Genomic DNA, 127,610 nt, shown 5'->3' with positions numbered 1-127,610 from the left:
GCCACTGGTCTGTATACTACCCTGGTGGAATATGAGGTGTTGTTTACGTTCAGCCTCACCCTGGCAGTGGAGGAGGTTGTGGATGGACATGTCAGTGTAGGAATAGGAGAAGAATTAAAATGGCTGGCAACTGGGAGCTCCAGATAGCCACGCGGATGGAGGGAAGATGCTCAGCAAAGTGGTCACCCAATCTGTGCTTGGCCTCAGCAGTGTAGAGGATGCGGGCGGCACAATAATGTAGCGGTTACAGCGCCAGCGACCCGGGTTCAATTCCGGCCACTTCCAGGTGCTCCAGTTTCCTCCCACATTCCAAGGACCTACGGGTTAGGAAGTTGTGGGCATGCTATGTTGGCGCCAGAAGCATGGTGACACTTGCAGGCTGCCCCAGAACACTCAACACATAAGATGCATTTCACTGTGTGTTTCGATGTACATGTGACTAATAAAGATCTTACCTTATCTTATCTTATCTTATCTATCTACATCATATCAGGAGCACTGAATGCAGTAGTTGAGGTTGGAGGAGATGCAGGTGAATCTCTGCCTCACCTGGAAGGGCTGTTTAGGTCCCTGGATGGTGGTGAGGGAGGAGGCATAGGGACACATGTTACACCTCCTACAGTTGCAGGGAAAGTGGTGGGTGGGGGGTGATGGGGGAGGGATGAGTGGACCAGGGAGTCATGGAGAGAGTGGCCTCTGTGGAAGACAGGAAGGTGTGGGGGTAGGGGGCGAAGATGTGGCTGGTAGTGGGATCACATCGTACCTTGTGGAAGTTTCGAAGAATGATGTGCTGGATGCGGAGGCTGGTGGAGTGAAAGGTGAGGACCTCTGTTCTGTCTGGGGGGAGGTGGGGAGAGACTGGAGGTCACAGGACAGGAAACCAGGCTACCTCTTCCCAGAACATTGAGGCTAACTGGAGATGACTGAAGGTGCTTCCCAAATCCAGTCAGCAGGGATCAATCCTAGGGGTCCCTGCTCCCTGCTGGACTCGGGATAAATGGTCACCTGGTTTGGCAGAGAGCATTGACTCCTCCCCTTCATATCCTCAGATATGCATGAATATGGTGCAACTTCTCAACAACAGGGCTGTCTTCTGGGCCCACTCCAGGGTTTAATCCCATTCTAAACCCCCAAAGTTCGGAATCAGAATCAGAATCAGACTTAGTATCACTGATTTATATGACATGGAATTTGTTATTTTGCGGTAACAGTACAGTGCAAAGGTATCAAATTACACAAATAAATAAATAATGAGGAAAAAAAGGAATAACAAGGTAGTGTTCATGAGTTCATGGACCATTCAGGAATCTGATGGTGGAGGGAAAAAGTTGTTCCTGAATCATTGAGTGTGGGTCTTCAGGCTCCTGTACCTCCTCCCCGATGGTAGTAATGAGAAGAGGGCATGTCCCAGATGGTGAGGGTTCCTAGTGATGGATGCCGCCTTCTTGAGGCACTGCCTCTTGAAGGTGTCCTTGGCAGTGGGGAGGGTTGTGCCCGTGATGGATCTGGCTGAGTCTACAACCCTCTGCAGCCTCTTGTGATCCTGTGCATTGGAGCCTCCATACCAGCCAGTGATGCAGCCAGTCAGAATGCTCTCCACCCAACATCTATAAAAATTTGTAATCGCCCATTCTGATTCACTGTTTCACTGCCGGTTTCCACCCTGCCCTCACCTCCACATTGTTCACCAGTGACACCCTCAACATCTGCAGAAAATCTAGCCACCAGAATCTGCTGTAAGCCTACCATTTCCCAAAGCTCCCCAGACAAGCCTTCCGCACTTCTGGCTGCTGGTAGCCTTCTGTTCCATTCTCCCTGCTTCTTTGCCTCTGCTGCATCTGCACCAATAACGTCGCCATCTATAACACAGCTTCCGAGATATTTTCCTTTTCCCTAAACCATGCTTTCCCCCCCACCCTGACTGACAGACCCTCGCCCACACCTGGCCTAGTTCCTGCACCTGCTCTCATTTTCCCCTTTAGAACCACAAAAGAGATCTCCTTGACCACACCTTTGATCCCACCAATCCCCACATTCCACCAGTCATCCTCTGCTGTTTCCCACATCTCACACATGAAGTCTCCACCAAAAACATATCCTTCTGCCCTCTCCTTTCAGCGATCCATGGGGACCACTCCTTTTGCTAATCTCTGCTTCCTCCCTCAGTTGCCAGCAAGTGACTTTCTCCCCCTCACAGAATGTGTCAGTGTTCACAGAACATCACTGTGAGTGTGTCAGTGTTCATAGGACATCACTGTGAGTGTGTCAGTGTTCACAGAACATCACTGTGAGTGTGTCAGTGTTCATAGGACATCACTGGAAGTGTGTCAGTGTTCACATGGTGTCTCCTAAGAATGTGTCTGGGTGTGTCATGGAGTCACACAACATGCAAACAGGCTCTTTGACCCATCAAGTCCATGCTGACTATCCACCATCCATTTATACTAATTCTACATTAATCCCATTTTATTCTCCCCTATATTCCCATCAACTACCCCTCGACTCCACCAATCACCCACACACTACAGGCAATTTACAGTGGCTAATTAACCTACCAAACCCCTTGTCTTTCGAAGGTGGAAGGAAACGAGAGCGCCTGAAGAGTAGTGGTGTGTTATGGGGAGAAGGTGCAAACTCCACACAGTACACAAGGTCAGGAAAGAACCCGGGTCACTGGAGCTGTGAGGCAGCAGCTCTACTGGGACACTCCTGTGTGTCAGTGTTTGCAGGACATCCCCCGGAGTGTGTCAGTACTATCGAGTGCTGGAATGTATCATTTGAGTGGCATGAGCGGTGGGAAAGTTGTGGTTGGCTGGTTTCGGGAGCTGGTGGTTGAATTGTGTGCTGCTGAGCATTTCTTGCTGTCCCAGTTCAGACAGAGCATGTTTGTTTATTGTCCAACTATTGCCCAACAACCTTGAGGAGGGTGATGTTACATAAATATTTGTTGCTGGCTTTCAGAGCATCAGAATGAGGAACTATCTTTAAAGCCCAGGATCAGTTAAGATTGGGCAGGCGTTTCTCATTAATCAAGAGTTCCCAGCACATCTCTGCCTTTGCCACTGGCATGGTGTTCAGTGTTCAGTGGATAACTGATCCGTATTTACAGTCAGCAGGGTCTGATTTTATTTTCAATTTTGGCATTTGCTGATTTTTGTCTTATGGTGGGCACATCCCTCCCCACCATTGGTAGTATCTACAGGTAGTATCCCCACCATCCGGGCCATGCCATCTTTTCGCAGCTACCATCAGGCAGGAGGTACAGAAGCCTGAAGTCCCACACCACCAGGTTCAAGAACAGCGACTTCCCTTCAACCATTCAGTTTTGAACCAACCAGCACAACCCTAATCACAACACTTGGTATTGGTATTGGTATTAGTATGGGTTTATTATTGTTACTTGTACCGAGGTACAGTGAAAATCTTGTCTTGCATACCGATCATACAGATCAATTCGTTACACAGTGCATTGAGGTAGTGCAGAGTAAAAACAGTAACAGAATACAGTGTAATGTGTCACAGCTACAGGAAGGTGCATTGCAGGTGGACAATAAGGCGCAAGGTCATAACAAGGTAGATTGTGAGGTCGAGAGTCCATCTCATCGTATAAGGGATAGAAGCTGTCCTTGAGCCTGGTGGTATGTGCCCTCAGAATCCTGTATCTTCTGCCTGATGGGAGAAGAGAGAAGCGTGAATGACCTGGGTGGGTGGGGTCTTTGATTATGCTGACTGCTTCACCAAGGCAGCGAGTGGTATAGACAGAGTCCATTGGAGGGGAGGCTGGTTTCTGTGATGTGCTGGGCTGTGTCCACAACTCTGCAGTTTCTTGCGGTCCCAGGCAGAGCGGTCGCCATCTGTGATGCATCCAGATAGGATGCTTTCTGTGTGCATCAATAAAAGTTGGTGAGTGTCAAAGGGGACATGCCAAATTTCTTTAGCCTCCTGAGGAAGTAGAAGCGCTGGTGAGCTTTCTTGGCCGCAGCATCTACGTGGTTGGACCAGGACAGGCTATTGGTGATGTTCACTCCAAGGAACTTAAAGCTCTCAACCCTCTTGACCTCAGCACCATTGATGTAGACACCATTGATGTACATCAATGTACAGTTGATCTACACTATGACCACTTTGCACAATGGACTTTTTCTGTTCTAATTGTGTTCTTTCCGGTAAACATTGTGTTTAATTCATGTTTAATTTATGTTTTTCTCGTGAATGCTGCTTATATGATGCTATGTACCTATGATGCTGCTGCAAGTAAGTTTTTCATTGCACCTGTGCGTACATGTATCCATGCATATGATAGTAAACTCATCTCTGACTTTGACTCTTTCTGAGTGCTTCCAGGTCTATGATGTTTTTGTTTGTCCCTGTATTTTCTGGAACAGATCACTCTGGAAATCTTCCTTTCCGTACCCGGATTTACATTCAAATCTTGTCCCAATGCTTTCCAGCAAGCTTCTATTGTACCACTCATACACAGAATCAAAATTGAACAGGTATTCTAAATTCAATCTACAAAGGTCTTATTCAGTGTCAAAATGGTCCACCTCACTCCATACTAAGTGGTCAAATCGACACACTTTGCATCCTATCAGCTGCGGCTGAAGCTTCTCCACATGAATCTTTTGAGCATTAGCTACCATAAAAACAATATCATTCACCTTGAAGCTAAAACTTGGATAATGCAGGGGCTCAGCAGAAAGAGCTTCAACCGAGGCTCACTCCTCACTTCTGGTGCTGTCTGTGTGGTGTTTGCACGTTCTCCCTGTGGCCATGTGAGTTTCCCCCAAATGCTCCAAAGACATGAGGGCTTGTAGGTACAGTATATTGGCCTCTGTAAATTGCACCAAGTGTATAGATGAGTGGCAACATCTGGGGGAAGTTGATGGGAATGTGAAGGGAATAAAATGAAATTGGTGGAAAGTGAGTGTCAGTGGGTGTTTGATACTTGTCCCAGTCTCAGTGGACTGAGGGCCTGTGTCCATGCTGTGTGATTCTGATTCTGAATTCAGTTTAGTTCTACGTCAAGCATTTGGCGTTGGTCCCGTCCTCATGAACGACATTGCACTTTAACATCTTTTGCCAATATTTTTGGCCAGCTTTCCCAGCACATGCAAAATTCGTTGTGGAAACTTACTCTCCTCCACACTCCTTATTGCCACTCATTTGTACCATCTGCAAATATGGATAGGGACAGGAAACAGAGCACTGAAATAAAGAGAGCAAATATAATCTACCAGAAGATCTCGGTGGGTTGAGCAGCATCTGTGGAGGGAAATGGCTTGTCGACGATTTGGGTCGAAACCCTGCATCAGGACCGAAAGTGGAGAGGAGAAAAGGGGCAGGCAGTGAAAAGAGAAGGGGAGGGAGGGGTGAGACAGCGGCCCGAGGTGATTGGTGGACCGAGGAGGAGTGAAAGGTAGATGGAGTCAAATGGGAGAGGGGGAGGGCTGGAGCTGGGAGACAGAGGCAGGTGGGTGATGGGTGGAAGCAGACAAGGAAAAGAAGAGAGGCAGATGGAGTAGAACACAAGGGCTGCCAGTGCTGGATTCTGATAAGTGAAGGGGGTGAGAATGGGAACCACTGGGGGAGAGGTGAAGGACAGTTGGAACCAGATGGGGGAGGGGATCCAGTGGGTGAAGTGTGTGAGTAGTAGGTGGATGAAACCAGGAAGGGGACCAGGGATCATAATGGGTGATGGTGCGGCTGGACGAGTGGGGGAGGGGGGACAGGGAATAAAAAAGGGGAAGATTTGATGTGGATCAGAAGGAGAGAGGAGGTGGGAGCACAGGAGATAAGGATTACCTAAATTTGGGTAAATTACCTAAAATTCAATGTAGATGCTGTCAGGTTGTAGACTACTCAGATGGAATATGAGGTGCTTTTCTTCCATTTTGCGTTTGGCCTCACCCTGGCAGTGGAGAAGGCTGAGGACGGACAGGTCAGGGTGGGGATGGGAAGGGGAGCTGAAATGACGTGCAACTGGGAGCTGCAGATGGCTATTGCGGACCAAGCGTGGGAGCTCTGGGAAACAGTCGCCCAGTCTGTGCTTGGTCTCCCTGACCCAGAGGAGCCACATCGGGAGCACCAAATGCAGTGGACAAGGTTAGAGGAGGTGCCTGTAAATCTTTGCCTCACCTGGAAGAGCTGAGGGAGGTGGTGTAGGGACAGGTGTGGTACCTCCTGTGGTTGCCACATTTCTTCCTGCACCTCCTCCATTATCATCATTCAGGGACCTAAACAGACCTCCCAGATGAGGCAAAGACGATGCTACTGATTTGCAGAGCACCTGTGTTCTGTCCACAATGGCCATCCTGAGCTCCCAACTGCATACCATTTCAACTCCCTTTCCCATTCCCACACTGACCTGTCCGTCTCCACTACCAGGGTGAGGCCAAACACAGACTGGAAGAACAACACCTGATATTCTACCTGGGTAGTTGCAACCCAATGGTATGAACATTGAATTTACCAATTTCAGGTCACCCCTACCTCTTGTATATCCACCCCCACCCCACCCCCAACACACACACTCTTCTGATCATCTCCAATACTCCCATTTTTGTCCCCATTCCACCCCTATAGCACCCCCATTATCCATTTTTGTCCCCCACTCCCTCCTGGCTCCATCCACCTACAATCCACACACTTCACCCACTGGATCCCATCCCCCACCCAACTCTCCCCTAATGGTTCCCATTCTCACCCCCTTCACTTATCAGAGTCCAGCACTGGTAGCACTTTGTGTTCCTGCTTATCTCCCTCCAGCAGCTGTCTCCAACCTTCACCCTCCCTTTCCCCCATCTGGCTTCATCTGCCCGTCATCCTTCACCCCTCCCAGTCCACCAATCACCAGCCTGCTCCTGTCTCACTTCTCCCTCTCTCCTCTTTATAATGGCCGTCTTCCCTCACAGCTCACAGTCCTGATGCTGGGTCTTGACCCAAAGCATTGACAATTCTTTTCCCCCCACCCCCACCCCACAGATGCTGCTTAACAGCATGGTAGCGTAGCGGTTAGCGCGACGTTATTACAGCGCCAGCGATTGGGGGTTTGATTCCCGTCACTGTCTGTAAGAAGTTTGTACATTCTCACCGTGTGTCTGCGTGGGTTTCGTCCGGGTGCTCCGGTTTCCTCCCACATTCCAAAGACGTACGGGTAGGTTAATTTGGGTTTAAAATGGGTGGCACTGACTCGTTGGGCCGGAAGGGCCTGTTACCACACTGTAAATAAATTTTTTTTTTAAATTTTAAAAACCTGCTGTGTTCCTCCAGCAGATTGTGTGTTGATCCAGATTCCAGCATCTGCAGTCTCCTGCGTCTCCATTGAAATAAACAGACTTTTTTCAGGGTGGCAGGCAGTGACTTGTGGGGACCACGAGGATCAGTGCTGGGACGATAGTTATTCACAACTTATACCAAGGATTTTATTGAGAGAACTGAAAGTAACATTTCCAAGTGTGCAAGTGACATAGAGCTGAAGGTGGGAGGTACGAGGTGCTGGAGGGTGGGGAGTGTGGGTGGGAATCTGAGCTGTGAGGAGGATGCAAAGAAGCTCAAATGTGATTTTACAAACGGAGTGAGTGGGCAAATGCACGGCAGATGCAGTTTAATGTGGATAAAACTGTAGTACTAACAACAGAAGGACAGATTATTATCAGAGTAGTGATTGGGAAAGGGGGAGGTGCAGTGAGACCTGGATGTCCTTGAGTAGCAGTCACTGAAAGCAAGTGTTCGGGTGCAGCAAGCAAATAGTCAGGCAAATGGTGTACTGCCCTTTACTGCAAAAGCATTCAAGTACAGAGCCTTGGTGAGACCCCATCTGGAATTTAGTTTACAGCTGTGGAGTCCTCATCTGGGGAAGGGTGTTCTTTCCATGGAGGGAGTGCCACAAAGGTTCACTGGATTGGTCCCTGGGATGGCAGGATTGACGTATGAGGAGAGATTGGGTCAAGAGACCCATATTGACTGGAGTTTAGAAGAACAGCAGACTTTATAGAAACCTACAAAATTCAAACAGGACCGGATGGACAAGATGCAGGAGAATGTCCCCGATGCTGAGGGTTCCAGGACCGGGGTCACAGCCTTAGGACACAGGGATTGCCATTTAGAACCTAAATCAGGAGACATTTCTTCACTCAGAGCATAGTGAATTTGTGGAGTTCTCTACCGCAGAAATCAACAGGGATCAAGTCATTAAATATATCCAAGGAAAGCACTAAAGGATTAGATGGGGTGGAATTTTTCAAGTGCATTCAGGAGAACTTCTTGTGCTGGGACATTAATAGTCCTGTAGGGATGGTTCAGTTCTATATCCAGTCCTAGGGAATGAAGCCAGGCAATGGTTGAGGTGTTTGTGGGTGAGCAGTTTGGAGATAGTGGCCATAGCTCTGAGCTTCAAGTTGGTTAGGGAAAGGGATAAGGGTGGTCCAGAAATCAAGATCCTGAATTAGGGAAAGGCTGATTTCACTATCATAAGATGGGACCCGACAAACATTGACTGGGTAAATCTACGTGGAAAGTGGTGATCCTTTCGAAGTGAAATCATGAGAATTCAGGGACGATGTGTTCTCATAAAGGCAAAAGGCAAGAACAGCAAGTCCAGGGAATACTAGATGTCAAGGGACATTGAGGGTTTGATTTAGAAACAAAAGGAAGCACATGATACATAAAGAGTACTGAAAATGGGGGAAGTCCTTCAGGACTACAGCGCATGTAAGGAGCTGTAAGAAAGAAATTAAGAGGGCAAAGAGAGCCCATGAAATATTACTGATGGATAAGATTAAGGAAAATCCCAAGGCATTATATAATTTATTAAGAGCAAGCGAGTGGCCAAGGAAAGAGTGGGACCCATTAGGGACCAAAGTGGTATGGAGTCACAAGAAGTGGGCAAGGTCTTCTGTATTCACTCAGGAGACATTGTAGCCTGAGATTCCAGGGAGAGAGACAGTGATACTCTAGAGCATATTATTAATTAAAACAGAGGTATTAGGTGTCAGTGGACATCAAGATGGAAAAACCACAGGGCCTAATGAGACATATCCCAGGCTGCTATGGGAATCAAGGCTAGAGATAGCTGGGGCCCTGACAAGAGATTTTTAAATCTTCATCAGCCACTGGTGAGGTGCCAGAAGACTGGAGAACAGCAAATGTGTTGCCTTTATTCACAAAGGGAAGTAGGGATAAGCCAGGTAATTACAGGCCTGGAGACACAAGAGACTGCAAGTGCTGGAATCTGGAGCACTGGAGGAACTCAGCGGGTCAGGCAGCATGTAGGGAGGGAAATGGACAGTTGACATTTTGGGTCAAGATCCTTCATCTTGACTGGCCTCTGGATGGGACATTACAGGCCTAAGTGTCTTAAGTCAGTGGTAGGTAGTTGTTGGAAAGAATGCTGAGGGGCAGGGGCAATTTACACTTAGTAAAACAGGAATTGATCAGGAATAGTCAGCATGGCATTTTTGGTGGGGGATCCTGTCTAACTTATTTCATTGTTTTTCAAAGAAATAACCAAGATGAAGGCAGTGCAGTTAATGTTGTCTACATGGACTTTAGTGAGGCATTTGATATGGTCCCATTCTGATACTTTTTCTGATTGGCCCAGTGAGTGGAGGTGGTGGGGGGAGGAAACAACAAGCTCTGAGGGGCTCTTATTTCTAGTCAGGGGTGGCAGGGCACAACCCACTCTGGAGACAGTGGCAGGTGGGGTGGTGCACCTGTCACACCATAACAGAGGTGTCCTAAGGCGGAGTAAAGACATTTCAGGTGTGACAGAAGGGCATACAAAAGGGGAGATGGTGTTGCGCTGCTGATCAGGGAGAGCACTACAGTCGTATTCAGGGAGGATATCCTGGAGGGATTGGTCAATGAGGCAATATGGGTAGAACTGAGGAATAAGAAGGGGGTGATCACTTTGATGGGGTTAGACTATAGGTCTCCCAATATTCAGTGGGAATTAGAGGAACAAATATGTCGGCAGATCACAGAAGGGTGTTAAATATAAAGAGTTGTGGTAGCAGGGGATTTTAATTTTCCCAATATTGACTGGGATTTCCTTAGTGTAAGGGGCTTAGATGGGGTGGAATTTGTATTCAAGAGGGGTTTTAAAAGCAGTATGTATGGAACCTTGCAAGGGAGAGGGCTGTACTCAACCTTATCTTGGGGAATGAAGATGAGCAAGTGGCGAAGAGCCTGTGGAACCTTTGGAAACAGAAACCGTAGTTTGGTAAGTTTCAAGGTCATCATGGAAAAAGATAAGATTTGTCCTAGAGTCAAGGTCTTGAATTGGGGTAGGGCTGAACAGTATAAGGCAGGGCCTGGAGAAAGTAGATTGAGAGCAGCTGCTAGAGGGAAAGTCAACATCCAATAAGTGGGGAGTGTTTAAAGGTAAGAGCTCAGAGTCAGCATGTCCCTTCAGGGTAAGAAGCAAAGGTGGTAAGATTAGGGTAAATGAAATTGAAGGTTTAATTTGAAATAAGAAGGAAGCATTTGTCAGGTATGGGCAGTTGGTTTCAAGTGAGTCCTTTGACATTTAAAGCAGACACAGGAGAGAACTCATTAAAGAAATTAGGAGAGCAAAAAGATAACATGAAATGGCCTTGGCAAGCAGGAGAATCCCAAAACCTTTTACATTTGAAGTAAGAGAGCAGTGAGGGAAAGAGTAGATCCCTTCAGGGAATAAAATGGAAGTCTATGTGTAGAGCCAAGGGATATGAGCAGGATCCTAAATGAATACTTCTCACTGGTATTCACCAGGGAAAAAGATGTGGAGGATGGAGGATGAGTTGAGGGAGGGGTACACTGATATTCTGGAGCATGTCTGCATCATGAAGGAGGAAGTGTTGGTACACATTAAGGTGGAGTGTCAGATAGGATCTGTCCCAGGAATCTATGGGAAGCAAGGGAGGAAATTACAGGGGCTCTAATGGAGATTTCTGCATCTTCGTTAGCCACAGATGAGGTACTAGAAGACTGGAGGATAGGTAATGTTGTCCTTTTGTTCAAAAAGGCAGTAGGGATAAGCCAGGAAACTACAGGCCGCTGAGCCTTACATCAATAGTAGGGAAATTATTGGAAAAAATTCTAAGGGACAGGACTTATGTTCAGTTAGAAAGGCAGGGACTGATTAGGAGGAGTGAATGTGGTTTTGTGTAGGGGAAGTCATGTCTCACAATTCTGATTGACTTTTTTGAGGAAGGAACCAAGAAAATTAATGAAGGCAGAGTGGTAGACATGATTTACATGGAGTTTAGTCAGACTTTTGACAAGGTCCCACATGGTCGGCTGGTCCAGAAGGTTAGGGCACATGGGATCCAGGGTGTGCTGGCAAACTGGATCCAGAATTGGCTTGGTGATAGGAGATAGTGGTCAAGGGGTGTTTTTCTGACTGCAAGTCTGTAACCAGTGGTGTACTGCAAGGATTGGTGCTGGCACCTTTGCTGTTTGTCATACATATAAATGACTTGGATAAGAATGTAGGTGGACTGATTAACATGTTTGCTGATGGAGCAAAAATTGATGGAGTAATATAATGGCAAAGAAAGTTGTGAAAGGATATAGAGGGACATGGATCAATTGGAAAGTTTGACAGAGTAATGGCAGATGGAATTTAATCCAAACAAGTGTGAGCTAATGCTCTTTGGGACATCAAATACTAACAGGGCAAATTCAGAAAATGGCAGGGACCTCAATAGTGTTGATGTCCAGAGAGACCTTGGGGCGCAAGTTCATCGCTCTCTGAAAATGGTGACACAGGTGGAGAGTGTACCAAAGAAGACATTCAACATGCTTGCCTTCATAGTCTGCATCCCAACATAAGAGTTGGGATGTCATGTTACAATTGTACAAAATACTGGTTAGGCCGCACTTGGAGTACTGTGTATAGTTCTGATTCCCATGCTACAGGAAGGAGGTGGTAGCAATGCAAAAAATGCAAAAGAGATTCACCAGGATGTTGCCTAGAATGGAGGGCTGTAGTTATAAGGAGAGACTAGATAGGCTGGGTTTATTCTCACTGGAACATAGGGGGCTGAGAGGTGACCTTACAGAGGTTTATAAAATTATGAAGAGCATAGATAGGATAGATGGTTAGAATATTTTTTCCTAGGGTATGGGAGTCTAATACTAAAGAGCATAGGTTTAAAGTGAGAGGGAAGAAATTTAAAGGAGGTCTGAATTTTTCACAGTGGGTATACAGTATGGAAGGAGCTGCCAGAGGAAGTGGTTATGGCAGGTACAATTACAACATTTTAAAGGCATTTTACAGGTACTTGGATAGGAAAGGAGTAAAGGGATATGACCCTAAAGTGAGCAAATGGGATGAGCATAGGCAGGCACCAGGGTCATCATTTACAGCCCTCTTCTGTAAAACTCTTTGACTCTATAAACGCTAGTCCAACGGGATCCAAAGCTGACTCAGTGAAAGGAGACAAGTAGTGATAGTGGAGGGTTGGTTTTGTGATTGGAACCTTGTGAGCAGTGGTGTACCACAGGAATCGATACTGGGACCCTTACGTTTTGTTATATACATTAACAACTTAGATGTTAATGTAGGAGGTAGGATCAGTAGGTTTGCAGGTGACACGCAGAATTGGTGATGCTGTGAATGGTGAGGAGGATAATCTTGGGCTACAGGAAAATATTGATTAGATGGTAAAATGGGCAGATCAATGGCAGGATTTAGTCCTGATAAGCGTGAAGAGATGCATTTTCAGAACAGAGGGATTTTGGAATACAAGTCCAAAGATCCCTGAAAGTTGAGCATGGCTAGATATGGTGGCAAAGAAGGCATACAGGATGCTAGCCTCATAGAATATGAGGGCAGGGAAGTTATGGTATGACTTTATAAAATATTAGTGAACCTGTGTACAGTTTTGGTCACCTCAGTGTAGAAACAATGTGACTGCCCTGAAGAGGATGCAGAAGAGATTCAACCAGATGTTGCCAGGATGAAGTGTCTCAGTTATGAGGAGAGGGTGAATAGGCTAGGTTTGTTTTCCTTGGAGCAGAGAGGGGGGGACCTAATAGAAGTGCACAAAATTTTGTTCACCCTGAGTATGGTTGGAGTTTGGAATGAATTGCCTGGTGGGGTGGTGTAGGGAGAGACTCTCACAACATTTAAGAAGTATCCAGACAAGAACCAAAACATAGAAAGCTATGTACCAAGTACTGGTAAACAGGATTAGTATAGATAGGTATGGACATACATACTTGTGCACTTGCTGCTGCGAGTAAGTTTTTCATTGTGCCTGTCCATACATGTACTTGTGCATGTGACAAGAAACTAAAATAAGTAAGAGGCTCTTTGATATGCACATGAATGCGCAGAGAATGGAGGGATATGGACTCTGTGTAGGCAGAAGGGATGTTTAGTTAGCCATTTAATTACTAGTTTAATTAGTACGGCATAACTCTATGGGCTGACTGGTCTGTTCCTGTGCTATACTGTTCTATGTTCTCTTTTACTATGTTACTGGATCATTCTCCCACCACCTGTACTCAGGCAGCTGGTAACTGGTCTACATACAGTACATCTTGAAATGTTACAGTGCAATTTGTGGATTGCATATTATTCCAGGACGGCAGTGAAGCAGGGATGGGGTGGATGATTTAAATGAAGAGATGTAAGGATGTGAAAACAACAGATGTCATTGTAACCTTGCACATTCAGCAGGGCTGCAGGGCTTGCCACCTGATTGGATGGAGCGGTGGGAAGGCTGGGCATGGATTTGACTAGTGACATCTCAATTAGGGAAGCTGGAGAGAACATTGGACACTACAGCACGGGAACAGGCACTTCGGCCCACCATGTCTGTGCTGACCATGACGCCAAATTAAACTAATTGCATCTGCCTGCACATGGTCCATATCCCTCCAATCCTTGGCTGTCTATGTGCCTGTCTAAAGGCCTCTTAAACATTGCTACCATATCTGTTTCCACCCCTCCCACATTCCAAGCACCCACCACTCTCTGTAAAAAAAAACTTGCCTCACAAACCTCCTTTAAACTTTCCTCCTCTCACCATAAAGCTATGCCTTCTAGTATTTGAGAGGAAAGGGAGTACAGAGATAATGTGTGAGAAGTTAAGCATGGGTTTATGGGCAGAGCGGTAATTTGAATGAGAAATGGTCAGATCTTCTTTTCCCCTCCATTGCCGGAGAAATGGGTACCTGGTGAAGAAAACAGAGAAAATGGTTTCTATCATTCCAGCTCAGTAAGGCAATCTGAAATTTTAAGTTCTATTTCTCACCATGGACTCTGATTTCCAGTTTTTATTTCCATTGGCCCTTTCCATAGGCTGAACGTTTCAGGTCGAGACCCTGATGGGTCCTGATGAAGGGTCTTGACCCGAAACATTGACTGTTTATTTCCCTCCATAGATGCTGTCTGACCTTGGGGTGGAGACCAGGAGGATCCAGATGACACAGATATTGACAGTGCGGGCTGAGAGAGAGTAGTGAAGTTCAGGAGAAGTTGTATACAGAGGGAGATGAACAGGACAGAGGGAGAGAGGGAAAAAATGATGCTGGAACTGCAGTTACTCGAAATCTGAAATAAAAGAGGATGCTGGAAATACCCAACAGGTCAGGCAGCATCTGTGGAGAGAGAAAGAGAATTAACATTACAGGTTGATGGCCCATCAGCAGAAATGGCAGTTCTGATCCAAGCTGGCCACCTGAAATTGTTGAATTCAATATTAACTCTTGAGGGCAGTACCATGTCTAGATGGAAGATGAGGTGATCTTCCTCAGGCTAACATTGGGCATTGTTGTAATGGTTCAGGGAGCCACAGACCATGGTGAGTGAGCAGGGGGACGGCAAATTAACATGACAGGCAGCACCAAGGTGTTTGGTTTCACCAGTGTGGAAGAGATCATGTTGTGAACACTGAATGCAGTACACTAAACTGAAAGAAGTGCAAGTGGAAGGGTTGTTTGGCTCCCTGGAAGGGGTGAAAGGGCAGGTGTGCAACTGCTGCAGTGGCATGGGGAAAGTGCCATGAGAAGGGGAGTGGTTGGTGGGGACAGAAGGGTGGACCAGGGAATCGTAGGGAACACTGAAAGGGCAGGGAAGGAGTAGATGCGTCTGGCAATGGCATCATGTTGAAGCTGGCGGAAAGTGGGTTGGATGATTCACTGACTACAGAGGCTGGTGGGGCGAAAAGTTGAGGGCAAGGGGAACCCTATCCTTCCTCTGGGTGGGAGAAGGAGGGCATGAGAGCAGAACTGCAGGAAGTAGAATAGACATGGTTGAGAGTCCTGTGGTGGAAGGGAAAGCACTGTTACATAACAAGGAAAGATTCTTAGAACCACCGTGTGGCAAGTGTCATTGTCAGCGGAGATATGACAGAGCCATAGGAGCAGGGGGAATGGGTGGCAAGGTGGGTGGAGGTGTGGCTAAGATGGCTGTGGGAGTCGATGGGCTTGTGATGGATAATGGTCACTAACTCTCTCCTGTTAACTCAGGATCTCTATCCACAGGAGTATTTCCAGCATTTCCATTTTCATTCCCTTTTCTCCCTCAAAACTTTTAAACCACTTTTCTGTTATTCTGATATGCTATTACATCACGTCCCCAGACATTATTTGTGCTTGCCAACCTTATTGACAGCACTTTTCACATTTCCTGATCGAAACTTATAAAATTATGAGAGGCAATAGATAGGGTAGACAGTCAGAATCTTTCTCCAGGGTAGAAATGTCAAGTACTCGAGGACATGCATTGAAGATGAAAGGGGGAAAGTTTAAAGGAGATGTGTGGGGCAAGTCCTTTCTACACACAGAGTGGTGGGTGCTTGGAATGGGCTGCCAAGGGTGGTGGTGGAAACAGATTCAATAGTGGTGTTTAAAAGGCTGTTAGACAGACACCTGAAAATGCAGGGAATGGACAGATATGGATCATGTGCAGGCCAAAGGGATTTAGATTAATTTGGCATTGTGTTCAGTGCAGACATTGTGGGCCAAAGGATCTGTTCCTGTGCTGTACTGTTCCACATAGAAGCATTCCAAACCTGCCTTTGTATTCCTCCAAGTTGTTCCTAGTCTGCTCCTATCTAACCTCCCTCTAGTGCTGCTTCTTCTTCTCAAACTCTGCTTCGGCACTGAGGATGATTTGCTTTCATTCCGGTGTTGTGGGTTCTGAGGTGGTTAATGAGATTGATATCAGAACCAGAGACTCTTCCACAGATGGTCAGGAGAAGGCACATATGCTTCCAGTGCATGGACTCAAGGATATCAATACTGTCCCGAATGCTCCTTCTCCACTTCCAGGGGTCATGGGCCAAAGGTTCCCAGCGATCAGTGGGAATGTTGCATTTCCTCAAAGAAACCTTGAACTTTTTCCTCTGTTCACCTGGTAACCTCTTCCCAGGACAGAGTTCAGAATAGAGAACCTGTTTCAGGAGTCTAGTGTTGAACATGTGAGTGATGTGGTTTGCTCAACAGAGCTCTCTGTGTGTAACTAGGGTCTTAATTCTGGGGATGTTGGCCTGGGACAGCACACTGACATTGGTTCACCTATACTTCCAGTGAATTTTGAGGATTTTGTAGAGATGGTTTAGTGGTACTTTTCCTGTGACTTCAGATGCCAACTGTAGGTAGTCCACATCTCAGAAGCATTCAGGACGGCAGGGATCACCGAACAGAGGGTAAAAGTTCAAGGCTTCCTGGAGGAAATGCAACATTCCCACTGATTCCTGGAAGTAGAATACAGGTCTTGTATCAAGATTGAGGTCTTGATCTTCAAACATCCTTTTCCTCAATTGAATGAAGGCTGTGCTGGTGTATTGAAGGTGGTAATAAATTCCACCATCAATGTCTGCCTCCATTGAGAGGTGGTTTCCAAGATTTGGGAAGGGTCTTGTGTTAACCTTATTGTTATAGGATGGAGCCCAGCCTTCCCATAATGAACACTATTTTTTTCAGAGGGACCATCACGAGATGTTACAGCATCACTTATATTCAAGTTTATTGTTATAAGCATACATACACAGGTATAAGTGCCATGAAAATTAGCTTTTTGCAGCAGCATGTTAACACTCCCAGTCCAAGCATTGATATCTGTCAGATTACATCATCTTCTGGGCAAAGATGTCTGCACCAAACACACCATCGTAGGCACCAATAACTCTGGACTGATCACCACTTAATCCACTTCATTATCTTCACTAACCTGGCCCCAAAACATCAGCATCAATAGGAGTGTTGCCGCCAGAAGATCAACATCAAAGCTATCAAGGACTTCAGGGCAGCTCTTCTCAGATAGCACCTCATGACAACCTGTCAACTCCCAGTCTACAGGAGTGGACAGTGCCTACAACTTATGGGCTGCCCTGAACTTCACCATAATTGTCACCTGTGAACAGACTCTTGGCTTCTCTACAAAGAAGAAGCAGGACTGGTTTGATGGGAATGACAAAGAGGCCGGGGAGCCAATTTATTTATTTATTCATTATTTATTTATTAGTCACATGTACATCGGAACACACAGTGAAATGCATCTTTTTGCGTTACTGAGAATGTGCTGGGGGCAGCCCACAAGTGTCGCCACTCTTCCAGCACCAACATAGCATGCCCACAACTCCTAACATGTAGGTCTTTGGAATGTGGGAGGAAACCCACGCAGTCATGGGGAGAATGTACAAACTCCTTATAGACAGTGGCCAAAATTGAACCTGGGTCACTGGCGCTGTAATAGCGTTGCGCTAACTGCTACACTACCGTGCCTATGAACATAAGGTTTTCCTGGATTGGAAGTTCCACCTCTCCTAAAGAGAAAAGGGAAGCAGTTCTACAGGAACCTGAAGGACAAAGCCCAGCAGGAAATCTATGACTTGAAGACCAGACAGTTGTTGGAGAGAACACAGGAGGCTCAGCAACTCTCTGACATGTGTGTTATGTCTTCAGTGCTGGCAAACCATCTACAGCAAAAATACCCAAGGCTCACTGACACCCAAGAACAGGGTGAATTCAGCAAGGACACAGAAGCAGTCAACTCCCGTGGAAGGAACACTTCAAAGACATCTTCAGTCATGTGCACCCTTGACAGCAGTACACAGCAGCCTATTCAATCCAGCCTTGCCACCCCTCCTGACAAGAAGTCAAGAAGGCCATATAGAGTTGTACAGCATAGAAACAAACCCTTCGGCCCACAACATCTATGCCAATCATCACACCTATCTCTACTAACTCTGCTTGCCTGCATTAATGGCATATCCCCCTATGCCCACTCATTCAAGTACCTGTCCAGAAGCTTCTTAAATGTTGTTACCATTCCTGCCTCCACCATCTCCTCTGGCAGCTCATTCTAGAGTGTGAAAATTTTACCCCTCAGACCCCCTTAAACCTCCTCCCCCTCACCTTAAACTTATTTCCTTTAGTTTTATACACCCCTATCGTGGGAAATAGACACTACCTATCTTGTCTATGCCTCTCAGCCTCCCGAAACATCAACTGCCCATTTCCCTCCACAGATGCTGCCTGACCTGCTGAGTTCCTCCACCTTGTGTGTTGCTCCAGATTTCCAGCATCTGCAGTCTCTTGTGTCTCCAAAGGGCTGCAGATGATGGAATCCCATAGGAGAAGAAGGTGGTGCATGGAATCGAGGGAGGGAAGTGGGGAGGGGAATCAGTGGGAGGAGTGTGTGGATGATGGACAGGTGGAGTGGGTGGAGGAGGGGAAAGAAACAGGGTGATGGGGGCATGATGGAGGTATATTCAGTGTCCTAAATATACTTACCAACTGAGCATCACACCCTTTCTGGGCAGTGAATTGCAAAGGTTCACTACAGACACATTCCTCCTTTTCTGCTACAACCCCGAGCTCCAGTGGAACTGCTGCGTGACACCCGATGACCGTGGTACAGTTGGGGGAGCAGCGCAATCCCATCATTTGATTGACAGGCGGCTGGCAGACCGAATGGGCGGTGCTATTGCTGTGACTGACAAGAGATTCTGCCCACAATCGGGAGGGGGGGGCGGGAATGGAATTGACAACCGGCCACTCCCCCTCCTGATAGGCAGTTGACAGAGACGAAGGGGTGGATCGTCTGTGACTGACAGGCCGGTGGGCGGGACCGTCAATGTGATCGACAGTTTGGGGTGGTTGGCGCACACGGCGGCTGGAGCTGGTTGCTGTGGTTACAGAGGCCTAGTGGTCGGCGGTGCTCTGCGAGCCCCGAGCTTGAGTGGAACTGTGTGTCCTGTCAGAGCTTAAGGCGGGATGGATTCGCGATCCTTCAAAAACCCCTACTTAGACTATGAGGGCCCGGCGTCCACTGAGAGGCTGTTCGACTCCGCGGGACGTGTGAGTGTGGGAGGCGGGGTGTCCAGAGGCTGCAGAAAGGGAGATGTAGAATTGGGGGGGGTGTGGGAGGGAGGTGTGAATTGGGAGTGTGTGTGGGAGGGAGGTGTGAGTTGGGGGAAGTTCGCAGTTTCGGTGAGGAGCGGAGGAGTGGGCGGGTCCAGGGAGGGAGAGGGTTTGGGCATTGGGTTGGGGGCTTGCTGTGTCCATGGGAGGTGGGTCTGGATCTGGGAGGGATGTTTGGACAGGAGGAAGGGAAGTAGGGGAATGTATCCAGAAGAAAGAAGGGGAAGGGCTGAGAGGAACTGGAGCCAGGGGTGAGGGGTAGGGAGGAAGAGCTAGGCTGGGCCCAGGAAGGATAGGGACCTGTACAATTACTGTGTTGGATCTGGATCTGGGCCTGAGTTGGAACCTGTTCCCAGGATGGAGACATGGTTTGCTTGGGTCACCAGGCCTGCTCAGTTACCAGAAGCAGCTTTGGTAACAGGCTTACCTGCTGTTTAACTGGGTTTTGTGAGGACAGCCTTGGTAGTACCTTTCCAGTGCCACAAGGTGCATCCCAGAAGGCCAAAAATGTTACGCTGTGTGATGTCTTGATCTTTAAATACCCTTTTCCTCATCCAACCAAAGTTTGTGCTGCTCCATTTGAAGGCAATGGTCAATTTTATCATTGACATCTGCTCTTGCTGAGGCCACAGCAATCTGACAATTGATGAATGGTTGATGAAAAATTTAAGGAGTTGGGATCCAGTTATTTTCAAACAAAAATTATGAACTCATGGTTGTGTAGCCTTAAAAATGTAATTATCATGAAAACTTATGAATTAACAACTAAGCGTGGATTTTTAGCAAAGTCCAAATTGCACAATGGCCAAAGCGCTAAAAGCCCATGGGATCTGAGGGAAGTTGATGTTGAATCCAAAGTTTGTTACTGGTCATCAGTAATTTTGGTAATGGGTTCTGCAGAGTTCTATGCAACATTCCTTGATTTCTGTGTTTATATATTAAATGTAAAAGAAGTTTGCAGATAATAAGATTGACATGTTATTGTCAGTGAGGAAACCAGAAGCAGCACCTGCAAATGAAGTACCAATATGACGAAACTGCAACACAGGACTGCACGTATGCTGAACTGCAAACCTGACATACAGTAGACTGCTAATTCCATAACTAACTGTTCAGATTAAGCTGGAGGAGGAACCTCTGATAACATCACTATCCTCAACAATGGCAGGGCCCAGCATGCAAATGCTAAAGAAAAGCTAAATTGTAGAAGGAAACTCAAAAGACATCCCCAAAATACTGGCAATCCAGGGTACCATGGAAGGAAGGAAGTAAAAGAAATTAGTGACGTACCAGGGGCAGACGATCTTCATCTTACATGTGTTAAGTGCAAGGCCCAACCTTTCAGGTGCTTCAGTGAATGAGTCTACAATGGCTTGGAGTTGGCAGCTGGGCATGCCCAAATAAAATTGTCATCTGCATTCTGCAGCTTGAACGCTGAGGTTTGGGTGACCTTGGTTCTGAAGTGTAGTTGCCATAGGCTGATTAGTTTTCCAATAGTTCAGAAGATTGTGTCCATTTCCATAGGAAATTTGTTGGAAATGAGGTGCAAAGTTGTAACAAGAAAGACTAAAAGTGTGTCAGGGAAATGGCACAATCTTGTTTGACAACAGTTCTCATTGAGTTTATTTCTGCTTTAGACCTTTTGGTTAGTATCATGCATCATGAAGCAAATATGAGATGTAAGATGAATTTCTGTGGACAGCCAAGTTTGAGGAGGGTGTTCTAGAGTCCCTCCTAACTGAAATCAGCCTTGGTGAGATTGAAAAAGGCCATGTATGGTGGTTGGGGTTATTATGTGGTGGAGATCTTGTCCACTTTTCCCTCAAGATGGATGGAGTCCACACTGTGATTCAGAGAGCAGCTCTTTGGCCATTAGGCAGAGGTGATTCAGAAGACCCTGGTGATGATTTTCCCTGAGGAACAACCATCTGTCGATACTCCAGTTGGACTTGTCACCTCTCTTGAAGATGTTTATGCTGGTGCAGTGGCACATTTGGTAGAGTTGCTGCCTCACAGCTCCAGCAAGCCAAGTTTGATCCTGATCACTGATGTTGCACTTTCTCCCTGTGACTGCCTGGGTTTTCTCTGGATGCTCCAGTTCCACCACCACCGCCCCCACCCAAAGACACACAGGTTGGTAGGTTAATTGCCCATTGTAAATTGGGTTAGTTTAGGGATAATATAAATGGGTGCTTGATGGTTTGTGCAGGCCTGTTGGGCCAAAGGGCCTTTTTGTGTGCTGTATCTCTCTAGGACTGATTACGTTATCTCTAAGGTTCCTTGGTATGACCTCCCAAATATTGCAGTGACATTGTTGATTCATAACTGAAGTTCTTCACTTTGTTTTAGGATTTCACTGAGGTTACCATCTGTTCCCAAAGCCTTGTTATCTTTTAGTTGGTCCACTGTGTTGGGCAGGCCTCATACTTGACACCAGTCTCCCAAAGTTCTATTCCAAGCACTGTCATAGGAAGAAATTACTAGGCAGACAGAGGGAAAAAAATCAGGGATCTGTGTAAAGCCTTGGGGAAAAAAATACAACATGCCCATTGAACTCCTCAGAACTTCTGGCTCGTAACTACGCAAAATGGTGAAGTGACAATTGGGATGGTATTGAGAGCCTGGAACCCATGCATTGGGAGCACACAGAGACCAAAAGTAAGTGGGAGAAGGAGTGCACCATCTCACAAACCATTCAGCAACCTGCCCACCACCTGGCTCTTCTATGGAAGAGTCTGTGGTTCCCTTACTTGCCTCATGAGCTGCCTTGGACCCTACAAAACTGGTGGGAGCAAGTCATCCTCAATCCCGAAGCACAATTTCATAGTTTCACAAGATAGATATATCTACAGAACAGATGGCAGACTTTTCAATCTTGCCCGTCTCAAGTCCAAAAACAAGACATCCACGAGTTCCCTCATCGAATTCCAATACGCAGATGACAACTGTCTTGCAGCTCTCTCAGAAAACCACTTACAACAGATTCTGACTGCCTCCAACCATGCGTACATGAAACTTGGACTTACCATCAATTCCAAGAAGACTCAGATCATCTATCAATTGTCACCATCTGAGACGAATCGGATAGAACCATCAATTCAACTTGGCGAAACAACCCCGGAAAATGTGGACCGCTTCCATATCTTGGAAGTCACCTCTCCTCCAATGTAGACCTTAATGATGAGATCCAACATCATCTTAAATGCGCCGTAATAGCTTTTGTACATCTCCAAACAAGAGTCTTTCACGATTGTGACATCCGAACAGACACTAAAATGTTAGTGTATAAAGCAGTGGTGATCCCAACGCTCCTGTATGCATCAGAAACTTGGACAACATACCGATGACATCTGAAGGCACTTGAAAAGTTCCATCAACGCTGTCTTCGAAGTATCTTAAATATCAGCTGGGAAGATAGGAGAACCAACGTCAGCATGCTAAATGAAGCAAAAACAACAAGCATTGAAGCCTACGTTATCAACTACCAACTAAGATGGAGCAGTCACGTTGTTCAGATGAAAGACAAATCTGCTGAAACAAATCTTCCACTCCCAGCTTAATGTAGGCAAACGTAAAAGAGGCGGACAACAGAAGAGATTCAAAGACGTCTTAAAAGCCAACATGAAGAAATGTAACATTGACATCAACAATTGGGAAACCAATGCCAAGGACAGGAAACTCTGACAAACCATCATCCGAGAAGGAACAGCAACTTTCGAAGCCAACAGATGTGCAGAATTAGAGGAAAAGAGAAGAAAATGGAAAGAGAGGCAGCAACAACCAAAGCCCGATCTGACATCTGGAACTACCTGTCCTGAATGCGGAAGAACTTTCAGAGCCAAGATTGGACTCATAAGCCACTTGAGAACCCATACATAGATCAACGGAACGAAGACCATCATCCTCGACCTCGAGGGATAGCCATGACAATGGGTTGGATGTTTCCCCTGGCTGAGGAATCTAGAACTCGGAATTACAATCTCAAAACAAGGGGAAGGCCATGACAGGACTGAAAGGAGGCAGAAATTTCTTCACTCGAGGGGTGGTGAATCATTGGAATTGTATACCTCGGAGGGTAGTGGAGGCTCAGTCATTGATTACATTCAAAACAGAGATCAATAGATTTTTAATTATTAAAGGAATTGTGGAACATGGGGATGGGATGGGAAAATAATGTTGAAAGGTAGAGCAGTCACAGAGATGAATGGCCTATTCCTGCTTCTGTTTCTTGTGTTGAGAAATATCACAATCACATTGGCCAGTAATGCTAAGTGTGAGATGCATTTCGGCTTCCTCGAGATCCATTTTGGCTTCCTTCTGTGATACCCATCTTTATAGAATCCAAGCTTCAGCTAATTTGATTTGTACCATGATCCATCCAAAAAACGGAAAAGAGCAGTTGACAGTGAAAAGACTCTGGGGCCAGATGAAATCTCAGCTGTACTGGTGAAGACTTCCACTTCAAAACCAGACATGCTTCTAGAAAAGCTGCTGCCTAGTGTATCCTGTTCACTAAAAGCTGTACAAATCTGATCTCAAATTAATGTAAGGTATTGCTTACTCACCAGTTTAGGTTTTGCCAGAACTCTTGCTCAAGTCTTCATTGGAACTTCAGTCCAAATGTGGACAAAAGAGCAATTCAAGATGGGATGTGGGCATCTCTGGGAAGAGCAGAATTTATTTTGCTTTCCCTTGTGTTAAGGGATACCTTGAATCACAACAGTCTTATGTTGAGGTACTCCTATAATGGGGCAAGTAAGGAGTAACAGAATTTTGCCGCAGTGACAGTGAGCACTTAAGGAGATGATGGTTGGACAAGAGGAGATTGAGCATGTTAGAGTCATAGGTACTACAGCACAGAAGCAGGTCCTTCAGCCCATCTAGTCCATGCCAACCTGATCTTCTGCCTAGTTCCATCCACCTGCACCCAGACCATATTCCTCCAAACCCCTCCCACCTATGTACCTATCCATACCTCTCTTAAATGTTACAATTGAACCCACATCTACCAGTTCCACTGGCAGCTCATTCCACACTCACACCACCCTCTGAGTGAAGAAGTTCCTCCTCAGATTCTCCTTACATATTCCACCTTTCACCCTAAACCTAAGTCCTCTAATTCTAGGGCCTCACCCAACCTTAGGGTAAAAATTCACAAAAAACAAAGGCCGTTCGGCCCATCGAGTCTACTCCATGAGCTGAGCTAAACTAAACCATTCTTATCTAGCCCCAACTTCTGGCCGGCTCCCCATATCCCTTGATACCTTGACTAATTAGATACCTAATTGTTGTTGCTTCCTTTATCCTTTCAGCTGGTAAATGTTGCAGATTTTGAAAGTGCAGTCAAAAGAGCTCTGGTGGGTTACTGTGCACCTTGTAGATTATGTTGCAGCCATATTGCATCATTGGTGAAGGGAACAAATGTTTAAAGTGGGCAATGGAGTGCCAACTGTTTTCTGCTGAATGGTAGGGAGTATCTTAAGTTGGAATTGCACTTATCAAGTCAAGTTAAGAGTATCACTGTTTTTCTTTATGGCACAAATTTACCAATATGGGTCAATCTGTGTAAAATATTGTGCAGTTCTGAATGCAAATTATGTTGAATGTCACTCAAGTTTCTGCAATTTGCTAGCTTTAGAAAGATTGTGCCAGAAATAGACTCTGCACATGGTTGTGGGTGTGTCCCTGATGTATTCCTTTGGAGACCTTGAAGAAAACTCCCAAAATTAGTTTGGATTTTTTTGGATGCAATGACATATATTTTAAGATTTTCTAGTGCTGCAATCTAACTAGGAAATAGTTTATGTACTTCTTAAAGGTTACTTAATAACTTAATCAGTTTACCCAAAGGTGATGGATTGAGTCTTTAATGTAAAATGATTTTATTTTAGGATGAATTAAAGTCACTAGACATTGGAACACCAGTGAGTTTTCCAAGTCATATACTATCCTGATCTAGAAATGTATGCCACTGCTGAACAGTCTCAGGATACAATTGCTGGAACTCTGCCCAAAATACTGGGAGTTTTTTAATTTATTAATTTTTCAGATACTTGGCACCCTTCAATGACTGTCCGTCCCTAAATGCTTTTAGAAGGTGGTGGTAAGAATACCTGCAGGCCTTCTGTTGAAGATACTTCCAGTGTTCTGAAGTAGAATTTAGATCCAGGGATGCTATTTAAAGTGGAAGTATGTAATCTCATGGCACTGGTATCCTGGACAACACTTAACCTTCAAACATTGTCACTGAAACTGGCTGCCTGGTCATGAATTTCATTTTGTGAGATCTTGCTAAGCACAATTTTTCTGCCTTGTTTTCTCGAAGCCACAGCAATTACTTCAGAAGAAGATCATTGGTTGTAAGGTGACTTGGGACAGCCTGAAGTTGTGAAAGCCACTGTACAAAAGTCTGTTTCTCCTTGTTTCAACCAGATTGATATGCCTCTTGAATAAAAACAGACAAGGAAAAAAATAATCTTCATTTAAGTTCTTCAGTGCTGTCTGCCTTTCTTTCTCCCATACTGATCCAGTAAAAGGTGACCATGAATGGTTGTTATTGTAATAATAATAATATTAATGTTTGCAGCAAACCAAATAACCTTTTTGGCTGTCACAAGCTTAATATGATGGTATAAATGATAATGTCATGGGATTAACTTTTAATTTCCTTTGTTTTGGGAGAATTATATTGAATAGATCAATATAATAGATAGGAGGAAGGGGTTAGATAGTCATAGGTGTGGTTTGAAGGGCGGCACAACATGGTGGGCCGAAGGGCCTGTATTGTGCCATATTGTTCTATGGTTCTATGGACATTGAAGGAAGAGTGATACATTTCTAAGTTAGGATGGTGTGTGACTTGGAAGGGAACCTGCAGCTGGTGGTATTGCTTCATGCCTGCTGCCCCGGTCTTTGTAGTAAAGGGTTTGGAAGCACTGTAGGAGGAGCCTTGTGCACTGATGGGTGGAGGGAATGAATATCCAGGGTAGTGGATGTGGTACCAATTAAGCAGGCTGCTTTGTCCCAGATGGTGCTGAACTTCTTGAGTGATGTTGCAGGTGCCCTCATCCAGGTAACTGAGGAGTATTGCATTGCGCTCCTGACTTTAACTACAATTAAATGTGTGGCTAAGGAGCTGGTGCAGGAGGGGGGGCTTCAGGAATATGGATCATTGGGCTCTCTTCCAGGGCAGGTGGGACCTGTACAAGAGGGACTAGTTACACCTGAACTGAAGGAGAACCAATATCTTGGCGGGGAGATTTGCCACTGCTACTTGGGAGGGTTTAAACTAGTCTGGTAGGAGGGGTGGGACCCAAAGCAATCTTGAGGCAGGTGGGAATCTTGAGGCAAATATAAATGTTAAAGCGAGCAATTCAGTAACCAGGACAGGCAGTGACTAGACAGGGAATGAGGAAGGTATGGTACACTAAGTTGCATTTTCTTTAATGCAAGAAACCTGACAAATAAGGTAGAGGAAGCCAGGGCATGGATTGGTATGTGGGACTGGGGTAATATAATCATAACAGAAACATGGTTGAGGGAGGAGCAGAACTGGCAGCTCAATGTTCCAGGTACAGATGCTACACACATGATAGAGGTGGAGGTAAGGGAGGAGGGGGTGTTGTGTTTTTGATTACATTTCAGAAGTGCTTAGGGAGGATATTCTTGGGTGATCATCCAGTGAGGCTATATGGGTGAAACTTGGAAATAAGAAGGGTGTGATCACTTTGATATGGTTCTATTACAGCCCACCCCCAATAGTCTGAGGGAATTAGATAGGCAAATATGTAGATAGCTGTAAGAATAAAAGGGTTGTAATAGTAAGTGATTTCAACTTCTATCATATTAACGGAGACTGCCATAGTGCAAAGGGTTTGGATGGGGTGGAATTTGTTAAATGTATCCAGTGACGTTTTCTCAAACAATATGTAGATGCCCCTACTAGAGAGGGGACAACACTGCATCTCCTTTTGGGAAATGAGGTAAGTGACTAAAGTGTCAGTGGGATAGCACTTTGGGACCAATAACTATAATTTTATTAGTTTTAAAATAGTTATGGAAAAAGATGGGACTGGTCCACAAGTTAAAGTCCTAAACTGGAGCAAGGCAACTTATGAAGGCCTTGGACATGATATTGCCAAGGCTGTTTGCAGGTAAAGGGATGTCTGGCAAATGGGAGGCTTTTAAAAGTGAGATAGGGAGAGTTCAGGGACAGCATGTTCGTGTTAGAGTGAATGGCAAGGCTGGCAGGATTAGGGAGCCTTGGGGTTGACAAGGGATATTGAGGCTCTAGTCAGGAAAAAGAAGGAGGTGTATGACAGGTATAGGCAGCTGGGATCAAGCAAATCCCTTGAGGAGTATAAGGGGTATAGGAGTACACCTAGGGGGGAAATTGGGAGGGCAAAAAGAAGACGTGAGATAGCTCTGGCAGATAAGGTGAAGAAGAATATTAAGAGATTCTACAATTATATTAAGAGGGTAACTAGGGAGGGAATAGGTCCCATTAAGGGTCAACTCTTTGTGGAGCTACATGAGATGGGCAAGGTAATAAGAATCTTTAAAAGACGTTTGGATAGGAAAGGTTTAGAGGGATATAGGCCAAATGTGAGCAAATGGGACTAACTTAGGTGCACCTTGTTCAGAATGAACGAGTTGGGCCAAAGGGCCTATTTCCATGCTCTATTTTTAATGAATATTTCTCATCTGTATCTACCGTGGAGAAGATCATGGAAGCTAAGGAATTAAGGGAAATGAATAGTGATGTCTTGGAACATATCCACATTACAAAAGAGAAGGTACTGGTGGTTCATAAAGCATGTTAAGGTGGATAAATACCCACAACATGATCAAGAGTATCCTATGACATTGTGACAAGCTAGGGAAGAAATTACAGGGGCCCTGACAGAGATATTTGTATCATCTTTAGCCGTGGGTGAGGTACTGGAAGGCTGGAGGGTGGCTAATGTTGTCCTTTTATTGAAGAAAGGCTGCAAGGACAAGCTAAGGAACTACAGGCCAGTGAGCCTAACATCAGTGGTGGGAAAGTTACTGGAGGGGTTTCTGAGGGACAGAGTCTTCATTTGGGAAGGCAGGGATAGATTAGGAATAGTCAGCAGGGTTTTGTGCGTGGAAAATTGTGTCAATTTTGGTGGAGTTTTTTTTGAGGAGGTGACAAAGGATTGACAAGGGCAGGACAGTAGAAGCTCTCTACATGGACTTTAGCAAAGCCTTTGACAAGGTCTTATATGGTAGGGTAGTCCGGAAGATCACATGGGATCATAGGTGATCTAGCCAATTGGATTGCAAGATCGTTTTTCAGATTAGAGGCCTGTGACCAGTGGTGTGCTGCAGGGATTGATGCTGGGCCCACTGTTGTTTGTCATATTAGCAATTTGGATGAGAATGTAGTTGGCATGGTTAGTAAGTTTGCAGGTGACACCAAATTTGGTGGTATGGTAGATAGTGAAGATGGTTATCTAAGATTACAATGGGACCTGGATCAACTGTGGAAGTGGGCCAAAAATGGCAGTTGGAATTTAGCTCTAGGTGTGAGGTATTACACTTTGGTAAGTTAAACCATGGCAGGACTTGCACAGTAAATAACAGGACCCTGGTGAGTGTTGTAGAACAGAGAGACCTAGGGGGTAAAAGTATGTAGTTTCCTGTAAGTGGAGGCACAGGTAGGCAGGGTGGTGAAGAAGGCATTTGACACACTTGCCTTCACACTCATGGCATTGAGTACAGAAGTTGAGACGTCATGTTGCAACTGTACAAGTCACTGGTGAGACCATACTTTGGAGTAATATGTTCAGTTCTGGTCACTTGGCTATGGGAAGGATGTCATTAAGGTGGAAAGGGTGCAGAATAGTTTTGGGAGGATGCTACTGGGATTGTAGGGCTTGAGTTATAAGGAAAGGCTGGGTAGGCTGGGTCTATTTTACCTGGAATAAAGAAGGCTGAGGGGTGACCTTAGAGAAGTATATAAAATCATGAGGGGCATTGATAAGGTGAATCCTCTCAGTCTTTTTCCCAGTAAAAGGGAGTCTAAAACTAGAAGGTATAGGTTTCAGGTGAGAGGGGAAAGATTTAAAAAGGACCTGAGGGGCAACTTCTTTACATAGAGGGTGGTGGGTATATGGAATGAACTGCCAGAGGAAGTGGTTGAGGGAGGTTACAATGTTTAAGTGATATTCGGGTGGGTGCATGAATAGAAAAGGCCGAGAGGGATATGGGCCAAATGTTGGCAAATGGGACTAGCTCAGGTGGACGTCTTGGTCAGCATGGCCAAGTTGGGCTGAAGGGCCTGTTCTTTGCTTATAATTCTATAACTTTATGACTTGTATCTTCTGGGGGTGTTAGGAGGTGATTCACTCACTGCAGGATACCCAGCCTTTGACCTATTCTTGTAGCCATAGTACTTGTGTAGCTGGTCCAGTTGAGCTGTGGTCAGTGGTGAGCTCCAGGATATCGATGGTGGTGGACTCTGTGATGCTAATGCCATTGAATGTCCAGGGTAGGTAATTAGATATTTATTTGTTGGAAGTAGTCATTGCCTTCACTTTTGTGGACAGACATTACTTGTCACTTATCAATCCATGAATGAATGTTGTCTAGGTCTTGCTGCATGTAGGCGTGGACTGCTTCATTTGCTGAGGAGTTGTGAATGGAATTGAACGTTGTGCAGTCATCAGCAGACACCCTGCTGATGAAAGAAAGAAGGTATTTTATGAAGTAGCTGAAGATAGTTGTGCCCAGTCCTTCAGCAGTCCTTCCATTGAGCAAGCTATGATTCCAACCACTAGATCATTTTCCCTTTGATACCCATTGATTTCAGTTTTATCAAGCTCCTTGGTCCCACACTGTCAATGATGCCTAATGTCAAAGGCAGTCATTCTCACTTTTGGAAGTCTTAAACATAGGACATAGAACAGCACAGCACAGGAACAGGCCCTTTGGCCCACAATGTTGTGCCAAACTAATTAAACTAGTATTTAAATGCCTAACTAAATGAATCCCTTCTGCCTGCACAATGTCCATGTGCCTCCATTCTCTGCACATTCATGTGCCTATCTAAGAGCCTCTTAAATGCCTCCTATCGTATTTGCCTCCACTACCACCCCTAGCAGCACATTACAGGCATGCACCACTCTCTGTGTGTGTAAAAAAAAACAACTTGCTCTGCGCATCTTCTCTGGTAAAAGCCTGTGATGTCTAAAGCTGAGTGGTTCTGATGAAACCCAGCGTAGGCATCTGTGGGTCGGTTATTGTATGGTAAGTGCCTCTTGATATTATTGTTGATGACAGATTTGATGACTGAGAGTAGATTGATTCATTTCTCTTGATCAGAGAGTAGATGACAGGAAACCTTTCCCCATATCAGAGGTAGATAAAACTAGAGGATATAGATTTTGGGTAAGGGGTAAGAGATTTGGAACTGAGGGGGACCTTTGTCACCCAGAGAGTGGTGAGTACCTGGAATGTGCTGTGGAGAAAGTGGTGGAAGCTGAGTCACTGACAGTATTTAGGAGGTGTTGAGACAAGCACTTGAATCATCTGGGCATTGAAGGCTGTGGGCCAAGTGCTGGAAGATGGGATTAATATGGATGGGTGCCCACTGATTGGCATGGATATGGTGGGCCGAATGGCCTGTTTCCATGCTGTATGTCTCTCTGACTCTGTAATTAGGTGGTAGTTAACCAACTTGGCTATGTCCTTTTTGGGAGTATACAACCCAATTGTGAACAAGACATGCCTGAGAAATTTTCCACATTCTCAGGGAGCTGTCAGTGTTCCAGTTGCACTGAAACAGATCAGCTGGAGATGTGGCTGACTCTTCAGGTTTTGCAGTACTACAGTCTCGTAGTCCTTGCTGTATCCATGCATTCAGTTTTTCTTGATACTGTGTGGAGTAACCTGAATGTTCTGAAGACTGTAGTGGTGGGGAGCTCAGCAGGAAGGACTGCAGCAGTTCGAGAAGGCCATCACTATCCAGTAGAAGAATGAAATAAAAAAATCTTGTACACTGCTGTTATTGAACTGGTTAGGGGGCTGAAACTTAGCAAATGAACTTCCAGTGAAGTGCAAGGTGATACATTTGAAGAAGACAAGCTTTCCAAATGCGATAAATGGTGGAACAGTAAGAAGTATACAGAGACAAAGAGCACAAGAAATGCATGTCCACAGATCCCTGGAGATGGAACGACTGATAGAGAAGACAGTAAAGAAGGTGTAAGAGATACTTTTATTGACTGAAGCATAGAATATAAGATGAGGCATTCTGTTATGGGTGGAGATTTACGAGGCTATGTTGTTTTCTTTGGAATAGGGGCAGCTAGGAGAGATTTGATCCAAGTTCTTTTGTCAGTGTACCAGATATGAGGGTGCACAATCTTTATCTCTTGAATATTTTGAGGAAATAGGATATTTTATTTTTGTAGACTGATTATCTTTTACAAGTAGGTGCCCTTTTGGAGTCCAAATAGTATGTAAACAGGTTTCTCAATTATTGGAGTTACCCATTTGCACTAAAGTCATCGTTGCTTTTATACTTACGAAAACAGTTCATTTATGCTGGAAACTTTGTCAAGAGGGGAAAAGATGAAGATACCTGAATAAGTTGTGTGTATTTGGTCTTTATTCATTTCTAGTGATCTGATCTATGAAAAAAAAATCTCTTTTTATTAATTCTTTACAGTTAACCAGCAGCTTCATTCAGCATCTACAGAGCAAGATCAGTGATTTTCTGCAGTATATGGAAAATGGGCTTTTAAAAGCTGATCAGACTGATTGCAGCACCTACACTGGATGGACAGGTACTATGAGCACCAAAAATAATAAACTAAACATAATTATATTGTCAAAATATAGGGAATGTGTAACTTTAGACATGAGAACCTATTAGAAATTCAGACAGAACCATTAATGCAGAAGGTTCTGCATAGCTGACTTGTGCATTCTTCATTCTTCACACTCTCCCTCTATTGAAATCAATTTTGATTGTAGTCCGATTGCATTCTCTATTTCAGACTTACTTCAGGCCTAAGAGTCTTTAAAACCTCTCTATCTTCATGGTTTTCTTCCTCCTGGAGTAAACAGGTTTACGCCAACTGTAGCTTAGTCAGTAGCCTTTTGAGGGAAGTTGCATTTCAGAGGTTTGAGCACAGAAATTGGGTCTTATTGGCCATGTATAACTGCGTGCTGCACAGTGAGTGTGGCATAGTTGGCACCTTTCACATGAGATATTAAGGTGTTCATGTCCACTGTTTTGAAAGAGGGACGAGAGACATCCCTTTTGTCCTGACCAGTAATTAATTACACAATCAACATCTCACACTGCTTATTATATTCTGATTTTTTCCTCTCGAGTCCTGATGTAGGTTCTCAACCCAAAACGTCGACTGTCCATTTCTTTCCACGGATGCTGCCTGACCTGCTGAGTTCCTCACACAGTTTGTTTTTTGCTTATATTACTGTTAGTGTGTACTTGCAGCATGCTGTGTCTTCTGCTACAACAAAGGCCATACTTCAAAAGTACTTCATTGGTTAGTGAAGCGATTTTTTTGTATATCCTAAGATTGCGAAAGGTATAAATGCAGCCATAAATCTATATCAATTTATTTTTAAAACCTAATCTTTATATTAGCTGATGGGTATTCCTGATTGACAGTATCCTGCATTATAGGATTTAACCCTGAAAACAGACCTGTCAGTTTTTTTAATGTAAATATATTCAAGAGGCAACCGGATTTGTTTCTGTCTGAAGACACACTAAAGTAATGTAGAATATGAGATTTCAATATAAAGTCAGGGTAAGCTAAAATAGGGATTTGGATGAGCACCAATAACCTTTGAATGCTCACCAGCGAAGAGCATTGTCTCAAACCAAGATGCTCCAGTGGAGTTATAATACATGTTTGTAAAAGGTTGTGGTGAAGTAAAGAAATGTAAACTGGCTGTGGATTTCCTTCTCGGGTAGAGTGCGTCTGTGTACGTGGATGGGCATCACTGGATGAGAGTGTGTGGATCTTGACTGAATATGGAAATTTTCCAGAATTGATTTTCAGGTGTGGTACATTCATTTAGGAACACCACAAGTTGTTTGTTCTCATTGCTGTTTGCATTAGTGTTTCATTGGAGTTGCTGATGTTGAGATTTTATTGATTGTATTTATATGGAAAAGTACCAGTAACCATCAATGACCTTGGTGAGGGCGGTGGTGATGACAACACACATTGACTGGACTTAAGGCGACTTGTTGGAAGGTAGTGCAGTTTGATCTAGAGTTGAAAACTGTTTTTGTCATTTTTATTTGCTGTAGGTTTCAGATAACCCAAAAATTGGTGGCAGAATGGCATGTGACTAGTTCTTATCTGTAATTCTGATAACCTTGGAATTGGTTTGTGATGACATTAATCAACAGCCATTCACTAAACAATAGTTACGCACTAAGTTTATAGCTTTCAAGAGATGACTTCAAGGATGGAAATTGTTCAAAGAAATTAGGACACCGATTTTTCAGTCCTGTAGATCATTAGCTGTTCGCTAGTAGTCAATTAAATACTGTGTTTGTTTGCATGGCAGAAACACTGAATTAGTTAAGTTATTTTATCTGTTTGTTAGTCCCACAAAATAAAAGCAAATACCATCAATGAAAGCAGATGAAATGCACAACCTTTTCTTATCTGAACACATTCTGTTCTTACCCGGGTTCACTGCTATATTTCAGTTGCTTTGGTAACTTTAAGCTTTCAACACGACCCTCAGTCCAAATGTTCCGGACCGCCAATGTTTTGAGGAGTATACTTTATCGCAAAGATTTTATGACTTCATCTCTGGTACCATTCCAGTGAATTTCTGTACTTGTGTCAAGACTTTGCCTCCTTTCTAAAGTATGATGCATGGAAGTAGATGCACAACACCAGCTGAGGTCATATTTATAATGATTCACAAAAAAAACCTTTGAGTACCCTGATTTATAAAACCAATCTAAATAGCCTTTGTAAGTTATACTGCCAGCTTCAAGGTCATAGAGTCATGGAGTTGTTCAGCATAGAAATAGGCCCTTTGGCCCACCACATCCATACCAATCTTTCTGCCTGTCTACAGTAATCCCATTTGCCCACATTGGGTCCATTTCCTTCTGTGCCTTGCATATTCAAGTGCTCACCTAAATGCCTCTTAAATGTAGTGATCATATCCAATTCCACCACCTGTTCTAGCAGTGTGTTCCAGATATTGACCACACTCTGTGTTTGAAAAAATAAATTCCCCTTGGATCCCCTTTAAAACTCCTTCTTCTCACCTTAAGCCTTTGTCTTTGATACCCTTACCATGGAAAAATGATTTTGACTATCTTTTATACAAATCCTATAATTTTATATACTTCAATCAGTCACCACTCAGTGTCCTGTCACTCCAGGGAAAATAAACCCAGCCTATCCAATCTTTCCCTATAAGTAATGTCCTTAAGTAACATCCTGGTTGTCCAATCCAGACAACATCCTGGTGAATGTCCTTTGCACTCTCTCCAGTGCAATCACATCTTTCCTTTAGTGTAGCAACCAAAACTGCACATACTACTTTATGCGGCCTCATCAGTGTTTTGTAATGTCGCAACGTAATCTCCCAGTTTTTATATTCTGTGCCCTGATCTTCCACTTGCCTTCTTCATCCTGTTGGGTTTGACTATCTTAAGTAGTTTTTAAACATGTATAGAATTTAATACACCTTAAATGGCTGCACAAGGAATGGCCGCTTCCTAGCTCATTTGTTCATCCATCAGGTGAATATGTGTTTTCTCATTGGTTGGTTTTGTCAGAGATATCTAATAGGTTTCCTGATTGGACTATTGTTAGCTAAGGAGTACCTCTTATCTCAGGTATAAAAGGTGTCGTTTTTCGTTAATCACTCTCTTGCTCTCCTCCACCCCTGACCCTAGCTCATTTTTAGTTCCTTTTGTCTTGGCTCATCTCCTAGTAGTAAAGCTAGTGCCATGTGCTCTGTGACTGTTTCTTTATTTTAAACTTTTCCAACAAAACTTTGCGAAGCACCAAGTTGTTTTCAACTCATTCTTGGACTCCTGAAAGAACCTGCAGATTCGAAAATAACCGGATCTGGCAAACCCTGTGTTGCAATTTTCAGGGAGCTATGGACTTGAACCCCAAGGTACCTCTATTCTATAACATTACTTAGTGCCATAAGTACCTTAAACAGCCCTCCTTGCTATCCACAACACCACCAACTTCTGTGTCATCAACAAACTTACTAATCATACCTCCTACATTCACGTCCAAGACATTGATATATAACACAAACAGCAAAGGTCCCGGCACCGATCCCTGTGGTACACCACTGATCATACATTTCCAATCAGAAAAGTATCTTTCTGCCACTACTCACTGCCTCCTTTCGCCAAGCAAATTTTGGAGCCAATTAACCAGGATCCATGCCCTGGATCCCATGTGCCTTAACTTTCTGAACCAGCCTACCATGCAGGACCTTGTCAAATGCCTTATTAAAGTCCATATAGACAATGTCTACCACCTTGCCTTCATCAATCGTTTTGGTTACCTCCTCAAACAACTCAATACAAAAGTGAGACAGGACTTCCCCCGCCCCCACAAACACAAAGCTGTGCTGACTATCCCTGATAAGCCTTTGTCTTTCCAAATGTTCATATACCATAATTTTTTGAATTTTCTCCAATAATTTCCAGGTCTCTTTGTTGCTCAGCACATGTTAAAATTGTTCAATTATATTACTTTACCTCATGCTTCCTTCCAGAAAGCTAATTCTTATTCAGTTACAGAACTCAACAACACCAGCAAGACTAGGATTTATTGTGCATCAAATATTGCCTTTGAGGAGGAAGTGGTAAGCCAGCTCTTTAAAATGCTGCAGTCTATCTGGTGAAGGGGCACCCATAATGTGTTTTACCAATTTCGGGATTTAGATCCAGTGAAAATGCATTAATTGCCATACACTTCTAAGTCGGAACAATGTGCAGCCTGGAAAGGGAACTTGAAGGCAGTGGAGTTCCTTGCGCCAGCTCCCTACATCTTTCTAGATGATGGAGGTCATCATTTTGGTAGGTGTTATCAAAGAAGCCCTCATGAGATGCTTCAGTGAAGCTTGTAGATGGACTCCTGCCAACAGCAGTGCACTGGTTGTACTTCAACACTCCTAAGGTCCCTGCCATTTATTCTGTATATACCACCAGAATTTGACTTTACAGAGTGCATTACCTCACACATCTGGATTAACTTCCATCTGCCATCACTCCGCCCAACTTTCCAACTGATCTATGTTCCGCTGTATCCTTAGACAACCTTCTTCGTTATCTGTGACTCCACCAATCTTACTAATTACACCCCCTGCATTCTCATCCAGGTCATTTGTATAACATAATATACCACAAACAACAAAGGTCCCAGCATCAACACCACTTGTTACAGACTTCCGGTTAGAAAAGCACCCATTCACCACTACCCTCTGCCTCCTGTCACCAAACCACTTTTGGATCTAGTTTGCTAACACACTTCAGATCCCTTGTGCCTTAACTTTCTGCACCATTCTACCATGCAGGACCTTGTCAAAAGCCTTACTGAAGTCCATGTGAACCATGTCTACCATAGTGCCTTCATCAATTTTCTCAGTTACCTAGTTATGTAACTAGGTTAATTGGCACATTGAAGTAAAACTGAAAGTTTTTTTAATTTTTAAGGCTGTTTTGTTATCTGAGTGATTGCAAATGGAATTGAGCATTGTCCAATCATCAGTGAACATCTTTGCCTTTTGCTCTGTATGTTGGAGGGTAAAGATATTATGACATAGCTGAAGATAGTTGGGCCTAGAACCATGCTGTGAAGTAACCCTGTGAGAATGGTCTGGGGCTGACACAATTCAACAACCACAATTACCTTCCTAAGTATTATGTATTAGTTTAGTCACTTGTATTTTCCCCTTGATGCCCATTGACCTCAATTTTCCATATTCAATCAAATTCTGCTTTAATGTTGAAGGCAATCACTTTCACCACAGCTCTGAAATTCAGCCCTCTCCATGTTTGGAACTAATTTATAATGAGATCTGGAAGTGGAAGATTCCATCAAAACCCAAAATGACTATTGCATACATGTGCTTCAGCTTTCCAGCTTTCCTCCATGTATTACTAGGCTCAAGAATTTTTGGTTAATTTTGGACAAATCAAGATACAATTAATCTGTTTCTTTGATGTTGAAATCAATAACATTTCATTGACCTGTCTCTAAGCGTCATTTGCTCTTGTAGTTATTTACAAAGTTTCTTTGCCAATTTGTAACCCCCCCTTCTGCTGAAGCTGCTGACTTGCTGAGAGCTGTTTCATGGATATTAGATTTGATTTGGATTCTGTTCTTGTGTGAAAACATTGGATTCCATTTGTGATCAGCAGTAGAAACCAATGCTGATTTATTTCCCCTTCCCAAATAGATCACAGCCCTAAACCACAGAAAAAAAAATGCCGAGTTATTTCTGTTTTGTAATTATGGGGAATGTAGCAATTAGTTTGAACAAAGAAAGATCTTGCAAACCAAGGTGAATTCAACAATTGGCTGGTTTATGATAAGTTACCAGGAGAATTCCATTCTCCCTTTGCAGTGTCACAGAATCTTGGAATCTTTTACATCTACCTGAAAAAGCAGTAATGGTGGTGATACAATGGTTGAGTTGCCAGACCCAGAACAATCCAGAAATGTAAGTTCAAGCCCCACCATGGCAGCTCAGGAATTTAAATTTTATTAATAATGTGGAATTAATAAAAGTCTTTAATAAGAATACCTGTGAAACAATTGGATTGTTGTAAAAGCTCCTCTGATTCACCATTGTCCATCATGGGAGGAAATCTGCATCCCTTACCCAAGTCTAACTTATGTGTAATTTCAAACTCTAGCAATGTGGATGATTCTTTAATTGCCCCTGAAATGCCCATGAAGTCATTCCATTGTATCATAACCACTACATTACAGCAGAAACGATATAAAACCAGAAGGATCATCCAATGGCAACCTAAGCACTGACTTCAGACATGGTAAGATCACTCCCAGCCCAGTTGACCTTGCAAAGTCCTCCTCACAAACATTTGGACACTTGTGATTAAAATGGGAGTGTTGCCCTACAGTCTAGTCGAGCAACAGCCTGTCATGGTGCTCATGGAATCATACTTAGAATACAATGTGCCAGACTCCTCCATCACAACATCTTGGTATGTTTTGTGCCATAGCACAACAGGTCCATAAGAGGTGCAGTACTGGGGTAAACAGGTTAGAGGGGCGGTCCTCAGCATTGATCTTAGACTCCATGAATTAGGTCAATTAAGCACTAGGAAACCTCCACCCACCCTCAGCTGATGAATCAGTTACATCATGTGGAACATAACTCAGAAAAAGCACTAAAAGTAGCAAATTCACGGAATATATTCTGGGTGGGGACTTTGATACCCAATACTAAGTGGCTTAGTAGCATCATTACTTAATTCTTTGGTTGAAAGAATGTAGAGAGAGAATACAGAATAAAGGAAACTGTTCTAAAAGGGGTGCTGTAGCAGAGGGGTCTGGGGTATATGTGGACATCATTGAAAATAGCCAGGTAGGTTGAGAAAGCAGTTAATAATTCTGGGCTTTATCATTAGAAACATAGATTATAAAAGTGGAGAGGTCATACTGAACTTTTATAAAACACTGGCCACTCTCAGTTGGTTTGAGCTTGGTTCTAGTTACCACATTATAGGAAGGATGTGGACTGTTGGGGAAGTCAAGAATGGTTGCTGGGATGCAGGACGATAGTTACATGGATAGATTGGAGAGGCTGCGACTGTTCCCTTTAGAGAAGAGAAAGCTGAGGAGAGATTTGATACAAGTGTATAAAATAATGAGGGGTCTGGACAGAGTGGGTAGTGGGAGGCTGTTCCCTTTGGTGGAGGGATTGATGACTGTAGGTTACAGGTCAAATAAGATACTTGGGGTTATGAGGAAATTTGTTTTTAAAAAAAATACAGTGAGTTGTTGGAATCTGGAATGCACTGTCTACATATGTGGTGGAAGCACATTCCATTGTGACCTTGAAGAGGAAATTGGATAAATATATTGTAAAGAAAAATTTGCAAGGCGAGAGAGAAAAGCCTGGCTGGTAAAACCTGAGAGTTACTTTGGTAGAGAGTGGCATGGACACAATGGGCCAAATGGCCTCCTGTGCTGTGATTATAATCAAGCTGGCCAAGTTCTGAAGGACTTAGCTTCCAGAGTTGGTCCATGGCAAGTAGTGAGTGAACCAATACAACTTACTTGGCCTCATCATCATCAGTCAACCTGTTGCAGATGTACCTGCGAATGGTAACTACATTGGTAGAAGTAACGACTACACAAGGAGTAGTAGCGGAGACAAGTACCAGACCTTGAACAAGAATATCCTCCGTTATATTGTGTGGCACTCTACTTATGTTAAATTTGACAGATTTGACAACTTAAAATTGGGCATCCACAAGGCACCGTGGACCATCAGCAACACTAGAAATGGACATAATCACAATCTGTAACCTCATGGTTGAGCCTATCCCTGACTCTACCACTACAATCAAGCCAGGCAATCAAACCTGTTTGAATGAGGAATGCAAATGAGCATGCTAGGAGCAGCACCAGGCATGTCTAAAATTGGTGCTGACCTGGTGACACTGCAATGCAGGACATGTGCTAAACAGACAGCAGTAGATAGAACAAAGCAATCTTGCAACCAAAAGATCAGTTCAGAGCTCTGCAGTTCTGCTACTGGTTGGAAGTAGCAAACAAAAGGAGATTCCAAGAACATCCCCATTTTCTGGCAGGGCCCAGTGTTTTAAGTGCTGATGACAAGAATGAAGTATTCATAACCAAGTTTAGCCAGAAGCAGCAGGTTGCTGATCCATCTTGGTTTTCTCCTGAGATCCTCACGATCATAGACACATTTGTGGCTAACTAAAAGCAGGAAAAGTCCAACCCCTCTACTCTTGTTCATCAGCAAAATGATGGAAGATATCATTGACAGGGCTATTGGAGCACACTGCAGCCTTCCTGATTCCATCAAACCAGTTAACTCGCCTTCTCCATTTACATCGAACCTGTCCAGTTATGCTCTTGATCATGTTCCCATCAGGGTGAGGGTAGCAAGATTAGGAACCCTGAATGACGAGGGATGCTCAGGAGTTGATGAAGGGAAAAAAACACATGATGGGTACAGGCAACTGAAAATGGCAACTATGAGGAATGTAGGAGAAAAAAAGGAAATTAGGAAGGCAAAAAGGGGCTGTGAAATGTCATTGGCAAACATGATAAGGTGAATAAAAAATGGAGATGTATTCCAGGCTGCTATGGGTGACATGGCAAGAATTTGCTGGGACCCTAACAAACATTTTTGCATCTTTGTTAGTCATATGTGAAGTACTGGGTGACTGGAGGAGAGCAAATGTTGTTCCTTTATTCAAGAAGGCCAGATAACTACATGCTGGTGAGAGGATGGGAGTTGTAGGGGATGCTTTGCCTTCATGGGTCGTGGTATAGAATATAAGATCTGGGATGTCATGTTACAGTTTCATAAAACATTAGTTGGGCCACACTTGGAATGCAGTGTGCAGTTCTGGTCGCTTCACTATAGGAATGATGTGATTTCACTGGAGAGGGTGCAGAGGAGATTCACTGGGATGTTGCCTGGATTGGAGCTTTACAGTTATAATGGGAGACTGAATAGGCTGAGTTTGTTTTCCCTACAGTAGAAGAGGCTGAAGGGTAACCTGATAGAGGCATATAAAGTCATGAGGGGGGATAGATAGAGTGAATAGTAAAAATCCCATGTGGGGCTGTCTAAGACAAGAGACCATAGGTTTAAGTTGAGCAGTAAGAGATATTAAGGGGGAATTTTTTTGGAATCTTGAATGAGCCTGAAGAAGTGTTAGAGGCAGACACTCTCAACGTTTAAGAAGCATCTAACCAAGTACTTGAATCATGAAGGTCTGGAAGGCTACAGACCTCATGCAGGTCTCTCACATGAAGGCTGGTTCAAAAGGATCCAAAATTAACTTGGCAATAGGTGATAGCAAAGGGCTGTTTTATGCTTAGATGCCTGTAATTAATGGAGTTCCTCAGGGATCAGTACTGGGACCCTTGCTGTTTGTAAAATACCTGAATGATTTGAATGTGGATGTAGGAGGCATGATAAGTAAGTTTGCAGATGACACAAAGATTGGTGGAGTTGTTGACAGTGTGGAAGGCAGTCTTAGCCTACAGGATGATATTGAAGTGTTGGTGAAATAGGCTGAGAAATAGTGTTTAATCCAGAAAAATGTGAGGTGACACATTTTGGAAATTGTAATAAGGCTAGGGTATAGACTTTGAATAGTAGGGTCTTGGGGAGCACTGAGGAACAGAGGGACCATGGAGAACAAGTCCATAGATTCTTGAAGCTGACAGCTCAGGCAGTTAAGAAGGCATTTGTGATGCTGGCCTTCAGTCAGGGCATTGAATACAGAAGTAGGGACATTTTGCTCTGACTTTATAAACTTTGGTCAGACCTCAGGTGGGGTACTGCTTGCAGTTCTGGTCACCATGCTATAAGAAGGATGTGACAGTGCTGGAGAGAGTGCGGAGAAGATTCACCAGGATGTTGCCTGGGATGGAACAATTCAGTTATGAGGAGAGATTGGACAAGCTAGGTCTGTTTTCCCCAACTGGAGGAGGCTAAGAGGAAACATGATCGAGGTATGTAAAATGATGAAGGGTATAGATTGGGTGGAGTGCAGGAAACCTTTCCCAATATCAGAGGTAGATAAAACTAGAGGACATAAATTTAGGGTAAGGAAGAAGAAGGGACCTTTTTCACCCAGAAAATGGTGAGTACTTGGAATGCACTGTTGGAGAGAGAGGTGGAAGCAGGATCATCGACAACATTTAAGAAGTGTCTGGACAAGCTCTTGAATCACCCAGCCTACAGGCAAAATGTTGAAAGATGGGATTTATACAGATGGGTGCGCACTGGTCAGTGTGGACATGGTGGGCGGAATGGCCTTTTTCATGCTCTATGGCTGTATAACCATAGTTAAAAGAGCCCTTGACAGCATTTCATTTGTTTCCTGCACCTCTGGTCTCACCCCCTTTTCTGGACTGAGAAAAAGTAGAGTTTCCTTGGTTCTCACCTTCCCTCACACCCACCCCACCCTCACCAGCCTCCGCATTCAATGGATTAGCCATCACAATTTCTGCTACCTATAACAAGATTTCACCACCACACAAATCTTCCCCTCTCCTCCACATTCAGCGTTCGAAAGGCAGCGTCCCTTTTGCAATGCCCTCATCTTCTGTCTTCAGCCACTCTCGTCTTCTCAGCATTTTCCCATGCAACACTTGCCCATCTGCCTCTTCCCTTCCCACCATCCAGGGATCCAAAGTCCTTCCAGCTGAAACAGTGATTCAGCTGCATTTCTTTCAATCTAGTGTACTGCATTCGGTGCTCATGATGTGTTCTCCTCTACATTGCAGAAACCAAGCACAGATCAGGTGAGCACCTGCATTCAGTCCACAGAAGTGATCCTGAGCTTCTTGTTGCCCGACACTTTAATTCTATGTCCCCTCCCATTATGACCTATCTGTCTATGGCCTTCTGTACTATTATAACAAAGCGCAATGTAAGCTTGAAGAATACCTCATGAATTGATATCAAATTTTACAGCTTCAAATAAATGTATTTTTCTCTCTCCTGCCTGCCCTGTGGGCATTTCCTACAGTTCTGCATTTCACAGCTTTTACATTCTTTTGTGTTTTCTCTCTCTATAAGTCTTCCTTTCATTGCTTTATGTTCCTTTATTCTCATTTTCTCTCTCTCTCTCTCTCTCTTCTCTCTCTCTCTCTCTCTCTCTCTCTCTCTCTCTCTCTCTCTTCCCCCCCCCCCCTCATTAAGCTATCCAACCAGATGACTCCACCTACAGCAACCCTAGTCTCACCCTATCAAAGATGTGTCCTATGTCATATCCATTCCTTTAGCACCCTTTCTACAGCTTAAAACTAATGTTTTCTCTCTTTCTCAATTATGAAGAAGGGTCTTCACCCTGAATCATTAACTGTTTCTCTTTCCACCATGCTCCCTGATCTGCTGAATTTTTTCAGACTTCCCTGCTTTTAGACTGGGTTATATGTTGTCATCACTGGAATGGGTCTTGAACCCATTACCAACTGGTTTTGAGTGCTTCCAAATGAAACAAGGCACATCTTTAGTCAAACCATTCTGCCTAAATGATGCAATACTGCCATTACAAGTCTGTTAAGAGTAAAAGGATAGTAAGGGACAAAATTAGTCCCCTAGAAGATCAGAGTGGTTGTCTATGTGTGGAGCCTCAGGAGATGGGGGAGATCTTAAACAGTTTTTTTTGCATCAGTATTTACTCAGGAAACTGGCGTAGTGGATATGGAAGGAAGGGAAACAAGCAATAGTGTCATGGAATGTCAGAGATTAAAGAGGTGGAGGTGTTTGCTGCCTTACAGCGAATAAAGGCACAGTAGATAAATCCCCCCGGCCTGACAAGATATTTCCTTGGAGCTTGAGTGAGACTAGTGTAGAAATTGCAGGGGCCCTGGCAGATATATTTAAAATGTCCTTAGCCACGGGTGCAGTGCCGGAGGACTGGAGGGTAGGTCATGTTGTTCCGTTGTTTAAAAAGGGCTCTAAAAGTAAACCAGGCCGGTGAGCCTGACATCAGTAGTAGGTAAATTACTGGAAGGTGTTCTGAGAGATTGGGTATACAGGTATTTGGACAGCCAAAGGCTGATTAAGGATAGTCAGCATGGCTTTGTGCGTTATGAATTATGTAGAGTTTTTTGAGGAGGTTACCAAGAAAGTAGATGAAGGAAAGACTGTGGATGTTGTCTACGTGGACTTTAGTAAGGCCTTTGACAAGGTCCCACATGGGAGGTTAGTTCAGAAGGTTCAGACACTAGGTATCCATGGAGAGGTTGTAATCTGGATTCGAAATTGGCTGTGTGGGAGAGGACAGAGAGTGGTAGTGGATGGTTGTTTCTCAGACTGGAGGCCTGTGACTAGTGGTGTGCCTCAGGGATCTGTGCTGGGTCCATTGTTTTTTGTTGTCTATATCAATGATCTAGATGATAATGTGGTAAATTGGATCAGCAAGTTTGCTGATGACACTAAGATTGGAGGCGTTGTGGACAGTGGGGAAGGCTTTCAAAGCTTGCAGAGGGATTTGGACCAACTGGAAAAATGGGCCAGAAAATGGCAGATGGAATTTAATGCAGACAAGTGTGAGGTGTTGCATTTTGGAAGGACAAATCAAGGTAGGACATACACAGTAAATGGTAGGGCACTGAGGAGTGCGGAGGAACAAAGGGATCTGGGAGTTCAGATACAAATTCCCTGAAAGTGGTGTCACAGGTAGACAGGGTTGTAAAGAAAGCTTTTGGCATCCTGGCATTCATAAATTGAAGTATTGAGTATAGGAGTTGGGATGCTATGGTGAGGTTGTATAAGACATTGGTGAGGCCAAATTTGGAGTATTGTGTGCAGTTCTGGTAACCTAACTACAGGAAGGATATCAGTAAGATCAAAAGAGTGCAGAGAAGATTTACTAGAATGTTGCCGGGTCTTCAGGAGTTGAGTTACAGGGAAAGATTGAATAGGTTAGGACTTTACTCCTTGGAGTGTAGAAGAATGAGGGGAGATTTGATAGAGGTTTACAAAATTATGAGGGGTATAGACAGAGTAAATGCGAGCAGTCTCTTTCCACTTAGATTATGAGAGATAAGTACAAGAGGACATGGCTTTAGGGTGAAAGGGGAAAGGTTTAGGGGGAACATCAGGGGGAACTTCTTCACTCAGAGAGTGGTGGGAGTGTGGAACGAGCTGCCGTCTGACGTGGTAAATGCAGGCTCACTCTTAAGTTTTAAGAATAAATTGGATAGATACATGGGCGGGAGAGGTCTGGAGGGTTATGGACTGGGTGCAGGTAAATGGGACTAGCGGAATAAAGTTTCGGCACAGACTGGAAGGGTCGAATGGCCTGTTTTCTGTGCTGTAGTGTTCTATTAACAAAATATTGGATGGTATGAGTGTAACAAGTTAATTATTTGTTCTGTCATCCTGTTTTGAAATTATTGATCGTATATGTATTGAATACTATAACTGCCTTAACAGTAGTTGGTGAATCTTTGGACAACTACCTAGAAACATTGTGGGCTGAAGGGCCTGTTCCTGTGCTGTACTGTTCTATGTTCTAAACTTGGAACATCTGACATTGACACTTAATCATGTTCATGGCCCAGAGAGATTGACTATATCTGAGAAAGTTCCCTTTTCATGAGAAGGGTTAAGACAGTTTGGCGTTTATTGAGTCATTAGCTCATAAAAAGTTTATGCCCGATTGTTTGACAATGGCAATGCCTAATGACTTCTTGTGTATAACAATGTATTTGTATTCCTTCAGGGATTGCTTTGCTGTACCTGCACCTGTACAATGTTTATGGTGATCAAAGTTTTCTGCAAAAAGCTGTTCAGTACGTAAATAAAAGCCTGAAATGTCTTACTGGGCGCGTGGTAACTTTCCTGTGTGGCGACGCAGGACCCCTAGCTTTAGCTGCAGTTGTGTATCATAAGCTGCAGCAAATGCAGGAATCGGACAATTATATCAACCAGTAAGTAACAAGTTCATAGACAAACAAAATAAGAATATTTTTTAAATTTTCTTCTCTAGGACTTCTTTTCTGGCCTGTATCATCTGGGTCCTTGCTGATCAGCATTAGCTCCCAGTCCCATGGTGACTTAAAAAATCTTGCCTTTTCCTTAATTCTGCCCAGGCTATGCCTCCATCCATTTCTGCCTCCAGGCTGACAACCATGATCTCTGTGAAACTCTTTGGTTCTGCTGCATGTAGGTTGGGCCCTGGTGAGACATACCTGAAGTATTGTGTACAGTGTTGCCAACAGAATGGTAGAATTGACAGGTATATTTTAGGTTCATAGAGTTGCACAGCAATGAAATGGGCCCTTTGTCCATGCCGACTTTTTTCCCCATCTACACTTATCCCATTTGCCAGCATCAGAACCCTATCCTTCTAAGCCTTGCCTATTTAAGTCTCTATCTAAATGCCTCTTAAACATAGTAATTGTCATTCATTCCACTTCCTCCAGGTATCAGTCACTCTGTTTAAAAAAAACTTACCCCTCAGATCCCTTTGGAAAACCCCTTCCTCTCACCTCAAACCTGTGCCCTTTTGTTTTTCATACCCTGACCATGGGAAAAAGATTTTGACTAATTATTCTGTCTATGCCTCTCTTAATTTGATATCTGTAGCTCACTCTTTGCCTCCTTCATTCCAACGAAAACAAGCCCAGACTATGCAGTCCCTCCCCAGAACTAATGTCCTCTGATCCAGGCAATATCCTGGTCAATCTCCTGTGCACTTGCTCCAACACAATCGCACCCTTCCTGTATGGCAGCTAGAACTGCATGCAGTACTCCAAGTGCGGCCTAACCAGTGTTTTGTAAAGGAGCAGCATAATGTCCCAACTCTTCTACGACCCAACCTACAAAGGCAACTGTGCTATATGTCTTTTACACCACTCTGTGGACCTGTGTTGCCACTTTCAGGGAACTATGGACTTGGACCCCTGGGTCTCTCTGTTCATTAGTGCCTGCCTACCACAAGAGTTTGTAACTCTTTGCCATTTAAAAAAAGCAACATTTGTCTGGTCCAAAACAAAATTTGTGAAGAGGACTCTTTATATGCTAATGTTACCTTGAAAAAAACAAATGGGAATCACATTGTTGAAGAAACTGTACCAGAGTGAAATATTGTGATTTCAATGATGAAAATTTTATTTTGTTGGAAACCATGGTGACCAATATAAGGAACATTACTGATATCATGATAGCATCTACACCTAAATGACTTAAATATAATACATTTCACTTGCTTAATTATTTTTGATGAATTAAAGGTTAGAATTTTTTTTAAAAACTGATTTTGGTTGATTTCGTCTTACAATGTTGACAGTTCAGTGCCACTATTGCATGGTTGTGTATTCTTTGGTTAATCTTTGATAGCAGTGGTGCAATGTGAATGGTTCAAAGATTTCTGATTTAACAAAGGGTCAGCTCTGGCTTTAGCTTCTGAGAAACGTCAATTGTACAACGTTCTGCCTTTTAGGCACTGCCTGCTCGGCCATTGCACTTTGTTCAATTGAAATTTTGAACTATTTATTAAAATAGCACTGCTAAAGGCAAAAGTAACAGATTTCTTTCAGTCTAAAGTATTACTTCCATTCCCATAACCCAAAATATATCACTGGTAAATTGATAGTGCCTTTCAAAGAATTCTTTTGTGCAGCATGAAGCTGCTCTGGATTTGTAACTTTTATTGTGTAGAATACACAGCAGAGCAGATTTGATTTCCATTGTTCACTGAGGTTATTGATCTCAGCTGAAGTAATAATTGGGGTGCCTCAATTGATTTCGGTGCCCTGAAGCTATCTGGGCAGAAATCCTTTCCTTCCACCCTGCAAAATGGAGAGGAAGACATTTTATCCCCAAGTTTACAGGTTGTTAATGAAACAGCCTGCTGTTGTTACAAACCCTAATGTATATTTTTGTATCCTACTCTCGTACACAGCACAGAAACGGTCCTTTGGCCTACTATGTCCAAGTCAACCATCAAGTACCCATCTTTACTAATCCTACTTGCCCTCAATCTTGCATACATCTATCAGGTCCCCCCTCAGCCAAGTAAAACAAGCCCTGGCTATCCATTCTCTCCTCACAACTGAAATGCTTCATCCCACACAACCGGTGAATCTCCGCTGCACCCTTTCCAGTGCAATAATATCCTTCCTATCGTGAAAATCAAAAAAAAAGCTGTAGATGCTGGAAATCTAAAACAAAAACAGAAAATGCTGGAAATACTCAGCAGATCAGGTCACGTGTGGGAAGAGAAACAGCATCAGCATTTCAGTTTGGACCTGCTGGATATTCCACCATTTTCTGTCTTTGTTTTACATATCCTTCCTATAGTGTGGTGACCAGAACTATACCCAGTATTCCAGCTGTGGCATAAACAATGCCAGGAAGTTCTCCCTGCTCATATATTATATGCCCTGATTAATGAAGATAAGTATCTAAGTAAAGCAATATTGCTTTCTTCTCCACCTTATCTACCTGTTCTGACACCTGTGGAGATTTTTGGACTTGTATTCTGAAGTCCCTCTGTTCCTCAGTACACCTGACCATTCATTGTACTACCCATGTTAGTCCTCCCAAAGTAGATTGAATGCAGTCTGGTCCAATGGACGGTCCTTAAACAAAATATAGCCAAAGTAGTGAAGGAATATTGGTGGAATTATGGATAGCAAGGAATGTTTTTCAAAGGATACAGCAGGATGTAGATCAGTTGGAAATTTGGGTGGAAAAGTGGCAGATTGAGTTACATCCAGACAAGTGTGAGATGATGCATTTTGGGAGATTAAATGCAAGGACCCTTAGGAGCATTGATGTACAGAGAGATCTTGGGGTGCAGGTCTGTAGCTCCCTGACACAAGTAGATAGGGTGACAAAGAAGGATTACAGTCAGATGCCCCTGGTCTCTTCATCAGCCACTGAGTATAAAAGTTGGAAATTCATGTTGCAGCTGTATAAGACTTTGACTCCACATTTAGAGTATTGTGTGCAGTTCTGGTTGCCAGACTGTAGGAAGGATGTGGAGGCTTTGGAGAAGTTGCAAAAGAGGTTCACTGGGATGTTATCTGGTTTGGAGTACATTAGCTATAAGGAGAGGTTGGACAAACTTGAGTTGTTTTCTCTGGAGCGTCAGAGGCTGAGGGGAGACCTGGTAGAAGTTTATAAAATTATGTGAAGCATAGACAAGGTAGATAGAATCTTTTATCAGGGCGGAAATGTCAAATACTAGAGCATATAGGTTTAAGTGAGAAGGGGGAAAGTTTTTTTTTACCTGGTGCCTGGAACTTGTTGTCGGGGGAGGTGGTCGAAGCAGGTACGACAGCAACGTTTAAGAGGCAGTTTGACACAGGAACAGGCAGAGAATAGAGGGAAACGGATCATGTGAAGGCAGATGGAATTAGTTCAGATCGACATCAAGGTTGGTGTGGACATGGTGGGCTGAAGGGTCTGTTCCTGTGCTGTACTGTTCCATGTTCTATAAATAAGGAATGATTCGTTATAAATAAAGTCTAAAATTCACTTATTTTCAAATTACAATTCCTAAATGTTGCTGTTCTTTAAAATGTATTTGTTGCAGACTCCTCCGTCTACATCAGTCTGTAGTGAAACCAAGTTCAAGACTACCCGATGAGCTGCTATATGGTCGGATGGGTTATCTGTATGCATTATTATTTGTTAATCAGCAGTTTGGCAATGAGAGGATCCCTTTGCAGTACATGCAAGAGGTAGGTGTACTTCTCTTCGAGTGGAATGAGTAATTTTGCAATAGTAGGACCATAGAACACTAACAGCACAAAAAAACAGGCCATTCGGCCCTTCCAGACTGTGCCAAAACTTTATTCCGCTGGTCCCACTGACCTGCACCCAGTTCATAACCCTCCAGACCTTTCCCATCCACGTATCTAACTAATTTATTCTTAAAACTTAAGAGTGAGCCCGCATTTACCACGTCAGATGGCAGCTCGTTCCACACTCCCACCACTCTCTGAGTGAAAAAGTTCCCCTTAATGTTCCCCTAAATCTTCCCCCTTTCACCCTAAAGCCATGTCCTCTCGTACTTATCTCACCTAATCTAGGTGGAAAGACGCTACTCGCATCTACTTTGTCTATACCCCTCATAATTTTGTAAACCTCTATCAAATCTCCCCTCATTTTTCTACGCTTCAAGGAGTAAAGTCCTAACCTATTCAATCTTTCCCTGTAACTCAACTCCTGAAGACCCAGCAACATTCTAGTAAATCTTCTCTGCACTCTTTTGATCTTATTGATATCCTTCCTGTAGTTAGGTTACCAGAACTGCACACAATACTCCAAATTTGGCCTCACCAATGTCTTATACAACCTCACCATAGCATCCCAACTCCTATACTCAATACTTCAATTTATGAATGCCAGGATGCCAAAAGCTTTCTTTACAACCCTGTCTACCTGTGACACCACTTTCAGGGAATTTGTATCTGAACTCCCAGATCCCTTTGTTCCTCCGCACTCCTCAGTGCCCTACCATTTACTGTGTATGTCCTACCTTGATTTGTCCTTCCAAAATGCAACACCTCACACTTGTCTGCATTAAATTCCATCTGCCATTTTCTGGCCCATTTTTCCAGTTGGTCCAAATCCCTCTGCAAGCTTTGAAAGCCTTCCCCACTGTCCACAACGCCTCCAATCTTAGTGTCATCAGCAAACTTGCTGATCCAATTTACCACATTATCATCTATAGACAACAAACAGCAATGGACCCAGCACAGATCCCTGAGGCACACCACAGGCCTCCAGTCTGAGAAACAACCATCCACTACCACTCTCTGTCCTCTCCCACACAGCCAATTTCGAATCCAGTTTACAACCTTTCCATGGATACCTAGTGTCTGAACCTTCTGAACTAACCTCCCATGTGGGACCTTGTCAAAGGCCTTACTAAAGTCCACGTAGACAACATCCACAGTCTTTCCTTCATCTACTTTCTTGGTAACCTTCTCAAAACTCTACATGATTCATTAAACGCAATCTACCACGCATGCTGACTATCCTTAATCAGCCTTTGGCTGTCCAAATACCTGTATACCCGATCTCTCAGAACACCTTCCAGTAATTTACCTACTACTGATGTCAGGCTCACCGGTCTGTAATTACCTGGTTTACTTTTAGAGCCCTTTTTAAACAACGGAACAACATGACCTATCCTCCAGTCCTCCGGCACCGCACCCATGACTAAGGACATTTTAAATATATCTGCCAGGGCCCCTGCAATTTCTACACTAGTCTCTCTCAAGGTCCGAGGAAATATCATGGCAGGCCCAGGGGATTTATCTACCTTTATTTGCTGTGAGGCAGCAAGCATCTCCTCCTCTTTAATCTCTATATGTTGTTTAATCTCTATAATCTCACAACTGCTTGTTACCCTTCCTTCCATATCCACTATGCAGTTTCCTGAGTAAATACTGATGCAAAAAAACTGTTTAAGATCTTCCCCATCTCCTGAGGCTCCGCACCTAGCCAACCACTCTGATCTTCTAGGGGACCAATTTTGTCCCTTACTATCCTTTTACTCTTAATATACTTATAGAAACCCCTCAGGTTTACCTTCACATTATCTGCCAAAGCAACCTCATGTCTTTTTGCTTTCCTGACTTCCTTCTTTAGTATTTTCGATACTCTTCAAGTACCTTGTTTCTTCCTAGTTGCCTAGACCTGCTGTACACCTCTCTCTTTTTCTTAACCAGATCACCAATATCCCTTGAAAACCAGAATTCCCTATGCCTGTTAACTTTGCCTTTAATCCTGGCAGGAACATGCAAACTTTGCACTCTCAAAATTTCACCTTTGAAGGCCTTCCACTTGCTGAACACATCCTTGCCAGAAAACAACTTATTCCAATCCACTCTTCCTAGATCCTTTCTCATTTCCACAAAATTAGCATTTCTCCAATTTAGAACCTCAACTCGAGGACCAAACCTATCCTTATCCATAATTAACTTTAAACTAATGACATTATGGTCACTGGACCCAAAATGTTCACCTACACATACTTCTGTCACCTGACCTGTCTGGTTCCCTAATGGAAGATCAAGTATTGCATTCTCTCTCGTTGGTACCTCTATATATTGATCTAGAAAACTTTCCTGGACACATTTGACAAACTCCAAGCCATCCAGCCCTTTTACAGTGTGGGAGTCCCAGTCAATATGTGGAAAGTTAAAATTCCCTACTATTACAACTTTCTGTTTCTTACATCAGTCTGCTATCTCTCTACAGATTTGTTCCTCCAATTCTCTCTGACTATTGGGCGGTCTATAATACAACCCTACCCTTTCATCCGTCCTCCTCTATCACGTCTGAAACAACGGAACCCCGGAACATTAAGCTGCCAGTCCTGCCCCTCCTGCAACCAAGTCTCACTAATAGCAATAATGTCGTAATCCCATGTGCCAATCCATGCCCTAAGCTCATCGGCCTTACCGACAATACTCCTTGTTCTCAGGTGCGTCTATTTCAATACATTCCTATCACGTACAAACCTTTGATTTCCATCAGAACATGCTGTCCTCGCATGACCTTTAACCTCCACTTCACTATCTGCTCTAACACTCTGGTTCCCCTCCCCCTGAAAATCTAGTTTAAACTCCCCCCGGAGCAGCACTGGCAAACCTACCCGTAAGTATGTTAGTTCCCCCTCCAGTTCAGGTGCAAACTGTCCCGTTGGAACAGGTCCCACCTTCCCTGGAACAAAGCCCAATTGTCCAGAAACATGAAGCCCTCCCTCCTGCACCATCTCCTTAGCCACGTATTTAGCTGCATTGTCTTCCTATTTATCTGCCTCACTAGCACATGGCATGGGTAGCAATCCTGAGATTGCAACCTTGGAGGTCCTGTCCTTCAGCTTTGCACCTAACTCTCTTTGCAGGACCTCCTTCTCCTTCCTATCCATGTCATTGGTCCCTACATGGACCACGACATCTGGCTGCCCACCCTCCCTCCTGAGAATATCGATAACTCGATCCGAGATATCGCAGACCCTGGCACCAGGGAGGCAACAGACCATCTGGGATTCTCGATCTCTCCCACAGAACCTCCTATCTGTCCCCCTAACTATCAAATCCCCTATCACTACTGCTTTCCTCTTTTCCCTCTTTCCTTTCTGAGCTGAGGGTGCAGTCTCGGTGCCAGAGACGCGACCACTACAACTTGTTCCTGGTAGGTCGTCCCCACCAACAGTATCCAGAATGGTATACTTATTGTTGATGGGAATGGCCACAGGGGTGCTCTGCTCTTTCTGTCTATACCCCTTCCCTCTCTTGACATTCACCCAGTTACTTGCCTCATGACTTTTAGGGGTGACTTTCTCCCTGAAACTCCTGTTTCTGTCTCTGCCTCATGAATGCTCTGAAGTTCATCCAGCTCCAGTTCCCTAACTCAGTTTGTCAGTAGCTGCAGCTGGATGCACCTTTTACAGGTGTAGTCATCAGGGACAAGTGTGCCATCCCTGACTTTCCACTACGGAGCACTCGACTGCCCTAACTGCTGCCTTCATTACCTATTCCTATGCTAATTAAATTAATTAAAGGAACTTACCCAAAGCATTTTATCTTTCTCACTTATCACCTCCCCTCACGTGCTTTGTAAATGTGCTGAGATACATTATCTGAATATGCGGGGGTGGACTTTGCAGTCAGCAGCAGGGATTAATGGCTTCCTTGGTGTTTCTTTGTAGCTTATTTCCAAAGTATGGCTCACTTTATTTCCTTGTCCAACCATAAATATGTAGAACAACTTTTAGGTTAAATTTGTTTGAAAATTTACCATTACTATAATCTTTGGGTCATAGTTTGGTGAACTACAGGAAGTATGTTCGATAAGTGGAAATCTGTTGATTGAAACTAGTAAGTTTATTGCCCACCAGGGTCCAGATTTATAATGATTTGGCTCTTGTGCTCTGCTAAAAACTGTAACAAAGAGGAATAATCCAAATTATTTTTCTCACTATATCATGATAGCCCTCCATTTCTATGACTTGGTGTGTCAGCTTGATAAACAATAGTGATGCAGCTCCTGCAACCCAGGTTCAATCCTGATCACTCAACTATTGCCACATCTCCACTCTCCTTTGCCTCTCCAGTGTCCAAAAGCATAATGCAGATCTCAAATCTGTTACAGTTTCCCATTAATTCCCTGTTTGAACTTCTCCAGTTATGTTTTTGTACAAGTCAGCTCTATTCATATAAAAAAAATTACATCATATGTGACAATGGTGCATTGTCATCGCATTTCATCTCTGCAGCCTTTGTCACTATTAACTACATTATCTTCTTCCAATGCTTTTTAACAGTTCAATAGAGAGGACTGTTCTTACCTGGTTGAATTCCAATCATAGAACAATGGAACAATACAGGCCCTTTGGCCCACCATGTTGCGCCGCCCTTCAAACCACACCTAATAGTATCTAACCCCTTCCTCCCACATATCCCTCTATCTTAAATTCCTCCATATGCTTATCTAACAATCTCTTGAACTTGACCAACATATCAGCCTCCACCACCACCCCAGGCAGCGCATTCCATGCACCAACCACTCTCTGGGTGAAAAACCTCCCTCTGACATCTCCCTTGAACTTCCCACCCATTACCTTAAAGCCATGTCCTCTTGTTTTGAGCATTGGTGCCCTGGGAAAGAGGTGCTGGCTGTCCACTCTATCTATTCCTCTTAATATCTTGTATACCTCTATCATGTCTCCCCTCATCCTCCTTCTCTCCAAAGAGTAAAGCCCTAGCTCCTTTAGTCTCTCCTCATAATCCACACTCTCTAATCCAGGCAGCATCCTGGTAAATCTCCTCTGCACCCTTTCCAACACCTCCACATCCTTCCTATAATGAGGTGACCAGAACTGGACACAGTACTCTAAGTGTGGCCTAACCGGAGTTTTGTGAAGCTGCATCATTACTTCGCGGCTCTTAAACTCGATCCCACGACTTATGAAAGCTGACATCCCGTAAGCTTTCTTAACTACCCTATCTACCTGTGAGGCAACTTTCAGTGATCTGTGGATATGAACCCCCAGATCCCTCTGCTCCTCCACACTGCCCAGAATCCTGCCATTTACCTTGTACTCCGCCTTGGAGTTTTTCCTTCCAAAGTGTACCACCTCACACTTCTCCGGATTGAACTCCATCTGCCACTTGTCAGCCCAGCGCCGCATCCTATCAATATCCCTCTGTAAGCTTCAACAGCCCTCCACACTATCCACAACACCACCAATCTTTGTGTCATCTGCAAACTTGCTAACTCACCCTTCCATCCCCTCATCTAAGTCATTAATAAATATCAGAAAAAGTAAGGTCCCAGAACTGATCCCTGTGGGACACCACTAGTCACAGCCCTCCAATCCGAATGCACTCCCTCCACCACAACCCTCTGCTTTCTACAGGCAAGCCAATTCTGAATCCACACGGCCAAGCCTCCCCGGATCCCTTGGCCTCTGACCTTCTGAAGAAGCCTACCATGCGGAACTTTGTCAAACACCTTGCTAAAATCCATGAGGACCACATCCACTGCACTACCGTCATCAATCTTTTCACCTCCTCAAAGAACCCTATCAGGGTTGTGAAGCAAGATCTTCCCTTCACAAAGCCATGCTGGCTGTCCCTAATCAGTCCGTGATTCTCTAAATGCTCATTAGAACCTATCTCTTAGAATCCTCTCTAACAGCTTACGTAAGGCTCACTGGTCTGTAATTCCCTGGACTATCCCTACTACCTTTTTCGAATAAGGGGACAGCATTTGCCACCCTCCAATCCTCCGGTAGCATCCCCGTGGCCAACGAGGACTCAAAGATCCTAACCAACGGTTCAGCAATCTCCTCTCTCGCCTCACAAAGCAGCCTGGGGAATATTCCACCAGGCCCCAGGGACTTATCTGTCCTAATATTTTCTAACAGCTCCAGCACATCCTCTCTCTTGATATCTACATACTCTGGAACATTACCCTTACCAACATCGTCCTCAGCATCATCAAGACCCCTCTCCTTGGTGAATACTGAAGAGAGGTATTCATTGAGAACCTCACCCACTTCCAGGGCTTCCAGGCACATCCTCCCACCTTTGTCTTTAATCGGACCTACCTTTACTCTAGCCATCCTTCTGCTCTTCACGTATGAGAAAAAAGCCTTGGGGTTCTCCTTAACCCTACTCGCCAAAGCGTTTTCATGTCCCCTTCTCACTCTCCTCAGCCCTTCCTTAAATTCCTTCTTTGCTACTCTATATTCCTCACGAGCCCTGTCTGATCCTTGCTGCTTACACCTTATGTATGCTGCCTTCTTCCTAACTAGTTGTTCCACCTCTCTCTTCACCCACGGTTCCTTCACCCTGCCATTCCTTCTCTGCCTCACCAGGAGAAATTTATCCCTAACATCCTGCAAGAGATCCCTGAACATCAACCACATCTCCATAGTACATTTCCCTTCAAAAATATCATCCCAATTTACACTCCCAAATTCTCGCCTTATAGCCTCATAATTCGCCTTTCCCCAATTAAATATCTTCCCATCCTCTTTGCTCCTATCCCTGTCCATGACAATTCTAAAAGTTATGGAGCAATGGTCACTGTCCCCCAAATGCTCACCCACCGAGAGATCTGTCACCTGTCCCGGTTCATTACCTAAAACTAGATCTAATATGGCATTCCCTCTAGTCAGCCCGTCAACATACTGTGTCAGGGATCCAAAATCAATCTGGTTATAACTAGAGAATCTCCTGTAAAATTAATCTTCCTGCTGCACTCTGTTATTTCTGGGAGTCACACGAGCATTAAACTGTGGGTCTAATTGGGTTAAATAGAGTCGATGTACAATTCAATTAAGATGTAATTTAATGTCAGAACAGGTTTGGGAGCAAAACCCCACAATCCTTTTTGCAAGAACATTTGTATTTCTCATGTACATGCTGCCACCTGGTGACATCATCCAAAACATGACAGCAAGTTCCAATTTAATGACACCACACTCTTACCTCGTCACTCCCTCTCAGGACTCTTGTACTGTATTGTCAAGATCTTACCAGCATTCAGTTCTGAATGAGCTGAAATTTACTCCATTGCAATACTCGGAAGTCAAAGGCATTGTCTTCAGTTCAGGCCACAAAACCCCATTTCCAAGCCACCTTGGTCACTCTCTGAGCCTGATGCAGTCTCTTGCAACATTGAAGTGGTAGTTTACCCTGAGCTCCTCTTGGAAGCCTTCTCCATGCTAGAGTCGTAGAGTTGTACAGTACAGAAACAAGCCTTTCAGCACACTATGTCCACGTTGACCTTTTTTGCCTATCTACACTAATCTCATTTGCCTGTAATGTATCTGATTCCACCATGTCCTCTGGCAGCAAACTTGCCCCTAAGATCCCCATTAAAACTTTTACCCTCTCACCTTAAACCTATGCCTTCTTATTTTTGATATCCCAAACATGGGAAAAAGACTTTATCTACCTTATCTTTGCCTCTCATAATTTTCCACAAAGGGCACAATTTAGCCTCCATTGCTTCAGGGAAAACGAGACCAGCCAATCCAATCTGACCTCATAACTGAAGTCCTCCAATCCAGGCAACATCCGGGTGAATCTCCTCTGCACTTTCTTCAGCACAATCACATCCTTCCTATAGTGTAGTGAGCAGAACTGCACACAATACTCCAAGTGTGGTCTAACCCATGATTTGTAAAGTTGCAGCATAACATCCCAACTCTTACTAATCGTTCCTCCTACATTCACATCCAAGATAGTCATACAGCACGGAAACAAGCTGTTAGGCCCAAGTGTCCATGCCAACCAAGATTCCTATTTGCCCGCGTTTGGACCATATCCCTCTAAACCTTTCCTATCCACATACCCGTCCAAGTGTCGCTTTTAATTGTTTGTTAACGTATCTCCCTCAAACACTTCCACTGGCAGCTCATTTCATATACGCACCACCCCCTGGGTGAAAAATCACCCTGGGTTCCTATTAAATCTTTCTCTTCTCACCTTAAACTTACGCCCTCTAGTTGTTGTTTCCTCAACCCTGGGAAAAAGACTGTGTGCATTTACCCAATCTATGCCCCTTGTGACTTTATATACTTCTATATGATCACCCCTCATTCTCCTATACTCCTGCTCAATCTCTCTCCGTTGCTCAGTCCCTTGAGTCCTGGCAACATCCTCGTAAATCTCCTGCACTCTCTCCAGTCATTAATGTACATCACAAAGAGCAATTTATCTCCATTTTCGACAATTGCAATAGGTGGCCTCCGGTCTTCCATTCTATGCTCCCCAACCTATGTTGGATCCCACCAAGTAGACTGGAAATTTTAAAGTTCTTGTCCTTGTACTTGAATTTCTTCATGGCCTCGTGCTTTCCTATCTCTGTAACCTCTTGCAGCCTCCAAGTCAAAACTCTTATGTTTGGGGTTCCTCCTAAGCCTACCCATGGATAAATAGGTGTTTAGTTTTTGAGGTACTGAGCTTGCTCATTTTTTTTCCCTGATTACAGTCCTGTGAAGTTGCTAAGGATATTTTACCTTTAAAGTTGATATGTAAATGAAAGTTCAGTAGAACATAGAACAGTACAGCATAGGACCTGGCCCTCAGCCCACAATGTCTGCGCCGACCATGATGCCCATCTAAGCTAATCCCATCTGCCTGCACATGGTCTATACACTCCATTCGCCCCCCACCCTCGTTCATATGTATGTCTAAGTGCCTCTTAACCATTGCTATCTGGTCTACTTCTACTACCTCCCCTGGCAGCACATTCCAGGCACCTACCACTCTCTGTGCTGCCTCATAAATCTCCTTTAAACTTACCTCCCTCTCACCTTAAACCTATGCCCTCTAGTATTTAACATTTCCACCCTGGGAAAAAGACTCTGACCATCTACCCTATCTATACTTTTCATTTTACACACTTCTATCTGGTCACCCCTTCAGCCTCCGACACCCCATAGTTAAAATGCACGTTTATTTTTCCAGTGCTTTCTCATTTTGCTGCTTCCAAATTCAGGGAATATGGAGTCATAAAGTTTTACTGCACAAAAACCACCTTTTTGCCCATCTGCACTAATCCCATTCACACATTAGGACCATATGCTTCTGTGCCTTGCCTATTTAAGTGTCTGCGTAAATGCCTCTTAAGTATATTAATTCTGTGATTCCACCAGCTCTCAGGCATTGAGTTCCAGATATCAACCAATTTATATAAAAAAGAACTTACCCCTCAGATCCTTTTTAAATCTCCTTTCTCACCTTAAACCTATGCCGTCTTGTTTTTGATACCCCAATCATGGGGAAAAAGATCTAACCTATCCATGCCTCTCCTAAACTTCTGTACTTGTGCCAGGTGACCCCTCAGCCTCCTTCACTCCAGGGACAACAAGACCAGCATATCCATTCTCTTCTCCATAATGAATGTCCTTCAGTCCAGGCCACAGCCCAACTGGAAAAGTGGGCCTAGTAATGGTAGATGGAATTTAACTCTATCTAGTGTTGCATTTTAGGAAGCTAAACCAGGACAGGACGTGCACAGTGAATGGCAGGGCACCGGGGAATGCTGTAGAACAGACAGACCTTGGGGTACAAGTACATAGTTCCCTGAAAGTGGCAACACATCTAGAGTGGATGGTGAAGAAGATGCTTGGCACACTAGCCTTCATTAGTCAGGGACTGAGTACAAGAGTTGGGTCATAATGTTACAGCTGTACAAGACACTGAGACCACACTTGGGCTGTTGTGTTTAGTTCTGCTCACCTAGCTATAGAAAGAATGTCATTAAGCTGAAAAGGGTGCAGAAAAGATTCTCAAGTATGTTACCAGGTCTGGAGGGCTTGAATAATAAGGAAAGGCTGGATAGGCTGGGGCTGTTCTCCCTGGAGCGAAAGAGGCTGAAGGATGACCTTTTTAGAGGCTTATAAAATCATGAAGGGCATGGATAAGGTGTATGGTCACACTCTTTTTCCCAAGGTAGGGGAGTCTAAAACTAGAGGGCATAGGTTTAAGGTAAGAGGGGAAATCTTTAAAGGGGAGCAACTTTTTCCACACAGAATGGTGGGTATATGGTGCGAGCTGCCAGAGAAAGTGGTAAAGGCAGGTATGGTTACAATGTTTAAAAGAAATTTAGATAGGTATATGGAAGGGTAAGGTTTAAAGGGATATGGGCCAAATGCAGGCAAATGAGACTAGCTCAGGTAGGCACCTTGGTTGGCATGGATGACTTTGGCCAAAGGGCCTTTTTCTGTGCTGTATAATGCCATAACTCTAACATCGTGGTGAATCTCCTCTGCATGCTGTCTGACACAGTCACATCTTTCCGATACTATGGTGACCAGAACTGCACACAATACACCAAGTGCAGCCTAACCAGTGTTTTGTCAAGTTGCGACATCATGTCCCATCTCCTCTACTCCCTGACTTATGAAGGCAAGCATGCCTTATGTCTTCTTTGCCCCCTATCCACCTCTGTTGCCACTTTTAGGAAGCTATGGACTTAGACCCTGAGATCTCTATCAATTCAACATTCCTCGATGCCCTACTATTTCCTGTATATGTCCTACGTGTATTTGACTTCCCAAAGTGCATCATTTCGCACTTGTCGGGACTAAATTCCACCTGCCAATGATCCATCCAACTTTCCAACAGATCTATATCCTGTTTTCCAACAGATCTATATCTACAACCTTCCTCGCTATCCACAACACCACCAACTTTTGTATCATTCACAAACTGATTAATCATACATCCCACATTCATATCCTTATCATTAATATCCAAAAGGTCCCAGCACCGATCCCCATGCCCTGGTACACCAGTGCTCACAGACTTCCAATCAGAAAAGCATCCTTCCACCACTATCCTCTGCCTTCTATCGATAAGCCAATTTTGGATCCAATTAGCCAGGTTGACTTGAATCCCACGTGCCTTAACCTTCTCGACCAGCCTGTCATGTGGGACCTTGTCAAATGTCCATATAGGCAACATCTTTCGGCGTGTCTTCATCAATCTCCTTTGTTTCCTCCTCAAAAAAAAACTTGCTCAAATTAATGAGACAGAGATTTCCCCTCACAAAGCCATGCTGACTGTCCCTAAACAAAAGCAAAGATATTGGAAGGTCCTGACTGGCAAATTATACACAACCTACAGGTAGCAGGTCCTTTTCCTAAAGTAATCCTCCTTGATTCTCTTATTCACCATCAGGAGATGAGTAATTGCCACCAAGTCATTTCAGCTTGAAACACCTAAGCAAAAGTTTAACTTCATTGATTGTATTCTTCCCATTAAGTTATCTGCCTGTGCTACCAACAGGTTAACACCAAATATACTAAATCAAAAACTCTATTGTGAAACTTCTTTGTGTCTTTCAAGATCTGTAGTGCTGCTATAACTTCTGGAAGAAAACTGGGCAGCAAAACAAGTTTTTCCAAAAGTCCATTGATGTATGAATGGTACCAGGAGCATTATGTTGGAGCAGCTCATGGCTTAGCAGGAATCTATTATTTCCTGATGCAGGTATGTGGTTAAATCCTAATCTCATGAAGTTTTCCTCTTAAGTGTATTCTTACTATCATTTTCAGCCAAGCAAAGAAATGTCAATGCAGTGTATGCTATCCGTAGTGCAGGTCCCATTCATTATTTAAATGACTGTTTTAAGCTGTCGATGAGCCTCATGCATTAGTTGTCAGAGGTGAAGGTGAAATTGGTGGGGGCAAAGATTTAAGTAAACAGTTTGAAATGGAGAAGAGAAGCAGAGTTTGTTTTTACACTCTGAGATGAATTAGAGTAGTGAGTGTCTTGACAAGAGAAGTGGCTTGATGTGGTCCAGACATATCTGGTTGTCCATGACAATTGTTCAGGTCTATGTCCCTTAAAGGAACAGAGATTGGGATCTTTTCCAGGTGAGTAGCCAGGTTAAAGTGAGGAATTGTATAAGTGGGACCCAAGTATGAAAGGTGGAGATGAGACTGTGGATGAGCAGATAGTTACAGGAATGCAATACAATTGTAAATTCAAGTTACAGGTGTTTTCCAGAGCAGATGCTAGCAGAATTGGGATAAGCAAGGAGAACGTAGGAGGAGAGGGACAGCAGGAAGGGAGGTGTTCCCTCATGTAAAAACGTCAGCATCAATTTCTTCTTTCTGATATATTCTGCTCTTAATGATGCATGCTGCAAAGAGCATTTAAAACAAAAGCAGAAAATGCTGGAGTACTCAACAAGTCAGGCCGCATCTGTGGGAAAAGTAATAGAATCAATGTTTCAGGTCAGAGACTCTTCATCAGAACTGAAAAGGAGATAAAGAAGCTGGTAAAGCTGCAGGAAGGGTGGGGGGGGGGGGGTAAAACCGGGGTGACCTTGGGGATCTGTAAACAAGGTTATCTAGTAAGTGGGAGCAGTTAGAAGGTGAAAACCCAGAGAAAAGAATGTGGGAGTTGCAAAATGCAGAACAGGAGGACAAGCCCAGCACCTCAAGCCGGGAAAAATAGGAAGAAAGAAAAAACAAGCTGCGCTTATATTACAGATGAGCATCTGATATAGACTGAGAAATCAAGATACCTGAAGTTGTAGTATTCAATATTAGGTCCAGAAGGCAATGTGCCCAGGCAGAAAATTCCTACCCTTACTAGCACATGGCACTGGGAGTAATCCAGAGATTGCAACCTTTGAGGTTCCACTTTTTAACCTTTTTCCTAACTCCCTATATTCGTTCTTCAGGACCTCATCCCCTCTTCCACCTCCTCATCCCCTTCTCTACATATGTTACTGGTATCACTGTACAGAACACAGTACACTGGTACCAATGTGTACAACAACCTCTGATAGGACCTGTAAGGACATTGATGTACAGAGGGATCTTGGGGTGCAACTCCATAGCTCCCAGATAGTAGCAACACAAGTGGATAGATGGTAAAGAAACATATGGTGTTGTGACAGTGAATGAGCCACCAGGAGACTGGAGCTGTAAGTGTAAAGGGTCTTTATTCAGCAGGACAAGTAAGCCTTCTGGAGAATCTGTCTCACTTTATCTCTGTGATAATGTGAGCGGTTATACTTCTTAAAAACAAAGACAACAGTAGGTTATTAAATGCAGTTTCAATGGTTATTATTATCTACTTCAACATTTTGGGTGGTCAAGCAATTTTGAACAATTACGTACTTACAATGTGAGCACATCTATGAGGGCACCTTTAACTATTCAAGTACTGCTGAATGGTCTGAAGGGTTCTGAGCACAAAAACCACAGACACACAGAATATGGTTGTTTTATTACGGTGTTGAGGAATGGCTCCCTGGATGTATAAACACCAAGAATATTAATTGACAAAACAAATATATCTTGAATGTGTTAAATAGCAGGGATACGTCTTTAACTATGTGTGAATACAGGAGATGGCCTCTTCATACCTTCCATGATCTCATCCAAGGAGTTTCAATGAGGGACGATTAACATAAACATACATTTATTGACGTCCTCTGCATAGTTACAGTGATGCAGAATCAGATCGTACCACATCTATTGGCTAGTTTCAGTGTTCTGATCAGTGTACTGATGGATGTTACAGTATGAACAGGTTTTGTTTTGAAGACTGGTTCCAGTTTGTATTAACTGTCTACTACCCTATCCCATAACTCCTGAAAGATACCCCATGCTTAACAATCCCTATTCTATGTTCTATGCGCTGTAACAAAGATCTGATAATTCTGGCCATCTTCCCTCTACACACTCAGTCCTGATGCAGTCCTGAAACATTGACCACCCCTCTGCCTGAGTAAATGCTGCAAGACCTGCTGAGTTCTTCTAGCAGTTTATTTTTAGCTCCAGATTACAGCATCTGCAGTCTCTTGTGTCTCCTCTCTTATAATTCTATATACCTACCTTCCTCAGTACCTTTTGCTGTCTATTTCATATTTAGAATTAACAATTGACATTACATCGTTTGCTATTGAGGGAGATGTTTTGTGAACATAAACATTTTTTAACTTCACTACTGAAAGGCCTGGGTTTTCTGTCAAGTCTTTGTAATTTAATCAAGGTATTATTCTGATAAATCAACAATGCTCTCCCTCCAAAGATGTGTATGCTCTGAATATCCTTGCTCTGCCTACGACAGTTTAATCATCTGTGTACATGAAACCATATATTTCATGGGGATATGCTTTAGTTTAGCAAGAACTACACTGCAGTTAATTACAAGTTGTGGAATCAACTGTATCTAGTGTATCTAGTGTATCAAATGCCAGTTGAACAAGCAGTTAAAAGGGAATTGAAGTGAAAATGTAAAGAAGGCTGACAAAATATAATATTTATTTGTTAGTCACATGTACATTGAAACACACGGTGAAATGTGTCTTTTTGCATTACTGAGAATGCACTGGGATGCAGCCTGCGAGTGCCGCCACTCTTCTGGCGACAGAAAGCTGACTGATTTCATGTTTCCTCCTGTCACATCGTTACAGAATCTTAGAGTGAGACAGCACGGAAACAGCCCCTTTGGCCCACTGAGTCCACACCGATCATTTATACTAATACTACAATCATCTCATTTTATTCTTCCCATATTCCCATCAACTCCCCAAGATTCTACCATTTACCTACACACTAGGGGCAATTTATAGTGGACAAATTACCTTCCAACTGGACTGATGGCTTAACACGTAATGCTCTTAATGTTTAACTTGCCATAAGACATTCTTAATTTTTACACTTAAGGAAGTTATGCGCAGATGTTAGTGTTGTGTTTTTAACTGCTGAAAGAACAGAGCATCGTCCCACTAAATTGCAGCAGAGCCTAAGTTTATTGAAGTGATTTAAATTTATGTTTGCCAGTTGTACTTTATGAAGAATTGCATTAGTAGAAATTTTGTTTTGGTTAATTGGGTCCAAATAACTGGATCCACATGAACCAAAGTAGACCACACGGTAATGTAGCAGTTTAGTGCTGCCGCCTCATACCTCGAGTGACCAGGGTTCGATTCTGGCCTCTGATGCTATCTGAGTGGAGTGGTTGTGAAGAGGTTCCCACAGATTGGAAAGTAGTGAATGTGACCTCGCTATTAAAGGAAATAAGGACAGACATCGCGGGCTGGAGGGTCTGTTCCTGTGCTGTACTGTTCGAAGTTCTAATTCTTCATGTGCACAGAATTTCATTCGGGTTATATTAAGATTTATCAGCTTTTGTTTTGATTTATAATGTATTTCTCTAAATCCCATTGAAGACCCTACATTGCCTCCTCAAAGCCAACTATATTTTATTTACAAAGTTGGCTGCCTCTCATTGAATGTATTAATGTAAATAAAAGCAGTGTCTGATGCTGATATGTCCTCCCATAAATAGTTACTAACTTGCAACTGCATTCCTACTGCTTTTCACATCTTCCCTTTCTGAATCTGAGTTGTCAACTGTTCACTTATCTGACAGGTAATGATTTAGCAATTTGTCCAGAATTATGCATACAGTCTTGAAAGTAAGACTTGACTATTTTGCCTGATTGTCACTTTAGGAGGAAAATTCTTATTCCTTTTTTTGTTCCTTTTTCCGTCTCTCTTAGCCAGAGTTTGGGATTGACCAAGATACACTCCTAAATCTGGTGAAGCCCAGTGTGGATTATGTTTGTCAACTGAAGTTTTCATCTGGAAATTATCCTCCATGTATAGGTGAATCCAGAGATAACCTAGTTCACTGGTGCCACGGGTCACCCGGAGTCATTTACATGCTCATACAAGCTTATAAGGTATTCTTGTTTGTGTCTACAAATATCATGGATTAAATCTGTTTTGTTGACTACATTTAACATACTTTTCAGAATAGGAGAGGCACTGCTGCTTAACTACAGCATTGGCAATATCCCCATCTTTTTTTATGATCAAGACCAGTCGATGTTTGGACTAAAAAAGTGAAGGCAAGTGGGAACTGAACAGAAACATTGACTTGAAGGTCAGCCATGATCTTACTGACAGTGAGATAGATTCAAGGGGCCATCTAGCTTATTCCATGGACTCTTGTGAAGACAGACTAATTGGAAATGCAAATATACCCTGCCACAATTGCAAGTAGTGACTTTATATCATTCACATATTTATCATTTAAGCAGGATTATTTATTTCACGAGCTAGAGGAAATGTTTATGATTATATTAATTTGTTGGTTACATTTGAGTCAAATGTAACTGAAGTAAACTGATGTTTGTAGTGAAGGCACGATTCTACCTGTAGGTTGATTTGTAAACTTTAGTTTGTAACACAGTCATCAGTAATTCTCAAAAATATATTGATTTGGAGCTTGGGTTGGGAAAGCCACATTAAACATCAGTATTTCATAACCTGATAACATCAAGCATTGACTATAAAGGAAAGGCTTAAGAGAAATAGTCTGTCAAATTCATTTTGATATTTCATATTTTCTTTTCAAAATTATTGTTCAGAATCTGGTTATTTTTGCTTTGTTTTATGATGTCAACCTTTTGAATGTGCTGCATTGTGACAACAATGGTGTTGGCATTCTGGAAGAAGGAGATGAAATCCAAAAGGATCTCAAGTTTCCAGTAAATAAGATCAATGTTCCCACTAGCAAGCATAGCTTTAAGAGAAGCTAGATAACTACATGGGAATAAAGGAATTAAAGGTTATGCATAGTTGGATATAGTGTATGAGAAGAGTCTTGTTTAGAGCAGAAACACATACCTGATGACCATTTCTTCACTGTAAATTTTATATGCTCTATAGGCCTGTTGCTTTGTATACAATTCTGGGGAGTTGTAGTGTTTCCCAGTACTGCAGTTACTGCCACAGATCAGTGAGCCTGTAGATTCATAGCTACATGCTGAATGCTGAAATTGCTTCTGATGTTGTAGATGAGGATGGAATGAAAATACAGCACTTTACCACAAGGGAAAAGGGAAAATGAACGAGCAGTCTCTCTCTGCACCATTTTTATTTCCACTTCCAAGCCTTCAATGTGGCCTAATAGAGCCTTGGATTTAAGTCAACTGATTAACTTCTTGGTTGGGGCTCCATGCTGCAAGAAAGACAGAGTGATGAGTAGAAGATCTTCAAACACTCTGCTTTGTGTGCTCTTATCCTCAAGTTGCCAATGTTAACCTTCAGTTATCATCTCCTTAAAAATTGTAGTAGGAGCAAGATAGGGACAGAAGGACACGGTACTACTAATCCATCTGTGAAGTGCTACCCAACCAGCTCAACTCATTAATAAAAATGCAACATCCAGCTAGCAGGCAGCAATACTGGCCTAATAACTAAACAAACAGATTTTAACACTGAGGGTGTTGCTCCTGAACTTTGGCAACTTAAGTGAGATGTTATACCATTTCCTGTTTGGAGCCTTTCGAGTAAAGACGGGAGTATAAATATTGTGTTACAAAAAGCTCTGCAGTTGTACGAGACAGGCTGGATGGGCCAGTTTCTTTTCTAGTCTGTGGTTGTTAGTTGTTCAATAACACATTAGGAAATTTTAAGTGAGATAAATGAAAGGGACAGAAGTGCTCAAGCTTCCGAAGGACAATGACAGCATGCGAGCAGACAGAAAGATCAATGGACAGGAAGGATGGAATGTGAATAAGGCTTTTAAAGAAGAGACAGAGCAATGCCACCTTTACCTAGGAAGGTAGCAGACATACAGTATCAAATTACTATTTTGCAGGTATAGTAAGCAGGTACACATGTCTTTGGATGATGAGCTGAGTCATCAGATAAGTACATTAAAAATATAAAAAGGAGTCATGTTAAATAATCAAATTCAGAGAGGCTGAAATCATTGGTTGTCCTAAAGGACTCTAAGGACAAGATAGCAGAGATGGCTACACAGGTTGATAGGATGGTAAAGAAGGCGTATGGCATGCTTGCCTTTATTAGTCTAGGTGCTGAGTTCAAGAGTCAGGAAGTTATGTTGCAGCTTTATATAACTCTGGTTAGATCACATCTGGAGTATTGCATTCAATTCTGGTCGCCCCATTATAGGAAGGATACGGAGGCTTTGGAGAGGGTGCAGAAGAGGTTTACCATGATGCTGCCTGGATTAGAGGGCAAGAGAGGATGTGTTGGAGCTGTTGGAAAATATTAGGACAGATAAGTCCCCAGGGCCTGACAGAATATTCCCCAGGCTACTCCGCGAGGCAAGGGAGGAGATTGCTGAACTGTTGGCTAGGATCTTTGAGTCCTTGTTGTCCACAGGAATGGTACTGGAGGATTGGAGGGTGGCAAATGTTGTCCCCTTATTCAAAAAAGGTAGTAGGGATAGTCCAGGGAATTATAGACCAGTGAGCCTTACGTCTGTGGTGGGCAAGCTGTTGGAAAGGATTCTTAGAGATAGGACCTATGGGCATTTAGAGAATCATGGACTGATTAGGGACAGCCAGCATGGATTTGTGAAGGCAAGATCATGTCTCACAAGCCTGATAGGATTCTTTGAGGAGGTGACCAGACAGATTGATGAGGATAGTGCAGTAGATGTGGTCTACAAGGCGTTTGACAAGGTTCCACATGGTAGGCTTCTTCAGAAGGTCAGAGGGCATGGGATCCAGGGAGGCTTGGCCGTGTGGATTCAAAATTGGCTTGCCTGTAGAAAGCAGAGGGTTGTGGTGGAGGGAGTGCATTCAGGTTGGAGGGCTGTGACTAGCGGTGTCCCACAAGGATCTGCTCTGGGACTTCTACTTTTTGTGATATTTATTAATGACTTGGATGAGGGGGCAGAAGGGTGGGTTAGCAAGTTTTCAGATGACACAAAGGTCGGTGGTGTTGTGGATAGTGTGGAGGACTGTCGAAGATTGCAGAAGGATATTGATAGGATGCAGAGCTGGGCTGAGAAGTGGCAGATGGAGTTCAATCCGGAGAAGCGTGAGGTGGTACACTTTGGAAGGACAAACTCCAAGGGGGAGTACAAGGTTAATGGCAGGATTCTGGGTAGTGTGGAGGAGCAGAGGGATCTGGGGGTTCATATCCACAGATCACTGAAAGTTGCCCCACAGGTGGATAGGGTAGTTAAGAAAGCTTATGGGGTGTTAGCTTTCATAAGTCGTGGGATCGAGTTTAAGAACTGCGAAATAATGATGCAGCTCTACAAAACACTGGTTAGACCACACTTAGAGTACTGTGTCCAGTTCTGGTTGCCTCATTTATAGGAAGGATGTGGAAGCATTGGAAAGGGTGCAGAGGAGGTTTATCAGGATGTTTTTGGAGAGTATGGATTATGAGGAGAGACTAAGAGAGTTAGGGCTTTACTCTTTGGAGAGGAGGAGGATGAGGGGAGACATGATGGAGGTATACAAAATATTAAGAGGAATAGATAAAGTAGACAGCCAGTGCCTCTTTGCCAGGGCACCAATGCTCAATACAAGAGGACATGGCTTTAAAGTAATAGGTGGGAAGTTCAAGGGAGATATCAGAGGAAGGTTTTTTACCCAGACAGTGGTTGGGGCATGGAATGCGCTGCCTGGGATGGTGATGGAGGCAGGTACATTGGTCAAATTCAAGAGATTGTTAGATAAGCATATGGAGGAATTTAAGTTAGAAGGATATGTGGGAGGAAGGGGTTAGATAGTCTTAGGCGTGGTTTAAAGGTCGGCACAACATGGTGGGCCGAAAGGCCTGTATTGTGCTGTACTATTCTATGGTTCTATGTGCTATGAGGAGAGGTTAGACAAACTTGTGTTGTTTTCTCTGGAGTGGCAGAGGCTGAGGGGAGACCTGATAGAAGCTTATAAGATTATGAGAGGCATAGATTGAGTAGTCAGCAGGTATCTTTTTTCCAGGGCTGAAATGTCTAATACCAGAGAGCATGCATTTAAGGTGAGAGGGGATAAGTTCAAAGGAGATGTGCAGGACAAGTTTTTTTTACACAGAGGGTGGTGGGTGCCTCAAATGCGCTATCAGGGGTGGTGGTGGAGGGAAATACAACAGAGGCGTTTAAGAGGCTCTTCGGCTCACGAATGTGCAGACAATGGAGGGATATGGATGTCGTGTAGGCAGAAGAGATTAGTTTAGTTAGGCATTTAATTACTAGCCGAATTATTTTGGCACAACATCATGGGCTGAAGGGCCTGTTCCTGTGCTGTACTGTTCTATGTTATATTACTACATAATCATTCATTAGAAAAAGGTGTAGGTAATGCAGTGAACTGGTGAAGAGTGGACAGCCTACCTGGTGAAAGGTTTTGATAGAATGGGTACAGAAGAATGTTTCCACCTGTAAGAAGAACATAACCAGAGGCTTCAGTACAAAATAGTCACTAAGTAATCCAGTGGGGAATTCAGAAGAAACTTCTTTGGATGATGAATGGATATTGGTTGAAGTAGTTAGCAGATATACATTTTAAGGAAATGTTGGACAAACAGTTAAGGGAGAAGGGAATAGAGGGTTACGTGGATGGGTTGAATTGAGGAAGGATGGAAGGTGGCTTCAATATGATTGCTGATTCAAAAGATCCGCAATCCTACCAGTGCCCAAGAAAAGCAGGGTGAGCTGCCTCGACTATTGCACAGTAGCACTCACATCTACCGTAATGAAGTGCCTCGAGAAGTTTGTTATGGCTAGAATTAACTCTTGCCTGAGCAAGGACCTGGACCCACTGTATTTTGCCTACTGCCGCAACAGTTATACTGCGGACGCAATCTCACTGGCTCTTCACACTGGAGTACGTGGACAACGGCAAAACATACGTCAGTCTACTGCTTATCGATTACAGCTCAGCATTCAACACCATCATCCCCTCAATATTAATCAGCAAGCTACAAATCCTGGGCAACTTATCAGGAGACTTCCTTATCAGAAGGCCACAGTGCGGATCTATAATAACATCTCCTCTTCACTGACAATCAACTCATGCACCTCAAGGATATGTGCTTAGCCCATTGCTCTACTCTCTCTACACTCATGATTGTGTGGCTGAGCTATAAATTCCCATCTATAAATTTGTGGATGACACCAGTGTTGTTGGTAAATTCTCAGATGGCGATGAGGAGGCATACAGGAGTGAGATGGATTGGCTGCTTGAGTGGTGTCACAACAACAACCTCACACTCAATGTCAGCAAACCAAGGAATTGATTGTGGACTTCAGGAAGGGGAAGTCGGGAGAACACGCACCAGTCCTCATTGAGGGGTCAGCGGTGGAAAGGGTGAGCAGCTTCAAATTCTTGGGCATCAACATCTCGTAGGATTTGTTCTGGGCCCAACTCATTGATGCAATCACGAAGAAGGCATGCCAGTGGCTTAGGAGTTTGAGGAGGTTCGGTATGTCACCAAAGACTTGTCCAAATTTTTATAGATGTACAGCGGAGAGCATTCTGATAGGTTGCATCACAGTCTGGTATAGAGGCTCCAATGCACAGGATCGCAAGAGGCTGCAGAGGGTTGTAGACTCAGCCAGCTCCATCGCGGGCACAATCCTCCCCACCATCAAGGACATCCTCAAGAGGTGGTGCCTCAAGAAGGCGGCATCCATCATTAAGGACCCTCATCATACGGAACATGCCTTCTTGTTACTACCACGGGAGGAGGTACAGGAGCCTGAAGACCCACACTCAACGATTCAGGAACAGCTTCTTCCCTTCTGCCATCAGATTTCTGAATGGTCCATGAATACTTCCTCGTTATTCCTTTTTTGTTTGCACTATTTATTTATTTTGTAATATATAATGATTTTTGTGTTTTTGCATTGTACTGCTGCTGCAAATCAACAAATTTCACATAGAGGAACAAAGGACTACAGATGCTGGAATCTAGACCACCTACTTTTCTCCACGAATGTTGCCTGGCCTGCTGAGTTTCTCCAGGATCATGGTGTTTTTTAACAAATTTCACATCATTTAAGTCGGTGATAATAAATCTGCTTCTGATTCTGAACATTGTCAGAAATTACTTAAGTTGAATGTCCAGTTTTCATATAATGCTTTGCAATGTGTCCAGGTTTTGTATGACTCTCTCTACTTTTATCTAATCTGTTCTTTCATTTGGCAATAGGTTTTCAAGGATGAAAAATACCTGAAAGACGCTTCTGATTGCACTGAAGTAATTTGGCAGAGAGGGCTCTTAAAAAAAGGATATGGACTATGCCATGGGCCTGCTGGGAATGCTTATGGATTTCTAGCCATGTTCAATCTTACTCAAGATAAGAAGTATTTGTACAGAGCCTGCAAGGTATGTAACAGTCTATTCGTGGGGAGGCACTACAGACATTAGCGACACAGTGTATTAAAGAAAATGCATGAATATCAATATGTTATCATGCCACTTAGCATGTTAACATTTTTTATGGTTGGTACACTTTGGTCTGCTTTGTGCTGGTGGGAAGCAATGAGAATTGGTCTATTTGGAATTGAGGGAAAAGGACAGGAAAGCAAACTATTTTGTTCCTAAAGGTTCCTGGTGGCAGTGCTGGGGATCAGGTTACCTGTTGTTCTGTCACTGAGGATTGTGTGATATGAGGAAATATAAATTGAGAAGATAATGTGTCTATTAAGTTCTGGGTTTATAGTCAACCATTGAAAGTTCACCCTGCTTTTCACTGAGCACAGAGGGTTATTTTATATCAGCACGCCTTCATTAAAGTATCCATCACCCATGAGGTGTGAGTAACATTGATGGTCGAAGTGATTTGGTGCAGCACAATGCTCTACACCTGCTGCACGGTATGAATTGCCACCGAGTATCCCAATTTTCTTTGACCGGTCTTTAAAGTTGAGAGGGTACTGCTATCTGAGGACAAAGTGATCACTTTCAGAAAAATCACCAGCTTTATAGGACATTAACAGAGGTGAGATTACGTATCTTTGTTTCATGCCTGATGGATTTAATGTAACTGAAGTTTCGACTGTGTGTTTTGATGTACATGTGACTAATAAAGGTATCTTATATTTGGTTTAAGTTTGCAGAATGGTGCCTTGATTATGGGAAACATGGCTGTCGGACACCAGACTCTCCTTTCTCCCTCTTTGAAGGTAACAAGGGATTCAAATCTCTTTCTATCTGGACCCTGTGTGCTGTTTTTCTTGTTTTGTGTGAGAATGATATTTTATACTGATTATGAAAGAGTAATCCTGAAAAAATAATGAAATTAAAATGTTGCCTAATACTCATCATCTCCAGCTGTCCCCTTCTTGCTCTCCTCAGCCCCTTCTTAAGTTCCTTCCTTGCTACCCTATGATCCCTGCTGCCTAAACCTTACGTATGCTGCCTTCTTCCTCCTAACTAGATGTTCCACCTCTCTTGTCACCCATGGTTCCTTCACCCTGCCATTCTTCCTCTGCCTCACCAGGACAAATTTATCCCTAACATCCTGCAAGAGATCCCTGAACAATGACCACATCTCCATAGTACATTTCTCTTCAAAAATGTCATCCCAGTTTACACTCACAAGTTCTAGCCTTTTAGCCTCATAATTTGCCCTCTGAAAATGATTGAGAAGTTTTTCCTTGTGTCATTATTGTTTCTCTTTCCCTATATTTTATACATGTGACCAAGGAAACAGCCTCCCAATATCCACTCTGTCCAGACCCTTTGTTATTTTATATACTTCTATGAGATCTCTCCTTACTCTTCCCTTTTGTTTAGAGAAAACAATCCCAGCCTGTGTAATCTGTCCATGGACCTGTTGGTTCCTCATCTCAGAAACCATTCTCTTAAATCTTTTTTGGACCCTCTCTAATGTCTTCACATCCTTCCAATAATGCAGTCACCTGAATTGAACACAGTGCTTTAGTTAGGCTGGACTAGTTTATAAGATTCAGTATACTTCCTTGCTTTTAACAAACTCGAAGTAAAGAGGCATACTTTCAGCTTCTGACCCATGAGTGGAAACAGTAGGGGTCCAAACTGCCATGCCACTTTCAATGATTTGTGGATGCATATCTATAAACTCACTGCCCCGGTATTCCGTCCAGAAATGATAGCCAAGTGCGGCAGGATTTGCAAGGTAAGCAGCAAAGACAGTGGGGGATTCTCGTGCAGGCAGCATATCACCAATGAATAACTGAGTAAATCATGTCTCTGATATGGAATGAAAGTAAAAGTCTGAAGCAAAATCATTGATGTTCAGACGAACAAAAGTTACTGTTTCAGTACTTGGAGTAAGTCATTGCAATTTATTTGGGAGGGATTAGAACAAGGGAGATATTGGTGAAGGTTGGAATTAAGGGATTGACTGGAACTGAGTGCTGCCTGTGCTGGCGCAGGAGTGTGGCGAGTTGTTGTAAGCTGCTCTCTGCACATCTACTCATTACTTCTATTATAATTGCTCCACTCTTTTAAATTTAAAATCTATGACACTTTATTCTGTATTCTGTTATTGTTTTCCTTCCTACTACCTCAATGCATTGTTACAATGAAATGATCCTTGTTTTGCATGCCATCCATACAGATTTTTGCTGTACGTGTGACAATAATAAACCAATTTACTAATAATTGTGCTCTCCCGTTCAGTGGCTCTTTTACAATGGTCACTAACACAAGATGAAGATTAAATTGGATAGCTCTAGAACAGGCACGGGGAACAGAACGTGTGGTTTACCTACACTCACTCAATGTAACGCAGACAGTGTGCCAACTTCCTGGTGCCTACATAGAATGATGTCTTTGTGCTATTCACTAGCCATGTGCATCTGCAAAGGTCAAATACAGTTAGTACCTTGCTCTACGTAAAGCTGATCTGCACCTTCTAAAGAGCAACTAAAGACCTTCTAAAGACACCAAAGATGCTGAACATGGAAAGACTGAAGAATGCTGGCCTTGGGAGAAAGCAGGCACCCAGATTATCATCTCAACATTTTAGTGGAAAAAAAAGGTAGAAAGTCATCCTATGAACTTCAGGACATGAGGCTCTCCAGATTCATAAGAAGGCAAAAAGGAACAGGTAGCTATCAATGTCATTGTTAAGAATTGGGTTGGCTAATTAACCATTATGGCTTCATCATCAAAACATATTGTGCAACACACACTAACAGACTTCTCTGTTCCTTGCAGGAAGAGGTGGTGTGCAGTTAGAGGCAAGAACAAAGCAGAGGAGAAGAGGTACCTCCCATGGAGGAAACAGTACAGGCTATTATGTTAAGGGCTATTGGTGAGGTCAAGACCATTGATGGAGCTGAATCCATTAAAGATGATGGTATCCTCGTACCAAACCCTTCTTGCATCCCACTTTTCTTCTTTCCTCTCTTCTGACTTATCAACTCCACATGGCAAATGCATGCATGTACTTTTCCTCTCGCAACAATTCCACCCTTTTCCATTTCTGATGTACAAGAATGCAGCCTGCCCTGGGAGAGGTAAAGAATAGGAGGACGTTGATGATGAAGACAAACTGTCACTGGATTATACACTCTCAGTCTCCAGTTCAGTAAATAACATAACAGGAGAACCTAGAGATGAGATACTGGGATTGAGTGGCCTACAGCCAGGACAGCACACTGGTTGGCAAGGTTGCATGCAAGGGAGGCTGCAGAGGTTTTGGAAGCCAGAACTAAGAAAATGCCAAGGTCTGCCATTGGGCTGCATTGGGAAGCTGCTGAAAAAGCCATAATGTCAAGAACAAAGCCCTATGTCAAGATGATGGAGAGATCTACATCATCTTGGCATAGGGCTTTGTTCAGAGCTTACAGCCCATTCTATCCAGCTTGGAATTCGTATCTGATGGTGGACGTCTCAGCTTCCGTTACAAGTCACAGTCAACCAGCCAGCATCCTTGTTATGCCTTGGGAACAATGGGGTGAGGGCAGAAGTGCCGGAAATGTCTCCATTAATAGTGGGGGGGGGGGGGGGGTGGGTGGAGAGAGGGGGGAGTCCTGTTTTGTGAATAAGGAGGACATCTCAGATGTCCTGGAGTGGAAAGCCTCATCACGAGAACAGATGTGGCAGAGACGGAGGAATTGAGAAAAGGGAATGGCATTCTTGCAAGTGATACAGTGGGAGGAGGTGCACTCGAATAGCTGTGGGAGTCAACAGGTTTGTAGTAGATATTGGTGGCTTATCTGTCTCCCGAGATGGAGACAGAGAGAAAGGGGAGAGAGGTATCGGAGATGGGTCAAGTGAATTTGATGACAAGGTGGAAATTGGTAGCAAAGTTGATGGAATTGGTGAGCTTCACATGGGTGCAGGATGCGGCATCAATGCAGTCCTCGATGTAGCCCAGAGAAGGAGTTGAGTGGTGCCGGGGTAGGTTTGGAACATGGATTGCTCCACGTAGCCAATGAAAAGGCAGACATAACTGGGGCCCATGCAAATGCCCATGGCTACACCTTTGGTTTAGAGAAGGTGGGAGATTGGGTGACCACTTCACCGAGCACCTTCATTCCGTCTGCCATGCCAGCTGGGATCTCCCAGTGGCCAGCCATTTTAATTTCACTTCCTATTCCCACACCGACATGTCTGTCCGCAGCTTCCTTCACTGCCAGGTCAGGGCTAAACACAAATTAGAGGAACACCGCCTCATATTCCACCTGGGCAGTCTCTAATCTGGTGGTATGAACAGTGCATTTTAAACTTCCGGTAACCACTCCTCCTCGGTCCCTTTTCTCTTGTCTCTCCTCCTGATCCACCAGCCCCATCACCATATCTCTTTCCCCTTCCCCACTCTCTCCAGCTGCCCATCACCCACACACTCCTCCCACTGGTTCCCCTCCCCACCTCCCTCCCTTTATTCTATGCTCCACCTTCCTCTCCTATCAGATTCCAACATCTTCAGCCTTTAGTCACTTCCACCTATCATCTCCCAGCTTCTGATATCATTCCCACTCTCCCTTCCCTCATCTGCTTATCACCCCCCTCACCTGGATCCCTCATCAACTCTTGCTCCACCCCTTCCCTCCACCTTTTTATACTGGCTATCTCCCCTCTATCTTTTCATCCAGATGAAGGGTCTTGACCTGAAATATCGACTGTCCATTTCCCTCCCACATGCTGCCTGACCTACTGAGTTCCTCTAGCATTTTGTGTGTTGCTCCAGATTCCAGTATCTGCAGTCTCTTATGGCTGTAAGGAATATGCAATGGGATTCGTTTATTTTCTATACAATGGGGCATGATTTTCTTCAAGTATCTGAATTGCAATATGCAATAATATTGATGGTTACTGCTGTAGTGAAGGTAAGGTTTGTAAAACTGTTGGTGAGGGGGCTATTTCAGTTGCAGTTGCAGGTGATGCAGGTGATACAGCTGATGCAGGATGAATGCTACCTGAATATGGTGCACTAACCAGCACAATGTCCTGGCTGTGGCCACACACAGGCTGCATGTTGAAGGAGAGTTTTGAGTAAATGCCAGGCACACAGTTGTACAATATGACAGCTACTGACAATGGAATCCTTGAGCTGCTCCAAAGTTGGAGTTGTGACCACAGAAATTAGTACATTTCAGTGATGACTTCCATGGAGGAACAGACTCATCACTGAAATTCAGGAGGTGGATTATTTCCTAAATACCCTGGGTGATTAAAGCCTGCTGCTGAGAACTACTGCGTCTTCCACCATCTCGACTCGCTCTTTGTGCCTCTGCTCATTCTAAGTGCTGTATTCATTTCCAGCAGAAAGGCTGTTAGTGTGCCCATGAATGAGAACAAATGGTTTCTCAAGCTTCAAAATCAACAGAATGTTTTTCAGCACCTTCCCTGTCAAATTTTGGAACTTGAAAGAACATCTTGAAGCATCAAAGGAGCATTGAATTGAAGCAACAAACAGAAGAAGCAACTAACAAGCAGCTGATGAGCACTGCTTGGGGCAGTGGGATCCTTCATCCTGCTTAATGTCATAGAAACACAAATGAAAATAGGAATGGGTCATTTGGCCCCTCAAGCCTGCTCCATGTTCAATAAGATCATAACTGATATTTTACCTCAGCCCCATTTTCTTACACTTGAATTCCTTAATTTTCAAAAATCTATCAATATCTTCCTGAATATACTTGGTGACTGAGCCTCCACATCTCTCTTGGATAGAAAATTCCAAAGGTTCATCACCCTCTGGACAAAGACATTTCTTCTAATTTCTGTCCTGAATAGTTGACACTTAATTTTGAGAGTACTGGTTCTAGACACACAGCGAAAGCATCCAGGTCTTGTGTGCTTAATCTCCTCATTTCTCCTCATAGGATAATCTCCAGTAACTCCCCTCATCCGCTCCCCCCAACCCAGGAATTAATCTGGTGAATCTTCACCTTTTATCACAAGTATATCCTTCCTTTGGTAGGGTGACCAGACCAGTACACAATATTCTGGAAGCACTCTCACCAGGACCATATGTCTACTTTTATTCTCAAATCCTCTTACAGTAGAACAGTACAACACAGCGTGGCCCTTCGGCCCACAATGTTGTGCCAGACTAATTAAACTAGTAATTAAATGCCACAGTCAACGTTTCAGGAACAGCTTCTTCCCTTTTCTCATCAGATTTCTGAACAGTTCGTGAATCCATGAACACTACCTCATTACTCCTCTTTTGCACTATTTATTTATTTTTGTAACTTAGTAATTTTTATGTCTTGCACTGTACTGCTGCCTCAAAACAACAAATGTCATGACATATGTCAGTGATAATAAACCTGATTCTGATTTTGAACTAAACTAATTCCTTCTGCCTGCTAGAGGTCAACATACTTTTTGCCTTCCTGTTTGCTTCCTGTACCTGAATGTTCTGTTTAGTATCACACAAGGTTAAGAGAAAGCATAGAGTTAAATGGCAGCAGTACATTTAAAAAGGAATTGAGAAATTAATGTCTTTTACAAGTAATTTTGATAAATTCAGGTCTGTGTGGACAAAACCAAGATTACAAAAACTATGCAGTTTTTTTCTGATTAAAAGTTAAAAATTGCTAAATATAACTAATCATGTTGTTAATTTCATTTAAGGGGTAGCAGGAACTATTTACTTCCTTGCTGACTTGCTGCAACCCACAAAGGCGAAGTTCCCTGCGTTTGAAGTGTAATTCAAGCATGGTATCCATATATGCTGTTGGATGTGATACATCGTTTTCCTTTGCATGTTGCATGTTTCTGTTTTGGATGTGAAACATAGTGCCGACGGAGAGATTCACTTAACCTACTAGTAGCACTCCTTCTCTGCTAAATTCTAATGTGTCTTAAGAAGAATGTAGTGAAAGAGTTCTCTTTTCTGTACTGCAGTGTCTTGGATTTGTTATTATAAGACCAGGCCAAAGCTTTTATTCTGAAATAAAATACCTGCCAGCCACAGACGCCATGAGCTCCCAAAGTTTTGAGTGACTTAGAGTAGCCATATTATAACAGTTCTGATAGAACTGCATATTAAATCATTTTTATTACCTTTATTTGATGTGTTTATATGCAACATAGAAACAAATTATTGTAGCAGTGTGTACAATTTTGTTTCTATATTTAAGAAGTATTTTTGCCACCATTTGTTATTATAGTCCTATGATCTTTGAAGATCAGTTGCCCAATAAGGCAAATCATTGCAGGCGGTATGATGGTTTGAAAAACAAGGCACCTTGAACATTCTTTTTAAAAATGCTGTCTATACAAATGTGGAAAATGTAATTAAAAAACACCATTCAATTACCTACATAAAATACATATTCTGTGGTTGTAGCAATCGTTTGCTTCATCTTAAAACTGGTTTTGAGAAATGGCCAGTGAGGAAAAACTGTTGTTAACCTGTGCCATTTTTGTAATGGTTGCTCTAGTTTATCCTGTTCTTTGCATAATAAATATATAAACTTGGCGTTCTATAAATTGTTCAACTTTGATTCCCTTTGCTGACATTAAATGTTAATATTTTTGCATGATATGGAAAGTTTATAGTTCAATATTTACTAAAAACTGAGTAACTCCTTAACTACAGGATATAGATACAAGAGCACATTTCCACAGTCCCATGTTGAATGGGACTCCCCTGTCTAAATAGGAAATTGGCTTCTGCGAGATTTTGTTATGGGGCAACATTTTCCTCTAATTTTCCCAGCCTGGGCACCTAACCTTGAAGAATCAAGTCCTGGATCAGTCCCAATCAAAATGACTCTTGGGCTCTTTGCTGATCTCGAAATGAACTGAAGCTATGAGAGGCACAGCAATTTTCAAGAGGCACTTAGACACATGAATAGGTAGGGAATGGAGGGTTATGGACCTTGTGCAGGCAGATGGGATTAGTTTAATTTGGCATCGTGTTCAGCGCAGACGTCATGGACCAAAGGGCCAGTTCCTGTGCTGTACTGTTCTATGTGTATTTATATTAATTAAAGCTTAAAACAATGTACTTCAGCAAAGCAGCATGGAAACTAATGCCTCAAACAGTTTGGAATTCGCAGCTCTGTTGCTCCATTCCTCCTCTTGTTTTCTGCCTCAGGGTGCTGGCAGGACAGGTGGGCAACTCACTTTGTACCTGGTCTTCAGTGTACCCATGGAAGGTGAATCAAATACAATGTCCACATAGGCCACTGCAATGTTCCTGACATGTTAACTATGGTCATCATTGAACATAAACAGGAATAGAGAATGCTAGAGATTCTCAGCAAGTCAGGCGGCATCTGTGGAAGGAGAACAGAGTTAATGGTTCAGGTTGATAGCCTTTCATTAGAAACTCAACATACATGGATGACTGTGAGATTAGGGATGGAGTATATTGATATTCATCAGCATGCCGATATTAAGAAGGTGTTGTGTGTCTTGAAAAGCATTAAGGCGGATAAATCCTCAGGGCTTGATTACATTTATCCCAAGATACTGCGGGAAGCAAGGGAGGAGATTGCTGGGGCCTTGACAGAGATCTTTGTTTCCACTTTAGCCACGGGTGAGGTGCCAGAAGACTGCAGAATAGCCAATGTATTTGTTTAAGAAGGGCAACAGAAAATTAAAGGCTGTTGAGCCTTATATCAGCAGTAGGGAAATTATTGGAGAAGGTTCTTAAGGACAGGATTTACCCACATTGGGAAAAGTATGGGTTTATTAGGGATAGTCATCGTGGCTGGGTGTGGGGAAGGTCCTGTCTCACAAATTTGATTGAGTTTTTTGAGGAGGTATGCACTTCACAAGGTCCTTGAGATAGGCTGATCCAGATGAAATCACATGGGATCCACAGTGAGTTGGTAAACTGGATCCAAAATTGCTCCAACATTTCCAGTACTTTTATCCTGGATTTCTGACATCTTTTTTCCAAACTATTTTGATGAGGTGTATAAAATGAGGGGATTAGATAGGGTGAATGTACTCAATCTTTTTCCAGGGGAAAGGGAATTATAAACTCGAGAGCATAGGTTTAAGGTGAGGGGGAAAGATTTAAAACCTGAGGGCAACTTTTTCACCCAGAGGGTGGTGAGTATTTGGAACGAAATGCCAGAGGAAGTGGTAGAGGCATATACTACAACAACATTTAGAAGATATTTAGGCAGGTACATTTAGATGGGAAAGGTTTAGAGGGATATGGGCCTAATGTGGACAAATAGGACTAGCTTAGGTGAGCACCTTGGTTGACATGGACAAGTTGGGCCGAAGGGCCTGTTCCCGTGCTGTATTACTCTACGACTCTCTGCGAAGAAGATGCTTCCTTTTGTGGGAGAATCTACACTAAGGGTCACGGTTTAAGTGGTCACTGATTTAAGAGAGAGCTGAGGCAATTGTTTTTTCTCAGAGGGGGCGAAGCTTTGGGACTCTCTTCCTCAAAGCATGGTGGAATTAGTGTCTTCGGATGTTTTTAAATCAGAGGACAGTAGAAACTTGACAATCACGAAGGTGAAAGACTGTTATGGATTGACCAAATGTAGGGTTGTGGTTACAGTCAGATTAGTTTTATTAAAAGGCAGAGCAGGCTTGAGTCCGACCCCAGCTCCTGATTTGTTCACAGATTCTACCTGATTGGATGTGTATTTCCAGCATTTGCTGTTTCTGTTTCAGATATATCTCTTTTAATAGCATTATGAAATGTGGTTACTTGTAGTTAAATTATTAATCAGTCTAATGATTTATTTAAACCTGATTCAAATGAGACTGGTGTGCACTGCTGGGCAAAATAATTGGCATATGTAGACAGCTGGTGAATTTGGAAGGAGGTACACTGTAAGAAGCATTCAGCACCACTGCCCCATACTATTGCAGAGCTCTCCTGTCTGCTGTTTCATTGTGCACCTTCTGTAAATCCTGGTGCCCATCCGAAACCAGTCCGGTTCACCAATCACCCCGTGTTCTCTATTCTTCTTGTCTTTTTAGTCTCCCAACACCACAGTCTTACAGTTTCTATTCATAAGCCTGATTCCCTGAAACCCTCTGAGCAAATTCACTCCAACAACTCTCAAGATCTCAGCACTCCACTGGCTGTGGCTGTTTGCACTTCCCTGACTTAACTCACCCTGCCCTTGGCAGCTGTGCCTTCAGCTGTTCATGCCCTAAGCTGTGGAATTCTCTCACTGACAACCTCTGCCTCTTTGCTTCTCTATGCTCCTTTAAGACACTCCTTAAAAGAGACCACTTGCCTCAGGTTTTGGTTACCTGTCCTAATATCTGTGATTGGTGTCAAAATTTGCTTGATAATGCATTTGTAAAGCTCTTTGTTACACTTTAGCATATTGAACACACTTTTTGAATACAAGTTTATAGCCAAGACTACCCATTAACATCTATAACCTTCTCTTGTGTCAGGTGGGACCTCAGTTTTTCCTTGATCCTGATTTATATCAGCTTTTATTGGGCTTGTTTGTTCCAAACTCAGATGTTTCTTTCTTGTTTTTCTTCCCTTGTGTTAATGTCTGAATCAAGGCTGAATGAGGTTTAGAACATAGAACATAGAAAAACTACAGCACAATTCAGGCCCTTCGGCCCACAAAGCTGTGCCGAACATGTCCCAACCCTAGAAATTACTAGGCCTACCCTTAGCCCTCTATTTTGCTCAGCTCCATGTACCTATCCAACAGTCTCTTGAAAGACCCTATCGTATCCGCCTCCACCACCGTTGCCGGCAGCCCATTCCACACACTCACCACTCTCTGAGTAAAAAACTTACCCCTGACATCTCCTCTATACCTACTCCCCAGCACCTTAAACCTATGTCCTCTTGTGGCCACCATTTCAGCCCTGGGGAAAAGCCTCTGACTATCTACCCGATCAATACCTCTCATCATCTATCAGGTCCCCCCTCATCCTCCGTCTCTCCAAGGAGAAAAGGCCCAGTTCCCTCGACCTACTTTCATAAGGTATGCTCTGCCTGCCAGGCAGCATCCTTGTAAATCTCCTCTGCACCCTTTCTATGGCTTCCACATCCTTCCTGTAGTGAGGTGACCAGAACTGAGCACAGTACGCCAAGTGGGGTCTGACCAGGGACCTATATAGCTGCAACAATACCTCTCGGCTCCTAAGTTCAATTCCCCGATTGATGAAGGACAATACACCATATGCCTTCTTAACCACAGAGTCAACCTGCGCAGCCGCTTTGAGGGTCCTATGGACTCGGACCCCAAGATCCCTCTGATCCTCCACACTGCCAAGAGTCCTACCATTAAGACTATATTCTGCCGTCATATTTGACCTACCAAAATGAACCACTTCACACTTATCTGGGTTGAACTGCATCTGCCACTTCTCAGCCCAACTTTGCATCCTATCTATGTCCCTCTGTAACCTCTGACAGTCCTCCAAACTATCCACAACACCCCCAACCTTGGTGTCATCCGCAAACTTACTAACCCACCCCTCCACTCCCTCATCCAGGTCGTTTATAAAAGTCACAGAGAGCAAGGGTTTAGACTGAAATGGTTCTGGGAAAATAAGTAGTGAGTATCAGTGATCATATTTTTAGCGAGGAACTGATGTTTGTTGACACTCTTAATGATTCCATCATTTTACAGATAGCTGTGCAGGAAGAGGCAAATGGAAGGTTAGTTCTTTACATTTATTAGTTATGTAGTTAAGAAACATCATGGTAATTTTTCAAGTTGCTGGTTGTATGGTTGTTTGGCTAAAAGAGTGTCACAGAGGTACCTACTAACATTGCAGAGTGTGGAAAGGACGAAGTGTTGACTCCACTCTCCAAAATCAACCCCAAAGCAACTCAAAGCAATCTCATCTCCACAAATAAGATCAAATTGGCGAAGAAGCTGCAGATAGGAAAGAAATGCAAATCATATTTAAAGGTGTCCTCTTGATAATAAATAAATCTTGAAATAAATTGGTGGATATTTATTCATTATTTCACAAGTTAACATAAATTTTAACTAGGGATTTTTAAAAAATAAAACACTTACCCCCACTTTTATTTCCTTATTCATCTTAGAGTCATAGAATTGTACAGCATGGAAACAGGCCCTTCAGCCCAACTCATCCGTGGCGTCTACTTGAGCTAGTCCTATTTGCCCATGTTTGGCCCATATCCCTTTGAACCTTTCCTATCCATGTGATTGAGAGATCAAGAGTTCATCTTAACTTCTGTTCAAGAGTCTGATAACAGCAGGATAGAAGCTGTCCTTAAGCCTGGTGGTACGTGTTCTCAAACTTTTGTATCTTCTGCCTGATGGGAGGGGGAAGAAGAGAGAATGACCAGGGTGGGAGGGATGCTTGATTATGTTGGCTGCTTTCCTAAGGCAGTGGGAAGTGTAGACAGAGGTCATGGCGGAGAAGCTGGTTTTCATGATGGACAGGGCTGCATTCACAACTCTCTGCAATTTCTTGCAGTCTTGGGCAGAGCAGTTGCCATACCAAGCCTTGATGCATCTGGATAGGATGCTTTCTATAGTGCATCTGTAAAAATTGGTGAAGTTCATCAGGGACACGCTGAATTTCCTTAGCCTTTTGGCTGTGGTATCACACCTTCGTCCTTTACAGATGTTTTCTGGATTTTCATATAAATATCCTCTATTGACATTCCCTGAATTACCACATCAGTGACCACAATAAAAAGTGCTGGTCATGAGTCACCTGCTACAAACTAGTGCCAGCTTGCTGATCACTATCTATTTGTCCAAGTATTAACTCACTTTTTTCAAACCTAAAGGCAGATTCCAGAGTTTCATGACCTTCTGAGAGAAGACATTCCTCCTCATCACTAACCAACATAGGCGACCCCTTAGCCTGAAGCTATGTCCATAGTTCTAGACACCTTCATTAGGGGAAAAATTCTCCCAGCATCAACCTATCAATCCCCTCAGAATTTTGTGTGTTCATTAATTCTTATTCTCTACCACAATGAGTTTAGGCCCGATCTGTCCTCACATGTCAACTCGTTCACCCAGGACTCAATCCAGTGAACCGTTTCTGATCTGCCTCCGTGCCACTTTATCCCCCCTTAAGTAGAGACGGGAAAGCTGTAATATAGTGCTCTGGGGTCCCAGAGATTGTAAATCTTTAGTCATATTTTTTCTATTACCATTTCTAGATCTACATTAAATGGAGCAGATTCCATTCCTTGATTTACGTTTGCATTTCCTTGTATTGTAATGCATTGATCTGTTCTAAATATCCTTGTCCTCTACCGTGAAAACCAATGCATATAAACATGAGGAATAGGAGTGGGTCATTCACCCCCCAGAGCCAACTCCACCATTCAATGATATCATGGCTGATCTACCTCAGGGACAATTACTTCCACATCTTTCGATTTCTGTAATATACAAAATGTATTCAAAAAGTTGCTGCACAAGTTGATAGGGTGGTAAAGAAGGCATATGGCAGGAAGTTATGTTGTAGCTTTATAAAACTCTAGTTAGGCCGCATCTGGAGTATTGCATTCAATTCTGGTCGCCTCATTATAGGAAAGATGAGGAGGCTTTGGGGAGGGCGCAGAAGAGGTTTACCTTGATGCTGCCTGGATTGGAAGACATGTGCTATAAGGAGAATTTGGACAAATTTGGGATGTTTTCTCTGGAGTGGTGGTGGCTGAGGGCAGACCTGATAGAGGTTTATAAGATTATGCAAGGCATAGAGTAGACAGCTGGTATCTTTCTCCCAGGGTTGAAATGTCTAATACCAGAGGGCATGAATTTAAGGTGAGAGGAGGAAAGTTCAAAGATGTGCAGGGCAAGTTTTTTACACAGAGAGTAGTGGATGCCTGGAATGCGCCTCCAGGGGGGAGGTGGAGGCAAATATGATAGAGGCGTTTAAGAAGCACGTGATTGTGCAGGGAGTGGAGAGACATAGACATTGTGTAGGCAGAAGGGATCAGTTTAGTAAGTTTAATTAGTTCAACACAACATCATGGGCCGAAGGGCCTGTTCTTGTACTGTTCTATGTTCTATGTATTGACCTGCTCTGAATATTCTCAGTGCCTGAGCCTCCACAGCCTTCTTGGGTAGAGAATTCCAAATTCCTGATTTATCTGACTTTGCATAAAGATTTTGACTGAAATATGATAATCAGTGGCAAATTGACATTTATTGGTATTTGCTTGGCTCAGATTTATCAAAGGCTGCAGTGTTTATGTACTGGCTTTCCCCATTCTCCAGCTGTATGAACCATTCTCCGCACGACGATTATTTCTTCGTAAGCTCCTACGTGTTAGTGCAACATATTAAAATGAAAGAATTCTTAAGTGTTATAAGAAAATTCCATGCTGGAAGGTATTAGTAAACGTATCGCATTTCCAATTCCCAGTAAACCATTTAACCCAGAAACTGTAATCCTAGTGTCCGAGGATAATTAATGTTGTCAGTTGGCCAGGTCATGGGCCAACAGCAGCTGAGATATTCAATCACTGTATCTTATAGATCCAGGTTACACTGAATTCAGAGTCTCCACATGATGGCAGTGGTGGAAAGGAACTCACTCACTCAGCCAACCTCAATGTAGCCAATAAACTTACAGGGAGTTCTAAGTTAATGGGTGCAAGGGATTTGCGTTTCGTTTAGGGAAATGGCACTAAGGCAAAGGATCAATCATTAATATATTGAGCATCAGAGCAGGCACTGGGGCCCAAATAGTCTACTTCTGTTTCTACTTCTTATGTAATAAACACAGAAAATGCTGGAAACACTCAACAGGTCAGACACGTTTGGGGAAAGAGAAGCTGAGTTAACATTTCAGGTTGGAGACTCTGCATCAGAACTGTTTTTCATTGATTTTTATACCTAACATATTTATGTTATGCTTAAGGAAGTTATTGAACAAACACTCGACCTTCTTCTGTTTTGATTCAGACTACCACCTCTATTTGAAATGGATTAAACACCTCCTAAAACACAAACACATTCATGTGCTGCTATCAACTTGAGCAGTGTCTAGATTACAAATAGGGACATGTTCGTCCGTCTATACAACAGTGTCAGGAGATTCTGCATCAACTGTCCTGTACGCCGGGTGTTTAATGCCCCATTAGTTGGAGTTGGAGTAGAATCTATCTTGTGACCAACCAGTGCTCTGTGGATTCTGGAATCCCTGGAATGCTGGAGATGGATGCATTAAGCATGAAATGAGTGTGCAGGAGCTCATAGCCTCTCTGGCATTTGGACCTCGCTCCAGAGTTGTTAGCAGTAGCACACTGTCACCCTCCTACTCCCTCCCCTACCACATGAGACACGCCACACTGTGCACCTGATTTATCCATATCAGATCCATAACTCCAAGGTTTGTTAGTAAGGTAGGTCATGTAATTCTCACCTTCCCCACCCACACTATGTCACTGTCCCTTCTTCAGAGAAGGACAGAACCTCATTTATATAGTGCTTATCACATCTTCAGGATGGTTCAAGATACTGCCAGATTGTTCATTGTTGAGGCAACGTTCGGAAAGTCCCTGCCCACCAGAGCTGCTTCTAGCACACTTCCTGAGCAGAACAGGCTGGACTTGAAATGCTGCCTTCCCCTTCCAGTGACAACCAGCCTGCACACTCACTCAGAAAAAGCAGCTGTTGAATTACTATTGAAGGGTATTCACTGTCATTTTCCGCATGAACCCTGCAGCCATTTCACATGCAGGAGCAGACAACAATAACCTAATTATGAGTTTAGCTGGTGTAGACCCATCGGAACATGAGGAATCTATGAGTAGTCTGCTTCTTCGCTGAACACTATTCAGCCACCCATGGCAGCTTTCTGACCTGACTCGATGAATCTGCGTTTGCCCCATATTCCTTAATACTTTTGGTTAACAAAAGTCTATTCTCTTCAAATTAGCAAGTCATGCAACATTAATTGCAATTTGTGGAGGGAGAATGCTCACTGAAGTTAAGCATTAAAGAAGACATTGCTTGCAGTTCACAGATTCATTGCACAACTGTTCTACACCCAATGACCCCCTTCTTTGAAATAATGCATGGAACCATTGGAGTTCTTGAGTATGGGGGTGGTATCAGAGGACTTGTATGTTTTGCACCCTGTGTTCAAAGTGTGGAAGACAGGTAAACCAGCAATCAATCTCAGTAGTATTCTATCCTAAACATCTGGTCCAGATGCATCACAGCTTGGTATGGCAACTGCTCGTCTTCTGCCACAGGAGAAGGAGGGGCGGGGTCAGGCGAGGAAGCCGCTCAAATGTTGTAAATATGGGATTGGGGTATCACCCCAGGGAGCCACACATGTGGCATTGGTGCTGTGTTTTTTATATATAAAAAGGTAACACTAAGAATGGAACTGTACACGAATGTAAAGGTTTGAACAGTTTTATTATTGTATATAGTTTCTTTTATTATGAATAAAGTTTATTTTGATAATAAAAAAAACTGCTCTGCCCAAGACTGCAAGAAATTGCAGAGTTGTGAACACAGCCCTGTCCATCATGAAAACCAGCCTCCCCTCCATGACCTCTGTCTACACTTCCCGCTCCCTTAGGAAAGCAGCCAACATAATCAAGCATCCCTCCCACCCTGGTCATTCTCTCTTCTCCCCCCTCCCATCGGGCAGAAGAAACTAAAGCCTGAGAACACATACCACCAAACTCAAGGACAGCTTCTATCCCGCTGCTATAAGACTCTTAAACGGACCTCTTATATGATAAAGATGAACTTTTGATCTCTTATTCTACCTCGTCATGGCCCTTGCATCTTATTTGTCTACCCGCACTGCACTTCCTCTGTAACTGTAGCACTATATTCTATATTCTGTTTCTTTTTTCTGTTGTACTACCTCAATGAACTTACGTATGGAATGATCTGTCTGGATGGCATGCAAACAAAAGCTTTTCACTGTACGTCGGTACAAGTGACAACAATAAACCAATTACCAATTAGTTGGGAGACTCTTGGAGGCAAGAAGCCAGAACAAAATGAATTCCCTTTTGGAGAAACACGAGTTAATCATGAGTGGGTTTGTTAAAGGCAGATTGTGTTATCTTAAATAAATATAGAAAACGCTGGAAATACTCAGCAGGTCAGACCACATCTGTGGGAAGAGAAAAAGAGCAAATGTTTCAGATCAAAGACCCTTCGTCAGACTTGGGAAGGAGACAAGAGAAGTTTGTTACGCTGCAGTCGGGTGGGGGAGGGCGATATCTCTGATAGGGTAAAACTTTGATAGGGAGCACAAAAAAAAGGCTGGAAGAACTCAGTCAAGCAGCATCAGTGGAGGCAAAATGTGCAAGTCGAAGTTTTTGGTCAAGAAAAGATAGTACACAGTAGTCCGAGGGAAGGGTGGGACTGGTTGGTGGTAGGTCGAACCAGATGGGGAGGGGGTGATAGGCAGATGGAACCAGGTAGGGGGAGGGTGGGGAGGTGAACCAAGGGAGAAGAAAACCAGGTGAACAGGTGAGTGTGTGTGGGACGAGAACACCAGGGGTGTGGGTCATCTGAACTTGGAATGGTCAATGTTCATACTATTGGGTTGTAAACTACCCGTGGAATTTGCATTTGGCCCCCCCCCCCCCACAGCAACGGAGGAGGCAGAGGACAGACAGGTCAGTGTGGGAGTTAAAATGACACGCAACCAGAAGTTCGAGATGTCTGTAATGGACAGAGAGCAGGTGTTCCGCAAAACCGTCGCCTAGTCCACGTTTGGTTTCTCCAATGTGGAGGGGGCCACATCAGTAGCACCAAATGCAGTGGACCAGGTTGGAGGAGGTGCAGGTGAACCTCTGCCTCACCTGGAAGGGTTGTTTAGGTCCCAGAATGGTGGTGAGGGAGGAGGTGTAGCACCTTCCATGTGTTGCAAGGGTTAGTACCAGGGGACAGGGAGGGGTGGGTGGGGACGGATGAGTGGAAATGGGAGTCATGGAGATAGTGGTCCCTGCAGAAAGCAGAAAGATGGAGAGAGAGGATGATGGGCCTAGTGAGGAATCGTTGGAGCTGGCAGTACTGGTAAAGGATGATATGCTGAATGTGGAGGCTGGTGGGGTGAGAAGTGAGGACCAAGTTGGGGTGGGGGGGTGGGGGGGAGTTGAGAATGGACGCACATGAAATGGAAGAAATGCATATGTAGGCTCCATCATCTAAGACCTTCCTGATGGGGGAGACAAGATAGAGACTAGGTATGAAGGAATAAGTTCAGTAGGGAAAGAGCAGGCAGAAAAAATGGGCCTACTGTGAAGTCCTATTCATGGATCTTGGGTAACAGGTAGAAGTAGGCAGTACCAAGCTGGGACACTATGAAGTTGGAGGCACCATGAGGTTCTTCATACCTAGACTGGACTCCATCCTGTCTCCCCTTGTTGAGCCCCTTCCCATTTAAATCTGGGGCCCTCCACCATATTGATATCTTTCAATTCCTGGTCCTGAATTCCTTATCTTTACCATGGACGTGCAGGCTCTGTACACCTCCTTCTCCCATCAGGGCCCTCCATTTCTTTCTTGAACAAAGACCCAACCAGTCCCTCTTCACCAACATTCTCATCCACCCGGCAGAACCTGTCCCTGCCCTCAACAACTTCTCTTTCAATTCCTCCCACTATCTATAGATCAAGAGAGTAGCCATGGGCCCTAGCTACACCTGTCTTTCCACTGGCTGAGGGGAACAATCCTAGTTCCAAACTTATTTCAGCACACCTCCCCAAACTCTTTCTCTGCTACATTGACATTGGTGCTGCTTCCTGCACCTGTGCAGAACTCATCAGTTTCATCACCTTTGCCACCAACTTCCACTCTGCCCTCCAATTCACCTGGACTAATTCTGACACTTCTCTTCCTTATCTGGATCTCCATCTCAGGAGACAGACTTGCCACTGACATTTACCACAAACCCACTGATTCCCACAGCTACCTCGACCACAGCTACCTCGACCCATCCTGTCTCTTGTAAAGATGCCTTCCCCTTTTCTCAATTTCTCCATCTCTTCTCAAGATGATGTTTTCTGCTCTAGAGTCTCTGGAATGTCCTCCTTCTTCCAGCTTCCCATCTGCCCCATTTCCTCCATTTCCCATGTGTCTGCTCTGATCCCCCACTCTCCCCAGAAAGTACAGCAAAAGAGTTCCCTTTGGTCCCCACCTCACCCCACCAGCCTCCACATCCAACATATCATCCTTCACCAGTTCTGCCAGCTCCACCTTGATCCCCCACCAGTCACATCATCCTCTGTCGCCCTCTTTCTGCTCTGCACAGGGACTACCCCCTTAATGACTTGCTGCTCCACTCATCCCTCCCCACCCACCACCCCCCGTCCCCGATACTTTCCCCTGCAACCATAAGATGTGCAACACTTGTCCCTACTCCCTCTCCCTCACACCACCATCCAGGGACCTAAGCAGCCCTTCCAGGTGAGGCAGAGATTCACCTGCACCTCTTCCAACCTGATCTACTGCACTTGGCGCTCTTGATGTGGCCTCCTCTAGATTGGTAGACCAAAGACTAGGTGACTGTTTTGCAGAGCACCTCCATCCTTTCTACAATGGCCATCCTGAGCTTCCAGTTGTATGTCATTTGAACTCTCCTTGCCACTCCCACACTGACCTGTTTGTCCACTGCCTTCTCCATTGCAATGGAGAGGCCAAACGCAAGTTTTGCTTGTGGTATGGACATTGAATTTTTAGGTGTCAGGTAATCCACACCCCAAGTGTTCCTGTTCCTATCCCACACACACTCACCTAGTCTTCTTCTTTTGTTCACCTGCCCCATCCCCTCCCTCTCCTTCACCTGGCTCCATCTTCCCATCACCCCTCCCCATCTGCTTCCACCTGTCACCTACCAGCCTCTCTCCCACCTGTCCCCCTCGTACTTCTACGTACTAACAATCTTCCCTCTTCCTTCTCAATCCTGATGCAGGGTCTCAACCAAAAACATCAACTTACACCTTTTGCCTCCGGAGATGCTGAGGGCTTCTTAGGTTCTGTTTTTTGTTCCAGATTCCAGTATCTACAATCTCTGGTAGGGTGATTGTGTTATCTTAACACTCCAACAAACTTCTGCAGATGTCGGTACAGCAATTCGAATGTGCAGGACTGTAAGAAGCTGCAGAAAGTAGTGGACTCAGCCCAATACATCACAAACACATCGCTCCCCACCGTCAGTGGTATCTATAGGGGGTGCTGTCTCAAGAAGGCGACATCCATTATCAAAAACACCCACCATCTAAGCCATGCCATCCTTTCACAGCTTCTATCGGGCAGGAGGTACAGAAGCCTAAAGTCCCACACCACCAGGTTCAAGAACAGCTACTTCCCTTCAACCATTCGGTTCTTGAACCAACCGGCACAACCCTAATCACTACAGTTTAGCAACACTATGACCACTTTGATCACTTTCCACTAAAACTGACTTCTTTTGTTCTAATTATTTTCTTTCTTGTAAAAACTGTTATAATTTATGTTAAATTTATGTTTTTCTTGTGAATGCTGTTTATCCGGTGCTATGTGTTTGTGATGCTGCTGCAATTAATTTTTTTATACTGCACCTGTGCAAGCATGTACTTGTGCCTATGACAATAAACTCGACCTTGACTTTGATTGAGTACTTTGAGATGTTGCAGCCTGCCTTATATCTTTCAATAAGATTGCCTCTCATAGAAACAGACCCTTCGGCCCAACTCGTCCATGCCAACCAAAGTGCTATATAAACTAATCCCAGTTGCCTGTGCTTGGGCCATATCCCTCTAAACCTTTCCTATCCATGTACCTGTCCAAGTGTTTTTTAGATGTTGTGATTGTACCCACCTCTAACACTTCCTCTGGCAGCTCGTTCCATATACCCACCACCCTCTTTGTGAAAGACTTTCCCATCAGGTCCCTTTTAAATCTTTCCCCTCTCACCTTAAACTGATGCCCTCTGGTTTTAGACTCCCTTACCCCGAGAAGAAGACAGTGATTATCTACCCAACTATGCCCTAACTATGGCTGATGTTGCCCGGGACGGAGAGCTGCAGTTATGTGCAGAGACTGGACAGACTGGGTTTGTTTCCCCTTGAACCAGAGGAGGCTGAGGGGGGAACCTGATAGATTAACACAAAGCTATGAGGGGCATGGATAGGGTGGACAGCGGGAAACTTTTCCCCATTCTGAGGTATTTTAAGCAGTCCCATTGACCCAGAAGTCTAAAGCCCTCCTTCTGGGGCATAGGTTTCCGTTGAGGGTAAGAGGTTTAAGGATCTGAGAAAGAACTTTTTCATCCAGAGGGTGTTTAGTATCTAAAATGTACTGCTGAGGGAGTGGTGGAAGCAGGTTGTCTCACAACATTTAAGAAATATCTAGGCAAGCACTTGAATTGTCGAGGCACATAAGGTATGGACCAAGTGCTGGTAAATAGAATGAATAGGGAAAGGTATTTAATGGTCAGCATGGACGTGATGGGCCAAAGGGCCTGTTTCCGTGATGTACGAATCCATGACTACTTGATCTGTGAGTCTAGTGCAGTGAAATACTACTCCTGATTAGCCTTCACTTTAAAAATATACAAGAGAACAACTACTTTCTACTCCATGTGCTTGGTTACATGGCAGCTGTGGTTGTCTTTTTTACAGTTTCAGAGTGGCTGTGGAAGATTTTGTTTATACTCAGTCGCTGCTGGTTTGTCAGCACTGATTAGCAGACTCGAACCCTCTCTTGCCCTGGCTTCTCCAGCACAGGTTGTTGTTGCACTGATAATGATTACCAAGGGGAGTTATTATCAACACACCACATCAGACCACACTTCACGATTACAGGCATGTTCATGTGTCAGTACATTTCAAGTGTAATCACATGAAAGAGCTCACATCCCTGTCATATTTCACAGGGCAGGGATAGACACAGAGCTCCCTCTACACTGTCCCATCGCACACATCTAAAGGAATGACAGCATGGATTAGACACAGAGTGGAGCTCCCTCTATACTGTCCCATCACACACATCCAAAGGAATGACATAGAACATAGAACAGTACAGCAATGGACAGGCCATTGGGCTCATGATGTTGTGCCGACCTTGATGTCGATTTATACTAAATGTCCTCCTCCTGTTTATCAATCCATATCCCTCCATTCCCTTCATGTTCATGTGTCTATCTAAAAGCCTCTTAAACTCTATCAAACTGCCTGCTTCCACTACTACCCCTGGTAACCCATTCCAGGCACCTACCATTCACTACATAAACAACGCCTCTCATGTCAACTTTATACTTCCCCCCTCTAACCTTAACAGTACGGGGTAAACACAGAGAGAAGCTCCCACCACACTGTCCTATCACACCCAGGGCAGGAACACCACAGGTTAGATATGAAGTGAAGCTCCCTCCACACTGTCCCATCACACACTCCCAGGGTCAGGCATAACATGGATTAGACACAGAGTGAAGCTCTCTCCACACTGTTCTGCAGGGACGTCTTGTTGGCACCAACTTTTCAGCCCTAGACCTTGTGGTGAAGGAGCAGGTGCCAAGCCGCTTGCTCCACCTCACCATTCTTCTGTGTCAATGTGTATATGTTCAGACCTGGAGTGATGCAACACACTTCTTTGAACAAGTGTTTGCTCTCTTAATCTCCATTGATAGTGGTGAGTGCATCATCCTCAGGAGGAGATTCATCTGTGCCCTCGAAGGGAGGGATGACTCTGGTCCCCGGTGTGGCCGAGCGTTAGTGGAGAAGCCAAGGGAACTGGTCAGCAACCTCAACTTGGTGGACACCTGACGAACTCTCCATCCCGACTCCAATGCCTTCACCTGGAGGTCTGGAGGAGACCACTCTCAGGTCAATAGTCTGTACACTTTGCAGGGACATGTTTGATTCATATCAGTGCTCGGACCATCCCCTGGGCAGAGCTCATCCCACTGCACGCGGGTGGGGTCCACATATTGGCACTTCAACATCCGGCTGTTGGAGCCACCAATTCCAGGACTCGATCTGTTGGTTCTGGGCCAGTTGGATGTGGTGGGATGTGGGCAGGACTTGTATCCATCTCTCCTGACAGGGTTACGGGAAGGGGTCGAGCAAGAGGTGGGAGTCTGAGATTGGGCACCTTGAGAGGGAGGTGTTCGATTTGGCGTGCTGTGGTGTTGAGCCATCCGTGGCAGATGCACATGGAAGGGCACGCCGAGGGACCTGCAACTTGAGGATCCCTGAGCCATGTATGTGAAGTTGCTGGTTCAGATCTGGCAAGGTTTGGACCACACCTCACCCTTCTCCTAGTTACTGGGGGATCCGTAAGCAGCTCACGGAGCTACTGGCCACCAATGATTCCTCTGTCACGGATCTGGAGGGAACAGGCAATTCAGTCCACTCCTTTCACGTGGCTCTGTTCCATCTAGCAAGGACATGTGCAGAGTTTAGTGGGCAAGTCCAGAGGGTGCCGATCGACTGGACACACTGCTGATGAAGGCAGATGACAAGCGATGCCCTCCACCAGCTCTGGAAAGACAAGGCCCAGGGATGGAAAGGGCTGACTAGAGCTTTCTGGGACGTCTGGGGGAAAGCCTGGTGATGGGGGAGATGCCCTTCTCACGGTGCAGGGGAATCATCATCTCGCTGCCTAAGAGGGGCAATCTCCACTTAAGAGACTCATGCGTGTCTCCCTCCTCAGTGCGGATTATAAGATCTCTGCCTGGGCCAGGTCAACTTGTCTGAGCTTCATGCTGGCTGACTTGATCCGCCCTGACCAGTCCCACGTGGTCCCAGACCAGTCCATTGAGACAACATCCATTTGGTCCAGGAACTCATCTGCGGAGGGCTGGTCTGTCAGTCAACGTCTTCTCCCTCGACAAGATGTTTGACAGGCTGGATCACAAATACCTTATGGGAACTCTGTACGTGTTTGAACCCTGGCCACATTCCATGGCCTCTGGGTCCGACTTTTGTACACAGCTTCAGGGTGCCTTGTGAAGGTTAGCAGGTGACACACCTTTGTTTCAGGAGAGGCGTGCATCAGGACTGCCCCATATCCGGCCAGCTGTGTTCCATATGGCTGGTGCCATTCCTGTGTCCTCGGAGGAAGTTGACCGGTTTGGCTTTGCATAGGCCAGGTTTGAAGGTTGTCCTCTCGGCTTACAAAGAAGACGTCCTCCTCACAGTCACAGATCCCATTGACCAACAGAGGGCATACAGGTGCCAGCAGGTCTTTACGGCCATGTCTTCCACGTGGATCGATTGGGAAAAACGTTCTGGCCTCCTGGTAGGTCAGCGATAGGGTAGACTCGTGCCAGAGGAGATGGACCGTTTGTGTGGAGCATCGCACACCTCCTCTATCGAAGAGTCTACCTGACCCCCAGCGAAGAAGCCTGACCAGTGAGAGGCAGGAGCTGGAGATGAGGGTGCCGGACTGACCTAGTCCGTGAGCTTTCCTGAAGGGGCTGGGCGCTAGTCATAAACCATGAGGTGACCACCACACTCTGGTACCATTGGTCACTTTGGTCCTGCCCTCTGCTGGTGCGGCCAAGATCCAGAAGATGTTGGAGACACAAGAGACTGCAGATGCTGTAAATCTGGAGCAACACACAAAGTAACAGGAGAAACTCAGCGGGTCAGGCAGCATCTATGGAGAGAAGTGGATAGTTGACATTTCAGGTTGAGACCTTTCATCTGGACTGAAAGGTAGAGGGGAGATAGCCAGTATAAAGAGATGGAGGGAAGGGTTGGAGCAAGGGCTGGCAGGTGATAGGTGGATCCACGTGAGGGGGGTGGTGATAGACAGATGGGGAAGGGAGAGTAGGAATAGCGACAGAAGCTGGGAGGGTGGAGGCCACAAAGGGCTGAAGATGGTGGAATCTGATGGGCGAGGAAGGTGGAGCATGGAACCAAATAAGGGAGGTGGGGAGGGCAGAGGGGGAGTGGAACCAGCGGGAAGAGTGTGTGGGTGCTGGGCAGAGAGAGAGTGGGACGGTTGGGAAAGAGTGAGGGTGATGGGGGTCAGGTGGATCAGGAGGAGAGAGGAAAGAGAACAGGGACAGAAGGGGATCAACTACTGGAAGTTGGAGAATTTGATGTTCATACCTCCAGGTTATAGACTACCCAGAAGACACTGGTGGATTTCTTCTGGAGGAAGCGCTGGGTCTCTGCTGTTGTTCTCCTGACTGAGGAGGACGGTTAGTCACTGGTGTGTGCTCTGTACCCAGATGACACCTCTCCACCTTCAGACCTGCAAGGATACCTGCAGGTAGAGCACCCTCTGAGATAACATATATTAGCGACACATCTCTTCCACCAAGGCCTGCCTTCAGGATGTCACACAGCTGCCATTGGCTGCACTGCTCTGCAGGAGTTGCCTGTCTTTTACCCGGATCTTTTCAGCACCTGGGACGTGGTCGCCTCCAGTCAGAGTGCAACCCCACAGTGTGCAGTGGGCGTGTTGGAGAGCCGGGCTGGAGGGGAAACAACTTTTGCTGGAGGAATAGACGAGTTTATTCCTGGAAAAGGAGGAAATCATCTTTTATACATTATAAGGTTGGTGTGTGACTACAAAGGAGAGTATTGGGAGCTGGAGAAGAAACTGTTACACTGTGAGATAAGCTGTTGGTTCCACAGCAAGGATTGTACTGTGTCTCCTATCCCTCACATGTTATACTCCCTCCCCACCTCTCTAACCTAGTCCAGGTCCACTTGAGCTGCCCAGGTGACTAAGTTTTGTGAGACATCAAACTTTGGAAAGGCCTGGGCAGCTGGTTCAGGTGTAGACATCTCCTCCCACATTTGAACAAATGCCATAAAGTTTGTATAATCCCATTAAAGGTGCCATCCTCTGCCTTTCCCCAACCAATGCATTGCCCTCTCCCTACCCTTTTTACCTTGTATTATTGACGATGGGTATGCTCCATGGACCCACGACCACTGCAACCTCTACAGTGGCAGGGCCCTCCTGCAGTTATGTGTCATAGAACATAGAACATAGAAAAAAATACAGCACAATTCAGGCCCTTCGGCCCACAAAGCTGTGCCAAACGTGTCCCTACCCTAGAAATTACTAGGCTTACCCATGGCCCTCTACTCAGCTCCACGTACCTTTCTAACAGTCTCTTGAAAGACCCTATCGTATCAGTCTCCACCACTGTTTCCAGCAGCCCATTCCATGCACTCACCACTCTCTGAGTAAAAAACTTACCCCTGACATCTCCTCTAAATCTACTCCCCAGCACCTTAAACCTATGTCCTCTTGTGGCCACCAATTCAGCCCTGGGGAAAAGCCTCTATCTACCCTATCAATACCTCTCATCATCTTATACACCTCAATCAGGTCCCCCCTCATCCTCCGTCTCTCCAAGGAGAAAAGGCCGAGTTCTCTCAACCTGCTTTCATAAGGCATGCTCCGCATTCCAGGCAGCATCCTTGTAAATCTCCTCTGTACCCTCTCTAGGGCTTCCACATCTTTCCTGTAGTGAGGTGACCAGAACTGAGCACAATACTCCAAGTGGGGTCTGACCAGGGACCTATATAGCTGCGACAATACCTCACGGCTCCTAAATTCAATTCCCCAATTGATGAAGGACAATACACCATATGCCTTCTTAACCACAGAGTCAACCTGCGCAGCCACTTTGAGTGTCCTATGGACTTGGACCCCAAGATCCCTCTGATCCTCCACACTGCCAAGAGTCCTATATTCCGCCAGCATATTTGACCTACCAAAATGAACCACTTCACACTTATCTGGGTTGAACTGCATCTGCCACTTCTCAGCCCAACTTTGCATCCTATATATGTCCCTCTGTAACCTCTGACAGCCCTCCAAACTATCTACAACACCCCCAACCTTCGTGTCATCCGCAAACTTACTCACCCCCCCCCCCCTCCACTTCCTCATCCAGGTCGTTCATAAAAATCACAAAGAGCAAGGGTCCCAGTACAGATCCCTGAGGTACACCACTGGTCACCGACCTCCACTCAGAATACGACCCTTCAACAACCACCCTTTGCCTTCTGTGGGCCAGCCAGTTCTGGATCCACACTGCAATGTCCCCTTGGATCCCATGTCTCCTCAACTTCTCCATAAGCCTCGCATGGGGTACCCTTATCAAACGCCTTGCTGAAATCCATATACACTACATCTACTGCTCTCTCTTCATCGATGTGCTTAGTCACATCCTCAAAAAATTCAATCAGGCTCGTAAGGCAGGACCTGCCCTTAACAAAGCCATGCTGACTATTCCTAATCATATTATACCTCTCCAAATGTTCATAAATCCTGCCTCTCAGGATCTTCTCCATCAGCTTACCAACCACTGAGGTAAGACTCACTGGTCTATAATTTCCTGGGCTATCCCTACTCCCCTTCTTGAATAAGGGAACACTTCTGTGGCCCCGTCAACTTTTAATCACAACTCCCTGCCTCTGTGTTTGGTTCTAGTTCATCACTTTGGTCCCACCGCTTGCTTTTGCCACCAGGCTCCAGAAGAAGCAAGTGGAAACCTTGGGTCTCTGCTGCAGCTGTGAGACTGTACTCTGTACATGTATACAGAACACAAGAGGCTGCAGTCCACCATTTGAAGGAGTTGTCCTCCTTTCAGCCCCACACTCCTGGTCTTTGGGCACCCACCATGGGTCTGGGACACACAAGTTGATCCACATCTATCTGCTGCTGGGCCAGGTCCAGGCAGCAGGCTGTCGAGGAGTCCATCCGAGCTGACAGCTGACCCTACATCCAAGTGTACATCCATGGCCATGTGTGTCCCTGGAGACAGTGTCCACTGGCTCTCTGGAGGCTTTCCGGATGGGAGTACATGCTGGGCAAAGGGAATGATGTTTGAAATTGAAGTTTTCTTTTGTTGATATGAATAAAGCTATTTTAAGATAAAAACCCATAAAAACTGAAGAGAATGGAGGCCCCTGGATAAAGAGGTGAAAAAATAGGTTAGATACAGTGCACCGAACATCTTGTACGGATGCCTTACTCAGCCACTTCAGAGGCAACTACGCTGCTGAAGGAGCAGTAACATGTGGAAGTCAGACTGCATCAGGTGCACAGACGTGAAATGGATGCCTTGATCCAGCATAAACAGGAAAACTCTTCCCTGAAATGTTCTCTGCTAGGGGATTTCAGGAATTCTCTATCCCGGAGACTTGTGGAGGTGAGATCATCGAGATATTTAAAAAGGTAGATAAGTGTTTGAAAGATCAGAGAATTGAGGGCTGTGGGGAACTGGCACAGAGGAGGAGGTGAGGCCTGAGGCAGAATGGGATGGGGGTGGGAAGGCTTGAGGAGCCAAGTGCCCTATTCCTGCTCCTTATGCTGGAAACACTCAACAGGTCAGGCAGCAACTTGTGGAGACAGAACCAGAGTCAAGTCTAGTGGTGTTTAGGGCAGCATGGTAGTGTAGCTGGCGCTGTAATAGCGTCATGCTATTCAATCACGGGGTTCAATTCCTGTCATTGTCTGTAAGGAGTTTGTACATTCTCCCTGTGTCAGCATGGGTTTCCTCCGGGCACTCCCAGATTCCAAAGACGTACGGGTAGGTTAACATGGGTTTAAATAGGCGGCGCAGACGTTGGTCCGGAAGGGCCTGTTACCATGCTTAAAACCAGAGTTTACTAAGTTTAATCTTATAAACTTCTATCAGGTCTCCCCTCAGCCTCCAGCGCTCCAGAGGAAGCAAGTTTGTCCAACCTCTCCTTATAGCACATGCCCTCTAATCCAGAATGGACAGTAAGTAGATAACACCTGTCCCACTTCAGATAAATCTGGGGAGAGGAAAATCCATATTGTAGTTCTTGAGGCCTTGGTGATCAGTCATGATATATTAATAACAAGTTGTTTAAACCACCATTTCACTCCCAAGGAAACAGCTTGGCTGTTTAGGGCATTATGTACAAGAGTTGGGATGTTATGTTGAAGTTGTTCAAGATGTTAGTGAGGCCGAATTTGGAGTATTGTGTGCAGTTCTGGTCACCTACCTACAGGAAAGGTATCAATAAGCTTGAAGGAGTACAGAGAAAAATTATATGGATGTTGCCGGGACTTGAGGATCTGAGTTGCAGGGAAAGATTGAATAGGTTGGGACTTTATTCCCTGGAGCGCAGGAGAATGACGGGAGATCTTATAGAGGTATACAAAATTATGAGGGGTATAGATAGGGTGAATGCATGCAGGCCTTTTCCCTTAAGGTTGGGTGAGACTAGAACCAGAGGTGATAGGTTTAGGATGAAAGATGGTATATTTAAGGGGAATCTGAGGTGGACCTTCTTCACTCAGAGGGTGGTGCGAGTGTGGGATGAGCTGCCAGCAGAAGTGGTAGATGCAGGTTCAATTGCAACATTTAAGGGAAGTTTGGATAGGTACGTGGATGGGAGGGGATTGAAGGGATTTGGTCCGGGTGCAGATAGATGGGACTAGGCAGAAGGTCAGGTCAGCATGGACTAGATGGGCCAAAGGGCCTGTCTCTGTGCTGTAGGGCTCTATGACTCTACCAACAAGCAGAAATCCAAATCATTTTGAAATAGTTGCTTCGGGACTTTGGAATAATCTGCCTCTGATGTAGTAAAACACCTTTCATAAGCAAATGAGCTCTGAAAGGCTGAATGGAATTTTATCATCCCATTTTAAGGAAACAATTTAACACCATACGGCATGAGACTCAGATTTCCAAATTCATGTCATAGGTGACCATTCTGAGCAGAATACAGAGGGGCTTGCACACACCAGTGCAGGTTGGGTTTTATCGTGTGCCTGAAGAATCTGCTATGTGATGTGGAGTCCTCCCACTGATATCGGAAGAAAATCCATGTCCAACTCATGTCACATTCCAAAAGAAATTGTTTGTGATGGTACCTTAGCTTCAGGGACCCAGTGGAAGTTTTGAGGGTGCTACAGGTTGACTGCAGTCAGGACCAGAGGAAGATGTATGATAACTGCCTGCCCCTTTAAAGGCACAGTTCAAAATGTGTAAAGACATTCACAGTCCAAACATGCCATTAAGCTGGAAAGAGTGCAAAGAAGATTTCGAACCATAGAACCATACAATACAGCACAATACAGGCCCTTCGGCCCACCAAGTTGTGTCGCCCTTCAAACCACACCTTCAAACCCCTTCCTCCCACATATCCCTCTAACTTAAATTCCTCCATATGCTTATCTAATAATCTCTTGAACTTGTCCAATGTATCAGCCTCCACCACCACCCCAGGCAGCGCATTCCATGCACCAACCACTTTCTGGGTGAAAAACCTCCCTCTGACATCTCCCTTGAACTTCCCACCCAATACCTTATAGCCATGTCCTCTTGTTTTGTGCATTGGCGCCCTGCGAAAGAGGCGCTGGCTGACCACTCTATTTATTCCTCTCAATATCTTGTATACCTCTATCATGTCTCACCTCATCCTCCTTCTCTCCAATGAGAACAGCCCTAGCTCCTTTAGTCTCTCCTCATAATCCATACTCTCTTATCCAGGCAGCATCCTGGCAAATCTCCTCTGCACCCTTTCCAACGCCTCCACATCCTTCCTATAATGAGGTGACCAGAACTGGACACAGTCCTCCAAGTGTGGCCTAACCAGAGTTTTGTAAAGCTGCATCATCACTTCACGGCTCTTAAACTTGATCCCCCGACTTATGAAAGCCAGCATCCCATAAGCTTTCTTAACTACCCTATCCACCTGTGAAGCAACTTTCAGTGATTTGTGGATATGAACCCCCAGATCCCTCTGCTCCTCTACACTGCCCAGAATCCTGCCATTTACCTTGTACTCTGCCTTGGAGTTTGTCCTTCCAAAGTGTACTACCTCACACTTCTCTGGATTGAACTCCATCTGCCGCTTCTCAGCCCAGCTCTGCATCCTATCGATGTCCCTCTGCAAGCTTTGACAGCCCTCCACACTATCCGCAACACCACCAATCTTTGTGTCATCTGCAAACTTGCTAACCCACCCTTCCACCCCCTCATCTAAGTCGTTAATAAATCTCACAAAAAGTAGAGGTCCCAGAACCAATCGCTGCAGGACACCACTAGTCACAGCCCTCCGATCTGAATGCACTCCCTCCACCACAACCCTCTGCTTTCTACAGGCAAGCCAATTTTGAATCCACACGGCCAAGCTTCCCTGGATCCCTTGGCCTCTGACCTTCTGAAGAAGCCTACCATGCAGAACCTTGTCAAACGCCTTACTAAAATCCATGTAGACCACATCTACTGCACTACCCTCATCAATCTTCCTGGTCACCTCCTCAAAGAACCCTATCAGGCTAGTGAGGCAAGATCTTCCCTTCACAAATCCATGCTAGCTGTCCCTAATCAGTCCATGTTTCTCCAAATGCTCATAGATCCTATCTCTTAGAATCCTTTCCAACAGCTTACCCACCACAGACATAAGGCTCACTGGTCTGTAATTCTCTGGACTATCCCTACTACCTTTTTTGAATAAGGGGACAACATTTGCCACCCTCCAATCCTCCGGTACCATCCCCGTTGGAAACGAGGTCTCAAAGATCCTAACCAACGGTTCAGCAATCTCCTCCCTCGCCTCACGAAGCAGCCTGGGGAATATTCCGTCAGGCTCCGGGGACTTATCTGTCCTAATATTTTCCAAGAACTCCAACACATCCTCTCTCTTAATATCTACATACTCTAGAACATTACCCTCACCTACACTGTTGTCAGCATCATCAAGACCCCTCTCCTTGGTGAATACTGAAGAGAAGTATTCATTGAGAACCTCACCCACTTCCGCCGCTTCCAGGCACATCCTCCCACCTTTGTCTTTAATCGGACCTACCTTTACCCTAGCCATCCTTCTGCTCTTAGCGTACAAGAAAAAAGCCTTGGGATTCTCCCTAACCCTACTCGCCAAAGCCTTTTCATGTCCCCTTCTCGCTCTCCTCAGCCCTTTCTTAAGTTCTTCCTTGCTACTCTATATTCCGCACAAGGACTGTCGGAATCTTGCTGCTTACACCTTATGTATGCTGCCTTCTTCTTCCTAACTAGCTGTTCCACCTCTCTCGTCACCCACGGTTCCTTCACCCTACCATTCCTTCTCTGCCACACTGGGACAAATTTATCCCTAACATCCTGCAAAAGATCCCTGAACATTGACCACATCTCCATAGTACATTTCCCTTCAAAAATGTCACCCCAATTTACACTCCCAAGTTCTCGCCTTATAGCCTCATAATTCGCCTTTCCCCAATTAAATATCTTCCCATCCTCTTTGCTCCTATCCCTATCCATGACAATTCTAAAGGTTATGGAGCAATGGTCACTGTCCCCCAAATGCTCACGCACTGATAGATCTGTCACCTGACCCGGTTCATTACCTAAAACTAGATCTAATATAGCATTCCCTCTAGTCGGCCTGTCAACATACTGTGTCAGGAATCCGTCCTGGACACACTTAACAAACTGCGCCCCGTCTAAACCTTTGGCACTAAGTAGGTGCCCATCAATATTTGGATAGTTGAAGTCTCCCATTATAATAACCCTGTTATTTTTGCATCTTTCCAAAAATTGCCTCCGAATCTGCTCCTCAGTATCCCTACTACTACCGGGTGGCCTATAGAATACTCCCAGGAGGGTAACTGCCCCTTTCTTGTTTCTAACTTCCACCCATATTGACTCTAGAGGGGATCCTTCTACATTATCTACCCTTTCTGCAGCTGTAACAGTGTCCCTGACCAGTATCACCCCCCCTCCTCCTCTTCTCCCCCCCTCCCTATCCCTTTTAAAACACTGAAAACCAGGAACATTTAATATCCATTCCTGCCCCAATGTCAGACATGTCTCTGTAATAGCCACAGTATCACAGTCCCATGTACTTATCTAACTTCTCAGTTCGTATCCCTTATTCCTGATGCTTGTCGCATTTAGGTAAATGCACTTTAGCCCATCCACCTTACTACTTTTGTAGCCTGTACACTGCTTCCCCTCCCTCAAAGCCTCTCTACCTGTCAGATCTGACTTTTCCCCATCCCCTTCTTCCTCTGACCTACTCCTCTGATTCCCTTCCCCCTCGCAATCTAGTTTAAACCCTCCTGAACCACCCTAGCAACCTGGCTGCAAGGATATTGGCCCCCCTCAGGTTCGAGTGTAACCCGTCCTCTCTGTACAGGTCCCACCTTCCCCAGAAGAGATCCCAATGATCGAAAAATCTAAAATCCTCCCTCCTGCACCAACTTCTCAGTCACGCATTTATCTGCCGACTCCTATTCCTACCTTCACCATCGCGTGGCTCTGGCAGCAATCCCGAGATTGCTATGCTCGAGGTCCTGTCCCTCAGCCTTCTGCCTGGCTCGCTAAACTCACTTTTCAGGACCTCATCCCTCTTCTCACCTATGTCGTTGGTACCAACATGACCCACGACTTCTGGCTGTTCTCCCTCCTGCTCTAGAATCCTGTGGACCCGATCAGTGACATCCCGGACCCTGACACCTGGGAGGCAACAAACCATCTGGGATTCCTGCTCACTGCCACAGAACCTCCTATCTGTTTCCCTGACTATCGAGTCCCCTATCACTACTGCCTTCCTCTTCTCCTCCCTTCCCTTCTGAGCAACAGGACCGGTCCCAGTGCCACAGACCTGGCTGCTGCTGCTAGGCCCCGGCAGGTCATTTCCCTCAACAGCCTCCAAAGCGGAGAACCTGTTATTGAGGGGAACAGCCTCCGGGGTCCTCTGCTCTATCTGCCTGTTTGTTTTCTTTTTCCTTTTCCCTCCCCTGACAGTCACCCTTCTATCTACTTCCTGGACCCCAGAATTACCTGCTCTAAGGGGGGTGACCGTCCCCTTATGTACAGTATCTGCAAAACTCTCCCCCTCCCTGATGCTGCGCAGTATTTGAAGCTGTAACTCCAGCTCATTGATTTTGAGCCGAAGTTCCTCCAGCCTCAAGCACTTACTGCAGATCTGGCCATCTTGGACCGTAGCAAGGACCCAGGACTCAAGGGCCTGAGTTATAGGGAGATGTTGGGCAGGCTAGGACTTTATTCCTTGGAGTGTAGGAGACTGAGGGGAGGTCTTACAGAGGTGTATAAAATCATGGAGGGCATAGATAGGGTGAATGCACTCAATCTTTTCCTAGAGATCATAGGTTTAAGGTGAGAGGGGAGAGATTTAAAAGTGACCTGAGGGACAACTTCTTCACACAGAGGGTGATCGGTATATGGAACGAGCTGCCAGAGGAAGTGGTTGAGGGAGGTACAATAATGACATTTTGAAGATATTTAGATAAGTATATGGATAGGAAAGGTTTAGAGGGATATGGGCCAAATGAGGGCAAATGGGACTAGCTAAGTAGATACCTTGGTCGACATGGATGAGTTGGGCTGAAGGTCCTGTTTCCATGATGTATTACTCTATGACTCTAAGTACTTCCAGCAGGAAATTGCTGTAAGCAGGCACAAAATCAGATCACTCAGAGGCTAGTTAACTCAGTTGTAGATTTGCAACTGTTTGTAAATTTCTGGATCTCGGCCAGGTTATCAAGATCAGTAAAGCTCTCAGGAAACATTAGATATTCCTTATTATTTTGATTGTGAAGTACACCTTCACCAACAGAAGATGTCCATAACCTGGATACTTGGAAGATGTGTAACATTAACGGCAACACTGAGTGAAGGATTAGGGCAACTCTTTATTTTTAACTGAAGATGGATGATGACCATAAGGAGAAAATTCTCTTGCGTAATATTTATAGAATGCATTTGTAGGCTAAGAGTTTAAATTACAATCAAGTACCTGACGTTGATAAATATTAATGTAAAATGTTTGTTTAGTAGTCAGGAATGCCCCACACTAATATAGTGTGTTTGATCTTTTGCTGCATTCTGTTCACCTATTTTTCCTGAATGATTGCTAATCACATCTGATCTTTCAGCACTCTTTAGGTAGGGAGCTTGGGAGTTTCTTGCTGGTGTGCTATGACCCACTACATCATATGACGCCAGACTATCCCCTTTGATGGATTTGGTTACTTGAGACCTTGCAATTGATTGATAGTGAATGGATAACATTCAGCCACATTGATAGAGCAAGTTATGACCTACCGATTGCAACAAACTGTTTGAATACTTTAACATGATACTCTTTCAAGGACGTCTCACTACATATTACCCTAGGAAAAAGTCAGTCTTAAGACAGTGGTGTGTGATACTGATATTCTACATTGGCTCCAGTGACCATTCTGTAATATCATGTCATGGGCTAATAATGCAATATAATATCATGCATTAATGCACTGTGGCTGTGTAATAGGGAGAGCTGGGCTGCTTCAGAACTGGCAGTTTTCCCTCACAACTTACCCTGTAAATCTGAATCCTACTGGGGTGTTTGTTAAATTAGTCTTTTTCCCAATACTGTTTGACTTATGCACTTTGAGATCTTGTTCTACCTCTCTCCTTGATGATCGTTCAAACACAACACAGCATATGTTCTGTGTGGGGATCTGAGCCACTAATCCCACATCCAGTCCACTGGCTAAGATCCTGACTTCTGTCTCCAGAACACTGCCCACCAAGCTCTTGTTGGTGCTTGTCCATTCTTGTCTCCAAGAGACCAGAGAGGGATACTGTTAAATTAATAAGAGCAGGAGAGGTCATCCAACCCTTAAAGCCTGCTGCACCTTTGCAGTATTATTCCCATATCCCCTCATTCCCTTAATACTCATTTATCAGTATCAGGTTCAATGAACTCAGCAACTAAACTTCCACAACCGTCCAGGGTTGAGAATTCCAAAGATTCTCCACACTTCTGAGTGAAGATGTCTCTCCTCACCTCAGTCCTAAACACCTTACACCTTATTTTCAAACTGTTGCCCCAGTCCTAGACTCTTCAGGCAGAGCAAACATCCTCCCTGCATCTCATCTGTTACACCTTGTAATTTTGTATGTTTTGATGAGATCTCTCATACTTGAGACAATTATGGTCATCCTTGACTTAAAACAGAGCAGCTGGAACCTCAGAGCAAAGCAATTTCTCTCTCATCCTTTGCTTCATGCATAAAAGGATAACATTTATATATCTCCATCAGGTCACCCCTCATTCTCCTATGTTCCAAGGAATAAAGTCCTGGCCTGCCCAACCTCTCCCTATAACTCAGGCCCTCGAGTCCTGGCAGTATCCTTGTAAATCTTCTCTGCACTCTTTCTAGTTTAATGACATCTTTCTTATAACAGGGTGACCAGAACTGTACACAATACTCCAAGTGTGGTCTCACCAACGTGTTGTACAATTGCAACATAATGTGTGAAAAAGTTGCCCCTCAGGTCCCCTTTAAATCTTTCCCCTCTCAACTTAAACCTATACCCTCTAGTTTTAGACACCCCTACCCTGGGAAAAAGACTGTGACCATCCACCTTACCTCTGCCCCTTCTGATTTTAAAAACCTCCATGAGATCCTCAGCCTCCTTCACTCCAGGGAAAACAGTTCCAGCCTATCCAGTCTCTCCCTATAACTCAACAGTCCCAGCATCATCTGTTACTGGATGTCCAAGTGTACTAGAGTACACTAACCAATGACCTGCATGCTACCTTGTCTGGAGTCCGTCTCCCACAAACTTGCTGATTCTAATCCAAGAACCAAACATTGAAACAGGGCACCTAAGCAAGGTCCTAGAGAGATACAGCATGGAAACAGGCCCTTCGGCCCACTGAGCCCGTCAACCCCCATTTACGCCAATCCCACATTAATTCAATTTTTTAATTCTCCCCACTTTCTCATCAATAACCCCCAGATTCTACCACCTACCCACATGCTAGGAGTAACTTACAATGGCTAATTAACCTACTAACCCACATGTCTTTGGGACATTGGAGGAAACAAGAGCACCTGGAGCCAACCCACGCAGTCACAGGAAGAATGTGTAAACTCCACCCAGAGATTAGAGGAGGTCAGGGAGGTATCAAAGGAAAGATGGGGGAGGGCAATGGGAGGTGATGGAGAGTCATGAAGATACTGAGGGAGGGATGGGGTACTGGGGCCTGTGGCTGGAGAATCTAGAGTCATAGAGTGATACAGCACAGAAACAGGCACTTCAGCCCATAGAGTCCAAGCAGACCATCAGACATCCATTAGTCCCATTTTTTATTCTCCCTGTATTCTCATCAAATTCCCCCATATTCTACCACGCACCTGCATAATGGACAATTAACCTGCCAACCTGCAGATCTTTGGGATGTGGGAGGAAACTGGAGCACCCAGAGGAAACCCATGTGGACACAGGGAGAAGGTGCAAACTCCACACAGCGTCAGAAGTCGGGCTTGAACCTAGGTCTCTGGCACTGTGAGGCAGCAGCTCTACTGGCTGCGCCACTGTGCTGCCCCAATGTCAGAATGTCCAATGCCATGGCAGTTTCTCCCACCTTTAATAGCTCCAGAAGACACACAATGCTTTAATCCAGCACCAACAGGTTTCCCAAGGCTTGGAATCCCAGGAAACCAGAGTCAAACTGAAGTGCAGCTAAAATCTTAGGCATTAAAACTCCCTAAATACTGAAACCATCACCCACTTCTTGGGAGCCCCTTCCTGCTTCCATTATGGCTGGATGAAAAACACGATGACGCTGGAGGAACCAGCAGGCCAGGCAACATCTGTGGAGAAAAGTAGGCGGTCAATGTTTCAGGTCAGGATCCTTCTTCAGGACTGAAGATAGGAAAAGGTGAAGCCCAATATATAGGAGGAAATAGCAGAGCAGTGATAGGTGGACAAAAGAGGGGAGACGGGGTGGGCACAAGGTGGTGATAGGTAGATGCAGGTAAGAGTTAGTGATAGGCAGGTGCGGGGGAGGAGGGGAGACCAGATCCACTGGGGGATGGGTCAAAGGTAGTTTGGGTCCCTGATTTACATCCCTCCATTACGGCTGGGATTAGGCAAATTGGAGTTGGGTTTGGGAGTATTTACACTGTTTTCCCCACCACTTAAGGTAGTTAGAATGTCTCCCACAGTTGACACTGTGTGGTTTCATGCTGGGTTACGATAAATCTGTAACCTACCTGCATGGGTGTTAACCCTGGTCCTCCAATGGTCTTGGATGCCCCCAGTCGTCCTCAGCTTTCATATTCTGACAATGCTTTATATTTAGATGATGCTGACAGTGGTTTAGTTTATTGGCAGGTTCCCAATCTACCAGGAGCAGGTAGTGTTGTCCTTCCATTCCCTCAGGCTATTTTGCATTGGGTCAATGTTGGTTTAATAGTGAGTAAAATAGTGGTAGGTGAGGGCTGGGGGATGTTGGTGGATAACCGAGTTATTATGTCCATTCTTCTGGCTGCAGCCACAGACTCTCTCTTGTCCCAGAAAAGAACCGACCTGTGCAGCACCTTTCATAGTCCCGGGATATCCAACAGAGCTTTAATTTCAAATTAAGTACTTTTTGACCTGCGATGGAACAAAAATGCACATTTTGTGCAGAACAGATTTCCACAACATGGCGGTTTTTATTTTCAGTAATGTTGATGTGCAGAGCAGTAAAAAGGCCATTCAGCCTATGTCTCTGCTCTTGGTTTCATGATCCACACACCCCTTCTCCCATCTTATTTTAGTTCATCCCATCACTTTGTGCAAGGTAACACAGACACTTGATAATCACTTAATGTTCCATAGAACACAAAGCAGCACAACACAGGAATAAGACCTTTGGCCCACCAGGTCTGTGCTAGCCATGATGCTGATTTAACCTGCACATCTGCCTGCACATGATCCATATCCCTCCATTTGTTGGCTGTCCATGTGTCTATCTAAGTGCCTCTTAAACATTGCTGTTGTATCTGCTTCCACCACCTCCCTTGGCAGTATGTTTAAGGAACCCACCACTCTCAAAAACTTGCCATGTAAATCTCCTTTAAACATTCCCCCTCTCACCTTAAAGTATTTGACATTTCCATCCAGACTAAACAAAACCACAACAGAAGATTATCAATTACTCCAACTGTACGGGAGCTCTTAACCTCATGGTTTATTTAATTCTGGGCTCAAAGGTTCTTGTTCCAAGTGGTGAACAGTCTGATGGTTTCAGCTTTCATATGGAAATTCAATATGACTTCTATCTGAAAAAAAGAGCAAAAGATGATGGGTATTTGCAGGGTTCCAGCGATGTGCTATGAGCATTTGTCAACCTTGGGGGTCGATGGTGTGCAGACACTGTGGGCCAAAGGGCCTGTCCCTGTTCCTGTGTTCTATGTTCTATGATGTTATACAGCTGTTCTGGTGCAAGAATACTCGTCATTTCATTGCATTCAACTTAACTGCCTAGAATGTAGTCAAGCAAGGCACTTTCTACCATTTCGCTGCTACCATTGGGCAGGAGGTACAAAAGTCTGAAGTCCAGAAGGGGACATGAGAAGGCCTTGGCGGGCAGGATTAAGGAAAACCCCAAGGTGTTCTACAAGTATTTGAAGAGTAAGAAGATGAAATGTGAAAGGATAGGGCCTATCAAGTGCAGCAGTGGGAAAGTGTGTACGGATCCAGAAGAAATAGCGGAGGTACTTAATGAATACTTTACGTCAGTATTCACTACGGAAGAGGATCTAGGGGATTGTAGTGGGGACATGCAGCAGCCTGAAAAGCTTGAGCATGTAGATATTAGAAAAGAGGTGGTGCTGAAACTTTTGGAAAGCATCAAGTTAGATAAGTCACCGGGACCGGATGGGATGTACCCCAGGTTGCTGTGGGAGATGAGGGAAGAGATTGCAGAGCCTCTGATGATGACCTTTGCATCGTCGATGGAGACAGGAGAGGTTCCGGAAGATTGGAGGTTTGCGGATGTTGTTCCCTCATTCAAGAAAGGGAGTAGGGATAGCCCAGGAAATCATAGACCAGTGAGTCTTACCTCAGTGGTTGGTAAGTTGATGGAGAAGATCCTGAGAGGCAGGATTTATGAACATTTGGAGAGGAATTATGAACATTTGGAGAGGAATTAGGAATAGTCAGCATGGCTTTGTCAAGGGTAGGTCCTGCCTTACGAGCCTGATTGAATTTTTTGAGGATGTGACTAAGCACATCGATGAAGGGAGAGTAGTAGATGTAGTGTATATGGATTTCAGCAAGGCGTTTGATAAGGTACCCCATGCAAGGCTTATGGAGAAGGGGACATTGCAGTGTGGATCCAGAACTGGCTGGCCCACAGAAGTCAAAGGGTGGTTGTTGAAGGGTTGTATTCTGAGTGGAGGTCGGTGACCAGTGGTGTACCTCAGAGATCTGTACTGGGACCCTTACTCTTTGTGATTTTTATAAACGACCTGGATGAGGAAGTGGAGGGGTGGGTTAGTAAATTTGCGGATGACACGAAGGTTGGTGGTGTTGTGGATAGTTTGGAGGGCTGTCAGAGGTTACAGAGGGACATACATAGGGTGCAGAGTTAGGCTGAGAAGTGGCAGATGCAGTTCAACCCAGATATGTGTGAAGTGGTTCATTTTGGTAGGTCAAATACGTTGGCGGAATATAGTATTAATGGTAGGACTCTTGGCAGTGTGGAGGATCAGAGGGATCTTGGGGTCCGAGTCCATAGGATGCTCAAAGTGGCTGCACAGGTTGACTCTGTGGTTAAGAAGGCATATGGTGTATTGTCCTTCATCAATCGGGGAATTGAATTTAGGAGCCGTGAGGTATTGTTGAAGCTATATAGGTCCCTAGTCAGACCCCACTTGGTGCTCAGTTCTGGTCGCCTCACTACAGGAAAGATGTGGAAGCCCTAGAGAGGGTACAGAGGAGACTTACAAGGATGCTGCCTGGAATGCGGAGCATGCCTTATGAAGGCAGGCTGAGGGAACTCGGCCTTTTCTCCTTGGAGAGACGGAGGATGAGGGGGGACCTGATAGAGGTGTATAAGATGATGAGAGGTATTGATAGGGTAGATAGAGGCTTTTCTCCAGGGCTGAAATGGTGGCCACAAGAGGACATAGGTTTAAGGTGCTGGGGAGTAGATATAGAGGAGATGTCAGGGGTAAGTTTTTTACTCAGAGAGTGGTGAGTGCGTGGAATGGGCTGCTGGAAACAGTGGTGGAGGCGGATATGATAGGGTCTTTCAAGAGACTGTTAGATAGGTACATGGAGCTGAATAAAATAGAGGGCTAAGGGTAAGCCTAGTAATTTCAAGGGTAGGGACATGTTCGGCACAGCTTTGTGGGCCGAAGGGCCTGAATTGTGCTGTAGTTTTTCTATGTTTCTATGTCCCACACCACCAGGTTCAAGAACAGCTACTTCCCTTCAACCATTCGGTTCTTGAACCAACTGGGAAAACCCTAATCACTACAGTTTAGCAACACTATGACCACTTTGATCACTTTCCACTAAAACTGACTTTTTTTTTCTAATTATGTTCTTTCTCGTAAAAACTGTGTATAATTTATGTTTAATTTATATTTTTCTTGTGAATGCTGCTTATCTGATGCTATGTGTCTGTGATGCTGCTGCAAGTAAGTTTTTCATTGCACCTGTGCAAACATGTACTTGTGCATATGACAATAAACTCGACTTTGACTTTGAGTACCTTGAGATGTTACAGCCTGGCTTATATCTTTCAATAAGATTGCCTCTCATTCTCCTAAACTACAATGAATCCCAAGTTGTTTAATCTTTCCTCATAGAACAGGATAACTTCCTGGCTTTTCTACAGCTACGCCCAAATACTTGTGCCCCAACACCCTCAGGGTAGCCTTCTTAATCCTGTAAAATTTAACCTGCTACCAAACTACACTTCTGACTTAAATCTCTCACACACATATCAATGCACTGTGCATCTGCACTGAGTAACTGGGCTCCCTATGTCCTCACCAAGTTAATTGCCTTCAATTTTCATTGTTCTCTACACGTACAAGTTTTATGTCCTCTGCAAACTTCAAGATTCTGCTCAGTAAACACAATTTCAAGTCATCAATAAGTATTTAATTTCAGTGGTCCTAATACACAACCCAAGGGAACATTGTTGTTCACCTCCTGTCGCAAAAGCATCCATTCACAACCATCTGTTTTCTATCTCCTAGTCACTTTTGTATCTGAGGTGCTACTGACACGTGGTACTCAACTCTATCCCTCAAACACTTTCCCCAAAATCCACGTGTGCAATGTCAACTCCACTGTCCTCATCAATCTTAGTTATCAAAAACTCAGTGAGGTTTTGTAAACCAGTTAGGTAACCATGTGTGAGGATGGATTGCTGGAGCACAGGGAAATTAGAAAAGGGGGAATTGACCAATGGGATTGCCCCGCTGAGAATCATCATGGACCCAATGGGCTGAATGACCTCTTTCTGTGCCATTATAAGTATTAGCAAGTCAAGCAAGATTTAACGTGGAACATAGAACAGTACAGCACAGGAAGAGCCTTCAACCATTTGGTTCTTGAACCAACCTGCACAACACTAATCACTAGAGTTTAGCAACATTATAACCACTTTGATCACTTTGCACTAAAGTGGACCCCTTTTTGTTCTAATTTTGTTCTTTCTTGTAAAAATTGTGTATAATTTATGTCTAATTTATGTTTTTCTTGTGAATGCTGCTTATATGATGCTGTGTGCCTGTGATGCTGCTGCAAGTAAGTTTTTCATTGCTCCTGACAGTAAACTGACTTTGCCCTTCTACTCTGTACCTGATAAAGGAATTATCAAAACCAATACCAGAATGAGAAATATTCAACTTCCCACAATACCAGTTGTTTTATTTAAGCCTCAGAAATAATGGTAACATATGAAAAGAAATTACATGTTAATTGAAAAGTCAGTATGGACTCCACCAGTTAAAACATCATTGATTTTGTCTGTAGAAGGATAAATGTTACCAATTTATGAATATAATCTTGGCCAGTCGTAGAATTTAGTTCTGCTTGCTCACGATTCCCTGGAATTAACAGTGAGGATTACAAGACCTAGATCCCTCTATCTCCATCTCAGGAGACAGACTGTCCACTGATATCTACCATAAACCTAGGGACTCCCACAGCTACTTCAACTACATCTCCTCCCACACCAAAAAAGACTGCTGGAGGAATTTAGCGGATCAGTCGCATCTGTGGAGGCAGAAGGATGGCTGATGTTTGAGGTGGGACCCTGCATCAGGTCTGAGTGTGCAGAGAGGAGATGGCCAGCATAAAGAGGTGAGAGGGAGGGACGTTGAACGTCAACACTTCCATTACCTCTGCAGATGCTGCCTAACCAACTGAGTTTCTCCACCAGCTTGTGTGTTGTTCCATATTCCAGCATCTGCAGTCTCTTGTGTATCCACCCTTTCCCACCCTGTCTCCTGTAAGGACCTCATGCCTTTCTCTCACTTTCTCTGTCTCTGCCACATCTGCTCTCCAGATGAGGCTTTCCACTCTAGGACTTTTGAAGTGTCCTCATTCTTCAAGAAACGTGGCTCCTCCCCGCCATAGTTGGTGAAGCCCTCACATTTCCATTTCCTGCATGTTCGCTCTCACCCCCTGTCCCCAGTAGAACAGGGGTAGAGTTCCCCTGGTCCCCACCTTACACTCTGCCAGTCTCCTCATTCCAATACATCATCCTTCACCACTTCTGCCATCTCCAAAGGGATCCCACCACCAGCCACATCTTCCCCACCCTCCTTCTGCTTTCCAGTTCCAATTTTCAAGTTTATTGTCTTGGGTATAAATGCCATGAAAATTAGCTTTTTGCAGCAGCAGCACAGTACATTACAAACATGACAAACATTGATTACATAAATTAACATAAATTATATATAACTTACATGACAAAGTAGACAAAAATAAACATAATGACATTAGTGCAAGTTGAGGGAAATATAGTCTGAGGTAGAATTAGGGTTCAAGAACCTGGTGGCAGTGGGGAAGAAGCTGTTGTTGAACCTTAAGGTGTGGGTCTTCAGGCTCCTGTACCTCCTGCCTGATGGCAGCATTGAGAGATGGCCTGGATGGTGGGAGTCCCTGATGATGGATGTTGCCTTCCTGAGACATTGCCTCTTGTAGGTGTCCTCAAGAGCTGTACCCCAGATGGAACTGGCTGAGTCCACCCCTCTCTGTAGCCTCATGTGTTCCTGTGCACTGGAGTTCCCACACAAGGCTGTGATGCAACCAGTCAGAACAGTGACCACTCCCTCCATGACTCCCTGGTCCGCTCATCCCTCCCCACCCACCCCTCCCTTTTCCCTGGCACTTTCCCCTGCAGTCGCAGCAGGTGTAACATTTGTCCCTACACCTCTTTCCTCACCCACCATCCAGGGACATAAACAGCCCTTCCAGGAGATTCATATGCACCTCCTCCAACTTTGCCTATTGCATTTGGTGCTCTTGATGTGACCTCCTCTATCTCGGTAAGACCAAGTGTAGACCAGGTGACTGTTTTGCAGAGCATCTGAATTCAAACTGCAACAGCTATCCCGAGCTCCCAATTGCATGCCATTGCAACTCCCCTCTCCACTCCCACACTGAATGGTCCATTCTCGGCCTTCTCCACTGCCATGGCCAGGTCAAGTATAAAATAGAAGAACAACGCCTCATATTCCACTTGAGTCACCTACAGGCCACTGATGTGAACATTGAATTTTCCAATTTCAGGTCATCCACTCCCCCTGTGTTCCTTTCCCACTCCCACCAATCCACCCAGGTTCTCTCTCCGTTGCCAGTCCCTCCTGCCCCCACCCCATTTCCCAGCCTCATCACTGTCCCCCACCTGGTTCTACCTGCTCATCACCCATGCACCCATCTACCTGGGGTTCTTCTCCCTTGGTAATTTTCCTATCCCCTTCCCCACCCAGTTCCATCTGCCCCTCATCCCTCCCTTACCTGTTCCACCTATCACCTACCAACCCCTGTCTCTACCTTCCCCCTCCCCACCCCCACCTGGCCTCCATCAGCCTATATTTTTTCTTCTTTTCTTATGTTTCCAACCATCACCTACAAGCCCCCTGCCTCACCACTCTCTCTCGCCTCTTTATACTGACTATCTCCCCTCTGCACTCAGTCCTGATACCGAGTCTCAACCTGAAACATCAGCCATTCCTTTACCTCCACAGATGCTGCTCAACCCGCTGAGTTCTTCCAATAGTTTATTTTTTGGGTGTGGACTACAAGATGGTAATGCCATTGGGAGAAGGTAATTAGACCTGCTCTTGTTGGAGATGGTCACTGCCTGGTACTTCTGTAGCATGAATGTTACTTGTCAGCCCATGCCTGAATATTACCCAGATCTTGCTGCATTCCTCAAAAACAGTTGGTGTTGTGATTTTCCATAAAGTGAAGCTGCGTCATCTGCTCATGGGCCACGAAACACAAGTTTAAAAAATATATTTTCTGTTTATTTATTTATTTTTTCACTTAAATTCCGTGTGAGTGAATTTTACTCGATATCTCAAATTTTTGGGTCACGATTTCTGAATTCTGTAAGGGCAAATTTCTGTCACCTGGAAGGCTGTAACACAGGGGTCGCCTGTACTACAGCTGGGGTGTTGTCCAATCCCAGAACCTTTGCTGTATCAAGTGCTCTCGGCCATTTCTCAAGATCACCTGGATTGAATCAAATTGGCTGAAAATTGGTTTCTGTGATGATGGGATCTCAGCAGGGAACCAAGGTGGGTTATCCTCTGGCACCTGTGACTGAGCATGAACTCAAATGCTGAGCACAGCCATTATTGAGAATGGGGGTTTTCTTGAAGCATCCTCCATCTCTTGGTTGTCTCAATACTGTGAACATGACTGTGTAGGGTCCTCTATGTCAAGTCCATGAGCAGCTTCTCTGGCATCTCCTCTCTTGTATGCATCAGACTCTTGAATGTATCTCTCATACACTGAAAGGAATTGACCTCCCAATCTACTTTGTCGTGGCCCTCGCATCTTATTTGTTTACCTGCACTGCACTTTCTCTGTAACTGTAACACTGTATTCTGCAATCGGTTTTCCGTTTTACCACCTTGATGTACTTATGTATGGAATAATCTGTCTGGATGGCACACAGACAAAGCTTTTCACTCTATCTCAGTACATGTGACAATAATAAACCAATCACCAATTCAGAAGAAGTTTACCGTGTTGCCTAGGCTGGGTCACTTTGTCATGACAGGAGCACTGCCAGGTGGAGGTTTTGGGTTTATTGTTATTGTTGGTTCTTGTAAAAGTTTTGGACAGTACAGTGGTCCGGCTAGTAGAGCCATTGCCTCATAGCTCCAGCAACGTAGGTTCAATTCTGACCTTGGGTGCTACCTGAGTGGAGCTTGCACGTTTTCCCTGTGACCGCAAGGGTTTCCTCAGGTGCTCCAGTTTCCTCCCACATCCCGGAGACAGGTGGGTTGGTCAGATAATTGCCCCTAGTGTGTTGGTGGTGACAGAATCTGTGGAGCGGGTGGAGTTGATGAGAATATGGGGAGAATAAAAAGAGATTTACGTAACTGTGTGCTTGATGGTCGGCATGGACTCAGTGGGCTGAAGGGCCTGTGCGACTCCATGACAACTGAATGGCCCCCTTGGCTATTTCCTGCGTCATCCAAATGCCCACCTGGGAAGTCTAGGATCACATAGAGACCAGACCTGATAAGGAACAGTTCGGCAATCAGTTACTCCTATTGCTCCTCAGGTTTTACTCCAGATTTATTTAACTTCCTGTATTGGCTTACATGTGTTGAACTTTATTTCCCAATGCTCCCTCAGCTCCAGATTATGTTTCCTCATTTTGCAAGTCCTTGGTCATGAAGCCCTCCCTTAATGAGGTTATTAGAAAGACTAACATGGGATTCAAAGCTCGTGACAAGCTTCAGATGGAGTAGCTCTCTCTAAATCCAAGTAGTGGATGTATATTAGGAACAAGAGATTGCCTGGATCTGCGCCCAGTGGAGTTCTATGTTTTCCCCTTAGTGTTGTTCTGACACAACCAGCATTGAAGAACTGTCAAAAGGTACCGGCTCTGCCCGTGACTGCAAGAAACTGTGGAGAGTTGTGGACACCACTCAGCACATCACAGAAACCAGCCTCCTCTCCATGGACTCTTTCTACACTTCCCGCTGCCTCGGTAAAGCCCCCAACATAATTAGAGAGCCCACCCACCCTGAAGATTCTCTCTTCTCCCCTCTCGCATCGGGCAGAAGATACAAAAGCCTGAAATCACGTACCACCAGGCTCAAGGACAGCTTCTATCCCGCTGTTATAAGACTATTGAATGGTCCCCTAGTACGATAACAACACACACAAAATGCTGGAGGAACTTAACAGATCAGGCAGCATCTATGGAGGGAAATAAACAGTCGACGTTTTGGGTTGAGACCTTTCATCAGGACTGGAAAGGAAGGGGCAGAAGCCAAATAAGAAGGTTGTGTGTTGTTCCAGATTCCAGCATCTGCAGAATCTCTCATGTCCCTCCAGTACAATGAGGTGGACTTTTGAACTCACAACCTACCTCATTATGGCCCTTGCACCTTATTGTCTGCCTGCACTGCAATTTCTCTGTAACTGGAACACTGTATTCTGTTATCATTTTCCCTTGTATTACCTCAATGCACTGTTGTGATGAAATGATCTGTATGGATGGCCTGCAAAATAAACTTTTTCATTGTACCTCAGCACATGTGACAATAATAAACCAGTTTACCAATTTAGCAAAAAGGCTGTGGCACCAATGGTAATGTGACATACACTCTGTAGTTCCACGTAAGTGATATCATTGAAACATATAAGATTCTGAGGGGACTTGACAGTAGATGATGAGAGGGTGTTTCCCATCATGAACCTGAGTGCATAGTCTCAGGATAAAGGGTGGTCCATTTAAGACTGAACTGGGGAGGGAATTCTTCTAGTGGTCTTTGAAATGCTCAATCCCAGGATGTGTGCAGACAAAATACATTCAAGGGAAAGATGGACATCTTGCTGGTCGCAAAGGGGAGACAAGGATTATTGGGATCAGTCAAGGAAATGGAGTAAGCCAAGATGAGATCAATCATGATCTTATTGCATGGCACAGCGACCCCTTCTTCCTCCTGTTTCTTATGTTCTCATGGTCTTCACATCCGGTTGTAAATGGATTAGGAAAGCATTATTTGGAATTATCACGAAAATCTGCTTTAGCATTAAGATGACATGATCTGATTTTGCACGGAGATGTGGTGGAGATTCTCAGTGTTCTGGAGAGCTGCAGGAGCTTACTGCCAGGGTGGCTTGGAATACCCAAGGTGCTGAAATAGCAGTGGGGTCTGCAGCGGCTGTCCTTAAGAGCGACTCCAGAATTAGAAACCACGACACAGCAGGCAGGTGGCCAGAACTGCACAGTCAGCTGATGACTATAAGTAGCACCAGGTCCAGGAAATCTCCCTGAGTGTTATAACACAACTGTGAATGTGTGCAGTCAAAAGAACAAGGTATTTGATTTTAAATTTTCAAACTGACATCGGTTGTAATGCTACTTTAGGTATCGAATCTCAACTAATCTGTTGGAGTAATTCTGATCGTTGATGATTCTGATTACTAATGACAGCTTTGTACCTTTGCTGCATCCTTGCCTCTGTGCTACAAACATCCATCGTTCATCTTTATTCATCACCCTCATCCCAGTCACCAGCCAAATAAATGTGCTCCATTTTTGGATTGTTCAAGAAACTAAGAAACGAGCTTTGTAAAACTCTAGTTAGGCTGCATCTGGAATATTGCATTCAGTTCTGGTCACCCCATTACAGGAAGGATGTGGAGGCTTTGGAGAGGGTGCAGAAGAGGTTTGCCAGGATGCTGCCTGGATTAGAGGGCAGGTGCTGTAGGGAGAGGTTGGGCAGGCTTAGGTAGTTTTCTCTGGAAGGGCGGAGGCTGATAGAAGTCTATAAAATTATGAGAGGCATAGATAGACAGCTAGTATCTTTTTCCCAGGGTTGAAATGTTTAATACCAGAGGGCGTTAGGTGAGAGGGGTTAAGTTCAAAGGAGATGCGCAGTGCAAGTTTTTTACACAGGTAGTGGGGGGTGCCTGGAATGCATTGCCAGGGGCAGTGGTGGAAGTAGCTACGATAGTGACATTTAAGAGGCTCTTAGGTAGGCACATGAATATGCAGAGAATGGAGGGATATGGATCATGCGCAGGCAGAAGGGATTAGTTTAATTTGGCGTCATACTCAGCACAGACATGGTGGGCTGAAGGGCCTGTCCTATGCTGTACTGTTCTATGTTCGATTTTCTATTTGCTGCAATGGTGCAACCCGCCTGTAGTGAACTTTGGCCCATCTCCTATCTGCGAAATCAGGGTACTAACCGGGGGTTACACAGCTCCAATCACTGCTCCAGTACTTGGTCCCATGTACCAAAGGCTGGTCTACACATCTCGGTAACAAGATGCAAGCCAGTCGCAAGTTGTGAATTGATGGTACACGCAAAATATTACAGATGCTGGAATCTGAAATAAAGCAGAAAATGTTGGAAATATTCAGCAGCAACTGTGGAGGGAGAAACAGGATTAACATTTCAGGTTGATGAATTAGCAAATCTAAAGAGTTGCCTTCATCCAAAACTGCTCTCATTGAGACAGGTATTTCTGAAGCCATTTTATCCCCAGTGGATTGGAATTAACCAATCCTGTTGTAAAGAGGACAACAACTCAATCCCCACACTGACATGTCTGTCCACAGTCTCCTCTACTGACAGGATGAGGCCTAACTGAGTGGTGTGGACCTGTTGGGCCAGAAGGGCCTGTTACCGTGCTCGATAAATAAAGTTTAAATGCAAATTAGAGGAACATCACCTCATATTCCACCTGGGTAGTCTCCAACCTGGCTGCATGAACATTGAATACTGCAACTTCCAGTAACTGCTTCCCCCCCCCCATCCCTTTTCTCTCCCCTCCTGATCTACCTGTCCCCCATCTCCATGCCTCTTCCCCCTCCCCTGCCCACTCCATCTGCCCATCACCCACACACTCTTCTCACTGGTTCCCCTCCCCCACTTCTCCCATCTGCCCTCCCCACCTCCCTCCCTTGATTCCAGGCTCCATCTTCTTTCCTGTCAGATTCCATCATCTGCAGCCCTTTGTCGCCTCCACCCGTCACCTCCCAGCCTCTGTCGCTATTCCCATTCTCCCCTCCTCCATTTGCCTATCACCCCCCTCACCTGGATCCTAGCACCATCCTCACCCATCACCTGCCAGCTCTTTATTCACCTCTTACCACCACCTCTTTATGTTCTCTTTCAGTCCAGATGAAGGGTCTCAACCCGAAACGTTGACTGGCCATTTCCTTCCATAGATGCCGCCTGACCTGCTGAGTTCTTCCAGCATCTCGTACCTTGTCACAGCAAATCAATGTTGGCTGAGCCTCCAGATTTTCCCCAAATCTATTTGTGGCACATTATTGATTGTGTTCTGAAAGTTCAAATACACCACATCCACTGCTTGTCCTTTTCGATTCTGCTAGTTATCACACAGGTACAGCTGGTAATTGGAAGGATAAAGAGTGTGATGGCCTTTATTGAGTACAAGAGTAGAGGTATCTTACTCCAATTATTTCACATACTCCAGACTTTTCCTTTATTTCAACTTTACAGTGATTCTGTGTTGTGCATCGCACAGTTCCAACGTTGTTCCAACTGTTAACTATGTTTCTCTAGCCACAGAATCTGCTTGAGCTGCTGAATATTTGCAGTATTTTCTGTCTTTATTTCCAATTATATAGTGCCCTAGTAAGACACATGTGTGCAGATGTGCAGATCCGGTCTCTCTGCCCAGTGATCTACTTGCAGGGATTGCAATGAAAATCTGTCGGATTGATTTCTGTGGTGGAAGGTTTGTCCTGTGGAGGGAGATTAAGCACACTGGATCTGTCCTCCATTGGATTTGGAAGAATGAGAGGTGATCACATTGAAAAGTACAGCATTCTCTGGATGAATCTACTTTATACAAGGGATATGATATTTGAGGTAGGTGGCTTGTTTCTCACCTTTATGAATCTCTGATACATACACTGTTAATTGGCACAATTTTTACTGGCTTACAATCTTACTTACTGCCATGATTTGCTTTTCACTTGTAAAACTATAATTCTTACTTTCATTAGCTAATTCTACGGCCATTGCAGCATAGTGGTGCAACTAATAGAGCCACTGCCTTGTAGATCCGGTGACCCATGTTAAATCCTCACCTCCAGTGCTGTCTGTGTGGAATTATAGTCATAGTCATAAAGTCATACAGCATGGAAACAGGCCCTTCAGCTCAACTGCTCCATGTTGTCCAAGGTGTCCCATCCTCCCATTGGCCAACATTTGGCCCATAACCTTCTAAACCTTTTCAATCCATGTACCTGTCCAACAGTCTTTTAAAAGTTGTTATTATACCAGCCTCAACCCCTTCCTCTGACAGCTCATTCCACATACTGACCACCCTCACAAAGTTGCCCCTCAGGTTCCTATCAAATCTCTCCCCTCTCACCTTAAGCCCATGTCCTCCAGTTCCTGATTCCCTTTCCCTGGGAAAAAGACTGTGTGCATTCACCCTATCTATACCCCTTATTCTCCTGTGCTCCTCTCAGTCTCCTGTGCTCCTAGCCTGTCCAATCTCTCTGTATAACTCAAGTCCTGGCAACATCCTTGTAAATCTTTTCTGCACTCTTTCCAGTTTAATAACATCTCTCCTATAAAGTTGGTGTCTTCTCCTTGTGACCACTTGGATTTCCTCTGGGCGCTCCAATTTCCTCCCATGTCCCACAATATGCAGGCTGATGGGTTAAGTGGCCACTATAAATTTTCCCGAGTGTATAAATTAGCAGTGAAATCTGGGAGGATTGGATGAGAATGTGGGGAGAACAAAATGGGTTAGGGCAGAATTTGTTAGGTGCATCCAGGAGGGTTCCTTGAAACAGTATGTAGATAGTCCAACTAGGGAAGGGGCCATACCAGACGTTGAACTGGGAAATGAACCTGGCCAGGTGATCAGCGTTTCAGTGGGAGAGCATTTTGGGAACAGTGGTCATAGCTCCGTGAGTTTTCAGATAGTTATGGATAAGGATAAGACTGGGTCTCAGGGTTAAGTACGAAAATGGGGAAAGGCTAATTACAAGTGTTAGGCAGGAGTTGGGGAGAGTAGATGGGGAGCAGCTGTTACTGGGCAAGTCCACATCCAATATGTGGGAGTTGTTTAAACTCCAGCTGGTTAGAATTCAGGACCAACATGTTCATGTGAGGAAGAAAGGCAAGGATGGCAATGTTTGGGAACCTTGGATGATGAGAGATGTTGTAAATATAGTCAAAAAGAAAAATGAAGCGTATGTAAGGTTTAGGAAGCTGAAATCAGAAGTATAAAGGAAGCAGGAGGGCTAAAAATGACTTTGAAATGTTCTTAGCAAGTAGGATTAAGGAGAATCCCAAGATATTCTATACATGATTTTAAAAAAAGAGGGTAGCATGGAGAGGTAGAGAAGGATAGAGGAAGGAATTTATGCCTGGAGCCAGAGGAAGTTGGCAAGATACTAAATGAGTACTTTGCGTGGGTATTTGCCAAGGAGAAGTATGTAGAGGATGGTGAGATCAGTGTGGGGTGTACGAATATTCTAGGGCACATTGATATCGAGAAGGAGGAGGTGTTGGGTCTCTTGAAGAACATTCAGTTGGATAAGTCCCAGAGCCTGATGGGATCTCTCCCACATTATTGAGAGAGGGAAGAGAGGAGATTGCTGGGGCCTTGACAGAGATCTTTGTATCCTCTTTAGCCACAGGCAAGGTCTGAGTGGACTGGAGAGTAGCCAATGTGGTTCATCTGTTTAAGAAGGGCAATAGGAACAAACCAGGAAATTATAGTCCAGTGAACCTTACGTAAGTGGTTGGGAAATTATTGAAGAGGATTCTTAGGGACAGAATTTATGCACATTTTGAAAAGTGTACACTTAATAGGGACAGTCAGCATGGCTTTGTGCAGGTGAGGTCATGTCTTAGAAATGTTATCAAAAGATACAACAGGACGTTGACCACTTGGAAAAGTGGGCAGGGAAATAACAGGTGGAGTTTAATCTAGTCGAGTGTGAGGTGTTGCACTTTGGGAATTCAGATGAAAGGGGAAAGCATGAAGTAAATGGCAAAACCCTTCGGAGCAGTGATGTACAGAGGGATCTTGGTGTGCAAGTCCATAGCTCCCTGAAGTTGCCACACAAGTAGATAGGGTGATAAAGAACACATATGTCTTCATCAGTTGGGGTGTTGAGTATAAAAGTGGGGAAGTCATGTTGCAGCTGTGTAAAACTCTGGTTAGGCCACATTTGGAGTATTGTGTTCAATTCTGGTCATTTCATCATAGGAGAGGGTGCAGAAGAGATTTACCAGGATGCTGCCTGGATTGGAGGGTATTAGCTATAAGGAGAGATTGGACATACTTGGGTTGTTCTCTCTGGAGTGCCGGAAGCTGAGTAGAGATCTGATAGAGGTTTATAAAATTATGAGAGGTATCGATAGGGTAGATAGTCAGAGTCTTTTCCCCAGGGTAGAAATGTCAAATACTAGAAGGCAAAGGTTTAAGGTGAGAGGGGGAAGCTTAAAGAAAATTTATGAGACAAGTGTTTTTACACCTAGAATGGTGGGTGCCTGAAACATGCTGCCAGGGTAGGTGGTGGAAGCAGATTCAATGGTGACATTTAAGAGTTAGACAAGCACATGAACAGGCAGAGAATGGAGGGGTATGGACCACGTGCAGGCAAGTGGGATTAGTTTAAATTGACATCATGGTTGACACAGACATTGTGGGTCGAAGGGCCTGTTCCTGTTCTATATTCTATGTTTTATGTTCTATGTTTTATGTTCTATAGAATTGTTGACCTCCTCAGAAGTAACAAAGCAGATTTCTGGTTTCAATGTGAATATTAAACTCGTGAAAAATGAGCAGAAGACTTATAATTTCATGTGAAACAATACTATGATTGAAAAATGCTGTAAGAACTAAAGCATTGAAAACATCTATGCTTTAGTAAAAAGTCCCAGCACATGTGAAGCAATATTAAAATTGAAAATAGGGGTATCATTGCTGCAAGAATTAAAACATGGAAAACCATGGGCCAGGAATGATTAGGTGCTGCAGATACACCATGTACATTATATCTGGTGCCTCAGTATATAATTTTTATTGTTCCAGATGGGAGAAAGATGGTCAAGTGAGTCGAGAAGTCTGGGAAAAAGCTGGACAGCAAGGTCTTTTGGGAGTCAATATACCTGAAGAATATGGTAGGCTTGGTGGTGATGTACTTTCTGCTGCTATTGTTTGGGAGGAACAGTAAGTACATTAGATATGGTATCACTGAAAGGTTTTATGTGCAATAACGGTTGAGAATACAGAAATGTTTGCTGCTGTTGATATTGATCTATAATAGTTGTAAATTGAGTGACAAATTTGACTTTTTGGATGTTGTTGGGCACAGCTTGAGTCTGATGGGAGATTATTTTTGTGATCTACCAATGAACATTCATGCGCTTTTATACAGACTTCACATCAATGCCTCTGCAACGGTATGAAAACAGGCAATATAATCTTTCAAGACTTTGATTTATTCTGGATTTTTCTGACAAAGAGTTTGTACAGACACTGGTTCTCATGACCAATGTCATTCCTAAGTATACTGAGCATAGGGCAGTAAGCTCACCTTCAAGAAATGACCTCACTTGGGCTTTAGATTGGCATAGGACAGTAGTGCCCAGTTGCAAGGTCATGCTCTAAAGGTTTATTGTTGTTGTATGAGAGGTCTACAAAGTCTCGTTTTAAAAACGTCACTCCATTCTTCTTGGAGCTTTTAATGTTAGAGAGTCCCAACACCACACCAGAGTTAACCAGCAAATGGCAGGAGCCCTGTGCTTGACTTATTTGACCCCTCTTTGAAAAGGGTCATTATTTGTGGCATGGTGATGTGTTAACCACGTGAATGGTAAAAGTTCTATTCTGTGATTAAAGTTTACAAATAGCATTCAAAAGCACTGGAAATACTTTAATATTAATTACATTTACAACGCTGAAGCTTGCTTACTGGGACCGTATGTCGAGAGTTTGGTCATAATCCACTATTTAAATGGGTGGAAGTTCATTGAGACAGCATTGTTCATTGACAGTATAAACACCATCAGATGAAGTTCAAATATAGATTTATTAAATTACTTCACATTTAATTTCATCAGGGTGACTGTCTTCCATTCAGATTTTCAACAAGCTCTTGCCATTTATCTCCCTATTTTCCCCGTGTTTTCTATCCTCCTGAACCCACTTGCTGAAAGTGCCAGGTACAACCACAAAGGTATCGGCTGTCCTTCAGCCCTCATCCAAAGTACCATCCAGAGCAGGAGATCAAGTGAGGGGTCAGTCCAATTTCTCTCATCTCCAGACCATTGTATTATCTCAACTGCCTGTTTTCCATTAGTTAGCCAACCTTTTTTCCATGTTAATATTCTATTCCTGATACCCTGCCCAGTTATATTTATGTGACACTGTATCAAATGGCTTTTGGAATCCAAATGTA

The 127,610-nt window shown here is 44.3% G+C and overlaps 1 protein-coding gene across 2 annotated transcripts; it reads left to right on the top strand.

Annotated features, from left to right (window-relative positions):
• Positions 1-19,089: 19,089 nt before the first annotated feature.
• Positions 19,090-79,839, top strand: lancl1 (LanC antibiotic synthetase component C-like 1 (bacterial)). 2 transcript variants are annotated; one of them, XM_052043838.1, is made up of 9 exons: positions 19,090-19,299; positions 32,057-32,174; positions 45,851-46,058; positions 49,673-49,820; positions 61,467-61,610; positions 65,647-65,829; positions 72,071-72,247; positions 72,975-73,047; positions 78,941-79,832. In XM_052043838.1, the coding sequence occupies exons 1-9, from the start codon at positions 19,216-19,218 to the stop codon at positions 79,015-79,017; spliced, it is 1,212 nt and encodes a 403-aa protein (XP_051899798.1). In that variant the 5' UTR covers positions 19,090-19,215; the 3' UTR covers positions 79,018-79,832. The 2 variants fall into 2 exon arrangements, with proteins under 2 accessions (XP_051899798.1, XP_051899879.1); XM_052043919.1 differs by lacking the exon at positions 65,647-65,829 and having other exon boundaries at positions 78,941-79,839.
• The last annotated feature ends 47,771 nt before the right edge of the window (positions 79,840-127,610 follow it).

Source organism: Pristis pectinata, chromosome 1 (assembly GCF_009764475.1).
Source record: "Pristis pectinata isolate sPriPec2 chromosome 1, sPriPec2.1.pri, whole genome shotgun sequence".
Classification (NCBI taxonomy): domain Eukaryota; kingdom Metazoa; phylum Chordata; class Chondrichthyes; order Rhinopristiformes; family Pristidae; genus Pristis; species Pristis pectinata.
This window is presented reverse-complemented; position numbering and strand designations above follow the sequence as displayed.

Excerpts from the sequence above, each read along its gene's own strand:
- lancl1 (XM_052043838.1), top strand. The coding sequence starts at position 19,216 with ATGGATTCGCGATCCTTCAAAAACCCCTACTTAGACTATGAGGGCCCG. Across the intron at positions 19,300-32,056 it reads TGTTCGACTCCGCGGGACGT|TTAACCAGCAGCTTCATTCA; the intron begins GTGAGTGTGGGA and ends AATTCTTTACAG. Across the intron at positions 49,821-61,466 it reads CTTTGCAGTACATGCAAGAG|ATCTGTAGTGCTGCTATAAC; the intron begins GTAGGTGTACTT and ends GTGTCTTTCAAG.